This window comes from Orcinus orca, chromosome 19, assembly GCF_937001465.1.
Source record: "Orcinus orca chromosome 19, mOrcOrc1.1, whole genome shotgun sequence".
Classification (NCBI taxonomy): Eukaryota; Metazoa; Chordata; class Mammalia; order Artiodactyla; family Delphinidae; genus Orcinus; species Orcinus orca.
In genome coordinates this window covers 54,197,266-54,341,444 of record NC_064577.1, presented here as the reverse complement: position 1 = coordinate 54,341,444, position 144,179 = coordinate 54,197,266, and the positions used below count along the sequence as shown (strand labels likewise).

The window sequence follows — 144,179 nt, the reverse complement described above, 5'->3', positions numbered from 1 at the left end:
TATGATCCTGCAATCCCACTCCTGGGCATATATCTGAAGAAAAACATGGTCCGAAAGGATACATGCACCCCAATGTTCATAGCAGCACTATTTACAATAGCCAAGACATGGAAGCAACCTAAATGTCTATCAAGAGAGGAATGGATAAAGAAGATGTGGTACAGATATACGATGGAATATTACTCAGCCATTAAAAAGAATTAAATAAGTGCCATCTGCAGCAACATGGATGGACCTGGAGATTGTCATAGTGAGCGAGGTAAGTCAGACAGAGAGAAATATTGTATGGTATCGCTTACATGCAGAATCTTAAAAATGTGATACAAATGAACTTATTTACAAAAAAGAAACAACTTACAGAACGAACTTACTGTTACTGGGGGGAAGGGTGGGAGGGAGGGATAGTTAGGGAATTTGGGATTGACATATACACAGTGCTATATTTAAAATGGATAACCAACAAGGACCTACTGTACTCAGTATTATGTAACAACCTAAATGGGAAAAGAATTTGAAAAAGAATAGATAGCATGTATATTTATAACTCAATCACTTTGCTGTATACCTGAAACTAGCACTACATTGTTAAGCAACTATACTCCAATATAAAATAAAAAGTTAAAAAATGATCTGTTTGTATAAATTGCATGAGTGTGTGCGTGTGTGTGTGTGTGAGTGTTCGTGTGTGTGTGTATGTGTATGTACAGATGCGTAAAGACAGAGAGGTTGCAGTTCCCCCAAATGGTAACATTGGTCATTTTTGTGTTATGGTATTTATAGTTTGGTGATATTTATATTCCTTTCTGGTTTATACTGCTTTCATTTTTTATGATAACATGCTTTCCTTTTACAATACAAAGCAATGAAATTACTCTTTAAATTTGGAAAAGGAAACAGTTTTCCTCTCTCTTTCTATTTAAATATATATGCTAGGTATATATTATCTATCTATTGAAATCAATATCTACTTAGGTATAACAAACAGTAAACAACTTTGTAAAGAAAAGAAAGTACTCAAAAAGTCATATTTTTCTGTTGCCAAGGAAGATAAAGTTTACAGTAGTCCTGTGTAATATTCAATATTTTTAAATATAAAACACTGAATATTATATTCAGTATTTGAAATATAAGGCAAAATATGAAGCATGTTAGGAGAAGAAGGCAAACAAAGAGCCCAAGGATTTGAGAGGAATGACATATCCATTCCAGGGGCAACACCTAGAGCGGCTCTCTCCAGAAGCCTTGCAGCTGCATCTCACCCCCCCTCAGGAATTCTACAAAGGGACACCAAGCCTTTTTCCAAAACCCCCAATGTGAAGGAGATTAGTGTATATTCAGAAACGATGATCCCAGGAACCATAAGATGCTATGCGTACACTATTCATTTAATATTTACAAGAAATCAATGAGATTTTCGTCTTCACTTTACAAATGAAAAAAACTGAAGCTTAAATGTTACTTAACTTGGCCAGATTCACGCCCCAGTAGGTAGCAAAGCCAGAGGTGGAACTCAGGACCTCCTGACTTCATTGCTCTGGCTCTCTCACACATATCTCAAAAGGCTCATCCTTAAGGGGCCTCAGCATATAATAAAAAGGAACTTGGTTTATAACAAACATAAATGATGTATGTGCAGATCAATCACGTCTCCATGGGAAGCAGAGGGCACATTCAGTTAGGTACTTGAAAGTTGAACAGAAGGAACCATTTACAAAGTCATAAGCAGCAGTAGCAAGCCAGTCATAGGAATGAATGGCAGAGTACTCAGGGCTAGTAGCAGAGGGGTGCCGCTTACCCCTGGATCCAAAGGGGCAGAGTAATGGAAGGATCACCAAGACCTAAGGCAGAGAGCTGTGTGGAGGGGGTCACCTGACAGCTGAAGGATGCTGTCAACCAACAGTGACCCCGCAAGTGGGGAGCCATGGGAATGAATATACTGACCCCACATTCCACCCAACCTCTGATCTCCTTGCTGTGCTCTTGACTGGCCAGACTCAATTGGAAGTCTGGAGGCAAGGTAGATCTTGGGGGAGGCTGGCAAGTAAAATAATGAGGAACATAGGAAATCATTAAATGTGTCATCATGGTACCCTGGCTCAGACTATTAGGCATGACATTGCTGCTGTTCCTACACACAACAACGAGCCTTCAAACTAGCCTAATAGTTGAGTCTTTTGAATTCCGGGACTGCGTCTCATACAACTTTCTATTCCCAGTGTCCAGCATGAGGCCTGGCATGTTAGTAGGCTCTCAATGCATGCTTATTGAATTGACTTGAATTAATAAAGGACTCATGCTGCCTGATATCTACGAACCTAAAATGTTTTAGAAGTATAATTGTCATGGGGGGGGAAGTGCTCCCAAATTTCTCATATTTTCAGGCTGACAGTAGGACTAGAAATTGGATAAGAGCTTGAAAAAATGTAACTGGATAACTAAGAGAACTTGTGAGTAGCTCTCAAGAATGATCTGTTATTTGGAGACATGGAGTTTTGATTGATTCCTCATGAGGTTCCCTGGGAAGGGGCAAAGGAGGCTGACTCAGCATTATTGCATCTTTAGTCACAATCACAGAAAACATGCAGAACAGCAAAGATGATGCTGTCAACACTTCCTCATGGAGCAATGTGGAAGATTCTAACACAGTGCGTGTTGCTGTAAACAGACCCTCCAAGTGACATGTAATGGACAACATGTGATGGAGACCTCAGATCCCTCTCTCCGCTGCTCACGCATTTGTCTTCATGGCAGACACTCCTGACGTTTCTCACTCTTAATCACAAGAAGCTATTCAACAAAGTTAAGAATCAGAGCAATCTAGAGCCAAAGGACCCCTAAGTATGTTTTGTTGTATTCTTTCATTCTGCAGGAGAGGAAACTGAGGCCCAAGCTAAAACATTAGTGGAATGCCTTACTTGCATTAAACTTGACAAAGCCAACTTGTTCAAACCCATACCAAGCAAATAGGTGTTGTGGAAACCTGGGCTTTGCCCTCAAAATTTCTTTGGCTGATGGAGAGTGTTGTTCTCAACCAGGGCCTTATCTGTCTGAGCATAAGTTTCTTCATTTAATGAAAACGAGTATCACAATAACTTCCTCCCAAGTTATAATGATAAAAGCGAGTGCATGCAAGCAAGTTTTATAAACCACAAAATGTAATAAAATTATTGTTATTCACTAATAAATGAACACTATTGACCAACAGCCAACTCTACCATCCTCTGCTTAAGCTTTGGAGATCAGCCCCTCTTTGAAGATTTTGCTCTTGAGAGTTCTCTTTCTTCTGCTTCATTATCTTTTCCCTAAATAAATCTTTTATTTTAGAGTGGTTTTAGATTTACAGAAAAATTGGGAAGATAGTACAGAATTCTCATGTACCCAGCTCCCTGCCTTATTGATGTTTCTCTCTTACAGACTCTTCCATCAGTGTACATTTTGTAGTGTCTCCCAGCCTCCCAACTTAAAACAGGAGGACAACACCTTCTCCCCTCACACCCCCTTCAATTATTGTTCCATTTCACTCTTCCACTTCACAGAAAAACCATTCAAGTATTTATCTTTACTTATGGTCTCTACTTCACCCCTATTATCTCCATAACCCACTTTTGTCCCTATGACTCCATTGACTTGAGTTTGTTAAAGTCACAAAATCATCTGTTGCCTATTCCAGTGGTCACTTCTGTCTTTATTTTAATCTACCTCTCATCAGTATTCAATTCAGCTGATTTCTCCCTCCTTCTTGGAAACCTCTTTCCTTGGCGCTTGTTATACCAACCCTCTTATTTCACTGGTTAACCCTCTTCAATCTCGTTTTCCAGCTACTCCTTCTTTGCTTACTTTCTGAATGTTGGCAAGACATTGGACATAATCAAAAGCCTTTTGTTTTCCTCTAATCTATATATTTGATGCCTAGGAAATCTCATTCACGCTCATGGCTTATTCACCTTATATCCAAGGATTTGCATCTCTATTTTGAGGATTGAAATTGCATCTTCACTTGCTGAGTATGCATCTCCTCTTAGGTGTCTAATAGTGATCTCAAATTTCATACAGTCAAAACAGAACTACTGGTCACTCTCCACCTCAATCTGTATGTTTCCTAGTCTCTCGTCTCAGTAAATGGCAAGATCCAGTTGTCTAAGCTAAAAGTGAGGCATTGTCCTTGATTTTTTGTTTCTCTCAACCCTTCACATCCAAACTACTGGCACGTCCCTTCAACTCTACTTAAACATATATACTCAACCCAACCACATTTTTCCATCTCCATATCTATCACTCCAGTTTAAGTCCCCATCTCGAGCCCCACCTATTGCAATGGCTTCCAGAGTGGTTCCCTTGTATCCACTTTTGCCCCTTCCTCTCCCAATTACTATTTCATATCTTGGTTTTAATTTCTCCATTGCACATATAACTGTTTTCAGTTTCCTTATTCATTTATTTGTCTGCTTTTCTCCCTCTAATGCCAGCCTCTTGAGAGCAGGCACCCTGTCTATCTTGTTCACCAATTCCAGGGCCTTGACACACTGTTGTCACATAGTAAGGTACTCAGTAGTACACGTTCCTTGAATAAAGGAATGAGTGTACTCAGCAATAAGGCTGTGGTGGTGAACAAATATAAAGGCCTGTGATTACTTTTATTATCTTCACAACAGCCTACTTTTGACATGGACCGTAAGTATCCAAAACCACCCATTTAGAGTCATGCAGGTATTCCCATCCTGCCTGGCCACACAACCTGAGAAGAAGAATGAGGGGATTGTTGAGAGTTTTGTGGTGGATTAGTGGAGGATGGGTGACTTCTAGACACTTGCAGAAGCCCTGGATAATACTAACAGTTGTGAGATGTTAGGACTATTCATCTCCTGGGCAGTGTAGAGACATAACACTGCTAATTGGACATCTGCTCTGTGCTGGAAACCCCGCTCAGGGCTTCACTCATATTAACTCATTGAATCATCCCAATCACTTCACAAGGAATTTATTTATCAACTCCACTTTTCAGATGAAATAACTGAGGCACAGAGGGATCAAGTAAGTTGAAAAAAGTCACTAAAATAATAAATGACAAATCAGAGAGTCCAAAGCCTGGTTTCTCCCCATTGCCTACCACAATTTTGAGAACTAAGATGTATTCCCAGGTTATAATAGCAGGAAGCTGAACTAATAATTGGATCCCAGTTAAGCCTAGAATTTCCCAAGTAACTCCTCTCTGGGGTTGAATTCAAAGTATCCCAGGTATTGGCAAGAGGAAGAATCTTTTGTGAGAAAATGGAATGATCATTAAAATTGTTTAAATATTAAGAATTGAAATGAGCACTCTTCCCCCTCTTTTTCATTCCCCAACTCCCAGTAAATATTTACTTAGTGCCTATTATGTTCCAGGCACCTGCCAGATGCTAGGGATATAGTAGTGACAAGACTGATATAATGTCCTCTGGAGGTTTCCTTTGGAAGAAATGAGACTACATTTAATTCTTCATCACTTATACCATCCACTTCCAGGTCCTTAATAGAAGTAGGGTTCTTCCATGGTCTGGAATCAGCCAGACATTGGTGGACAAAAGGGTCCTCAGAGGGTCTCCAGGGAGATGGAGCATCAGTGATGGAACTAGATGGCACCATTCCTAGCAGGTCATCTTTGGTTCAGCTTGGGAGTGTGGCTTCCTTTAGTTAGTTAAGCTTTATAAATTTTTGCTTACTGTGGAGAAAACCTTCCTGGCACATTGTAAACTTATTGCCTGAATCTGGGACATGTTTAGGAAGTGCTATTGACAGGCTTTGGGGGATTTATTGGAGATGAAAGGGATGAAGAAATGGGAAGAGTCAAGGTTGACTTCCTGGTTTGGGATCTGAGCAACTGGGTGATTGGTATTGTCATTTACTAAGAGGAAATGAACTAGAAGAGGAGCAGGGTGTTTTGTTTTGGAGAAATATCATGAAGTCAGTCTGGGATATGTTGACAGAGAGGTGCTCTATGAGACTTTCAAGAGGGATGTCCAATAGGCAGCTGAATACACAAGGTGGGACCTCAAAAAAGAGCTGGAGAAAAAACTGGAGAATTATCAACAAATAATAATAAAACCCTGAGAGTGAAAAATATGTGTTATGGGTGGTGAACCATGGAATTCAATAATCCAGATAGAGGGAGTAGTTTTATATTACTTAGACAAGGTATTTTTAATTCTGTAGATTTGTTTCAGCAACCAAATTTCTTCCTTTGGAGAAAAAAACAATAAAAAAGTAAAACAAACAAAGCAAAACAAAAAAATCTGACACTACCTTTTCTTCTAGTATTGTCTTTAAGCTTATCTTGCCTAGTCCTTTCAGCTTCAAGTCAGATAATCATTCCCCTCAAGGGAAGGAAGCAGGCATGGAAATATTGAATTAAATTCTAACAAAAAGAGCCAATATAGTTTCCCTCCACTTATGTACAATTCTGTTTCATCTCAGTTGTGACTGATACTTCTGATAAAAGAACATGCACCTCTGGCTGATTTAAGTAGTGTTGTACAACACTTAACTCTGCCATGATCAAAGCTTTTGTATTCTTTTAACTTTATGTTGTTTATAAAAAGGCTTCTTCATTTTTGCTTTTCTTCTGTGAGAAAGTGGTGGGGTACACATGTATTTTGAGGCAAAAGGTCGAGCATTCCATCCCAGCTCTATGTCTTTCAGCTGGTCACATTTTAGTCCCTTCCCTCCGATGCGATGCAATCACTGCCATCAGGGGCTGCAAAGCACAAAGGTGCCTGGTATGAGGTGGAGACTAGTTGCAGACACTGTTAGTTACCTGCTCAATGTCTCTGCTCTCCCTCTTTCTTTACAACAGAACCCCAATTTTCAGGGGTCAGTGTGCCCAACTCTTAGATTCAACCATGTGAAATTGACTCTTTGTCAGTTAAAAATGCAGAAATATTGGTAACTTCATGTGGTTTATTCTAAAGCAAACTTACTTCTAAGGGTGGCACAGAGTCCTTCTGGTCAAAGATGATGGAGGAGGTACGTTGGAAGAGGTTTACACCCTTTCTTAAATAAAAAGGTGAAGTCCATTTGATCCTTCCAGGAATATAGACACGCTGCCTGAAGGAGCAACTGACATGTTGCAATTGTGGGGATGACAGCCATGCACTAGGGATGGTGGAGCAGGAATTCAGAGGAGCCTTGGGCAGCGTAATTTCCTCGACAAATAAACCTCTTACTGGCTCACTGGTTTAAGTCACAGGTTAGTTGGGTTTCTGTTGCCTGATGCTGATTGAAATCCTTTTTGATACTGTGCTCACCAGCTGTTGTTTCCTCTTCACCTACCTCCTGATAATTTTTTTAAATTCCAAGATTCCTTGGGCCCTGAGAGAGGGCTTATTCTGCACTCAGAAGTACTTCCAAGCTACTAGATGGAAAGACTTCAGTGTGCAGTGGTTGTTTGATGAAATGACCTCACCCTCAGCCCAGCACTATCATTTCTTGAGCACACACAACATACCAGGCATCATGCTAAGCCCTTGCATACGTGGTCTCATGGAATTCTCAAAACAAGCCTATAGGAAAGTAGAATCAATCAGTATCCACCTTTTATAGAGAAGAAAAGCAAGGAAGAGATGTTAATCAGTTTGTTCAAACCATACAGCTTCTAATAGGCTGAAACTAGACTCGAATTCACGTCTCTTCCTATCCGCTGTGCCATGCTGCCCTTGTTCACTCCTTGTGCTGTGGCCAAGCCTGCTGAAGGCTTCCCTTCATACAGAGTCATTCATTTCATTTCTCTCTCCTGCATTTCTCTAACAACACTGTTCAATAGAACTTTCTATAATGATGGGAATGCTCTATATCTTCCCCTTCAGTACTGCAGCTGTTGGCCATATGTGGTCATTGAAGACTTGAAATGTTGCTGATGCAACTAAGAAATGGAATTTTTTTGACAAAACTTATGAGATTATTTAGGAATAAATTTTATTTTATTTTTCCAGTTTTATTGAGATATAGATAGACATATTAATTACATTAAGGTGTACAACATAATGTTTTGATATATGTATATCTTGCAAAATTATCACCACAGTAAGTCTAAGTGTCATTCATCACCTCACATAGTTAAAATTTATTTCCTTGTGATGAAAAATTTTAAGATCTATCAACTTTCAAAGATGCAATACAGTATTGTTAACTGCAGTCACCATGCTATATATTATATCCCCAGAACTTATTTATCTTACAGTTGGAAGCTTTTACCTCTTGACCACCTTTACCCATTTGCCTCCCACACCCAGCCTCTATAACCACAAATCTGTCCTGTTTCTATGGGTTTGATTTTTTAGGTTCCACATATAAGTGAGATCACATAGTATTTGTCTTTCTCTGTCTGGCTTATTTTACTTAGCACAATGACCTCAGGGTCCATCCATGTTGTCCCAAATGGCTGGATTTCCTCTTTTTTATGGTTGAATCATATTCCATTGTGTGTGTGTGTATATATATATATATATATTTCATTCTGTGTGTGTATATATATACATATTATATATATATATATATATATATATATATAAACATTTTCTTTATCCATTCAGCTGTCAATGGACACAGGTTGTTTCCATATCTTGGCTATTGTAAATTATGCTACAATGAACATGAAGGTACAGATATCTCTTTGTGATAGTAATTTTATTTCCTTCACCCAAAAGTAGAATTGCTGGATCATATGGTAGTTCTATTTTTAATTTTTTGAGGAACATCCATACTGTTTTCCATAGTGGTTACACCAATTTGCAATTCCACCAGTACTACACAAAAGGATTCCCTTTCTCTGCATCTTTGCCAACACCTATTATCTCTTGTCTTTTTGAATTTTTAATTTTAAGTAATTTTTTTTTTTAAGTAGAGGGAAGGATTTTTTATTTATTTTTGGCTGTGTTGGGTCTTCGTTTCGTGTGAGGGCTTTCTCTAGTTGAGGCGAGTGGGGGCCACTCTTCATCGCGGTGTGCAGGCCTTTCACTGTCACGGCCTCACTTGTTGTGGGGCACAGGCTCCAGAGGCACAGGCTAAGTAGTTGTGGCGCATGGGCCTAGCTGCACCGCGGCATGTGGGATCTTCCCAGACCAGGGCTCGAACCCGTGTCCCCTGCATTGGCAGGCAGATTCTCAACCACTGCGCCACCAGGGAAGCCCTCATTTTAAGTAATTTTAATTGAATAGCTACATGTGGCAAGTGGCTGCTATGTTGGACAGTGCCACTTTCGAAGACCACAACCAGATTGAGTCCCTTAGGTGCCTGCTCCTGGTGAATATGCCCTTGACATTCATGATATTTTCTGGGGTTCATAGTTGTCCTCCACAGACCTTACTTGTGGAACTGACTAGAAGGAATCAAGCCTTTCAATAACACACACCTTTCTTCAAACTTAATGCTATGAAAATGACAGCATCTGGTTTCAGTGTGTCACGGGTGACTTTTTCACAGCAGAGCTAAAATATCAAAGTTGCGGAGAAATGATGGTAAAAATTGTGACATTTCTGTGAGTGACAGAGGGTTATGAGACCATCATTTTTTAAGGTGAGTGATTTATCTGGGGAGCTTGAATATTTAAAAGGTACAACAATATGAAATGAAAACCAAAAGAATGTTATAAAACCCCATAACACTTTTATATTTCAAAGTTAAAATATCACCTATAATTTGCACCTGGGTAGTAGCTTCACCTTTATTTCATAATTGGGTTCTGGGTTGCATCATGAAGCAATTGAATCTAGTCAGTGGAATTTCTTAAGAAAATTATCTACTTATAGTCAAGTAGTGGGACAGCTACAGCTATTTACAAACTTCCTTTGAGTGATCAACTTGGAAGGAGTCACAGAACAGAAATGGTGATTGCTATTTTATCTCCCTAATTTGGGACAGGAACTTACAACTGCTACGTGCGGGGAATTAGAAAGAGTGCAATGTAAGAAAGGAAAACCTGGTTTTCTACTAATTTGCTGTGACTTTGGACAAGTAATTTAACCTGCTCAACTTCAGTATCACCATACTTAAAAATTGGGAGAATGAAGACAGTCTTTTCAACTTCAAACTATGAATTTTATGGTGAATGGTGCATGCCGGGACAGCAGCAACATGGTGTATTGGGTGAGCAGTGAAATACTGAGAGAATCCAGAAATTGTTGCAGTGGCCCAAGTAGAGAAACTAAGGTGAAAAGAAAGAGGAAGGTCATGAGGGCTCATATGTCCTAAGTCAGTGGTTAAGATTTGGGAAGAGATAAGCCTCTAGAGCAACAGCACAACTACAGAAGTTCAGACACACAGAGCTCTGGTTTCTGCTTGCCTGACCTTGACAAGGGGTATAGTGTCAAATGTGAATAGGATGTTAAAAAAGGGGAAAGAATGATCACACTGGAAAAAAATGTGGAGGAAGAGAGGGAAAGGTACAGGAAAGGAAGAACAAAGAAGAGGAGAGGTCACAGAAGGAAAATCTAAGAAAAGAGAATGCTACTTACTATGATCTTCCGTAAGTATCTTCTATCACAGTTCTGCGCATACACTAGTTCAGGCCACAGTCTTCACCTGTCTGGATTATTGCAATACATTTCTAACTGGTACCCCTCCTATAAATCTCGCACCCTCCAATCCATTCTGCATATGCAGCCAAAGTGATTTTCCTAAATCACAAATCTGATGAGCATGTCATCCCCTTGCTTAAAATCCTTCATCAGCCTTTCTGTCGCTCCTCTGAATGAAGTCTAGATTCTTTAGTATGGTTTTCCAAGATCATCATGTTCTGTTTCATATCCCTATAGCAGTGGTTGGCAAACTTTTTCTGTAAAGGGCCTGATAGTAAATATTTTTGCCCTTCAGACCAAATCGTCTCTGTGGCAGCTACTCAACTTTGCCACCGTAGTTAGAAAACAGCCACAGACAATTTGTAAATCAACTCAGCATGGCTGTGTTCCAATACAACTTTACTTATAAAAATGGTTGGCCCTTCTGCAGGCCTTAGTTTACTGACCCTTGCCCTACGATCTCAAGATCACCTCCCTCACCCAACCCTTAACCCTCTGCACTCAGGACCCACTGAATTACTTGCAATTCCCTAGTGGTACCCTGCTCTCTCTCAATATTGTAGTTTTGTACACATTCTTCCCTAGTCTAGATCACCTTCCCCCTTCTCATTGCCCAGTTAACTTTCGCTCATCCTTGTGATTCACTTTAAACTTCCTTGACCAGCCTTATGCCAACACTGTGTTCCCACTTATAACACTGAAGTATACTGACCTGTTGGCATTTGTCTCTCATACCTCACTAGCCTGTAGGCTATTGGAGGGCAGCAGCTATGTGTTACTCATTTCTCTCCTGGAAATTAATTGACACTAAAATCTATTTATTACTATGAGGATTTGATACCTGAAGTATTCCTCGCTCTATTGCTTAGCTACAAAATGAGTGCATGGTACTAACTCTGATGATTGAGTTTGGAAGAATATAGGCCATATTTTCAATAATTCCAGTTCCTAGAATTAATAGGCTTGATATAAAGCCCTAGAAAGGAGAAACTGACCTTAAGTCTTTTCAATTTATTTTCCTGAATCCTAGTTTATAACATTAGAAAGACACAGAGAGAGAAAAAACAAAAATAAAAACAAACAACAAAAAATCAATTATACTTGTCAAATAGGGTTATTTGTAAGAATTACATGAAAAAAATGTGTAACACACTAGCATAGTCTTGAGCACATGTGTAAGAACTTAATAAATGGTAGCTGGTATGTAATAACCTTCAATGATAATAATGTTTGTAATGAACAAATTCAGATGGTACAGGACCAACTTGACTTCTGAGTACAAAGAAGTTGTGCTCACTGCACCCCGGCTTTCTTCTTCACTGTAGTTTTTCATCAAAATATCCAGTGGAGTAATGAAAAGATGGAAAAAGCTTCAAGAGTGTTTGAAACTAGGAAAGAGTGCCATCAACAGGACAGAAACTTTGAGGAACCCCCAAGAGATATGCTTCAGATGGGACCAAATGTTACTCACCCTAAAGTTAATATGTAACACAACTTCATGAAAAAAATACAGTCACAGGAAAGTAGGTTGAGGAACCCCTGAACAAGGATAATTAGGAGAGGCCAGAGAAGGTCAAGGAACAGTAGGACAACACACCACTTGATTTGCCTACTCTTTATAAATTAGTAGTATCCAAAGAAGTCTCCAGAGAGACTCTGAGACTAAGGTCTCAGTTACCTTAAGAAGAAAACTAACAAGTAGACACTGAAAGGAGACTATATACCTCTATGTCTTATTCCTCAGTTAAGACCAGATGAAACACAACACTGGATATGGAATTTTTTTTTAAGATTTTTTTTGATATGGACCATTTTTAAAGTCCTTATTGAATTTATTACAATATTGCTTCTGTTTTTATGTTTTGTTTTTTCGACGATGAGGCACGTAGTATCTTAGTTCCCTGACCAGGGATCAAACTCGTACCCCCTGCATTGGAAGGTGAAGTCTTAACCACTGGAACATCAGGGAAGTCCCAGGAAAATTCCATTTTTTAAAAAAAATTATTTTATATTGGAGTATAGTTGATTTACAATGTTGTGTTAGTTTCAGGTGTACAGCAAAGTGATTCAGTTATATACATACATATATCTATTCTTTTTCGGATTCTTTTCCCATGTAGGTTATTACAGAATATTGAGTAGAGTTCCCTGTGCTATACAGTAGATCTTGGCTGATTATCTGTTTCATATATAGTAGTGTGTGTATGTTAGTCCCAAACTCCTAATTTATCCCCCAACCCCCACACTTCCCCTTTGGTAACCATAAGCTTCCTTTCTGTGTATGTGGGTCTCTTTCTGTTTTGGAAATAAGTTCATTTGTATTATTATTATTTTTAGAGTCCACATATAACTGATATCATATGATATTTATCTTTCTCTGCCTGACTTACTTCACTTAATATGATAATATCTAAGTCCAACCATGATGCTGCAAATGGCATTATTTCATTATTTTTTACGACTGATTAATATTCCATTGTACATATGTACCATATCTTCTTACTCATTCCTCTGTCGATGAACATTTAGGTTGCTTCCATGTCCTGGCTATTGTAAATAGTGCTGTAATGAACATTGGGGTGCATGTATGGTTTTCTCTGAATATATGCCCAGGAGTGGGATTGCTGGATCATATGGCGGCTCTAGTTTTAGCTTTTTTATGGAACTTCCATACTGTTCTCCATAGTGGCTGTACAAATTTACATTCCCACCAACAGTGTAAGAGGTTTCCCTTTTCTCCACATCCTCTCCAGCATTTATTGTTTGTAGACTTTTTGGTGATGGCCATTCTGACTGATGTGAGGTGATACCTCATCGTAGTTTTGATTTGCATTTCTCTGATAATTAGCTATGCTGAGCATCTTTTCATGTGCTTTTTGGCCATCTGCATGTCTTCTTTGGAGAAATGTCTATTAACGCTTTCTGCTCTTTTTTTTTTTTTTAATCTTTATTGGAGTATAATTACTTTACAACGTTGTGTTAGTTTCTGCTGTACAACAAAGTGAATCAGCTATATATGTACATATATCCCAATATCCCCTCCCTCTTGAGCCTCCCTCCCACCCTCCCTATCCCACTCTTCTAGGCCGTCACAAAGCTCTGAGCTGATCTCCCTGTGCTAAGCACAGCTAGCTTCCCATTAGCTAGCTATTTTACATTAGGTAGTGTATATATATCAATACTAACTTCTACCTTCGTCCCAGCTTCCCCTTACCCCCCCCCACCCCATGTCCTCAAGTCCATTCTCTACGTCTGCGTCTTTATTCCTGCCTTGCCACTAGGTTCATCAGTACCAATTTTTAAGATTCTATATATATGCATTAGCATACGGTATTTGTTTTTCTCTTTCTGACTTACCTCACTCTGTATGACAGACTCTAGGACCATCCACTTCACTACAAATAACTCATTCATTCCTTTTTATAGCTGAGTAATATTCCATTGTATATATGTGCCACATGTCCTTTATCCATTCATCTGTCAATGGACTTTTAGGTTGCTTCCATGTCCTGGCTATTGTAAACAGTGCTGCAGTGAACATTGTGGTACATGTATCTTTTTGAATTTTGGTTTTCTCAAGGTATATGCCCAGTGGATTGCTGGGTCATATGGTAGTTCTATTTTTAGTTTTTTAAGGAACCTCCATACTGTTCTCCATAGTGGCTGTTTCAATTTACATTCCCACCAACAGTGCAGGAGGGTTCCCTTTTCTCCATGCCCTCTCCAGCATTTATTGTTTCTAGATTTTTTGATGATGGCCATTCTGACTGATGTGAGGTGATACCTCGTTGTGGTTTTGATTTGCATTTCTCTAATGATTAATGATGTTGATGTCATGTGTTTGTTGGCCATCTGTATGTCTTGTTTGGAGAAATGTCTATTTAGGCCTTCTGCCCATTTTTTTATTGGGTTGCTTGTTTGTTTTTGATATTGAGCTGCATGAGCTGTTTGTATATTTTGGAGATTAATTCCTTGTCAGTTGCATTGTTTGCAGATATTTTCTCCCATTCTGTGGGTTGCCTTTTCATTTTGTTTATGGTTTCCTTTGCTGTGCAAAAGCTTTTAAGTTTCATTAGATCCCATTTGTTTCTTTTTGTTTTTATTTCCATTACTCTAGGAGGTGGATCCAAAAAAATATTGCTTTAATTTATTTCAAAGAGTGTTCTGCCTATGTTTTCCTCTAAGAGTTTTATAGTATCTGGCCTTACATTTAGGTCTTTAATCAACTTTGAGTTTATTTTTGTGTATTGTGTTAGAGAATATTCTAGGAAAATTCTTGATAGTCTGAAATAACTCTCTGGGAACCATCAGCAAATAGCACCAGGTAGCACAGACATAACTTGAAGATGAATGAAAAACAAAAAGACAAAGTACTCACACAAATACTACCAAAAATATGTGGGGGAGAAACAGATTTTTTTCAGTGAATGAAGAGGGAACACTTCCCAACTCATTTAATGAGGACAGTGTAATCTTTTTTTTTTTTTAACATCTTTATTGGAGTATAATTGCTTTACAATGGTGTGTTAGTTTCTGCTGTATAACAAAGTGAATCAGCTATACATATACATATATCCCCATATCTCCTCCCTCTTGCATCTCCCTCCCACCCTCCTTATCCCACCCCTCTAGGTGGACACAAAGCACCAAGCTGATCTCCCTGTGCTCTGAAGCTCCTTCCCACTATCTATTTTACATTTGGTAGTGTATTTATATACATGCCACTCTCTTATTTCATCCCAACTTACCCTTCCCTCTCCCCATGTCCTCAAGTCCATTCTCTACCTCTCCATCTTTATTCCTGTCCTGCCCCTAGGTTCTTCAGAACAATTTTCCTTTTTTTTTTTTAGATTCCATATATATATGTTAGCATATGGTATTTGTTTTACTCTTTCTGACTTACTTCACTCTGTATGACGGACTCAAGGTCCATCCACCTCACTACATAAAACTCAATTTTGTTTCTTTTTATGGCTGAGTAATATTCCATTGTATATATGTGCCACATCTTTTTTATCCATTCATCTATCGATGGACACTTAGGTTGATTCCATGTCCTGGCTATTGTAAATAGACCTGCAATGAACATCGTGGTACATGACTCTTTTTGAATTATCGTTTTCTCAGGGTATATGCCCAGTAGTGGGATTGCTGGGTCATATGGTAGTTCTATTTTTAGTTTTTTAAGGAACCACCATACTGTTCTCCATAGTGGCTATATCAATTTATATTCCCACCAACAGTGCAAGAGGTTTCCCTTTTCTCCACACCCTCTCCAGCATTAATTGTTTCTAGACTTTTTGATGATGGCCATTCTGACCTGTGTGAGGTGATACCTCATTGCAGTTTTGCTTTGCCTTTCTCTAATGATTAGTGATGTTGAGCATCCTTTCATGTGTTTGTTGGCAGTCTGTATATCTTCTTTGGAGAAATGTCTATTTAGGTCTTCTGCCCATTTTTGGATTGGGTTTTTGTTTTTTGATATTAAGCTGTCTGAGCTGCTTGTATATTTTGGAGATTAATCCTTTGTCAGTTGCTTCGTTTGCAAATATTTTTTTCCCATTCTGAGGGTTGTCTTTTCATCTTGTTTATGGTTTCCTTTGCTGTGCAAAAGCTTTTAAGTTTCATTAGATCCCATTTGTTTCTTTTTTTTTTAATTTCCATTTCTCTAGGAGGTGGGTCAAAAAGGATCTTGCAGTGATTTATGTTATAGAGTGTTCTGCCTATGTTTTCCTCTAAGAGTTTTATAGTGGAGGACAGTGTAATCTTGATACCAAAACACATGTAAAGGACTTCACAGAAAAGACTTAAAGACTTAAATAAATATAAGCATATATGATAATCATGAGTCAAATGTCACAGTAATGTGACAATTTCTCTCCAGAGTAATCTATAGACTTTATACAGTTCTAATCTGACTTCCAGCTTACATTTTTGTGGAACTGAAAAGCTCATTGAAAAATATAGTTGAAAATGCAGAGGGCCAAGAACTAAGACAATCTTTAAGAGGAACAAATTGGAGGATATATATGGAGACTTATTATAAAACTACAGGAATTAGAAGAGCTTGATATGGGAACAAGGATAGAAAATAATGAACAGAATGGAAAATCCAGTGGTTGACCCATATCTTACATGCAGTCATCTAGTTCATGACAAAGGTGTGAACGCACTACTGTGGGAGGAAGAATTGCTAATTGGGTGAGTAGAGAAGGATCAACTGAATATCCATATTTTTTTAAAAAAAGAACTGTTATCTTACACAATATATAACAGAAATGCTAGATGCATCGTGGACTTCAGTGTGAAGGGTAAACTGGTAGAGTCTGCAGAAAATAGAAAAATATTTCCATGATTTTTAATGATGAAGAGTTCTTAAATTGGTCACAAAAGAGTTTTTATAATAGTGACAAATGGGCTTTATTAAAATTAAGAAGTTGTTTTCATCAAAAGACACAAGCGAGTTAAAAGGAAGGCAGTGGCAAAAGATATTTGGAGTCCAAATATCTGACAAAGAACTTATATCTAGAGTATAAGTATGCCTAAGTAGTCCATAAGTTTACCTAAGACAGCAGAAATACTAAAACCTATTAACATGAAAAAAGAAAAGAACAACAAATTAGAAAAGTAAAATCATAAGGAAAGAGAAAACACTATGTAGGGAGAGAAACAAGAGAAACCAAAAAAAGGCAAATTTCAAATGATGAGCTTATATGACATTGATAAGAAATGTTTGAGTAAATTTTGTTAGCTTATCAATGAGAAGATAACATAAACTAAGAAGAAGATATGTCTAGTGTGTAAATATCATTTATTAAAACAATGACAAGGATAAATAATAGAATAGATGGGAAAATTGTTGGAATACTATTAAGTATTATCTTTTTGGATTTCAACAACCAAACTTTTTTTAGAATTCCTCAAAATCAATTTGGAACGGATACAGAGTTGGACAATATTTCTGGCCTTGGTAGCTCAACTTAATGGCAAAATTGAGCTGAAATAAACAGAATATCTTGTACTATCAATCATTTGTGCACAAGGAACTTTATGAGTGTGTCCAACACCTTCCAGTTGCTCCTTGAGACCCACTCTCCGACCCTACCTCCCTACTCGCTCTTTTCTCTGTCCCAGGGATTGACTTCAGGAACCCCTCTGGCTTCCATGGGTGTGGTCACTGGGATGTGCTTTCAGGAGATTAGAGGGAAGGAAGAGAGTGAGGTCCCGGTATTATTTCCCACCTCCATTCCTGCAAGTTGCTTCCAGCCAGCCACAGCTCCACTCAAGTTGGCCATCTTTACAAATGTTTCTCCTTCTAGGATTTCATGACTGCCTCTTCTTCCATACCTTTGAGCCTTGGATGGCTACCATCCCTGAGGAAGCCCACCCATACCTTTGAAAATAGTCCCTTTATGTATCTTCCTCGAATCATCTTGATTTGAGTGTGCCTCCTGTCTCCTGCTAGGTCTCTAACTGAGAAACACAAAGCAGGTGCCACTCAGAACATTCACAATCACACAATCACTTCTCTTGCTTTTCGGCAGAAACATCCTTTCAACAGCCTAGCTTGGGATACTTTCCTAATGATTTTTAGGTAAAGAGAGTCAATGTTTTCCCTCAATAATGTATCCAGCATTAAACCTTCCCAATAACTTATCAAGGATTAAACTAACCTTTGCAGATAGAAATTTATACTTCATACACAATGAAAATCCATCCCTCTTTCCCTTTTATGCTTGTTACTGGGATCATAGGATGTCAGTGTTAAGAAGGGAGATTGGACACCATCAAATCCAGAGGTTGCCAAACAGGTGTTTCTGTTTATGCCCTGGTGCATTTTCTAAACTTTCAAAAGGATAAATGGAAATCATCCGTTCGTCTATGATAGGACCACATGGGTTATTCTGTTGTTTGCGAGAGCTTTCCAAACACATGTCCCATATGAAAAGTCTGGGAACTCGCCAACCTAGTTTAACCACTTCCTTGGAGCTCAGAGAGGTTATAGCTTATTCAAATGAACCCAGTTAGCTTGTTGCATAACTTGGAACATGGCGCTGGTTTCTTTGCTCCCAATTAGTCCTCTTTCCATCACACAATCTTACTTCCTGCCCCAATACAGCTTTATTATCCATGTTCCTTTGGGATAAATCTCCAAAAAGCAAATTGCTAGGTAAGCAAAATGCCACACTTTGAGTAGCAAGGTAAATGTAGCCCAGCTACTCAAATTGTGGCCTGAGAACCAGCTGCATCTATATAGACTGAGAGCCAATTAGAAATGCAGAGTCTCAGCCCCCACCCCAACCTGCAACATCTTAACAAGATCCCCTGGTGATTCACAGACACATTAGAATTTGAGACACTCTAGCCTGTGATCTTGCTAATTTCAAATCTATGAACAGCACCTGTAGGTGGTTCATCCCCAGAATCCAGAAGCACAGGTAAATGCCCATTTTCCCCACCTTCATCACCCACAGTGGAATTGGCTGTAAGAAGGCTTACGAGGAGGACGAACCATCTGAAACCTCTTTCTTCCCAGAACAACAGGCTTGACACTGAGTTAATACTACCCCACCAGACACCTAAGAGTTCTTTGCTTCTAGAGTAAAATATTTCAATTTTCCCAGTGTCGGTTGTCTTCAGGAGTTAGAGCTCCTTGAGAACCCATGTTTCTTCCACCTCGTTGCCTGAAACCTGCTAATGGAAAATAGGAAATTTAAATTGACGGAGATAGGGGTGGGGAGGGGGGAAACCCAGCTGGACAAAGGGAAATCATTTGGAAATTAAAAACAAAACAAAATATGAATCCAGGAGTCTGGGAGTTGAGAAGGGAAGTTTTATGTAATTCTAGCCAGTTGATGTCATTGTAGACCATTCTCTGACCAACTAGAGAGGCCAAGGTGGGGGGGGTGATGTGGAGATGGGAAGGACCCAGACATTCTCCTTTGGGCCTGATGCATGCAGGATGAGGTCAATGAGAACAAAGGGATGTGTCTGAGCAAGAGCCAGAGCCATTTCCCTGCAGAGATGATTCCGCAATCCTGAAGAGGGGCTCACTGTGAGTCAAAAGCTCCGTCATGCCTTCTGGGCCTCCCCTGCCCTCTGCCAGTCTTTCTGTGGCCTCCTGAGCTCACCCTCAGCACGGTGACACCTCCCAGGCTTCTGGCTCATCTGTGTTCAGGAATGGGAGGGTCGGGGCCACTGACACACACCGGTATCCTGCAGCCTATTATTTCCTGCCTGCCCTGGCTCCTCTCCAAGGCCCAGCATGACAGGTGGATGAAGTTCACGAGAAAGCTCAGCAGCGGGCCAGTTTTCCAGGAATGCTGCTGCTAACTGGATTCACAAACCAAGCCACCCTGCACCACCCCAGGCTGAATGGAGAGCCCACTGAATGGAGGCAGAGGGTTTTTTTCTTTTTTTTTTTTTCCTCTGTCTCCAGTCTGGATCCTGTGATTGTTTCAGCTGGTATAAGCAACTCCCCTCTCAGGCTCCAGGGTTCGAAGTGTTTCCAAGGCCCTGTGAAGAACAAAGGTGCTTAAACACAAGCCTCCACTCCCAGCCGAGGGTCTGAGGTTGAGGAATGGAAGGAAGAGCAGTGCCCCTGGGAGCGTGGGGTCAGGGAGCATGAGGGCCTCAGAACGTTCTAGCAAGAAAGGTGTCAGGGAGATTAGCAACCTGACTGTGGAAGATGATGTGAAAAGCAAAAACAGAGCACAGTTTTTAATAGGCCATTCAGAGGGATGTAGAGAGCCAGATTAAAATTAGAGAGATAAATTATTCCTTTTAACAACAGAGATTGTAAAAGTGTCTGATCTTTCAATGTGCTTATGACTTTTTTCCCAAGTAAAACTGAGCTAATAGGGAAAATAACAATGTAAATGCTTCTTGCCTGTTGCCTCAGGCTGAGCAGTTTAAAGCAAACCCTGAGGCTGCTATATAAGGTCCATTCAACTGAGAATTCATTGAGTACCTAATCTCTGCCTACCACTATACTGAGAGGGAAAAGAGAAGAGAGGGAATGTACATATAAGTAAGTTCCTGCCTTCCTGGAGCTCATAGGCAAGCAAGAAAGACAGACACATAGGTGCGTAAATTGTAATATGGTGTAGCTAGCATTGAGGTGGAGGTGTGTGCAAATACATGACAATACACAGGAAGGAGACACAGGAAAATGCACCAATGTTGGTGGAAGGAGAGTTGTACTGTTTCTGATTCTGGGTAAGCTGAGCCAGAATGGCATGGGCCTGGCCCACCAGATTTTAAGGCAGAAAATCTGCTAATTAAGTTGGTAGTCAGGAAAGGTGACTTTGGGTAAAAGAGAAATCTGTGGGCATCTCCTTGGACGCTAAATAATCACCATCTGTTCCTGATATGAGCCTAGGCACCTCATTTGCAGAAGTCCTTAGAAGGTTCCCCCCAAATCAGCATGGCTGCTGGGGGAGCTAGCTTCAGACTTCACAAGATGTCCTAGAGATCTCAAGGGAATCATTTTGGGAAAGATGTATGTATTCCATGGTACTAACCAGTATCTAAATGACTGACTTCACTGTTGCTTCCATGGTTAAATACTAAGTATATCTTCCCAGTGCTATAGAATCAGAGCAAAGGAATGAACCAGAAGGGCCAACCGTCCCACACCCCAAACCACTTCTTGAGATGTGAACTTGCTTTTCCAGTTTCCTGCAGATATTTCTACATCAAGCCTTTCTAGTACCCAAAACTCTATGTACCTAGACTAATGGAAGTTACCATTTTCCATCAGACCTGTCCTTCACATTTCCCACCACATTTTTGTTAGTAATACCATCAGTCTATCATTCGTCACATTTTCCTACCCAGCCCTTATCCCAATCTCCACTAATACCTGGTGGAGGCCATGAGATGCCTTCAAGGTATCCCCAGATAGGAGTAGAAGCACTTGTGTCTAAATAAGAAACAACAGGTGCAGAGAGCAGCAGTCCACTTAGCAAAATTCCTTGGAGACTTTCTAAGTCTGGTCTCCTGTCTCCCCTTTACTTTTTTTTTCTGGTCTGTAATGCTTGGCTCTTGATCCAGGCTTAGTATCTGCTTTTATCTTTGATATTTGAGGCTCCAACTCAACTTTTCTAGACTTTGGATTAATGACTAATCTCTGGAGCCTCAACTATTGCAAATACTCATTAACTGATCTCCCTTCCTTCAGTGTCTTCCTGTCTAATCCAGCATTCCAAAAGGGATCACCTTAATCATCCAAATAATTCCTTTAATAATATTACTCCTCTAGGGATAAACCTCAGGAGCTCTTCCATTGTCTACAGCATAAATACTAAGTTATTTTGCCTGGATATTTAGTGAGGAACTATACTCCTTGTTTCCTACCTATCTTTCTAGACATCTCTCACCATTCCCCTAGATGAATTCTTTGCCTTAATGTCAATATAATTTACTTATTTTTAAAGTAAAATGTACTTTTATTTTTGGCTATCCCACAGTTCAACCACCTTACCTTCTTATCTGGGGGAGAATCCTCCCATTATGTTATTCTTGGTGGGAGACAGGGTCAAATGCACCATCTCTGCCCTCCTTGCTCCCATTGTATGAGAACGGACTTAGCCTTAGCCAATCATATGCTCCCATCCAAGAGAATGACTACTAAGTGAGTGGTGCAAAGATAGATAAGCAGTTGGAATTCACTTACAGTGGGGGTGGGGGTGGCATTGGCTGAGTCCTATGGCCGTTGTAGCAGCATCCTGGCTAGATTCTTCTGGCTGAAAGACTATTGTGCTGCTTGCTTCTAGGCTTTGGGGAAGTATGTTTGCTTCCTACCTTTTTCTAAGCCTGGTCCTCCCGCTTTCTGATGATTCTGTAAGCCACTGATGTTATTCCAATACATTTCCATTGTCCTTCTTACAGACAGAGCTAGTTTCTGTTGCTTTAAACCTTAAGGATCCTAACTTATCTATCCCCCAAAGTACCTTGTTGTTTTCACAATTATCTCTTTGCTGTGCCTTACTTCTCTCTGCTTGTCCATATCAAGCTCAAATCTTACCTTTCTTCATCATCCTTAACATGTTCTAAGTGTATACCCTATGTGCCCCATCCTGGGCTAGGAATACAGAGAAGAATACTCAGAGACAAAATATACAGAGACAAAAGACACAGCCCCTCTGCTCATATTGATGTCATTCTTAGTGAAAGACAAACATGTAAAGAACGATCACATTGCCAAAAGATAAAAGCCAGAATGAAGATATGCATCATGTTCATTAGGGCTTGAAGGGAAAAGTTCCTCCTTGTGCTAAGCTTCAATAGAGAGGGACTTGTCAGGTGTTGAACTGGAAGAAGGGCAATACAGGCACAGAGCAAGCACATGCATTGACGATGAGGTGTGAAAGAACACGAAATACTGAGCAGTGGCTGAAGTCCGCTGTCTCTACGAAATAGGATGTGAGGGGATGGACAGCGGTGGGAAATAAAGCTGGGGGAATGGTACCTATCTGACAAGCTCAATGATGTGGGCTCCATTCTTTAGGCTACAGTGTCCCAACCTTCTTGATCATGCATGCCATCAAATATTTTTGAGTTACTCCCCAAATATATGTCCACCTAATTACAAATCTTATTCAGTATTTTGATGGATTCATATATGAAGTATTGATCATATTAACTTCATATTTAAGTTTAAAAAGTAATGATAAATACAACACTGTGGTCTTCCCACATGCCAAAGGGTTGTCTTGCTGGTCTCAATCTGTTATTAGAAGAGTTTATTAGAGGGCAAATAAGGTAAGGTAAGGTAAGGTAATTGTGTAAGCAGAACGGAAAAAGGACTAAAGTAAAACCCTTGAGTTTTAAGGTGTGTAAAATTTACTTGCATTGCTTTAAAAATAAAGAACTGGAGTTCCCAATGAGTTAATGGAACTGAGCAATGTTCATCAATAGCTACTAATATTATAAAAACACAACCAGACATGCAGTGCCCCCAGATGGAGGTATTCGATACTTCACACCACCTAGGAAGTATTCTCGACAAAAACATCACATCTGAATCTGATCAAGGTTTTACATTTCAATGGTAATAAGGAAATTATTGTATAATTATAAGTAAATACATAATAAATTGTAAATTTAATTATTATATAACATTATTATATCAATTAAAGACAATACAGGGGTCAAAGAACAAATTAAATGATAGCACAAAGATGTAACTAACAAAATACAGACTCTGGGAAACTCTACAGGACAAACAACCCAATTTCTTCAACAAATAAGAAATAAAGGGGGAAAAGAGTGAGAAAGAAAAAAAGAGCTAAGTGATATATTAGCCAGTTGAAATGCAGGAAAGTTACTCAGATTTTGATTCAGAAAATTGTGAGGCAACATGGGAAATTTGAATACTGACTAGTTTGGTATAAAAATATTCTTAATTTTTTAAGAAATAATAATTGTATTTAGAGTTTTTAAAAGTCTTTATTATTTAGAGATGGAAATATTTTCAGATGAAATGATATATCTGAGACTTGCTTCAGAATAATTTGGGGAGAGGATATTAATCAAATAATATTGGCCAGGAGTTGATAATAATTAAAGCTGGTGACAAGTCCATGGCAGGTGGTTCATTATATTTTTCTCTTTACTTTTTAAATATGCTTGAAATTTTCTTAATAAAAATATTTTGAATTCAGATCCCTTGGTTTCACTCCCTGTAGATTCTGATGCCATAGATCTAAGGTGATGCTCAGAAATCTCAACTTTTAACAAGCACCACAGGGAATTTGGAATCAAATGGTCCCTAGACCATAACCAAGAAATTAGTACAGTGACTGGAAGGGAAGAAATCAAGTAGGAGAAATTGGCACCTTAAAGTGGAGTAGGTGCTCAAGATAAATATCTGCCAATTAGATTGGATGATTGTTTACAAATAATTGCCCCAAATCTTAATATGTTTGTGTGTAATAGTCAGGGTATGACTACTGGTGCTATTTCCTGATATGGACCTTTTTTTCTGTTAGACTTTTTAAGAGTCTCCTCATTCTCACCGCATGAATCAAGGCTAATTCCCTGATTAGATAATCATCCTTGTGAATGCTTTCTTGCTAATCACAATGGTAGGAGAGATGTCACCAGGCCTTCCAGGAAGGGAGAGACATCCAGTTGTGACCACTAAATTGGCATCAGCTGTCACTCCACCCCTTCCAGGAGGAAAGGATCTTATAACCCTGGAAAGGGGACAGAGCAGAGAGGTGACCCATCCATCCCAGTGCTGTCAGCTCCCATTACCTCTCACACACCCTCCACCCCCCAAGCCCCCTTTTTCTTTCCACATTTGAGACTTTTTCAACTGGAAAGCGCTCTAGGTCCTGGGGCTGGGAGTGTGCTGAAGACAGAGCTGGTTGTGTCATAAGGCAAACTAACTGAAAAGGGGACGATCCCGACATTGATCTCAGAACATGGGTCCCTCTCCAGCCAGTAACCTGCAGGTGGCCCGCCCAGCAAAGTCAACACAAGCACTGCTGCTGGCTGGGCCTCCCTGGGATTGTGAACATGCTTTCCATCCAGGCAAAGCTCTGATGTCCTGCCAGCAACCAAAAAGCCATCTTCCAGAAGAATCTCCTACTTCTCTAGAGCGGTTCCAGGCTTCAAACCTATCTGGATCAGCTCATGTCTGGGGTGGTAGGTGGAAGGATCCCCAACACAACTGTGAACTGAAGTGGCCTTGCCTCTCCTGCACCATCCAGGAAACCTCATCATGCTGCACAGATAAGGTAATGAAACAACAGTAGCCAGAGATGGGCACTGTTCATATCCTGATTTTATAGACAAAGACCTTGAAGGTTAAGGTCTCAGTGATTTATCCAAGATCACTCAGCTCAGGGCTGGAGCTAGGTTCAAGTAATCTTGCTTCAGGCTTTGTGTATTTAACTCTCTCTGAAGTTCTCTGCTACCTGCCTTGATACAATCAGCTTGCCTTTTATATCCTGTTCTACTCCTGCCAATGTGGCTTGTGTGCATTTCCCTGAATACGTTCCACTTGTACTATATTTCCCTTTTTTTTCACATTTCTTTCTTCCTGAAATGCTTTCTTCCCCTCAACTTCAATTTCACTAACTGAACTCCTGCCCCAGCTTCAAGGCCCATGTCAATGGCACTTCTTCCAAGACACCTTTTAGGATTCATTTCTCCATTTCCATCAATTAGTGACAGTTCCCTTCTTTGCATCTTCATCACCTGCTGATAACATTTTTTGTCACTCACATTTGTTTCCTTTTCTTGTATTTTTCTTATTGTAGCATTATGGCCACGTAGATACTTGCCTTAAGAATCCTGTTACATTGCAACCTCCTTGAGCCCAATGATCATTTATTATTCAACTTTTTATTGCCCCCAGCATTTACAACAGTGCTTTTTATATAGCAGGAGCTTAAAAATCCATTGAGTTGAATGTATGCAACTGTGAAAATATATATAACTTAGTTATATATAACTTAGAAATATGTATACATATAAATTAGTTTTCATTTATCCAGATGTAATTAAATGTATGGGGGAGGTGAGATGTTGCAAAGGATTAACCCTGGGATTGATTAATCTATACACAATAACAACAAAAACTTCTTAAGCAACATTGGAATTTTATCTTTGCTAAATCTGTGCTTGCATATACTACACACACTGCAAATGGACTTCCATTGTGTTTTGAGCGCCTTACTTGCACTTCTCTGCTTTACACAGATGAGGAAGTAGAGGCTAGAAGGTAGAGCTACGGAGCAGCCCAGGGAAGTTAATATGTTCAGATGCTCACCCCCAACCTTCCTTGCCCTTTTGTGATTCCGGACTGGATTGGGTGTGTGAGGAGGGAAAGGGCTGCCCTCTGGGGAGATTAATAATAAGGTCTGAAGGATGAAGATCAAAGAACAGCTTTGGCTACAGACCACGTAGTTACCCGCAAAGACTCTCTGATCTCCGTGCCCCTCCATGCCCCCTGTAATCTCAAACTGCATTTTGCACCCTTTCCTGGGTCAGCACCCTTCTCAATTACACTCCACCCTTATTTCTCCTAAGCTACAACTCCTGCAAGACCATATAGGTCGGCTGTTTATCTGCATATAGGTCTGCTGTTCACCTGCCATCAGACAGCACCCGTAAGAAAAGTTTTACGTAACTAATGTGAAGCCAATTTTTAGTTAGTATGAAAGTTCAGGGAAAGTTTGTCTAAACTTTTCTTAGAGTATCTATTCAAAATGAATTATCCTAATTGGTCTTCTACAGCATTTAACTTCACTAACCAAGTCATAAACCTTATAAAAGTTTGCCTTTTAAATCATCTATTGCACGTTGTCTGGGATTTACTCCGAAATAATCTGGTGGTAAATGGGAGTTGGGGGAGAGTACAAATGAACCAAAACAGACTGTGAGTTGATGATTGTTGAAGCTGGTTGATGGGTACCTGGGGTTTCATTATGCCATTTTCTCTTGTTTTAGTATATGTTTGAAATTTCCCTCGTAAATTTTTTTATTAAAAAAAATCTATTTTTCTTCACATTCTGCCTCTGCACAATTCTAGCGTGGTTAACTTTTCTGTTGTAGAAGATGGGGAATCTGCTACGTCTGCCTTTCTTTTTGTCCCAACTTGTCTTCTTTACCTGACCTAGCTGGTGAAACAGGGGTCTGTCTGCTTGGTGAATCTCAAATACTATCCACCGTGTGGCCCAGGAACTTTGCGGGTTGCCAGTCTGAGTGCTCAGACTCCTTTCGTTACCATTTAAAAATATTCTGTGGTATCGGCAGTTCCAAGTTCAAGGGTTGTATTTTTACTGAGAACTGCAAATACTGCCACTGGGCTGCAAATAGAAACTAGGATGATGGCTTGTTTGTAAAAGTCACCGTGTTCTTTATCTCTTTCCTCATTCCTTCTCTCTCTCTCTTCTTTTTCCTCTATTGGAAAAACATCTATTGATAGGCAGTTACCAAGTCAAGGATTCAGGAATTTTCTGGTGTTAAATATTTCCAGGACATCAATAAGCAAACCTGTTTGGACTGCTGTGAAAGGCATGGTAAATCAGCACCCTGTGTCCCCTTTTGGGAGGATTAAACTGTTATTGGTCTGGGGTGAAAGGAAGCTAAAAACTCAAATGTGAGACCCTGTATGAAAGGTGACGTTCAGGTTGTACCTCACAGGTGTTTTGACACTAGCGAGTCAAACAGGGCATTTCTTAAATCCACTTGATCCACAGCAGACTTCGTCCTGCACAAACCACATCCAAATATTATTCCACCCAGTGGGCAAGTCCCTGCAACCTGTCACTAGCAGGAGACCCTTGAAAGCTGCTCTCGGGAACTTCTCCTGAGGTGCTGCCTTTCTTTACAGCTTGTCTGATTCCATGAGGCCAGAGACTCCTTGAACCACCAAAAAAGGCAAACTGAAAAAAATAGAGCAGTCTGACTGGTTAGAACTCCGGGTTGTGGAGGAATGTGGCCAAAGAGGCTGGATTTATGACTGGCAATCACCCATCTCATTTTGCACAGGAAAGACATTTCTCTAATCCACCTGTTCAATTATTTATCATGCTATGTGTTACCCCTTAATTGTCACTTGGGCAAAGCCTTTATGTTGTAAGGTGACACCCTAGTATTTTTTAATGACCTTAGGCAAAGTGATTGACACTGGATCCTGGAGTCAGATGTTCCTAGTGACGCAACTTGTTCTCCCAGTAGCAGGAAACCTTCCTGCCATGATTAAGTTAGAACTGTGAAAGCGCTAAAATGTGTCGTCAGCCTTCCTCTGATGCAAACACTTTATTATAGAGTCTAGTTGCAGAGGAGTGAAGCAACACATATCTTGCCTCCAAATGTCCCTTTTCTCTCTGGACTAGCCACTCTCTGTAGAAAAGCAATGTGTTCCGGACCTTGAAATACCAGTGATCACAGTCACGCCTTTCCCAAATGTACAGTTTTTCTGGCTCTACCCCTTCCCTCTCTTCTATTTCTTTTTCTGGGTTCATACGACAATGTGATCACAACTGATTTATGTCTGGCAAGCTGCCAGTCTCTGAACTCTCATTAACTACCCCAGTCAAGCAAAACAAAAAGCCATCCATTCTGTATTTGAACTTGAAATGGAAAATCATCTGTGTTTGCTTTTCTCGATAGGAGGCTGAGATGGAGCAAAAGTGTAAGTCTATTTTTTTTGGACGTGGCCTACACTTCCTGATGAAAATGCTTGAGAACCCGAGAGCTCTGAGTGTCAGATCCACTGTGACTCAATGCTGGATGGTCCCCATTAAAACAGCACAAAGGGCTTTCTCAGCAGCCCTGCCTGGGTTATCTCTACTACTATTCAAGTTTCCTAGGTAAAGAGTATTTTTTTAGGATATTGTTGCCTCCTGAGTGAATATTCTGAATTGTTACTGATTCATTAATTTACCAACGTTGTACCACAAGTAATGCAATGAGACCAAACACACATAAGGCTGTGTCCTATAAACATCTGTGATTAACTTAGAAAGGAAGGGGAAACCAATAGTCTATGTTGTACTCCGGTTACTTTTACACTCAAGATTCTTATATGTATTCATTCCAGATTACCACAGACATTGTGTTCCCATTCTATCGTGATACCAGAGGTACTGGAATCCAAATACATGAGGTTAACACATAGAATGGGAAGTTGACCCTATAGGCTTTTACTCCTTTTGTAAGATTATACCTGAATACCTGAGCCAGACTTAATTCAATCACAATACATTTCTTTTCACTTAATTTCTTCTTAAATTTCCAATACCTCGATGTGAGTGCTCAGTAAATACTGAGCAAATGAGTGAACGAGTGAATGAGTAATCAGAGAGGAACCTCATCTTGGAAGGGAGCTGGTGTGAGTCAGCAATTCCCTAACATTGCTGCAAACCAGACTCAATAAGTGCTTTATTTGTATTTGTGGTATTTCTCCAAGTACCACTTTATTTTCCCCCTCGTTCTATAACCTTTTAATTATTGCTCATTATAATAATTCAAACAGTATAGAGGAGTCTAAAGAAAAAATTCTTCTTTTTCCCTGAAGTAACACCCCAGTGGTGTACCCACACTTAATGACACACCATGTGTTCTTCTATAATTTTTCTTTGTTTAAATGTGCTCAAATACGCTTCCAGTTTATTTTATAAGAATGGTATTGGATGATAAATATTAGCTGAAAACTTGCTTTTTCACATAGTATATTATAGACATTCTTCCAAATTAACATTTGTACATACCAGTCTGCCTTATTCATTTTATTAGCTACATGGTATACATAATATAGAGGCACCATAATTCATTCAAAGGTTGTTTTGGTGCATGTGTGTGCACAAGCTAGCAATGCAGAAATAAATACTCACGTAGTTCTATTACATCTATAGCTATCATACATTTCCAAAAGTGGGATAAAGAGCATACACATTTAAGTTTTAATAAAATATGGCCATATTACCTGATTCTTCATCCTTACCAGTTCTTGTATTTATTAATCCTCTACTTTATTATAAATCTATTGAGAAATAAAATGGTATCATATTGTGCTTATTAATTTACATTTCCTGGGACAGTTTGTTTTAAAATACAGATTCTGGGTCTCACTTTGAATCTACTGAACCAGAATCTCTGGGGTCAGCACCTGTGCATCCTGGTCTTTGTAGAGCTGCTAGGTGGATCTGATGTAGTTAGTGCATGGACAGGCATTTAGGAACCACTGATCAAAATGATCTCTTGGTTGAGACGTAAGCTTCTATTATTTAAAAACAAAACAAAACAAAATAAAATCCTCAAAAGCAATAAGATCTCAGTAAAATTTGTGTGTTGCATAATCATGTTATATTTTCTATATGACTTAAAACTATACACTTTTTTTTTACACCTTTATTGGAGTATAATAGCTTTACAATGGTGTGTATATGCTTATTTTAGATGTTGATACAAATCTCAGCTTACCACCTTAACTTTTTAAAAATGTCTGTGTCCAGTCAGAAAGAACGGTAAAGCATAGCTGTAGGCATAACCCATTTTAAGACTTTTGAAACATCCTTAGCTGCATGGCCAAGGGGCATAGACCCCTAAGGGTGGGCATCCTATAGGAACCTCAGGGTCCAGGGACAAGATGGAATTGAACGACAAAGACCTGGATCTGTTTGTGAGTTTTATTTCTGTCAGGTATGACCTGTTGGATCACAAGTAAACCATTTCACCTCTCCAAGCCCCCATTTCCTCATCTATAAATGAGAATAATGTTTCATACAGCTTCTGGAAGGAGTTAACGAGGTGATGCAAGTGAAAATGCTATGTCTACATCTAAGCACCAATGTAAATGCTAACCGGCCCTCTATCAGATTGCATGATAGCTTTAAGGTTTTTCTGAGATATATAAATTTGGATAAGGATATGCTGAACATAAGGAACTTCTGATTAAGAAAACAAAACATTGCTATGTACATGGATTTGGAGGGGGTGAGTTCCTGACAGATATGGCCTAATACAAATTCCTGTGTCAACTTGTTTTCTCTCAGTGTTTGCAGTTTCACTCCTGAGGTAAACTGCTATTTTTCTACAAATGTCCCATTTAAACTGACTTTCTTGCAGCTTCTGTAGTTTTAAATGTCATAAAAACTCACTGAAATCACGCATCAGCTAAGCTTTAAAATTAATTTTAAGATAGATAAAAGTACTACCTAATATGTTGAGTACCAGTCTTTGACATAAAGTTCTTTATATCAATTAACTCAATTAATACTACAACCCTATGAGGTATACCATTATTATTCCCATTTTGTTGATGAGGAAACTGAGGCATGGAGAAGTTGATTTGTGCAGAGATACACAGTGAGAAAGCCGAATTTCAAGACCAGGTGCTTCATCTCTAGAGTTCATGGCTTTAACCACAGTGTTACACTATCTTCAGGGAAGATAGGTATTGATATCATAAGGAGGAAGAAGATTTTAGTTATGATAATATTTTTTATTCATGATCCCTGTAGAACTCATAGATTGAAGTAAAGTGTTTCTGCTCCTTTAGAACCTGAATGTTTGATTCTCTGGTGATAAGTTTGAGCCCTGTGGATATTGGAGTTATTGAGCCTCTTTGCTTGGACAGAATTTTGCAATTGATAAATCCCCGTAACAAGTTCTTTCATTTTTGCCTTTCAATGATCCAGTGAGGCAGAGAGGCTGAAGGCTGGCTCTATCCATGACTGTTCAGCATTCACTCATGGTGTTCCCTCTGAGAGTATCCCTTATTGCTCCTTCTTACTCCCTGCACCTGGCTAACTCTTCTAATAGTCTTACTCTCGTCAAGTCACTGCCTTAAGGAAGCCTTCTTTGGTTCCCCCTAAAGTGTAAGTTTTTCTGCTATGCACTATTGTACCCTGCCTCCAGTTTCAGGCTGAGGCTGGCTGTTATTCTGAGTCTTGAGTTTTCCACACAGGAAACTCAAAGAGGCTGGGAATGAAAGCACCAGCTTTGGTGGCAGATGAAGCTGGGCTCCTGAGACGGTCCCAGGTTCGCTAATAAGAGTCTGTAGATATTTGGAAAATGCTGCATATTAGAAGAAGACCAGGCTTCTGGTGGCAGATGGTTCAGAGGTCATCTGCATTTTCAGTTCTAGCTTCTCAAAACTGTTGACTTGGTCTTTAGCGTTAGCTTAGACTCTTGACCCTGTGTTGCTCAGCTTCTGCTGGGATGTTTGTTCAAGTATCAGGTATTGAAAGGTTACCATGTACCTGGGAGTACAGGCATTCCAATTAAGTAGTAGACCCTACTCTACTAGCCGTGGGATCTCAATTACTTGGCTTAATCTGCCTCTCAGTTTCCTCATCTGTAAAATACAGATAATATTAGGATCTACTTCATCAAGTGAGAGCATCCATTCAAACAAATCTCAGACAGTAATGTTTAGAGTATAGTAAGTGCTTGGTAAATGCTGTTGTTCACATTATGAGTTAAACTCCCAGTGTCTAGCCTGGGAGCTCCTGGTCTCAGAGCACTTCCCTAAGAATTTATTTCTTGCTGCTTTGCTTTTTCAAAGCCCAAATCTAAATCTTATGTTTCCACTCTAATCTCCCATTTTCTAGCCTGCTCTGCCCTATCATGTCCCAGTTTCTGGTGGGGCATCGCCTTTCTGAAATATATACTTAAAAGTGAATGTTATAACCACTGGAATGACTAAAATGGAAAAGATGGAAAATGAGAAAAATTGATCGAGACGTTATGCATCCAGAACTCTCTTATGGTGCTGGTAGGAGAATAAATTGATTCAAACATTTTTGAAAACTGGCAGTAAAGCTGAACACATTACCCATCCTTTATTTAATTCAGGGATTCCACTCCTAGGTCTTTCTCAACCTAGGAGATGTGTAAGTATGTAAACTAAAAATCATGTAGAAGAAATTTCATAATAGCACAATATTAGTTATCCCTTGCTGAATAACAAATTATTCCAAAACTTAGCAATTTATAACAACAAACATTTATTATCTCAGTTTCTGTGGGTCAGGAATTTTCGGCTTAGCTGGATGAAGGGCCAATTCACCCATTAGGCACAGTTTGTGCAGTGCCTGTAGCTCACAGTGCTTGTCAGTACAAATTCCTTCTTGCAATAAATGAAAATCATCTTTTTTTTTTTTTTTTTTTCTTAGTGGAGGAAAGGGCCCATGAGACACGAGTGCTAAGATACCGCTAAAGTCATATAATCACGTAATGCAGCCCTGGTTGAGGGTCTCTCATGAGGTTTTGGTCAAGCTGTCTTCTGGGGACACAGATCCACCTTCAAGTTCATTCAGGTAGTTGCTGGCAGGTCTCAGCTCTTCTCTAGCCATTAGCTGGAGGTCTCTGTGCCTCCCCACATGGGCCGCTCCATGGTGGCCTGAGTGTCCCCACAACATGGCAGACGGCTTCCCCCAAAGAAAGGAGAGTGAGGCACCGAGGTGAAAGTCTCAGTGTCTTTATAGCCCAGTCTTAGAAGTGACATACCAGGGCTTCCCTGGTGCTGCAGTGGTTGAGAGTCCGCCTGCCGATGCAGGGGACACGGGTTCGTGCCCCGGTCTGCAAAAATCCCACATGCCACGGAGCGGCTGGGCCCGTGAGCCATGGCCGCTGAGCCTGCGCATCCGGAGCCTGTGCTCCGCAACGGGAGGGGCCACAACAGTGAGAGGCCTGCGTACCGCAAAAAAAGTGACATATCATCACTTCTGCCATCGGCCACACAAAGCAACCTGAGACAATGTAGGAGGTACGTGAATATCAGGAGGCAGTTATTTTGGGGGGCCTCTGGGAGCCTGGCTACCACAAGTACTATTTTTAATAGTTAGAAACTATCCAAATGCCTATCAAAAGCAGAAAGGATAAAAAAATGATGGTGTATTCATACAGTGGAATTCTACACAGAGATGAGAATAAACGCTTTATAATGACATGTAACAATATGGACGTACCTCATAAACATAATATTGCACAGAAGCCAGGCACAAAGAGTACACACTCCACAATTCCATTTATATAAGGTTAAAAATCAGGCAAGACTACTCATGTGTTAGAGTGAAGATATCCTCCTGGAGAAATAATGACTGGAAACGGATTCAAGGGGGGCTTTTGAGGGACCAGCAATATTTGTTTTTTTCATCTGTTTCCACAGGTTTGTGTGTATGTGTGTGTGTGTGAGAAATTCATTCAGCTATACGTTTTTCTCTATGTATATTATACTTTAAAAAGAGTTTTCTGAAAATAGGTATTAGAACACCTTTTTGGTCTCCTTTTCCTATCATTCTGGAAATGATATCTGTCACAGCTAAGCATAAACCTGCAATAAATATAATCTCTGGTCAGCAAATTGGTCTGACTCAAGGCCTCACCAGCTGTGAAACCTTGACTGGATAAACCACTTACCCTCTCGGAACTATAGTTTGCTTACCTGAGAGTAGGGTGGACATGCACTTATAGCCTCAAAGTGTGGTGGAGAATATTGAGTAATATCAGATATATTTGAGCCCCATCATATACAGGGTCAAAGAGTAATGTAAAAACTCGAGTGTAAACAAATTACATTTGAAAATTACTTAGATAAGCCTTAAATCAGTAAGATGCCCTTGAGGCTCAAAAACCAGGAACAAGGAATTTACTTTTTTTGCTTCTCTTTAGATTCCTGCTCTGGTCTTCCTTTCTGTGGGGAAGACTCGGATGAGATTGGCTGGAATGGGGATGGGAGGAGGGGAGGTGTGTGTGGGGGTTTCTCACTCTCCTGATCTCCTTTTTATTAAAGACACATAATTGAATTTCTGTATTAAATATACCTTTACAATGACTCCAATGTATGTGAAAGCACCAAAAATTATAACAATATTAAGAAAATGTAAGTTAATATTCATATTTGGAACAGGTGTTTTCCCCAGATTATGTTGGTCTAGAGAGCCTTCATGGATAATGTCAAGGTTAAACAAGTGACTAATTAAAGCCATTTAACCAAAAGAGGGGGCTGCTCGATGCTTGATGGCGTGTTGGGACAATAAGTACAGAAAGAAGCTGAGGTCAACATTAGATAGAAAAATAACAATTTTGCAAGAGTGTAGTGCTTTATAGATGACACAATTTAAATCATTTCTTTAAAGCTAAGCTTATTTTAAAGGTGAGGCTTAACTTCTCAAGATCACCTGACTAGTTTAACAGGAGAGCTGGGATTCATAACCAGATCTTCCAAGTTCAAAACCATAACACGGTACAAACCAGGATCTCTGTCTCAGTCTCTGTCTGTCTGTCTGTCTAGTGGTGGTCGTGGAACAGAGAGGTAGGTCTGAGGATTTGTGATCTGGCTCTCCTGAGCTTATCTGGCCTCAGCCACCTGTGTGATTCATCTGACCTTGCCATCTTCTCTAGGCAAGGTTTCCTAGATCAACCGTGATAGTGAGGTGGGGAGAGCAGAGTTCCCTAGATGGCTGTGTTTCTCACCTGGGCAGAGACTTGCTGCCCAGGATGGGGTTAAAAGTTATTCCTGTGCATTCTAGGATGTATGAGGTTTAGGGAAAATCTTTCCAGGTGATAACTGGTTTCTGATCCTCCAGGGTAGGGCCAGGTTATCTTTTCAATACATATATGCCTGCATCATGCTTATGCATGCATTTAACACCTGCTATCACTAGATCATCAAACCATTTGTAAAGACAAACCTTGACCATTAGAGACATATGTTATGAGATAATTGTGATATCATGATTCAAGTCTGGGTTTATTCTCCTTGTGGGAGTTGGGAGCCACAGTACATAGGACTATCTCTGTGCCTTACAGCTCTGCAGGTGTGTACACCTTTTTAATGTGACTGGAGGCTCCCTCAGCAGGGCAAGACCTTCCTGTATTTACTAGAAGAACCCAGAATTAGCCATTGCAAAGTGGCTTAGGGAAGAGGGTAGGGGTGGCCTCAGTGGAGGATCTTCTCCAACTCCTCACATATAGGAGAGATATCTCTATTTCCGGTATGATCCTATTTCTTTACAATTTAAGTCATTCCATGGGGTTTGTTTTGGAACTCTCAGGTAGCAGCATGAGGCCCCCTGGTGGCCTGAAATAATTCACAAGTTTACTTTTCAAGCAGTTGGAAGGGCAGGCGTGGCTAGAGAAATATTATACAAAGGTAGTAAATACTCACCTGGACCTGGTGCTTCCAGTAGAGGCAGGGTGGGGTAGGATGACCTATTTTGGGAGAGGTGAGAACTAAAGAACTTTGTTTTACGAGATTAAAACAAACTGTAATTCTGGATCAAACACTCAACACTTTCTGATTTTTATTCTTTCGTTCATTTAGCAAACACTTATTGAGTACCTAATCTGTGCAGGACATTTTATCAGGGGTTTAAAAATATATGACACGTTATACACTTCTAAGGAGTTTTGGAAGAAGATAAAACATTTATGGTACTCACGTGGTAGAAAATGAAAGTTGCCATCAGAGAATAAATAGGTAGAGACTCTTGAAGGAGCAATTCCTTTCAGGTAAATGGGAACCTCTGGGAAGAGGTTGCACTTAAGCTGGGGCTCTAATGAGAAGCAGGATCTGGATATGTCTGAGTTGGAGGGGGAAAGGATGGCATAAGTATGGAGGGAGAACAGAAGTTTGAACGTCCATGGAGGCAGGAAAATTGAAGCCTAATCCGGGAATGGGGAATCATCTGGTCTGGCTACCTCATGAGTTTTGGGGTTGGAATAAGAATGAAAGCTGGATACATTTGTTTGGAGCATACAGAGCAGGACCTTGAATACTCACTTGAGAAATTTCTTCATCAACAGTGGGGAGCTTTTGGATATCTTTGAGCAAAAAAAAAAAAAAAAAAAAAGCATGTCAAAACACAGTATCCCTCCCACTGTCATAAACACAATGCCATGCACTTGCATTTGGTCCAGAGGAGTGTTCACCTGCATGTGTTCAAGATAATTGTATTCAACAACTCCAGACTTTCACCATCTGACCTTCAAAGCCAGGAGAAACTAGGTCATCAAGGTGTCTCCCCTTGACAAAACCACCTGAGCACCAGGGAGCAGTCAGTGCCAGAGGGCTCCTGCCACATTTAATTAAAGTCCTTGATAGAATGCCTTTCATCGAAAGTGCTATGCTAGGCTTGTTTTGTTTTGCTTTGTTTTTCCAAGGTTTAGGAAAGGCTTTGTGCCTATCTTTCCTCTCTAGTTTAATATGGTTTAAACGACATGAACTGGGGATATTTCTGGCTAGAGTTATGGCGTAGAGTCCTAGCTGCTCAATATTCACAGAATTCAAGCAGTAACGTTATTTGCATTGTATTATTGCTAAGTCAGTTAAGCAGCCTGAGAATCTACACAATGCCTGGTATATAGCTGCTGCTCAAAAATATGTTAAGCAAATATTTAACAACTGATCTGATAAATATGTAACACACATTTAACAACACATTATAAAATTCCTGACCCAAGACATTGATTTCCTAATTATAATGGCATATAAATCTTTTAGAATAAACATAATTCATATTATTCTTCAGAAGTCATGAAAAAAAATGATGTGATAAAAAATAAAAATATTTTAGTTAAGTTAGGAAGAAGCAGCATGCCCATTTGAGAGAAATACAATTGAGATGTTGTTGCTAATAAGGCAAGGAAAGATGGGCAATCTGGAACTGCAGTAACAGTAACTACAATGGAAATAACCATTTAAGAAGTTTCAGCAGCAATGAGTATTTATTATTTTGAATAAAATGTACATTAAACTTTAATATAAAAATCATCAAAAGTGCTATATTGGATTATTTTAATATTAATTTATCCCCACATGTCATCGAGTAGCTACACATTTTACCTTTTCTTTTTTAAACTTCTGACACAGCATTACGATCATCTAAAAACTGTCCAATGTTAAAACATAAAAAAAAATATTAGTTTATTCTTCAAGAAAAGTACCACCAGTGATGAGTTACTGAAAGTGAAAAATAAAACAGATGCTAGAGAATCAACTTTTTGGAAAAAAATGATCACAGAATTTCACAGGAGTATGCAAAGTTCAAGGCAGTTTAGACTCTCAGCAGAACATTTTTATGATATAACATCCTAATAGCGTGGGTTATCTCTTTTGGAGGCAGGTTGCTGGTGTGCCAGAACTCATCTTCTCTTGCCTACTTTCCAAGGTGAACCAAATGTTGTCTAATGCTGCACACCTCCCATGACCCCTAAAATGTTTAATGTAGAGGAAACACTGATTTTTCAGTCTTAGAAACAGCCCTTAGAATTAAGTTTGTCATCGAAGACACAAGTCATTGCTCACAGAGGAGAACCCCATCCATCCTCCACCCTCAGGCCACCCCCATGCCTCTGGTCTGCGGCAATGCCAAGTCCATCCTCTCCCACACCAGTCCTGGGTGCATTGGCGGATGAAGTGAGAGCAGGTCCTTCAGACCACACATCCCGTTTGGTCTCATTCAGTCCTAAGCAAACAAGCTTCTCTGATTTGCCACGAGAGTCGTCTGACTCTCCCGCCTCTTGGCTTTCTTGCTTCTCTGTCTCACCTTCCAGCACAGGGCGCTGGAGGCTAACAAAAAAAGTCCCAATGATAGAAGGACTAGACCTAAGATGGAGATGATGGAGCCATGGGAATTGAAGCTGTAAGCCACGGCAGTGACCGCTATCCCAGCGATGAGGACCACCACGGCGAAGGGGATGATGCAGCGGTAACAGGAGAGCTCAGCGCCCCCCGTGGCGGCTGTCAGCTGAATCTCATTGACCAGGGGGACCATGGTGACCATGACTTCACCATTGGAGCTCTTCTCCATTGCCACTGGCTTGGGAGACTTCGGGGTTCCCAGGATCTCCTTTATGGGCTCTTCGGTCATTTTTTACAGTATGTCTCCTAGCTGAGTTCACAGACTAGACCTGGGCGGTCTCACCAGGGTGGAAGCTGTGGAGGAGAAGACAGGAGATTCCAGTTAAATGCATCAGAGTAAGCCTCACAAGTAGGAGTAAAGAGCTGGGGGAAAGACCACTGTGTTCTTTTCTAGGAGGCATGGATGCATGTGAAAATCAACTTTAATATATTTTTTTCCTAATTGTTTGCATTCTCTTTGCATTGAGAAGAAAACAAGATAAAGCAGAGAACCATAAAGAAAGGGAAGATATAAAAAGCAGGAAGCACTTTACAGTGCTTAATACACTCCGGCGGTCTGCAAATGTTTTACAAGCTTTTCTGCTTTGTCTATTGCTTTTCTTTCCTCTAAACACACAGAGAAGCCTCAATCTTAATCCCAAAACAGCCTCATTCAAGAGGAGAACACGTTATAAACAACACTTCGCACAGTCCCTTCCACACTCACAGCAACCTAGACTCTGCCGGCGTTTCCGGGCATAACATGCACTCCTTCCAAACTATTGCTCATTAGCTGTGCACCAAAGCAACGTCAAGACCAGCAATTAGCGTACAAATGATGTTCTTCTACATCAACTGACAGTTAACAAGTCTTTATTGTTGTAACTATTAAATACAGCGAAACATGCATCCTGGGTCCATGATGAGGGTGCAGTTGGGCAAAAATTCAGGGACAATAAGGCTAGGATTTGTGAGCTAAAATGCGGCAATATCCTCTGATCCATTTGAAAAGGAAAAAATAAGAAAAATAATTCAACAGTTTTTTGGACAAAATTTTGTGCTTTTTTATGTTAAAGAGAAGATCAATTATTATGATAATTAGCTGTCAATTCACAAATTTTCCATTAAACTCAACAAGGAATTTTGATATTATATGTACCACATGTTTTAAAAAAAAAGCATACTAGATAAGCATAAAGATTTACAAGTTCATTTTTACCCCACGCTGCTGTGTACAAAAACTTGCTGCGCTGTATCTTTCTAAATATTTTGAATCTGAACATTTCAGGGTGAAATCTGAGACTCTCGATCAAAAGCCTCTGGTTGAAACGCCATCTATGAGAAATCAGTGAACACCCTTCTCTTGCTCAGACATGGTAAGTCATTCTCCTTTACCATCGAGAAGTGATCCAGCAGCTAAAGGGTTGAGCACTTATAGTTACTGAAAGCATTTAAAGGAAGATACTGGAGATGATTTCAGTGAGATGAATACTTTGATCATATTAAGCACCCACTGAAAACTAATTCAACACCAAATCAAACCTCACAGTTTCTTCCTTGCTCTGGGAGGTCAAAAATATCACTCCTTGTGCAATGAACTAAACGTTAGAGCTGCCTATTTGCATGGGATTTTTAATCACCAAATTAATCACTGCTGTTCAATGATACCTTAAATACTGGCTAGGCCAGTAAAAGGATATTTGAGATTCTGTCTGAAAGAAAAAAAATCTTCACCCCAAAGCTGAGACTTCAGCTAACCTGAAAATGAAGCTCCATCCCCCAAAGACTTACACTGACCCATACCTCAGAGAGAAGCAATCCATTACCAGGGAGACCACTGGACTTGGGAGGGAAGGAACAGCAGCGTCTGAGCTTCTTCTGCGACCTCTGGGAAGACAGCCTGTAACAGCACGTCTGTCAATAAAGTGACAGGACAGGGATCTCCTCTGGGGAAAAGAAAAGATACAAAATACTATATGGTAGGTTTTAGATCCTGGAGCTCTTTCTTTTACTCTACCTCTTCCTAAATGACGCTTGTCTTTCCCTCTCTCTCTTTTTATTTCCTCCCCCGCCGGATTGCCCCTCCCTACCATTTTTTTTTTCTTCGTTCTTTTCCTTGCCAGCAGATTCCGAGTTTTGGTTTCCCCCAGCTCTGCTCAGTGACATGATAAGTCAGAATCATTCTAGAGTCCCTAGAGACAGGAGGCAGCTTTTACTTTTATTTCTCTTGCAGCATTTACTGAGCGCACTGCTTTGCATTACTCATTTTTTCCCCAGCCAACCTCCAGATCTTCCTCCCGCCCAGCAGGCATTTTCACAAGAAAATCCCAGAGTCAGCGTTGCAGACCCAGCTGAGGGGACAGAGCCGAAGGGATAGACACTTTTAGGGCGGGAGGAACAGCTGTGAAGTCATCGAGCAGCTGAATCCAGCCTCTAAGCCAGCAAAAATCTATGTTCCCAGGTTTCCCGAGTATTCTTTCTTCATATATGTGTGCTGTTCATCTGAAGCTTAACCCCCTCCCCTTATTTGATATTAATTCATTTAGGAACAAGGGTGGGAGATACAAATGTTTGTGACTAAGGGGGGAAAACAGTCATTTTGATTTGAACATGATTACTACTTGTGCTAGGAAGTGAGTAACTTCAGCAATGCTGAAATCATCATTACCATCACTGTCATTATAGAGCACCTGCAAGGCGCATGCATTAACATGACTTCTCACTAGTTTACAAATGAGCTTATAGATAGTTTATAAATGAAGCTCAGAGAGGTTAAGTAATCTGACAAAGTTCACACAGAGAGAAACCCTTGGTTTGAACTCTAGGCTTTAAGGAGCACACAAATTACGTAAGGAGCTTGCTAAATGTAGATTGATTTAATAGGGCTGTAGCAAGCTCCTGGCTGGTGTCAATCTGCAGATCCTTGACCCACTTAAAGGAGCAAGGTATTTTAAATATTCAAACATATATGGCTTGACATGTCACGCTGTCAAACAATAAATGCCTATTTCCCACCCCCTGTCTGCAAATGGACTTAGAGCTCTAGACTTTCTTGCAGATAAGTTATTTAAAATTGTAAAGCCCCAGATTGTCTTCTGGAGGGAAAAATGAGATAATACTGGGTGACTATTATAAGTTCATCCCAATACTTCTGTAGCTAAAAGTTATCCGTCATCTATTTTTAATCCATACAAGTTTGAATATCTTTTTAATTGATACAACTAATACTACAAATATAAATTAAATCTTGAAAGAGATTTGTTTTCCTTCTTTCTCTCAAGTTGTTAGATTTCTCTAACTTCCGGTGGAGGGCATGGATGTTCTCAGGCATCTCGTCTCTGTTCTACGATAGCCCACTCTTTCCATCCTTGTCTAGAAATCATACCTTGGTGATTTTCTCATAAAGGGAGAGGGACCAGAATGGAAATCAGAGGAAGGGCTTCTTCATTAAAAAGAAATAAAGTTGAAAAGTTCCAGAGGCCTGGCTGAGTCTGGGGAGCCCAGCCTGCTGAGGCTGCTGAGTACCTGGAGGGCCTCGGCCACGACTATCTTCAGACTTTAAAAATGTGGGATGTAAAGGGACACATTCATCCTCCAGGAGGAGTGCTGTCACTTGGTGTTGGAGAAGGGGTACTTAGAACTACGGCATTTCAGCACTTGCCAGCAATGCCCTGGGAGGACAGGGATATTGGGGGCCACGGGCCACATAATTGGAGGTTCTTGAGAAACTCCTTATGAGAGCAGCAGTCTTCCCACTGTGAACTGTGGCCTTCGGGGACAATTCCTCTTTACTTTCTAGCAGGGCTGTTTTCTCCCCAACATAATCCAATAACCTCACTGAAGCTTTGAATATCATCACCCTTTCCTGTTGACCATGTTCCCCCATTGTCAAAGTCAAAGGTTCATCATTTGAACTCCTTCCAGAGAGAGGCCAGAGGCACCTTTTTTTGATGGTGACTTCTTGGCTGAACTTATACTGAGGGACAGTGAATGCATCTGTGCGCTGGGAACAGAGTTGGTCTGTCGTTATTGCTCCTAATACCCAAGCTTTCCTCAGCCTTTTCAGGCTTCAGATGTTACATTCACCCTAATTCTTCTTCAGAGTATGTACATCTGCTCAGATACACAGATGCACATCTTCAGATTGCTAGTAGACAACTTATGGTTTGTACTGATAAATACAGAGAAGTAGAAAGCTTTGGGATAAAGCAGAAATATCTAAAGAATAGATACCCAAGAACACCTGCAGTTTTAAATGATTCTTACCTCTTCAAATTAAAATTCAAAGAATTCCTAGTGATCAATGCCTGATGCCTTTGAATGATTTTTCCTCCCTCCTCTCTGTGCCTGTAAGATATTAAACATTCCTGAGAGTGCCTTAAGAGACACCTGCCCGCAAATGCAAAATCTCATTCACAAAGCAACCAGCCTTCTTTCTGCAAGACTTCTTTCAGAAGGGAGAGGAAATCTTTCTGGTTCTTTTTAAACAGAAGGCTCCAGGAGATTCCTTTAAGCTTGGAGAACTTTTCAGAAAGCTTCTAATTCATGAATTAAATCTACATCCTCCTGGCCCACCCCACCCCTCCAAAGACGTTCCACGTTTCTTTCCCAGTTTCAAAAATCAAGGCAAAGATCCTTACCTTTCCCAGCCAGAATTGGACTGACACAGCTGCCAGCTCCCGGCCAGGCCAACAGCTAGCCAGAGACGGTGATGCAAATCACTACGCTAGGGACTGTAAACAAAGTACTCACCAAGGCTTAAACACAATTAAGGGATCAGAGAAAAATTGATGAGAGGAAATTCCTTAAGTGCTGTTGTATTTTCTTCCATATTTCCCTCTATGAAAATGGAATCCATGTATTTTTTTTTAAAGGGACCCAAATTTGGAAAGAGTGTCTTCCTTTGTTTTTCTTTCTTTGTATCCTCATTCGGGCTTCCATTTTCAAGGTTTTCCCTATCCAAACCCCCATTCTGATACTATCTCTCTGTAATACTGTGAACCTGCAGAAAAGAAGTTGCAATCCTTGTTCTATACTTCTAGGAGGGTGTGGGGTTGGGAGAGTATGTGCAGTGGGGAGTGAAAAGGCAAATTAATTTTTTCACCATAACAAGCAAGAAATAGAGGAGTAAAGGAAGAAGAGATCCATTGATGGCGAAATGGCATTTGGTTCCTTGTGTGGACCCTCTCCCTAAAGCCAGAGGAGAGGTGTTATCAGGGCTGTTCATCAGAGGGGTGCAAGGCACCATGGAAATGGTGGTACACAGGAAAATCACAGCTCTGAGCAACTGAGGTAAACTTCCACCAAAGGCATCATAAAAAGCAGAATTAGGAACACTTGCTGTTCTGGAGAAAATTCCCCCAAATTAAAAAAAAATCTCGTTTTACTTAGAAACAAGCCAGAAACAAAGTTATTTAGGGAAGGGAGATATAGAAGTGGAGGAGGACAAGGAAAATCGTGAGTACCATGACCAAGAGGAGATTTTGCCTGTGTCCCTTCAGTAGAAGCCAAAAGGGTTCAGTTTCTCAATTAGAAAGGGTACTATTTTGTTTTTGCCATGGGTCGATGATGTTGAAGACCTGGAAATCTCTCCTTTGGGAACATACAAACTTTTCATTTGGTGAAGAGCACCCCCATGTGCATTCAATTACTCTCCCATATTTACTTTCAGTTTGCTTTTGCTTGGTGTGGTTCATTTGGCTAATTTTCAGCAGGCCTGAAGATGCCAGTTCCTCCCAGTTCTCTGTCCAGTCGCCACATGCCTTTGATCTCCGTCATCACCCAGTCCAGTTGGATTCAGTGAGATTTGGGAAGCTGGCCAATTTTTCTTCTTTCCAATGCTTCTTTTCAGGGTGTGTCTGCATTTAAGCTCTGAAATCATGGACATTTTGGAAAGTGATCTGTGCTTGTGTTTTCATTTTGGATAACAGGTCATATTATTTCTACTCCTACCCCTGCCCCAAAGCACTTCTCTTTGAGGTCTAGGACATCAAATAGGGAGATCTGATAGTAACAAGTGGAATAATGGGTATGCCTCAGATATAAGTATATATTTTACTATTTGCTGGTCAATTTTAAGGTACCCCAAACTCATAAAATCCACACAGATATAGGAAGAAAAACACATCTTTTAGATGTACACTCTGGTCACCGTTCTCTTACCCATTTTGTTCTGAGTCACTATGAAAGATTGCATAAACATAAAAAAACAGAATTGCTGCAATCAAATAACATGGTGGGACCTTAGGGAAGGATGAATAAACTATCTTTCACTTCATCAAGAACTAATTGTCATTCTGGCCTCGGATGAGAAGAGCTGATTTCTTTGTTTCAGAATCTGAGTATATACTAAAACAGCTATGATAACATCCCCATGTGTCTGGCACAATCCTTTATATTTGTGTACATTATATTTTTGGAGGACTAAGATGAGGAAGCTCAGGGGTAAAGAGTTATAGCAAATTGGACTGACACTTTCCCAAGACAAGTGCACAGCACTTGGGTCAGCTTCCCCTACTGCGCTCTGGATCATGTATTCAGGGGCTTGTAAGGCCCACCATTTTTGCCTTTTCCAGAGAAGGAAAGGGAGGGACAACAGTACCCTCCCCGCTTTGCCCCTCCTCTAGATCCCTGATAATATGGGGCCCTTCTATGCCTTTTTACAGAAGCAATCTCCCCCTAGCCTCTGGTGACAAATGTCACTCGTCCATAAAATGATGTACACAAATATCGTGTGACCCCAATCCACACCAAATCAGCACAACATTTCTAGGTTTCAACATCAGTCTGGTCCTGGGGATTTGAAACCACCCTGTAACAAGTAAAATTTTCTGAAAGTCAATAATCTACAATGTTCTGTAAGGGTCAGTTAGCTTCTCTTGTTCCATATTCATAGAGCAGAACATACCTTCTGACCTGATTCACCATATCCCAGTTGTGTAGCTCTGGTCTTGAAATGACTGGCATGGGATGGGCTCACCAGTCTGGCCCTCCTCCACATAATGAAATATTCAGTTGAAACCATAGATTTTAAGCTCTGTGCTTAAGTAAGAGGAATGTTGAGTTTATTTTCACAAGTAGATTCTGTTATCTCCATGTTTTAGAGAAAAAAATGGGGGTGTAGAGGGTGCCACTATCCCCAGGTCTAACTCCAGGTTGCTTCATTCTGAGTCGACCTACATGATACATCCAGTTTGAAGAGGAGAGAGCACAATAAGGCTTATCAATCATCTAATATGCACCACTGATATACAGCCCCTGTCTCAGGTCTTTGTATTTTTATGTTACTAGTGAGGAAACTAAAACTCAGCAGCGTTAAGTCCTTAACTTGCCTGGGATGCACTGATACTTACTACACACCTTTTGGGTGCCAAGAACTTGTTGAATGTTCTAGTTGAGCATATAGACACCAGTAAGTAAAGCATGATTTCTGCTCTCAGGGAGCTTACAGTCTAGGACAGGAAAGCCGCAGGTAATCTTTCTGCTAGAGGGAATACCAAACTGCTATGGGAGGCCCCTGGAAGATGAAACCAGTCTGATCCAGGTGGGAGGGAAAGCTTCATGGTAGATCGGTACTTGACAGTGTAGGTAGGGAAGGAGAGAAGGTGATTCTAGTTGGAAGGAAGAGCCTATATATAAATGTAGCTCAGAAAAGTGCAAATCTGCAGAGAGCTTTGAGTAGCCTGTGTGGCTGAATTTCAGAGAGCATGGGGCAGACAGGGAGCAGTCCAAATAGGACTGGAAATGGTTGCTGGTGAGATCATTGCCTCAGGGTTGAGTTTGGACTTTATTTTGAGAACAATGTGGGTTTTGAATAGGATGGCATGGTCGGCTCTGTGCTTTGTCAGTAGTAGCCTGGAATTAAAGTGTTGGGATGCACAGGGCCGGGGGTGGAGGGCTGGGGGTGGGGAGTCAAAATGGAGAAGCCAGAAAGTGTGCAAATTAGAGAACCTTTGTGACTGTCCACATGAGAGTGCTGGGGGCCTGATAATGGAAAATGCATACAGGTGGGGAGTCACTACAATGGGTAGAATTGGTAAAAGTTGGCAATGGATTTCACAGGGTAAAATTACCAAGGGAGAGGGGTTTGTAAGGTTTTTAAGCCTAAGTAATTAATAGCTTGGTGATACTGTCAGAAGAAATAGAGGGCAGGGTGCGGAGGGTATACACTTAGTTTGGTTAGCATAGCTATCCATTTCTCCAACAGAGAGGCAAATGCTAGAGAAAGTGGCATTACTGCCTGACTACTAATTTGTGAAGCATTGTCTTAGTTGCCAAATAATGCTGTCATAGTCTCACAGATGAATTTTCCACTAAAATTATGATTGAATTTATAATTCACTTCATTTCATGCAAACACACAAAATTGCAGATACATATGCAATATACATACATGATTTGAGATTGCTAACTTTCTGCCTGGAACAAGAAATAAATATTTTAAGAATTCAGATTTGAGACTTTAAATGTACTGACTATATGCAAATAATATATTGATTCAATTTTAAAGTTTAACTTTAAACTCCTCAAAAACAAGAACATAAGTATGCAGTTCTTTTTGTACAGTGTCTAGCATGAAAAAAGCACCTCAAAGATATTTTCTGGGAATGAAAATGTTTTCTTCTCCCATTGATCACTACTCCAAGTGTTCATATAGAGAGTTCCAATCACTTCACATTTGGAGAAACAGCCTTTGTCTGTTATTAAAATTAAGAGCTAATTTTAAGTTGCCCTGTGAGTTAAAGCTTTAAAAAAAATGGCAGTCCCAGTCCACTATGGATTTCTTTAGAAATGTCCTGTTTTGGGCCTCATGCATTGTAAGCAAGCCTTCACATTAGGGTTTACCAAGATCATGTTGACTGGAAAATCTCCCATAAGTTCCTGAAGGATAGTATTAGTAATTATATACATAAGGAAAGTTTTTGCCAAATAAATGAACAAGTAAAAGGATGACTCTACATTGAAGTCAGATGTAAACTTGAAAGCTCAGATCATTTTTCAAATGGATTATTTCAAAGTGTCCAGCTAGTTAGTGCTAATTACATTAGTTATTCAGTTATAATTGAATTACTCAATTATTATTTGCATTTTCCAGTATTCTTTGGATGGTGGGTACCCTGTAGACCCAACAAGAGGCTGTACCTAATAATAAACAAATATTTATTGAACATTTAGTTTGTGTTGTATACTTTTTATAGATTTATTATTTCATTTATTACTCATAAGTAATCCAAGAGGTAGCTGCCAGACAGTCCCATTATATAAATGAAGAGATTAGGGACTTGTTTGGGGAAGTCACCATTTAGAAGATGGTGAAGCCCACAACTAGAACCAAAGCCTGTTTGACTCCAAAGTTTATCCCTATGCATTATTGTTTCTGTGTTCAGATGATATGCATGTTTTCTGTTGCTCATAGGAGTTTACACTCACCCCAGAATAAACTTGGGTTTAGAAAAAGTTATTTTGCCAGAAAAAACATGCAATCACCTTCCCACAGGACCCCTGTAGTGACCCATTGATGAGAACAGGATCAGCTCAAGAAACTGTTTGTAAATATTTTTATCCACTTAAAAAGTCTTTGGTGTTCACAACGTGGGTGGGTAGTGGGAAAGGGAACCATTTGCCCAGCTGAACTGAGGTCAAACTAGAACAATTTATCTTACGAACTTATCTTATGGAACAATGCAGCACAGATCCCTTGCTTTCTTTCTTTAGATAAAAATTTTAAAGTCTTGCTTCACAAAGGAGATGGTACCTTGCTGTCTCCTTGTTTACTTAAGTAAACTATACAGGAAATGGGCATTATTGTCTTTGTAAAAGCAGTTGTAAAACTTGATAAAACTAATGATCCCAAGGCAGTGCATGGCCACAGAATGAGAACACGATGTTTCTTCCATCGTGCACACAGAGGGCATCAAGTCCACTTTGAACCCCAACTGGCCACTGAGCCTGGTCAGTAAATCTGCCATCGATATCTTTGGATGACTTCCAATTTGAGGGGCTCGATGGTCTCAGGGGAACCTCTCTCCCCTGACTATTTCTATTTATCTTCTAAGTTAAACTTAGTTTGGAAAGGCTCTTTACAGCTCTGATATGACTTGTTCTTTCTTTCTAGGGTTACAGGGTAAGGTTTTGGCTCACTTTCACAACAAAATTAACATTTCTGACTCTATACTCTTGTTGTGCAATGAAAACAGCCATAAATTGAAAGTGAGGAAACTTGGGTTTGAATCATTCTTTTCCCTTTTTGTTGACCTTAGGCAAGACACCCAACCTCTCAGGGTCCCATTTGTCAGATCTCAGGGTCCCCTCTGTAGGTTCTTTACTATTCTTTCCTTTTATTCTATTTAAAAAATCCTATTTGGGGTCCTATAATTTCCCATGTCATTATTAGAGAACGTAGATGAGACAACTTGGGAAAATAGCTAACACAACTACCCTAGCTACCAGGAAATCTCTTTAAAAAAATATTCCCTGGTGCAGCATCTGTCAGCAAAGCCATTGACCTCTTACTGTGGATATTCATCTATTTCCCTGAGAGGAGAGTTGCAGACATCTGGCTCAGAGACAGACTGCAGTGCAAAGGTTTCCTCCAGTTCAAATCAGAAATTCTAGGATTGCAGTGTTTACACGCTAATTTCCACTCTTGCTGATCCAAAGCCAATGTCATAAGAAGTGTGAGGTGTCCAAGGAAATCAGTTAAGCCATAGATGGCAAGTTGAATTCGGAAGGCAAGCATCAGGGGCAGAATTCCCACTGGTGGAGCCTTACTCTGCAGTGACTGACATGATGAGATATAAGTCTGAGATCTCAGCTCACATCTTAACGTGACAGGACACAGGAGCAGCCAGGTTTAGGGAAGACTGGTGGGAAAGCCCAAGGGTGGGTCTCTCTGGGAACAGGAAGCACGTATTGCTGTACCAAGAAGGCTCTGGGACACAGAATTTTTCAAGTTGGAGAAGCAATTGAGCTTCCCAGGGGCTGCCAAGAGTGTGTCACAAGGAGTGTGCACTTCCTTAGTGCTTCTTCTGTCTCAGGTCACAGAATCCAGAAGGGAGCAGCTGTGCTGCTTTATGACTTGCATTAACACAGATTCCTAGATAAGCACCCAGTTCAGATCCTCACATTATGGATTAGAGCAGAGACAAGGATGAATCTATATATTCCTCTCTTTCTGAAATTCCTTTTTGTTTTCTTTGTGGTAGGAGTATAAGTTTACCACCATCAAATATATTCTGTACACCAGTGAGGAGTTGGACTACCTGCATGAGAATTGCACAGAGTACTTACAAAAAAAAAAATATATGTGTTTCAGGGTTCTACCTAGACCTACTGTATTATTGCACCAGGATGTTTGGTGTGTGTGTGTGTTGGTAGGTCAGGAACCTGCATTTTTTATTCATATCCCAAATGAAGTTTGAGATCCTCTGCTTGACACTAATCTAGCAAACTATTGAGTATGTGCACTTAACCACATGGTTCTCTGGTTAAAACCATCAATGGTCCCTTTTCATTGAAGGGTCAGCTTCAGCTTAGATCAAATTGCAAATACAACACACTATTTCATGTTCCTCTTGCCTGTTGGTTCTTACCTATACTCAGGATGATGTCTACTCATTTTTCCTGATACCTCAAGCAACACCTACTTCCCTGATAAGTCCTCCTCTGTCATTGGACCAGGCAGACCTGATTTTACTTCCACTGTGTCCCTATATTGCTCTATGCTAGGGTATCTCGACCTAGGCACTTTTGACATTTGGGGCTGGATAATTCTTTGTTGTGGGTGGCTGTCCTCTTCATTGATGGATGTTAACATCATTCTTGGCTCTACCCACTAGATGCCAGTAACAACTCCCGAGCTGTGAGAACCAAAAATGTCTTCACGCACTGCCAAATGTCTCTTGGGGGGCAAAATTGTACCTGGTTGTGGACACTGCTCTACACTTACAAATATCATAGCCCTAGCCAAATAATGTGGAAAGTTTCTGCTTGCTAGTTTATCTCCTCTGAGATTCTGAGAATTCAAGAGTAGGGGGTTTGCAAAATGTATCCTTGTGTCCCCTGTGCCAAGGCATAGCACCTGATGCACAGTAGGCATGTAATACACACTTCCTTAGCAAAACTTTATTGAGGTACTAGATGTCAGAAGACCTGGATTTTAGCTTATCTTGGTTGGCTCTACGGTTTAAAATGTGGTGACTCTGGACACATTAATTAGCATCTCTGTGCCTCAGTTTCCCTCATTGGAAACATCAGCATTAGGCCTTTGGGTTGTATGTGGATGGAATGTGAGTGGGTCTAAGAAAGTGTAAAGTGCAGAAAGAAGCCTAGTCAAGGCAATGTGTTCTGAGGAAGACATGCTGCTGTCATGTTTTTATCCTCCGGGCACAAAGTCTGGGTAGCACTGAAAATTCAGGTCTGTGCAAACAATACAATGTTTTATAACAATATCTAGAGGATTTCATTAATGTGGAACACTATAAATACTAGAAACTTTGTTGAACTGATTGAACCTGGATATGGAATGAGACTACCACAAAGACTAAGCATAATGCTGTACAACACACTATAGAAACCCTAAAGTTTCAACTCCCTGCCCCCAGATACACTTGTGTGGGTCTGATAAAGACCCAGCCAGGCCTAAGGGAGCCTTCTCTGCTCTAGGTCTGTCTGATGTTCTGTGGCCTCCAGGAGCTGCCAAACCCATTCTTTGAGCCCTATTCTGTTCTGTGTTGGGACTGTGGCTTCCTTGTTTCCTGACCTTTAACATCAGTGGCAGGAAATTAGCAGGTTTTGCACCTGCAACTGCACAGAACATGTGGCATTAATAAGGAGACTCATCCACTCTTTGTAAAGATTTTTTTCCTCTAATACACCCTATGGAATGCCTCTCCAGTTATTTATTACCTTCAAAAACCTCTCTCTCTCATTCTGCTTACCTACTTTTATGACTTCCTTTTACACCCTGGGCATGGCATCACTCTTGCCTCCATGCTCTCCCAGCGCTGTGGTGGGCTGGTTTATAGATCTCCCTCCCTTCTTTTAGCAGAATGAATTAGTTTCCAGGTTGAGCTCAGCTGTGAAAAACCTCTGTCGCGTGGAAATGTGGACTCTGATATGCATGCACGAGCGTGTGTGTGTGTGTGTGTGTGTGTGTGTGTGTGTGTGTGTGTGTGTACCACCATCAACTCTCTTCCAGCTGCAACCGGCCAGGACTTTCCCACTAACCATTTCATGCCCCAAACATGTAGGCTGCAAAATCACTCACAAATTGTAAAACTATACAAACAAGTCAAAAAGTCCTGAACACATATACTGCTAGTGCTGCAAGAGGGCTTGCTAACCATTTAGTCTAGCTCTTCCATTTTAAATTTGAGAACATTGAAGCCTGCACAGGTGAACTGACTCCCTCTTAGTATTTTCTTTGCAGTTTCTGACCGTGTCAGAAAGCTACCATGAATCATTCCATTACTTTTAAATGCATCACAGCTAATCTTTATTTTCCAATTTTTTCTATACTTCATGATCATCTCTTTAAGCTTAGAATAATAATTTCCTTTCAATATAGGGCTTGGGGATATCTCATCTGAAAGAGGTGGTAGGTGTTTTTAAAATAGTGAGTTCTGTGTATTTTTACAATAACACATGGTTTAGAGCAATGAATAGGAACTTTTTTTCCTTACAAATGGACAATTATTCTGCTCCACAATTTTTCTTACAATTTCTTTTTAAAACAGCTTAGGCAGATTTCTGAGATTTGTTTGTAAGAAGATGGCTCTGGAGGATATTTGTCTGCTCATTAGCCACTAAAATTTTTCAACTTTGAGAATTTTTAGAGAACTTATTGAATGGATGTACCTGTCTACTAGTTTATATGAAGAACTCATGGACAGGTTTTTTTTTTTTTTTTTTTTTTTTTTTTTTTTTTTTTTTAAGAATAAACAGTCAATTTTATTGGGCTCAGACTAGGAATCCATGGATCTTGAGGACCTCTGTGAATTTGTCAATTTTCTTCTCTCTGTTCTTTTTGCCCTGCTTCCAGAGCCTCATAAGCTGCTTCTTCTTCCAGTAATGGATCTTGGCCTTCTCCTTCCTCTTCTTCTCCAGGGTGGCTGTTACTGCCTGGGACTTCCAGCCAACCTCATGAGCCAGGCATCCTATGTTAGCAAACTTTTTCATAGGCTTCAGATGCACAACCTTGAGGGCAGCAGGAACCACCATCTGCTATTTTTGTCATAGGGTGGTGTGATCCCATCAAACATCTTGAGGTGGTCCAGAGCAGCCTGGCCTCTCTTGGTCTTATGGGGCAGCATGCTTGTGGGCAGAGGACAGCAGCCCTGCTCAGTGGGGCACGTGAGGACCCTGCTGCCTGACCCAGGCAGGCAGACAGGTGGCCTCAGATGGTAATGCGTGTGGAATCATCTCATGGTTGGGAAACTCGAACATGAGTGAGAAAAGTCCTCATCACCAACCTCATGGACAGCTTTATTGAAAAGCTTGGCAGCCTGAGAATCTAGGATTGTTCATTGCTGATCAAAAACTGTGTTTCCTTGGGGACTCAGATCAGTAAAAATGTAAAATGAGGAGGGAGAGACTGATATAGGATTTCAAACTATTTTTGACCACCTGACTTGAAGAAAAAACTAAGAAGTAATAGTCCCTCCTTCCCTGCACACCATTCCCAACCCATTCTCCTAAAAATCCTTCGTATTGTGGTTTTCATTTTTCATTTTAATATTAATTGTATTTTAAATTAGGTCTCTAAGAAAGAAGTTGGCCTTTCTCATTCTTTTCAGAGTGGTTTGCGAAATACTACATCAATGCATCTGAGAAAAACATAGGAAAACAGGATCTCTTGTAGTTTTGTTTTTGAATCAATACCCAAAATAATGACCAGAAGCAAAAATCCACTGGTGTGTCCACAAGCAGGTTGCTGGGCCAGTCAGCTTCATCCTTCCCGCCCTGAGCTGTTCTCCTGCAGGCTCCATCCCACTGCTGCAAGCCCCTAGAGCAGATAGAAAATGTAGGACAGAATGAGCAGACCTATGATGGCAAAGAACATCAGGATGAAAATATCCAGCATTGTGGACTCCTTGGCCAAAGAGGCCTCTGGATTCCAGAGAGATGTGAGCTGTAAGCACGGAGTTTGCAGTCGGTGGAGAGAAATGACTCTTTCTTCCCCATGCTGCTCAGCCCTCCTTTCCCCTCTCCCTCCCAGGGCCTGCAACTACCGGTTGCTGTAGCTCCATCAGCAGCTTACTTCCCTCCTCCCTCACTTCCACAGCCAACCAATCACAAAGCCTGGAGGAGGTAACCAGGGAACTGCTTCATATAGACCAGGCAGAAGTGAAGAGGTTTAATTTCTCCCTAGGAACCGAGTCCCACCCCTTTGTATCTAAATGGAGTCTGTATGACATGCACATAGGAGGAGATCTGATCTGTATCCAGATGCCCTAGGAATGAATCCTCCTGACTGCCTTTCTTCTCCATTTTCCCACTCACACACGCTGGGCAAATTATCTCAGAAAAATGACAGTTGGGAGTTGGATGGGCCGACCACTGGCAAGTAGTAAAAGTCATGTCATGGAAGACATGGACAAAGGTCCCATGTGAGTCTCAGCTGGCATCTCTGTGGATGGAGCTAACACTGATGGGAATTCCTAAGCTGTGCCAGATTCTGCACACATGGTGTAAATTTTTTTAAAGAACAATTCAATTTATGTAAATTAAGCAAAAGAAACATCGAAAGAGTTCACCTATTGCCCCCACCCCAACCATTAATCTGTTCTCTGTATCTATAAGCTTGCTTTCTTTTGCGAAACAAATACTTTAAAGAAAAAAAAAGCAGTGTACCACCATCCACAATCATGATTATTTCTTAAAAGAGAGAATACTTCAGAGCAAAACAAAAAACAGGATATAACCTCATGAAATTGCTTTTATTTTTCACATTTTTCAGTACACGTCTCCAAATTAGCATTTGGAAACCACCAAAGCTAGATTAATTAATCCAGGAGCCAGAGATGTGAGTTATAATGTCAAATCCTGTAAAAAATAATGGAGGACAAAAATTCTTTGATTTGCATTGGTATTAACTATTGCTCATATCGTGTGGCTCTTTCATGGGGCCAAGGTGTTATGTCTGAAGATTTCTAGATTATTTGAGAGACAGCATATGGAAATCAGCATGCCCAGACACACAAGCCTTGCTGAGAGAATCTTTAACTTTGCCACACTCCATAAACCACTCAGCCTTCATCTTTAAAAGAAGGATCTGTTTTAAAGGATGTTATATGAAATGAAATAGTAAATCTGAAAGCATTTAATAAACTATAAAGTGATCTGTAGCCATCAGATTTTGTCAGTATCTCTAAGCTTTATAGACGTTTTCTTTAATCAAAACCTCATCAAGGCTGTGTTAATGTGACTGCAATGTCTGATGAAACATCAAAATATGTTCTACATAGGAGACCACGGTATATAATGTATATGTCAGTGCCTGACACAAAATAGGCACTCAATTATTTTCTGTTCCCCTTACCCCTTGAAAGTATGTGCTTTGACTCTCTAGATAATGCCAAATATTTTGTTGTAAAAGCAATAGTCAAACTTCAGTTATGCTTCTATGATCTTTTTGAAATTTTCTTGGATAAATGAATGGAAAGGAAATCAGAATAATCTTTATGTTATGAAAACCTTCATCCTGCTCATACATCAGCTTTTTCACTTCACTTCCTTCTCTCTCTCCTTGCGCCCTCTACTGACTACAAGTTTGTATTGATTTAGCAAACTTAACTGTTCTGAACAAAAAGATCACAATTTTCTCCAGCCTGTGACAGTGATTAATATGTATGCTACTTTTCCCACAAATATAGGATCAAGCTGTATATCAGTTTTTGAAAATTCGCTTTTAGCCCTAATTATGTATGGCAAACATCTCTCCATGTCAATAAGAGGACCATCAAAATGGCTACATAGTGTGCCATTGCAAGGATGTCCCATCTTTATGGGAGCAAATTTAGTCTGCCTCAGCTTTCCTCACTGCTGTATTTTTAAAAGTTTCCTTTTATGTCTCATATTCTCCATGAAGATATGTTAGAAACTAGAGCCAAAATTGATAACACTCCATAATTAACATTGGAATCTAAAAAAGATACACCAGTACTCAAATTTGCAATATACAGTACTGCCAAATATTTATCCTGCCACTTTCTTTTCCCTGCACTGCTTATCCTTTTCTATGAAATTGCACCGAAATATATTTATCATAATCAAAGAGCAAATATTTAAAAAGACTTAAAAGATACGTCATCTCCAAAATGAATGAGGGTTGATTGTCATGAATAAGGAAAAATCTGAGGTCTGGAAAAGCTAGGTGAAAATTAGAAATATATTTGCTATGTTCACCCGCCACCAATGAAGGAGTGAATGTCCTATATTACACTGAAAAAATCCAATTAATGAAGCTGAAGAAAAACTTGAGCATTCTCTCAAAATTCACAGGAAAATAATAAATAATTGAAAATAATGAAAGAAAAGATAAGAAATAAGGAGTCCAAAACATGTAGTTACACAAAGTAGGAATTCCAAAGCAGGAAATGAAACCAGGAGAACACAAATTAAATGACAGAAGAAGAAATTTTTAAGCTAAAGAAATATTTAAGTTTGAAGCTTTAAAAACTTCACTAAAAATAAATGAAACACATGCCTAGGTATAACCAGGCAAAATTCTTGAATATAAAAGATAAATCAAGCTTTCTACATGAATTGAGCCTTTTAAAACAGAAAAAAATCATGTATTCTAGAGAAGAACACAAATCAAGCGATTCTCCCTAAAGCTAAATTTCAATCCTCAATGTTTACAGAACTTTAAGGATGGGTCAAAATTAAGAATTCAAGAACAGTAGAGACTTAGCTTAAAAGAACTAACAGTGAACAATAAAAGCATGGTTTTGAAGCAATTTGCAAATATAAAAATATAATTCTTTAAAAACAGGATGGATGTTGTAAACCATAACAGTAATAATCTAGGTTTTCATTCCAAAATAATATAAGCAAACCCAAGAAATAGCAAAGGTTAGTGAAAGGTAGTATAAAATCACTATATTTTTTTCTTTTTTTGGATGAGCTTAATATTTTTTATTGAGGTATAGTTGATGTACAATATTATATAAGTTACAGGTATACACCACAGTGATTCACAATTTTTAAAGGTTATACTCCATTTATAGTTATTATAAAATATTGGCTATATTCCCCTGTGGTACAATATATCCTTGTAGCTTATTTTATATTTAATAGCTTGTAAATTTTTTTCCCGACATCTTTATTGGAGTATAATTGCTCTACAATGGTGTGCTGGCTTCTGCTGTAAAACAAAGTGGATCAGCCATATGTATACACATATCCATATTTCCTCCCTCTTGCATCTCCCTCCCACCCTCCTTATCACACCCCTCTAGGTGGTCACAAAGCACAGAGCTGATCTCCCTGTGCTATGGTGCTGCTTCCCACCAGACATACATTCTACATTTGGTAGTATATATATATGTCCATGCCACTCTCTCACCTTGTCCCAGCCCACCCCTCCCCCTCAACGTGTCCTCAAATCCACTCTCCAAGTCTGCGTCTTAATTCCTTTCGTGCCCCTAGGTTCTTCAGAACATTTTTTTTTTTAGATTCCATATATATGTGTTAGCATACAGTATTTGTTTTTCTCTTTCTGACTTGCTTCACTCTGTATGACAGACTCTATGTCCATTCACCTCACTACAAGTAACTCAATTTCATTTCTTTTTATGGCTGAGTAATATTCCATTGTATATATGTGCCACATCTTCTTTATCCATTCATCTGTTGATGGACACTTAGGTTGCTTCCATGTCCTGGCTATTGTAAATAGAGCTGCAATGAACATTGTGGTACATGACTCTTTTTGAATTATGGTTTTCTCAGGGTATATGCCCAGTAGTTAGATTGCTGGGTCATATAGTAGTTCTATTTGTAGTCTTGTAAGGAACTTCCATACTGCTCCCCATAGTGGCTGTATCAATTTACATTTCCACCAACAGTGCAAGAGGGTTCCCTTTTCTCAACATCCTCTCCAGCATTTATTGTTTGTAGATTTTTCTTATGAAGGCCATTCTGACTGCTGTGAGGTGGTACCTCAGTGTAGTTTGGATTTGCATTTCTCTAATGATTAGTGCTGCTTGCATCCTTCCATATGTTTGTTGGCAATATGTATATCTTCTTTCCAGAAATGTCTACTTAGGTCTTCTGGCCATTTTTGATTGGGTTGTTTGTTTTTTTTGATATTGAGCTGCATGAGCTACTTGTATATTTTGGAGATTAATCCTTTGTCAGTTACTTCATTTGCAAATATTTTCTCCATTTCTGAGGGTGGCCTTTTGGTCTTGTTTATGGTTTCCTTTGTCATGTGAAAGCTTTTAAGTTTCATTAGGTCCAATTTGTTTATTTTTGTTTTTATTTCCATTTCTCTAGGAGGTGGGTCAAAAAGGATGTTGCTGTGATTTATGTCATAGAGTGTTCTGCCTATGTTTTCCTCTAAGAGTTTAATAGTGTCTAGCCTTACATTTAGGTCTTTAATCCATTTTGAGTTTATTTTTGTGTATGGTGTTAGGGAGTGTTCTAATTTCATTCTTTTACATGTAGCTGTCCAGTTTTCCCAGCACCACTTATGGAAGAGTCTGCCTTTTCTCCATTGTATATTCTTGCCTTCTTTATCAAAGATAAGGTGACCATATGTGCTTGGGTTTATCTCTGGGCTTTCTATCCTGTTCCATTGATCTATATTTCTGTTTTTGTGCCAGTACCATACTGTCTTGATTACTGTAGCTTTGTAGTACAGTCTGAAGTCAGGGAGCCTGATTCCTCCAGCTCCATTTTTCTTTCTCAAGATTGTTTTGGCTATTCGGGGTCTATTGTGTTGCCATACAAATCATGAAATTTTTCGATCTAGTTCTGTGAAAAATGTCAGTGGTAGCTTGATAGGGATTGCATTGAATCTGTAGATTGCGTTGGGTAGTATAGTCGTTTCCACAATGTTGATTATTCTAATCCAAGAACATGCTATGTCTCTCCATCTATTTGTATCATCTTTAATTTTTTTCATCAGTGTCTTATAATTTTCTGCATACAGGTCTTTTGTCTCCTTAGGTAGGTTTATTCCTAGGCATTTTATTCTTTTTGTTGCAATGATAAATGGGAGTGCTTCATTAATTCTGCATTTAGAATTTTTGTCATTAGTGTATAGGACTGCAAGAGATTTCTGTGCACTAATTTTGTTTCCTGCTACTTTATGAAATTCATTGATTAGCTCTAGTAGTTTTCTGGTAGCATATTTAGGATTCTCTACATTTAGTATCACGCCATCTGCAAACAGTGACAGCTTTACTCCTTCTTTTCCAATTTGGATTCCTTTTATTTCTTTTTCTTCTGTGATTGATGTGGCTAAAAGTTCCAAAACTATGTTGAATAAGAGTGGTGAGAGTGGACAACCTTTTCTTGTTCTTGAACTTAGAGGAAATGGTTTCAATGTTTCACCATTGAGAACCATGTTAGCTGTGGGTTTGTCATATATGACCTTAATTATATTGAGGTAAGTTCCCTCTATGCCTTCTTTTTGGAGGGTTTTTATCATAAATGGGTGTTGAATTTTGTGGAAAGCTTTCTCTGCATCTATTGAGATGATCAAATGGTTTTTCTCCTTTGATTTGTTAATATGGTGTATCACATTGACTGATTTGCGTATATTGAAGAATCCTTGCATTCCCGGGATAAACCCCACTTGATCATGGTGTATGATCCTTTTAATGTGCTGTTGGATCCTGTTTGCTAGTATTTTGTAGAGGATTTTTGCGTCTATGTTCATCAGTGTTATTGGCCTGTAGTTCTCTTCTTTTGTGTCATCTTAGTCTGGTTTGGTTAACAGGGTGATGGTGGCATTGTAGAATGAGTTTGGGAGTGTTCCTCCCTCTGCTATATTTTGGAAGCGTTTGAGAAGGATAGGTGTTAGCTCTTCTCTAAATGTTTGATAGACTTCTCCTGTGAAGCCGTCTGGTCCTGGGCTTTTGTTTGTTGGAAGATTTTTAATCACAGTTTCAATTTCAGTGCTTGTGATTGGTCTGTGTATATTTTCTATTTCTTCCTGGTTCAGACTTGGAAGGTTGTGTATTTCTCAGAATTTGTCCATTTCTTCCAGGTTGTCCATTTTATTGGCATAGAGTTGCTTGTAGTAATCTCTCATGATCCTTTGTATTTCTGTAGTGTCAGTTGTTACTTCTCCTTTTTCATTTCTAATTCCATTGATTTGAGTCTTCTCCCTTTTCTTCTTGATGAGTCTGGCTAATGGTTTATCAATTTTTGTTATCTTCTCAAGAAACCAGCTTTTACGTTTATTGATCTTTGCTAGAGTTTCCTTCATTTCTTTTTCATTTATTTCTCTTCTGATCTTTATGATTTCTTTCCTTCTGCTAACTCTGGGGGTTTTTTGTTCTTCTTTCTCTAATTGCTTTAGGTGTAAGGTTAGGTTGTTTATTTGAGATGTTTCTTGTTTCTTAAGGTAGGATTGTATTGCTCTAAACTTCCCTCTTAAAACCGCTTTTGCTGCAGCCCATAGGTTTTGCATCGTCGAGTTTTCATTGTCATTTGTTTCTAGGTATTTTTTGATTTCCTCTTTGATTTCTTCAGTGATCTCTCGGTTATTTAGTAGTGTATTGTTTAGCCTCCATATGTTTGTATTTTTTACAGCTCTTTTCCTGTAATTGATATCTAGTCTCATAGAACTGTGGTCGGAAAAGATACTTGATACGGTTTCAATTTTCTTAAATTTACCAAGGTGTGATTTGTGACCCAAGATATGATCTATCCTGGAGAATGCTCCATGAGCACTTGAGAAGAAAGTGTATTCTCTTGTTTTTGGATGGAATGTCCTGTAAATATTAATTAAGTCCATCTTGTTTAATATGTCATTTAAAGCTTGTGTTTCCTTATTTATTTTCATTTTGGATGATCTGTCCATTGATGAAAGTGGGGTATTAAAATCCCCACTATGATTATGTTACTGTTGATTTCCCCTTTTATGGCTGTTAGTATTTGCCTTATGTATTGAGGTGCTCCTACGTTGGGTGCATAAATATTTACAATTTTTTATATTTTCTTCTTGGATTGATCCCTTGATTGTTATGTAGTGTCCTTCTTTGTCTCTTGTAATTGTGTTTGTTTTAAAGTCTATTTTGTCTGATATGAGAATTGCTACTCCAGCTTTCTTTTGATCTCCATTTGCATGGAATATCTTTTTCCATCCCCTTACTTTCAGTCCGTATGTGTCCCTAGGTCTGAAGTGGGTCTCTTGTAGACAGCATATATACAGGTCTTGTTTTTGTACCCATTCAGGCAGTCTATGTCTTTTGGTTGGAGCATTTAATCCATTTACATTTAAGGTAATTATCAACATGTATGTTCTTATTACCATTTTCTTAACTTTTTGGGGTCTGTTATTGTAGGCCTGTTCCTTCTCTTGTGCTTCCTGCCTAGAGAAGTTCCTTTAGCATTTGTTGTAAAGCTGATTTGGTGGTGATGAATTCTCTTAGCTTTTTCTTGTCTGTAAAAGTTTTAATTTCTCCATTAACTCTGAATGAAATCCTTGCTGTGTAAAGTAATATTGGTTGTACACATTCCTTTTCATCACTTTAAATATGTCCTGCCACTCCCTTCTGGCTTGCAGAGTTTCTGCTAAAAGATCAGCTGTTAACCTTATGGGGATTCCCTTGTATGTTATTTGTTGGTTTTCCCTTGCTGCTTTTAATATTTTTTTCTACGTATTTAATTTTTGTTAATTTTATTAATATGTGTCTTGGCGTCTTTCTCCTTGAATTTATCTTATATGGGACTCTCTGTGCTTCCTGGACTTAACTATTTTCTTTCTCATTTTAGGGAAGTTTTCAACTATAATCTCTTCAAGTATTTTCTTAGTCCCTTTTTCTCTTCTTCTTCTGGGACCCCTATAGTTTGAATGTTGGTGCATTTATTGTTGTCCCAGAGGTCTCTAAGGCTGTCCTCAATTCTTTTCATTCTTTTTACTTTATTCTGCTCTGTAGTAGTTATTTCCACTGTTTTATCTTCCAGGTCACTTATCCGCTCTTCTGCCTCAGTTATTCTGCTACTGATCCCTTCTAGAGAATTCTTAATTTCATTTACTGTGTTGTTCATCACTGTTTGTTTGGTCTTTAGTTAAACGTTTCTTGTATTTTCTCCATTCTATTTCCAGGATTTTGGATCATTATTACTATCATTATGCTGAATTCTTTTTCAGGTAGACTGCCTATTTCCTCTTCATTTGTTAGGTGTGGGTAGTGTTTACCTTGCTCCTTTATCTGCTGTGTGTTTCTGTGTCTTCTCATTTTGCTTAACTTACTGTGTTTGGGGTCTCCTTTCACAGGCTACAGGTTCGTAGTTCCCATTGTTTTTGGTGTCGGCCCCCAATGGCTAAGGTTGGTTCAGTGGGTTGTGTAGGCTTCCTGGTGGAGGGGACTAGTGCCTGTGTTCTTGTGGATGAGGCTGGATCTTGTCTTTCTGGTGTGTAGGTCCATGTCTGGTGGTGTGTTTCGGGATGTGTGTGGCCTTATTATGATTTTAGTCAACCTCTCTGTTAATGGGTGGGGTTGTGTTCCTCCTTGCTAGTTGTTTGGCATAGGGTGTCCAGCACTGTAGCTTGATGGTCGTTGAGTGGATCTGGTCTTGGCGTTGAGATGGAGATCTATGTGAGATATTCGCCGTTTGATATTATGTGGAGCTGGGAGGTCTCTTGTGGACCAATGTCCTGAACTTGGCTCTCCCACCTCATAAGCACAGCTCTGACAACTGGCTGGAGTACCAAGAGCCTGTCATCCACATGGCTCAGAATAAAAGGGAGAAAAAAAAGAAAGAAATAAGAGGGTAAAATAAAATAATGTTATTAAAATAAAAAATAATTATTAAAAAAAAATTTTAAAAGTGATAGATAAAAAAGAAAGAAGAGAGCAACCAAACCAAAAAACAAACCCACCAATTATAACATGTCCTAAAAACTATACTAAAAAACAAACAAAAAATGGACAGAACCCTAGGACAAATGGTAAAAGCAAAGCTATACAGACAAAATCACACACAGAAGCATACACATACACACTCACAAAAAGAGAAAAGTGGGGAGAAATATATATCGTTGCTCCCAAAGTCCACCTTCTCAATTTGGGATGATTCGTTGTCTATTCATGTATTCCACAGATGCAGAGTACATCAAGTTGTTTGTGGAGCTTTAATCTGCTGCTCCTGAGGCTGCTGAGTGAGATTTCCCTTCTCTTCTTTGTTCGCACAGCTCCCGGGGTTTAGCTTTGGATTTGGCCCCACCTCTGCGTGTAGGTCGCCTGAGGGCGTCTGTTCTTCACTTAGACAGGACAGGGTTAAATGAGCAGCAGACTCGGGGCTCTGGCTTACTCAGGCCGGGGGAAGGGAGGGGTACAGATGCAGGGCAAGCCCGCGGCGGCAGAGGCAAACGTAATGTTGTAGCAGCCTGAGGCGCGCCTTGCGTTCTCCCAGGGAAGTTGTCCCTGGATCACGGGACCCTGGCAGTGGCGGGCTGCACAGGCTCCCGGGAGGGGAGGTGGGGATAGTGACCTGTTCTCCCACACAGGCTTCTTGGTGGCGGCAGCAGCGGCCTTAGCGTCTCATGCCCGTCTCTGGGGTCTGCGCTGTTAGCTGCGTGCGGCTCGCGCCCGTCTCTGGAGCTCCTGTAAGCAGCGTTCTTAATCCCCTCTCCTCGCGCACCAGGAAACAAAGAGGCAAGAAAAAGTCTCTTGCTTCTTGGCAGCTGCAGACTTTTTCCCGGACTCCCTCCGGGCTAGCCGTGGTGCACTAGCCTCCTTCAGGCTGTGTTCACACAGCTAACCCCAGTCCTCTCCCTGGGATCTGACCTCCGAAGCCCGAGCCTCAGCTCCCAGCCCCCGCCCGTCCCGGCGGGTGAGCAGACAAGTCTCTAGGGCTGGTGAGTGCCAGTCGGCACCGATCCTCTGTGTGGGAACCTCTCCGCTTTGCCCTCCGCACCCCTGTTGCTGCACTCTCCTCTGTGGCTCCGAAGCTTCCCTCCTCCGCCTCCCACAGTCTCCGCCCATGAAGGGGCTTCCTAGTGTGTGGAAACCTTTCCTCCTTCACAGCTCCCTCCCACTGGTGCAGGTCCCCTCCCTATTCTTTTGTCTCTGTTTTTTTCTTTTTTCTTTTGCCCTACACAGGTACATGGCGAGTTTCTTGCCTTTTGGGAGGTCTGAGGTCTTCTGCCAGCTTTCAGTAGGTGTTCTGTAGGAGCTGTTCCACATGTAGATGTATTTCTGATGTATTTTGGGGGAGGAAGGTGATCTCCACGTCTTACTCTTCCACCATCTTGAAGCTCCTCTCCCAGTATCTACTTTCAAGATGACTTGCTTACATGGCTGGCAAGCTAGTGCTAACTGCCAGCTATAAACTCATCCAGGGCTGTGAGCCAGTGGCCTTGGATCCCCTCCAAGGCTGCTTGGTCTTCCTCATTTCATGGCATCTAGGAATTGAGATGGACTTCCTAGAGAAACAGGAAGCAGTATTATCGTCTAGAGAAACAGGAAGCAGTATTATCGTCTATGACTTGGTCTTGGAAGTCACAGAATATCACTTCTGAGTGTAGGCAGAAGCTCACCCTTATTCAAAATGAGGGGACACAGACACTACCTTTTGGTGGTATGAGTGTCACAGTCACATCATACGAGGTTATGTGGGATAAGAGATATTGTTGTGGCTATTTTTTAGAAAGTACAATGTGTCTACCTTCAAATTACTAAAGGGGAGAATGTATTTTAAAATCTCCACATATATGGCCTTATTTACCTCAGTAGTTGTGAGAAGTGGCTAGAATTAGAAAGATTTGGATCCTTTGCATGTATGGACATTTCACTTAGTCTTTTTTTTTTTTTTTTTTTTCCAGTACACGGGCCTCCTCACTGTTGTGGCCTCTCCCGTTGTGGAGCACAGGCTCCGGACGCGCAGGCTCAGCGACCATGGCTCACGGGCCCAGCCGCTTCCGCGGCACGTGGGATCTTCCCGGACCGGGGCACGATGGCAGGCGTGTCCCTCGGCAGGCGGACTCTCAACCACTGCACCACCAGGGAAGTCCTCACTTAGTCTTTTTAAAGCTATTTCTTAAATGGAAATATTGATATACAATTCATGGGGTCTGTAGTGAGAAAACGTATTTTAACTAGTTAGCATATTACCTGGCTTATATTAAATAGTCAATCAGTGATCATTTTTCAAAAGACAAGGATGACTGGGATACCACTGTTTACATTGTTTCAGAAGTTTTAGCCCAGTGATTCTCAAGTTTCTTTTGGGGAGTTGAACCATTTTCCCCTCATAAACTCTTCTGTAGAGCAATTAGAAAACCAACTAAAGCTTAGCTTTTATTTTTGAGGCAAGACTGGGGGCCTGGAGCTCTACCTGCTAGTTTACCCTATTTCCCATGATGGAGCCAGAGATATCTCCTCGGAAGTTTCAGCCCATATAATAACATGGGAAAGGGAAATAATTGATATAGCTATTGGATAAGCTATGATTCAATTATCTTCCCCACTCCTGACAATATGATTGTCTATGTAGAAAACTGAGAGCAACTTAAAATCTAATGGAACTGACAAAAGAACTTAGTATACAATTCATATATAATTCATATATATATGAATATATATAAGGATCAACTGAATTCTTATATTAATTCACTCAACAGATATTTACATGTTATGACATGTTCATAACTGGGGATAACAGTGGTGAGAGGGATGGACAGGTCTCTGCTCTTGGGCTTATGCTCTAATGGAGAAGACAGATGCTCAGCTAATTACAGATCAAGATCATTGTTGGAAAGCAAAGAGCACTTACTTGTTTACTTTTTAGTTTTCCTACTGCACCCACTGGGGTGCAGGTTCAATCACAAGTAGCAGTAAATTTTATACAGGAAAAAAGCAAATGGCTGAGATAGCAAATAAAAGAGGCTGAGGAGGAGAGTCTATGGAAGGAAGATTCAGGCTGATACCCAAAGGATGAGAATGAGTGAAGGGTGTGGGGAAAGCTGCTGAGGCAGAGAAAAGAGTGAGGACCATGTTTCTGAGGTAAGGACATTCTTGGCACAACCCAGAAACTAAGGAACAGCAGGCTGGAGCCTAGTGAGTGAGGGGAGGGTGGAGAAAATGGGGATGAAGATGCAGGAAGGGCCAATCAGATGGCGGAGGACTCTGTAGGCTAGGGGAAGAAGTTTGAATGTTATTTAACGCACCCCTAAGCCAATGAATGGTTGTAAGGAGTGGGGTGACAGGATAACTCAGCATTTTAATATAGCACTCTGTGTGTCTCTGTGTTGGGCGTGGACTCCATCAGGGAGACCATCAGAAGGTCACTGAGCAATCAGGGGAACCGTCATGTGGCTTTGGCTAGGTGGGTAGTACAGATGGAAAGCAGTGGAAAAATCCAAGCTATGTGGGAAGTAGAAATAGCAAAAACTGTTGACAAATCATATGTGGGGTTTGAAGGAAAGAGAGGAGTATCATTGTAAGGTTTTTAAACTTCCAAACAAAATCTGATCTACCCTCATGGACACAAAACCCTAGTGAGACAGTGTGTAGAGAGGACCTGAATGAGACCTTTTCTAGGTGGAAATGGCCTAAATTAGGTTGCCTGAAGTTACGAAAAGCATAGTCTACAATCTCAGTCAGGCTTTGGATCCAAACTTGAGTGCTCCACTTTAAGAGAGGAACCCATATTTATGCTGATTCATATGGAGGTGCAGCCCTGCAGTCTGGAGATCACAACCCAGCTGAAACCCTAGACATGGTCTGAAACATCCTAGTGCTGAACTTGGATCCCCTGTGGTGATTTGTCAGGGCAACGGAAGGGACTTCGTAATACAATACTTTCAGCTAGTCTCTGGAATCCCCTTACTGGAAGGAAGGTGGTTGGTGATTTTATTCTCTGATCCCTTCCAGTAGTCAAACAAACCTAGTTTTGTGAATTATCATTTTCATTTAATAAAGTTCACACAAAGCATGTTTTAACAGGAAACACTATAAACTCATCTTTCATAACACCTAATTTGTATGTCATTATATTTATATTAACAGGCAAAATACACTAGGGACACTTGGTCTTCATGGGTCTGTGACAACAGGCTTTGACTAACTGGATAACCAAGTTATTATTCAAGGTATTACCTCTTTGTACCTCAATTCTATCAGCTGTAAAAGTGGTGGACTAGATAATCCATGACATACATAAAATACTTTCTCTAATTAATTGTGTTCATGTGGACTGCAAGCTAAAGATAAGAATTTGCATCTCGTGTATCTTTTCTACAATAGCTGTTATAGCCATGGAAGCATAAACTTTCATACTTAAGGAGAATTCAGGTATTGTCTTTAATTTATTCTTTTACCTATTTATATAGTCACTTGTTTGATAAATATTGATCAATATTCAATAAATACCTATCAAACAAATGAGTACATAAATAAATTAACAAAATAATAAACTACGGGTGATATCTAAATCCTTTTTCAGTATTAAATTTTATAGTTTTATGGCTATAATGTTTCATTAAAGTCTTTTAGGAATGAAAACCTTGTTTACAGATTTAATTGGGTTAGAAGTTATGTTCACTGCTTCATGTCTATAGATCCTGTATTAGTAATGGGTGATCCAGACATGAGAGATAGGTTCTAGAATCCAACAAAACTAAATCCAAACCTCAGCTTTACCTTTGACCTACCCATGTGACTGTGGACAAGTTACTTCACTTCTCTAAACTTCAGTTTCTTCATGTAAAATCTGGAGAGTATAATAGAACTGATTTCAAAACTGGTATTGTAAAGATTAAATGAAAACCCTTAGCATAGTTTCTGTTATAAAGAGTACTCAGGAGACTTAATCTATTATGAACCAACTTACAAGTGAATATTTTATGAGTTTTGGAGCTTGGTAACAGCTTCATCACCCTCTTTTGCTTCTCCATTGCCCTAGCAAGATAAAGCTCTTGAGCATTTTAATAGAGGCAGACATTCAACAGTACAAGTTGAGTAGAATAGAACTAAATTGATTTGGATGGCCCTTGAAACAGATTAACATCAGCTCAGCTATAGAATTTAGAGTTAACTACTGAGATAATACATTTCATAAGGGTTTTACTTTCACTTTACAGAGAGTTTTCATTTGTATTATTATATTTATATCACTGTTAAGTAAACAGGTTTAAAAAATTGAAGTGATTTGCCAGGTTCTTAAAGACCAGAACCAAGATTTTTAATTGCAAAGCTAGTTTTTGTGACCAGGATTCTATCTTGGGAATCCACAAATCAAATTAGTTCTGTACTGTGAAACACATCTCTAGGGAAAGTGAGAAGTTCTGATCTTTACACAGATGTTTTATCCATGATACCATATATTTCATTCACTTTTCAGTTACTTGGGGCCTAGTAGCTTTTACAAGTGAATAAGAACAGATATTCTTTTAATCCCCTAACTAAAAACAAAACCAAAAACACTGATCAATCACAATAGGTAATGCCTAACTTTGTTCCCTGTGCAAAGTTAGGCATTTGTGAACATTCATTATTCATTCATTTTTCATAGTATCTCAGAATGGTGTTTTTCTTCTGCTATTGTTAATGGCAATTATAGTATTACACCTTTATTAGAATTATTTCCTTTATTTGCTTAAATTACACAAACTTCAAATATACAGAAAAGTGTAGAGAATAACATTCATGAATCCACCACCCGGTGTATACATTACTATTGTGCCTTATTTGCCTCACACATTTTTAAAGAAATAAAATGTTACAGTTACTGTTGAAGTTAATGGGAATTCTTCCCATTCACATTCACAGTTTTTAGGGCATATGTATTGTCCGTAAACACTATAAAGTATCTTACTCTGTATGTCCTTCTACAACTTGCTGTCTTCATTCATCAGTGTTTTCAAGATTTATCCATAATTTACAAGTAGACTATTTTTTAATTTCAAAAGCTATACAATGAATAAACCACAATTTATTGATATTTATTTTCTGCTTGGTAGATCATTATGTTTTATCAAAAAATTGTTTTGCCACTAAAGCAATGTACATTGTTATGCAATATTAGCAGTTGTCTCAGGTGTACTAATAGATGTGGAACTGCTGGGCCAGACAGTATGTGTATCCTCAAATTTAATAGGTCTTTTCAAGTTGTTTTTCAAACTATCATTTAAATTTTAACCAGAATACTTTGTCAGAGCTATCATTTCCCTCTATATTCACCAACACCTAATTTTTAAGTTTTTGCCAATTTAACGTAAATGAAATGATGTAATTTATTTTGCACTTCTCCAGTTACTCTGGAAGTTACGCAACTTTTCATGTGTTCTTATGCTATTTGGGTTTTCTCACTGTTCATATTTTCAATTTCGTTATCTGGGTTTTTCTCACTGATTCCTAGTTCTGTGTATATCATCAATATTGATCCTTGGTTGGCTTTGTGAGTAACAAGTGTCTTCTACAAATCTATGTGTTGGATTTTAATTTATTTATAGTATGTAGCTGAACAGGAGTTCTTGCTTTTTAATGTAGACAAAAATCAGTCGAGAGTAAGTGCAGAAAAGAACACTCTAGGTACTTCAAGCAGAAAGGAATTTGATGCGGGGAATTAATTGCTGGCTAAGTTCCTAGAATAAGTGTGTATTTGTTTTGTTTTGTTTTCAAATATATGGGGGGGCAGGGATTGGCTATTTTTGTTTCCTTTTTATTCCTTTCTTTTATCTTTTACATTGTCATCAGAGAATGATATAGATTCTTTCCTGTTGGTTGAAAACATTCTTTGTGGCTTATGGAAACATCAGTTTTAATAAATGTTTTATGAGAGTTTGTAATTGGGTTATATAAATGCCCTTTATATCAGACATATGAATTATATGCTCAAATCTTTCATATCTTTACCAATTTTTTTGTCTACTTGATCAATCCATTTCCTAGAAAAGAGCCTTAAAATCGTCCACTGATTGTAAATTTGATGATTTTCTCTTGTACAGTGAGCCCTTCACATCCATGGGTTTCCTCGATTTAACCAACCACAAATTGAAAACATAAAAAAATTCCAGAAAGTTCCAAAAAGCAAAGCTTGAAAATGCTACACACAGGCAACTCTTTATGTAGCATTTACATTATATTAGGTATTATAAGTAATCTAGAGATGACTTAAAGTACATGTGAGGATGTGCATAGGTTATATACAAATATTTTACCAATTCATATAAGGGATGTGAGTATCTGCAGATTTTGGTATCCTCAGGGGTCTTGGAATCAACCCCCCCAAATGCTGAGGGAAGACTGCACAGGTAATATCTTTTGCCTTATGTATTTGAAACCATGTTGTGAAATGAATATAAATTTAGGCATTCAGAACTCCTGAAGAATTGTGTCCTTTGTCCTTTAATTCATGAACTTCTTTCTACTAATTCTTTTCTTGCCTTAAAGTCTGTTTTGTCTGATATTTTTACAGCCACATCAGCTTTCTTTTGTTTAAGGCTTACTTGTGTATATTTTGCATACATTTACCTCTACATTTTCTGTGTAATTGTATTTTAGTTATGTCTCATATAAACACATATAGCTGGGTTTTCTCAAAATTTCTATTTTGAATAATTTCAAATATGAAGAAAATTTGAAGGAATAGAATAGAAAATATTGCTACCCTTACCTAAATTTATCAGTTGTTCATATTTTGTCACTTTTGCATTTCTATATAGATTACACAATTTTTAACTGACCAATTTGAATGTAAATTGCAGGTATCATGCTACTTCACTCCTGAATTGAATGATTTATACAAAATTGCATAAATTACATTGTATATCTATATATATATCTATATATATCACATACATATGCACACAAGTTCATATACACATGTTAATCATTTAAAAGTGTATTGCTGAGTAGTACTTGGTTGGTGGATATATCACAATTTGTTTTATCAATTCACCCACTAAAGGACATTTGAGTTGTTTCCAGTTTTTGGCTATTACAAATTAAGATGCTATGAACAGTTGTGTCTACATGAACAATGCTATTTTTTTTTCTCTTGGATAAATACCTAGGAATGGAATGGCTAGATTGTACGGTAGGTGTATTTTTTTTTTTAACATCTTTATTGGAGTATAATTGCTTTACAATGTTGTGTTAGTTTCTGCTGTACAACAAGGTGAATCAGCTATATGTATATATATATCCCAATAGCCCCTCCCTCTTGCGTCTCCCTCCCACCCTCCCTATCCCACCCCTCTAGGTGGTCACAAAGCACCAAGCTGATCTCCCTGTGCTATGTGGCTGCTTCCCACTAGCTATCTATTTTACATTTGGTAGTGTATATATGTCAGTGCTACTCTCTCACTTCGTCCCAGCTTACCCTTCCCCCTCCTGTGTATGTTTAACTTTTAAAGAAATTGTCAGTTTTCCACAGTGTTTGTCCCATTTCCATTCCCATCAGCAATGCAGGAGAGTTCTATTTCTTCCACATCCTTGCCAACACTTACTTTGGTCAATCTTTTTAATTTCAGCTCTCTAAAAGGTGCGTATTTATATCTCGTATGTGATTTTAATTTATATTACCCTGATGATGAATGATGTTGAGTATCTTTTCATGTTCTTATTGCCATCAGTATATATTCTTGGTGAAATGTCTGTTTAAATCTTTTGCCCATTTTTATTTGTTTGCTTGCTTTCTTATTGTTGCCTTTTGAGAATTTATTCCATTAAATTTTAGCATGCACAGAAGACAATTAATCAATATCTCTTACCCACTTTCTAAAGAAAACTCTGACCTTGTCCTCCCCTGTTTATGTTTTTTGCTGTTTAGAATTTTAGTTTCTCTTTGTTTCCATATGTCCATTTATCTATCTATCTCCCCACCCATACACCTCACCTCTTAACCTCTCTGTTCTCTTCTTGTGGAACTCCAGTCATAAATGTTTTACCTTTTCAATGTGTCCTTCATGTCTCTTAGTTAATCTTTCATGTTTTCCATTTCTTTATATCTCTGTGTTGCTTTCTGGAGAATTTCCTCATAGCCACCTTATTTCCCTCTTGAACTGTGGTAGGACAACTACTTTACCTCCTCTTTTACATTTCTAATTGTAGTGACTGTTAATAGTTTTTATTTGTAAAAGGTGGTTTGCTTCTTTTGTTTCTTTTTCACATTCATTTATCTTTTTCTTAGTGTTCTATTTTCTAGACCTTCTTTTACCTCTTATATTATCACAAATACATGTTGAATAATTACTCTCATATTGATCTGTTATCTGTGGTTCTTTGGTTCTGATAATCTTGTTTGCATATCTGCTAACTCTCTGACATGGAGAGCTGTTCCCTCAGGTCTTTGTAACTCACTTTTTGTACATGCATCTTCTTGTGGGTGTTGTTTTCTCTTGGATAATTGCACATGTCCTAGCTGTGAAAGTGTCACCGGTTTTGATTCTCGCAGGGTCCCAGGCGTTTCAATGTTCCTTTGTGTTAATCTCCTTGTGGCTCCCGTTCAGTTGCACGTAATGTAAATTTAAATTCCATCTCTGGCTTAGGCTTGGGGTGTGGTTTCTTCCAGTTGCCTTTTTGTTTCTTTCTACCTAAGGCTTCTGGGAAAAGCATGAGTTTCCTTGAGGGCTCCATGGTCTACAGGTTGGGGATTTTCTGGTTTCATTGGAATGGAAGGGGCAGCTCTTAGGGGATCCAGGCTCCTTGAAGAAGTCCCTGGTCCAGCTTCCCACCAGCTATGGCCCAGCACATCTTTAGTCCACGTGTGAGTACTAGAACCACAACCCCAGCCCTTAGAACGTTTGTTTGTTGGGATTTTAGGAAGCCCCAAATATATTATTCCTCACCTGCCATGTTGCTGGAAGTTCCTCTAAAGAGTGTTTTTCACAAAGGAAAGAGGCTGGCCTATTATAATAGACAAGTCCTAAAGGAGAACAGGTCTTTCTGGACACCCTTCCAACCCTTTTCCAGATTTTTGCCACAAAATAAAAATTATTTCCTAATATGATTCCTTCCTTCATTAGCTCTAATAAAATAAGCATGGTTGTAAATATCAACATACCCAAATGTATATACATTTTACCTTCTGAGTTTAGTAGGTAAGCACACGTTTAAACACATGTAATAAACACAATTTAAACTTCCTGCTTTATATCTTTCATAATGCCATTTATACTCTCATGCTTGTCTTCATTAATCAATTGCTATAAAGTGATAAAGCTGCAGCCTCATCAAAGTCCACCTTTAAAATGGAATTCCTTGATGATATATGAAAATACTTCATAGTCAATGGTTTTTGAAGAAATTCCTTTTTTTAAGCAATTAAACTTTAGTTTAAATATTTTTTTATAAAGAGGACCAAACTTAAGAGTCTTAAGAGTCTCTAACCTCTTGTGCATTTAGTGTAGGGAACTACCCCATCCCTCCTCCCATCCTCATAAAACAGAACAGAACCAGCCTTGAACTGAATACAGCAGTAATTTACCTATGCTGCCAAGTCTAATCATTTTCTCTTCTTGCAAACTGGCATAAATGCAGAGTTTTCCATCAACTTCAAGGCTTTCTTTCAAGTACAGAAGGAGAAACATTTCAATATATAAATGTAAAACAAGTGGACATTTTAATGAACATTTACTTTGATAGGCACTGCGCAAACATGTTCTATGTTTATTTTATGTAGTTACCTCTTCAATTCTAACTGGTTGTACAATTTTACCCCATTTCAAAGATTAGGAAACATGGGTTACCAGAGTTTACTGGCACCCATGTACTGTTACACTGATTAATGTTTAAGCTGTCTACTTTATCCAAACCAAAATGCAGCCTGGTGGTAAGAAATATAGCAACATCAAAGGAACTTGAGGGAAGAAAAAGGTCTTTGAGTTGCAAAAGATCAAAATTATGCAACCAGCAGAAATCTTGGGTGGACACCATGATAACTTTTTAGATCATCTTCCACCATCCAGGGGGCAAAATACCATTATGGATTAGGTTTCTTAATCCTTTTTGTGAGATGGACCCTTTGGCCTTCTGGGGAATCCCATGGACCTCGTCTCAGAAAAATGTTTTAAAGTGCATAACAGAACGAATGTAATATTGTTCTAGCATTTGACCCCTGAGATTTTCAAGCATTTCTGCTCTGTCCATCTTACCTCCATATCTACCGCACCACTCAGAGACCTTCCCTAGCCTTCTTCAGAGAAGGTAAAGGAGAGACAGCCAAGCCGGTTTGGTGGGTATGGTGTTGGGGAAGAGATGCTTCTGAGATGACATTAGTGTCTTCCTTTTCTCTTCTGTCTAGAAGCCTCCCCATTTCCTAGCCTCTCCAGCTTTCCCCAGAGCAAGTCCAAAGTTTCTCCACTCTCCCTTCTTTCCCGTCCTTCCGCAGCTCTCGCACTGCGGAAACCTTCTCTAGGCCTGCCCCTCACTGGCCCCGCCTCCTCTTCGCCTCTTCCTCCCAAGTCCCGCCTTCTCCCAATCACTTTTCGGTTCCCTGCCAATTACGCTGGGCCACCCTCTCGCCCCGCCCCCGAACACGAACCTAGCCTGTCCTTGGCCTTCCCTGCAGGTTGAGAAGCAGCTACTGCGGAAGGATGGACCTTGGGGCCGGCGGCTTCTCTGAGGAGCAGTTCCGGGAAGCCTTCGCTGAGCTTCAGCAGCCCGCACTTTCCGGTGCCGACTGGGAGCTGCTGGTGGAGACCTTCGGTATCAGCATCTACCGGCTGCTGGACCAGGTAGCTGTAGACCCGCTGGAGGAGCACGGGGCGACAGCTTACGGGGTTCCCCTGCCCGCGGAGAGTGCGGGGCTGTAGCCGGAAGTGCGGACCTCGCGGGTCTTCTGGAACCTAGAGGAGCTAGCTCTGGGGGTGCCTCCCGCCGACTTTGCCCCCTGCTGGTCGCGGGGAGTGGGGAGGTCATCAGAATTTAGGCTCAGGTCTGAGGCCCGACAGGGCAAGTCGTTTGTTACAACCTACTGATAGAGTTAAAAGGTGGGTCTGCTGATTCTTAGCTCCATGCACTTGCCTGCAAGGGACGTGGAGCCCCGCTCCCGGGTGGATGCCAGTGGTGTCTGTGTGGTGGGAAGTATTTTAGAATTGAATACAGGTAGAAAAAAGACTGGACTTTTCAGAGAGTGGATGTGCAGGGTGATACGTGTGGGGACGGGAGTGTTGCTGAGAAGGGACCTACTGTTATCTCTAGTCATTTTACTGACTTGCTCCATTTGGATGCTCCCCGCTTCCTTGTAAATTGGACTTAATAACTTGTCTGAAGCTTCCTGGGAGAAAGATTAAAAGGGTAGGAGGAATGGAGTTGGGGGCCTGCCTGGAGGCTTTTGGAACCAGGTGGAATGATGGGCAGTCATCAGTTGCTCTGTGTGCGGGTAGCTGCATGGCAAGTAGCTTAAAAGTCACCTTTAGACAAGGTAAGTGAAGTTGAGGTTTCCTGGCAGAGGATCAGAAGATTAGAGTGTTAGAGAAGAGAGAAGCTCTGAATGTCTGAGTACCAGGGTCACTGGGTACAACAGGATGAACAGGAAGCTTAGTAAAGAGCAGGCAGAATTAATTTCTTAGTGTCATTTCAGCAGTTACCTTGGTGCAAAAATGGACATGTTTTCAGACAACGTCCTTTTATCTTCTGACCATTTCATTTTCTACACCAGCCATGCCCAGTCATTTGCCAAGTGTTGTCAGTTCACTGCTCAGATGTATCTGATGTCTGGTCCATTTCCCTTCCCTTTCTTTCCTTTACCTTTGCTACTCTGAGTGACACCTCTTACCTAGAATTGCAGTGACCTCCAAACTAGCTTCTTGGCCTTCCACCTTTCTGATCCCTTCCATCCTACACACTACAGTCCAATCAAGCACCTGAAGGAGAGGTTGTGATCGTATCAGTCTCCTCTCAGTGGCCCTGTTGATTGCAGAATTAACAATAATAATACCTACGGTAATAGCTAACACATTGCATGCTTTCTTAGGCTCCAGGCACTGTTTAAGTGCTTTGCAGGCATTGACTTAATCCTCACATCAACCCCATGTTGTAAGTTCCTATGTATGTATACGTAAGGTACTTTGACTATCACCTTTTTACCAATTTGGTAATGGATATGTGGAAAGGTTAAGTTGATTGCTCAGGACTCAGACTGGGATTGGAACTCAGCTATCTAGCTCCAGACCTGTGCTGTAAATATGCTCCTACACTGACTCTGAAAGAGGGCAAGTGCTGCCAGGTGGGCTGTGCACGTGGTACTAGGCTGGTCCCAACTCACATTTCCAGCTTTACCTCCCATGACTTGTCCATACCCCTCCTGTCCTCCAGTCAACCCTGACTGCTCCCCTCACCTCTCCCCAAGGGCTTGTGCTCTTTTGATTTTGTGCCTTTTATCGCACAACATCCACTGCCTGAGCTGAGACAGAGTGACTGGCATTGTATTATGTATTGTTTCCATTGTGTATTGTTATGTAGCGGGTCCCATCTCCCTCCTGTGGGGAGGATGTGAGTGGTATTCAGAATAGTTCCTATCCCTACCAACTGTAAGTCTTATTTCCACCTGTTCTGGGTGTGAGGGCAGTCATGGTACATTGACAAGTCTTTCCAGAGAAGTTTCGTAAGTTGGAGGCTGTACGATTCCCAGAGCTGTGCCCTTGAGCCTCGATAGCTAGGATGGAGGGCCACCTTGATCTCCATCTGTATTAAATGTCAAGAGGCCCTGTTGTGTTGGGTACAAGCCCTTCCTCTTTCTTTTTTCCTTTCCTTTCTTTCTTTCTTTTCTTTTCTCTTTCTTTCTTCCTTTCCTTTCTTTCTTTCCTTTCTTTCTTTCTTTTCTCTTTCTTTCTTTCTTTTTAACCAGTTGCCAAGTGATGCTGAAGCTCCTGGTCCACAGACCATACTTTGAGAACCACTGATATATGGGGAGCATCTTGCATGGTGCTCAAGGGGGTTCTGACATTGAGAGGCAGGAGAGGGCCCTAGAGATGAGAAGCAGTGGGAACTAAAAGGTAAGGGTGAGAAAAAGGAGTATCTTAAGACAAAAGCAATGCCCACTTTAAGACTCACTCTCCCTGATTTTTAAATTAGTGGTCACTTGGGAGTGAATGTGGTCCCCTGAACAGTGTTGAGAAGCTCCCCTGGAGAGAAAGGCCGTGGGTTACTTACAAATGCTTGCCCAGGGATCTGCAGTCAGATCTCGCTGGAGCTTTAGGCTGGTTACCATGCCAGTAGACATTGTGAACTGCCAATAGATGGTGTGAAACTGGTGTGCAGAGGCTCACATCATTGATTTAGACCAAGAAAGCGTTGGACTGAAAAGATCTGGCTGAGCGCTTGACTTCTTAATGTTTTTAAACCAAGTGTCTGGCACTGTGAGAAGGGACTGCCTTTGTCCTCTCATAGGTCTTCTAATCAATGAGTTTGGTAAGGAGCAGACAGTACTTTCCTAGGGACTGTTCTTTCCTATATTGTTGACCTTCTAAAATACTGAGAGCCTGGATTTACTGGGAAAACTCTGTGGTTAGCCAGGCTGGACTGAGAGAAAGTTTGGCCTTTTGGAGGGAAGCAGAGATTTAACTGCCATGAGAACAGATTTACCTCGATGGATGAGAAGCTTCCACTCCCATTCCCCAGGTGGGATTATAATCCAATTTGCATCATGGGCTTCTTTACTTCCGGATGATAGGACTCTTCTGCTCCCTTCTCCTACCCTTCTGCCTCTCTCTTAATGGAGGAGTAGGTACCAGTGTGATTGATGGAACAATTGTTGCACCCAGGACACTTACAGAGCCATATTTACTCCTGGGTAGGGCCACCATGTCTTAAAGCTGAACACCATGTGTTGCCTCCTTCTACTTCCTGCCGCTGATCGAGGCTAACTCTCTATCTGTCTCTGTCTCTCTCTGTCTGTCTCTCTCTCTGTCTCTGTCTCTCTCCTATTTCATCTTTCCTGAGCATACAACTGGATGGACATGTCAGAGCCTCAGTTCTCCTTCTCCTCACTTGTCTCTCAGGATGAGGGTGTGGTATGAGGCAGTATGAAGATGCTGGTCCCAAGATTTAGATTTGGGGGAATGAGGGGGGAGAGATGCGTAGGATCCCCCTCTTCCGTCTCCAGGTATAAGTCGAACTTTGTGCTCCACAGCTGCCTTTGGGCTGTTTGAATGTGTCCTAGTGAGAAGAAACGTCTAAAATATTGGTTCATGACCCATTCAAGCAGTTTTCAGGACCTATTGTGTGCCTGCATTTGCTAAGCCCTGGTGATGCTTGATGAGTAAGACAAAGTTCATGCCTTCCAGAAGCTTTAAGACAATAAAACAGACACTTTTTTTGCTATGTAGATCTGAGCGCCTGACCTATACCATTTTTCTTCTGCCTGAAAAGCTTCTTTTAACATTCCTTCCAGAGGAGGTCTGCTACTGATGAACTCCCTCAGTTTTTTTTTTTTTTTTTTGCGGGACGCAGGCCTCTCACTGCTGTGGCCTCTCCCATTGCGGAGCACAGCCTCCGGACGCGCAGGCTCTGCGGCCATGGCTCACGGGCCCAGCCGCTCCGCGGCACGTGCGATCTTCCCGGACCGGGGCACGAACCCGTGTCCCCTGCATTGGCAGGCGGACTCTCAACCACTGTGCCACCAGGGAAGCCCCCTCAGTTTTTATTTGTCTGAAAAAGTTTTTATTTCTTCTTCACTCTTGAAGGACAGTTTCATTGGATATAGAATTCTAGTCAGTAACTTATTTCTTTCAAAATATTATATATTTCACTCCACCCTCTTTTTGCAGGGTGGATTCTCAGGAGATGTCTGTTGTAATTCTCATCTGCATTCCTCTGTAGGTAAAGTGCTCCCCCATCCCTCCTGCTACAGCATCTTTCAAGATTTTCTTTTTCTCTTTGGTTTTCTGAGTTTGAATATGATTTATTTAAGACTTTTTGGTGTTTCTTTTGTATGGTGTGCTCAAGATTGGCAGATTTACTTTGAAGGGTGGTCTGAGTTTAGATGGTAAACCGCCACGTGATTCAAAATAAAATATAGTATATTTGGGGCTTATGACACAAGGATTTCTCTCTTGCATGTGGAATTGCAGTACAACTCTAGTAATTCAGAGTTTTCCTGGGGTGTATGTTTTAGAAGTGGTGGTGGCAATGGTCTCAAGCAGGGACTGTGAATTTTTTTATGTAAAGAGCCAAATAGAAAATATTTTAGGCTTTACAGGCTAAGAGACAAAATGGAGGTAATTATGTATTGACTTATGTAACCACTTAAAAATGTAAAAACCATTTTTAGCTTGTGGACTGTGAAAAATAGCCAGCATGATAGATTTAGCAACCCTGGTCTAATGTACAGTTTTGATGCCTAATTGCTCTGTCACTTTAGGATTTACGAACCTAAGACCCTAGCTGGGTCTCTGCTTCCCAATCTACAAGCTGGAGATAATTCCTGTCCTGCCAAATTTGTACAGGGATCCAATGAGAGGATACATTTTGAAGTACCTTGTAAATTGAATGGTGTTTGGTTGTGAGATATACCAAGGGTGATCTATGCCCTGATATACCCACCACAGACCTGGTTTGCACTTGTCCTGGTGAAAAATTTTATAACACCTCTCTCACTCAAAAGTGTTCTGGTTGGAATGATAAATTGTATGGTCACCCTAATGCTATATGCACCCTGAGGGCTTATTAATTTATCTAATTACATGTTGGGAGAGGTCAGTGACTATTGAGGCAGGATCATAGACTTTGAACTCTGCGGTCACATCGCTGGCTTCAAGTCCAGGTTCTGTTGCAACTAATGTTGTAGTTTCTTAGGACAGGGCCGAAAGTAAGCTCATCACACGAGATGAATTGTGCCAAAGCACAGCAGTAGAGGGCTGCCGCTCGCTCAGGCAAAACAGCGCCGTCTGTCTTGCTGTGGTAACTTTTATTAAAGCATTATCTAGATTTACACTTTAAGACTTGTTTTCTTAAAATTTCAGAAGTGCCAAAGCAGCAACCTATGTTTTTATTAACTATACAAGCAATAATTGGCTTTCGTGAGCACCTGCCGGGCTTCGTCCTTGAGCGCAAAAGCAGCACAAGGTTCCCACCATTATTTTGATTATACTGAAGTAGCACAAGGACATTTTCTTGCGTTCCCACCACTCTGATTATACTGAGGACATCTCATGGATCAGTGCCCAAAGCACTCAATGCTTCTTTTGCAGGCCCCCGGTTTGCCGGGACGGGGCGGGGGGGGGCGCTCGAAGCATTCAGAACTGTTCACAACTCTGGCTTATTCGCAGGGCAGGGAGGGGCTCAAAGCAATCAGGACTGTTTGCAGTTCTGGCTTATTTGCCAGCCCCCAGTTTGCTGGGGGGGGTTCATGGGTCACGTCTCCTTTCCATGTCCTCAGTTATCCCACTACAGCTAATGAACTTCAAGTTCATTAGTTGTGTGACCTTGGGTGGGTTTCATAACCTTTTGTTTTTATTTTAATAGCTTTTTTGAGGTATCATTTAAGTACCACAAAATTTACTCATTTTAAGTGTACAGTTCACTGATTTTTAGTAAATTTATGAAGTCATGCAGCCTTCCCCAAGCCTAATTTTAGAACATGTGTGTTACCCCCAAAGAAACCTCCTGCCCATTTGCAGTCATCCCCTGTTCCCATTCCCAATCTCAGACAATCACCAAGCTACTTCCTGTCTCTACAGACTTAACTTTTCCAGGAATTTCTCAGAACTTCTTTAAACCTCAGTTTTGTTGTCTGTAAAATGAGTTTACCAATGGTCCACACCTCATATTTTCATTGCGTAGCTTAAATGGGATGACCCCTGTAACGCACTCAGCCCAGGGCCTGGTATTCAGTAAGTACTCAACAAGCAATAGCTATCAGTGTTATCTTACCTAGCTATCTGCAGTCCTTCAGGATTAAACATGCCATATGTTCTTGGAGAGACCTCAAATATTGAATCTGATTTAGTCAGCTGTCTTTCTTCATACAGTCTTCTTCATACACACTGCCCAGTGGCAGCTACAGCTTTGACATCTGCCATTAGCTGGTGAAAAATGCTTACTTTTCATACCTTGTGAGCCTGTTACTTGCCACAGAGGGCTGGAGTTGGACAGTTTCCACAGTGGTAGATTGGAGAGGTGTCCTAGGGCCTGAGGAATGGAAATGAGCTCTTCTATGAGAGGCAAAGAAAATTCAGTGCACACTTGAGGGTGCATTTATAGGATTAGAGAGATGTGATTCACCAAGGCTGTCTTGTAGTTTAGTGATGTAAATGTGGAAAAACACCATAATTGAAGAGAATGAGTGATGCCTTTCTGCAGGTGAAGTGTCAGGGTTTAGGGACAGTGGGGATTACTCCTCTGTGGGATTACTCCTGTGTGGGAATTGCAAATGTCAAACACAAACATTATGACCTTTTGACATTTCTCAGATGTAAACACATTAGCGCTACAGAATTTATTCTGCTTAGGACAAATAAGTGAACTATTGGCAGCAATGTTTCTCAAAATATTTTAACTCTATGAATGCAATTTAAAAATTGAAATTTTTAAAAAATGCATTTGAATTACAATTGGTAAGAAGTGTAACAGCTTGATTTTTAGACTAGTGAGCCAGAATAACAGAACATCTCAAAAATTAGTTATGACAGTAGCAAATTGCTAAAGCGTGCCTCCACGCCCCTTCCGCTTCTTCACTGATAGAGATAATGAGATGCTTATTTCATAGGGTTATTATGAGTATTAATCTCCAAGTACAGTGCCCAGCTCACAGCAGGTGCTGCATAGATGTTAGTTCCTGTAAAATGTGCATTACATTACAGTTCTAAATTATCAGTTCTTTAATCTGGAAAAAGGAGATCATTATTACACCTACCTTATTAGTACTTACTAAGTACTTATTACATACTGGGCACCACAGTAAGAGCTTTAGATGGATTATCTAATTTAATCCTCATAATCATTCCCCTAGGTAGAAACTCTTATTAGACCCACTTTGCAGCTGAGGAAAGCAAGGCTAGTAGGTGGAAGAGCTTAGACCATACCTGGGTTGTGACTCCAAGCCCATTCTATAAATACCATGCTGTATTTCCTGGCACGGGAGTTTTGAGATGACTCTGAAATACTATATGGAAAAACACCACAGCCCTAGCTCATTGAAAGTGATATTTATCCTTTCTCCATTCCTGCCTTTTTCTTTTTCCTTGTCTCAATCCCCCAGAAGCAGCATCTAAAAAATACCTCTTCTGGCTGTTGAAGGCCTATTGGACAAACACACCAGGCTGAAGGACTCATGGGAACATCTCAGTGGAAGGTCCAGCCTGGGTGGTCTGGTGCAGGAACACTGGCTTGGGGACTGGAAGGGACAGTTTCCCACCCACGCTTTGCCACCAAGAGTCATCAGTTGACTCTTGGCGAGTCACTGTCACCTTTTCCATAAGGGTGTAAGGCCCCTTCCAGCTCTAAGAGCTTGTGTTGTCTTTACTGAAATTATTAGCTTGTCATTTGGAACAGTGGCTTGGAGCAAATGTGCAGAGAGAATAGAGCTAAATTAGAAGACTGTGGGAAGAAGAAGGGGCTGGTGTCACCCTCCTTCTGGCTGTCCCAAGTGTTAACTGTAGGACTCAGGCAACTAATGTAGCGTTTTTGAGCTTCATTTCCTCATGTAAAGGTGGAGATGACACCAATGCCCCTATTGATACCACAGGGCTATGTTGAGATTATATGACATAATGAATATAAAACTGAAAACTGCACTGTGTTTAGAGAAACAAATGCTAGTGTTATTGAAAGAACTTACAGCAGGTCCGAGTGATTGGAAGACTTCAAACGCATAATACATGATTGTTGCAGTGACTGCTGACAGATCACCAAAGGAAATACATTCCAAGCTGAAAAACCAAGTATAAGACTATGCCTGATTGTTTTCTCAGGGCCAAGAACATAGTGGGTCCATAAATTTTTTCTGAGTTACATAGTGGAAGGAGGTGGAACTTTCTATGATAGTGTGTGTGAAGTTTCAGATATCTGTGCAAAATTAAATATGCTTCAAGTTAATGTCCATTAATAGTGTCCATTATCTCTTCTCTTCCTTGACAATTCATTTTAGTAATGCTTATGTATTTCTGTACTATTTTAATGTTTTACACATAGTCATATTTGCTTGTAATGTTTTGTCAGTCTACTTTTCTACTTAAAATAATGTTAAAGAAAAAACAAACCTGGACTTAGGGTTGGGGGTTATTGCAGTAGGGAGAATACTTTGACCATAAGATCCACGAGTATCTCAGAAGTGAGGCAGAAAGGTCTTTCTTTTATAGAGAGAAGTCAGCAAGGCTAGAAGCCATGTATGGGCAAGTGAGATGAAGGTGGCCTGACTGGAGAAGAGAACAGAGAATATCTTACCCTGAGGCCAGTCTGTTCTCAGGAGGTGCTGGATGCTGACTCAGGCTGAGGCTGGGCCAAAGTTTAGGGTCTGGAGGAAGGAGAGGTACTTAACTAGCTTGGTTAGCAAGTATTTTGTTCCAATTGATCAGTGGAATAAGCAGTTTAGCTAATCATTTACAGGGCAATGAAAGGGAATTTAGAGGCTCTATGTCTGGCCTTGTGACAGGTAAACAAGGGGCATGTATGTGAGTCTCATCTAAGTCATGAGGGGAAAGGTGGTTCTTTTGTGATAAGCTGTTTTCTGGAACCCAAAGAGTGGGAGATTTTCTTAACCTCTACTGTTTGCTGGGATGACAGAACTCAAGTACAATTCTCAGTAAGAACTACTTGTAATAATTAGGATTGCTTTTAGCTGCAAGTAACAGAAAACTGGATTAACAAAGACTTAAGCAAAGAGGGGTTTTTCTCACCTAACAAGTAGTTCAGAGGTCAGCAGTTGCTGGCATTGGTTTAGCTAATCAACGACGTTAATAAAACTCTGAATATTTTCACTCTGCTTTCTCATGTTTGTTGTCTTTTGGTCACAAAATAGCTGCTGCAGCTCCAGAATCATATACATATTCAAAACAAGAGGGAGGTGTCTTATGGCTATTAACCTCTACGTGTATAGGAGACCAGGAAAGTTTTTAGCTGTGCACATGGCCATAGGGGTTCTCTTAGTAAGAAAGAGAGTATATGCTATAATGAATCTTCTGTTTCTTCTGGGAATTATATTCTACACATGATATTGTCTGATTCTCTACCATTGAATAATTCCTTTACCATGTCAAGTATAGGAAATTAAATATCCTATAAAGGGAGCATTAGAAAATCATGCAGTGTGTTTTACTTTAGATAAAAAAAAATGAGCCTTTCTTAGAAGTGATTTTCTGGAGGACCTTCAGGAAAAGCCAAGAACCTCTTCAGTAAACTTGTTTGGAGTCATTTATTGAAATGTTAGTATGTTTGGAAACATATCTGCAACAAATATTGTACAAGAATTATATCTCTAATTGGAAAGAGACTAAATACTGAAGTTTTATGTGGGCAATACTAGAAACATTGCCCAAATAAAACTAAGGTTTATGTCCTTTTTCTATTAAATTGTTTGTACAAACAATGGTACCTAATCCTGAGAAGATGCTTCTTTGCTACTGGTGAGAGTATAAATAGGTAAAAATTTTTCTTAAAGTTTAGAAAAAGTAAAAAGAGCATTAAAATGTTAATGTTCTTTACCCTAAAATTTATCTCTAAGGAAGAATTTGCTTTCCTTGTGAAAATGTTAGAATTATGAACCAAGTTTGTCCATACAGAATCATTTTTCCAGCAATGCTCATAATTGTGAAAATATATGGAAACAGAAATAACTTACAAGAATAATTAAATTAGTTGTTATTGCTCCATAGTTTCAAATTAATATAGTTAAAAATAGGAATACAAGTTGTTTATCCATCTTACTCCCATTTTATAACACGTAGAAGTATTTATTTACTCAAAAAACATGTCAAATATTACCAATAGGTACTTGCGGATTATGGAATTTCACGTCATTTTAATTTTCTTTATTATTTTTGGCATTTTCTCATTTTCCTTAATGAATATGAATTATTTCTATAATTATAAAAAATTCACTTTATTTTGTAAAAGATATAATGAAAGTGTGAGTATCTTTGCTGAGACCCTCTTTTGAAAGAAATAAGGGGTGAAAAAGTGCTTTGATCCAAGAATTTGGGTGGGGTTGCTCAGAGCCTGAAAAGAACCTTTTATTGATAGACTAGAAAAGGTGTCACAAAGCACTTTGTCCTCTGGAGTTCTGGCATTTCTCAGTTCTGCCACGAAGGAAGTGTTTAAAGGAAGTTGTCCCAATAGTTCATTCTTTTGTATTCAGGTTAATCCCATCTTTCTATTTTTCTCTTCCTAGAGAGCTTTCTGTTTTTCTTTTCTGTGATATGTACAAGACTGAGGTTACTAGGGCTGAAACTATATTCAGAGGGATGGGAACCAGTTCTAGAAAACTGTCTTAATTCATCCAGATAACCAAAGGTAACTCATGTGGAGTTGGAGAGATCATTATCTCTATACATAATTATCCCTTTTGCTTAGTATGTGTAGAAAATGGGGACCCAGTACTCCTGAACAGAAGCAAATTGTCCCTCTCCTAAGACATTAAAATGTGTGTGGGTGTAGATGTGTGGTGTGTACAATACCTCACTATCTTTCCATCTGTGAACTTGAGGGGAGGGGACAGGAAGGGAAGGAGATGTTTCTCTTGAGTCCTGCCTTTCCTATGGGGCATCCATGGTACAGCATATAAGGAGGTCAGACCTACCAGTTTGTCATTTGCTGGTTGGAAACCCTTGGTATGAAGCCACATACTTTTGGAACTGAAACATCCTTATGAATTCAGTTTCAATTTTACCTTCCATATCCTGCCAGGTACTTTCATATACATCTGAGATTCCTAAACTGGGTTATGCTTATCCCTGGGTTATGCCACCCGAGTCAGGAGACAATTGAAGCCTCAGGATCTCTAGAAAGATTTCCCATGTTTACCCCTTGACCTCAGGTAAGTCCCTGGAACGGTGTTTAAGAAGATGGGTTCATTCGTGTTTGATTAGCCAATCAGATTGCGTTAGCACGTGGAAATATGAATACATATAAAAGCTTCATTTTTGTTTGTTTGTTTGCTTTTGCACTGAAATTAAGAGGCATTGATTTAATTTTAACAATAGAGCCTTTAGACAAGGTGAGGTTCAGGAATTGTTAGCTGCCATTGTACGGAGAGTGAAGCGTGTAGTGTCACCAACTCCAGCCCAGAACCCTCACAGAATATGGCTTAACATGAAAACAAGGAAAGTCTCTTGTACTTAGGAATCTAGATATGGTCTTTTACTGAATAAAAGGGACTAGTATGATTTGAGGCTGGTGTGTTGCCCCCTTTTCATTCTTTTATACACAAGTCTTTTACAGGGACTTCCCTGTCAGTCCAGTGGTTAAGACTTCGCCTTCCAATGCAGTGGGTGAGGGTTCAGTCCCTGGTTGGGGAGCTAAGATTCCACATACCTTGTGGCGAAAACCCCAAAACATAAAACAGAAGCAGCATTGTTAACAAATTCAATAAAGACTTAAAAAAAAGTCACTTATAGAAAAATTCTGTCTTGGAATTGGTAAAACAATGTGTTGGGTTTCATTACGCCCCATGGATATCTAAAACAGTAGTCTGAACCCTGAATGCTAGCTACCTATATGATACCCCTACATGGATGTTTAATAAGCCTCTCAAACTCAACGTGCTCAAGGTAGAACTCTTGGTTACCCTGCAGCCCACAGATCACCTCCTCTGCAAGTTTTCTCTGTCTTAGAAAATGGATCTTCCATCTACCTGGTTGTTTAAGCAAGTGTTATAAGAATTATCCTCAACTCTTTGTTTTCTCTGTCCCCACAGCCAGTCTGTCAGCAATTCCTGTTGACATCACTTCCAAAATGTGTCCCTAAATCACTGACTTCTCCCCATCACTGTTGTTACCTTCCTGTCTAATCACCATCATCTCTTTTCTGGACCATTGCACTGGTCTTCTAACTCAGGGGTCCCCAATCCCCGGGCCACGGACTGGTGCTGGTCTGTGGCCTGTTAGGAACCGCACTGCACAGCAGGAGGTGAGTGGCATGTGAGCGAGCGAAGCTTCATCTGTATTTACAGCCACTCCCCATCGCTTGCATTACCGCCTGAGCTCCACCTTCTGTCAGATCAGCAGTGGCGTTAGAATCCCATAGGAGCGCAAACCCTACTGTGCATTGCTCACATAAGGGATCTAGGTTGCGTGCTTCTCATGAGAATCTAATGCCTGATGATCTGAGGTGGAGCTGAGGCCGTGATGCTAGCGCTGGGGAGTGGCTGCAAATACAGATTATCATTAGCAGAGAGGTTTGACTACACAGAGACCAAAGTAAATCAATTGCTTGCAGACTCATTTCAAAACCCTATCAGTGAATGGCAAGTGAAAACAAGCTCGTGGCTCTCACTGATTCTGCATTAGGGTGAATTATATAATTATTTCATTAAATATTGCAATGTAATAATAATAGAAATAAAGTACACAATAAATGTAATGCACTTGAATCATCCCGAAACCATCCTCCACCCTGGTCCGTGGAAAAATTGTCTTCCACGAAACCGGTCCCTAGTGCCAAAAAAGTTGGGGACCTCTGTTCTAACCCATCTCCTTGCTCCCTTATGATCTGTTTTCTACCAAGAAGCAAGAATCATCTTTTAAAAGTCATCCCCTATTTAAAGTCATTCCCATATTTAAAATTATTTGTTGGTTTTCCGGAGCAGTTATAAAAATATTTTCACCCCTTTACCCTGGTTTACAAAGCCCTTTGGGCATGGCCTCTACTACCTCTCTGACCTCAGCCCTTACCACTCTCCCCCATCACAGTTCTCTGGACCCCCTGACTTTCTGTTCTGTGAGTAAGGCAAACCATCGGGCCCCCTCCCAACCAGAAGTGGGCTTTCCTCATCTTCCCATGGCTGGATCCTTCTAATATTTAGAAGAAACCGTTCTGATAAATCCCTCATAGAGACATTTCCTGAACACCCAATGATATAGGATGCACCACCAGCCCACCAAAACTAGACACCATTTATCACATAACCCTCTTTTATCCTACTTAAATTACCTGGATAGCATATAGCTGTCACCACCTCCAATGCCTAAGGCCAAATATAAGACCCATGAGAGCAGGTTCCTCATCTGCTTTTTCACTGTTGTTTCACTAAGACCAAGAGGAGGTGCTCAATAATGGTGCTGCATGAACAACTGTTTTTCATATGCTGTGTAATCTCAACCTGAGAATCAATAGGTTGTTTCTATCTGTTCTGTTGTTTCTATAGCAGACTGGAGTGTATGAGTATAAGGTCTTTGGCTTTCTGGAGGATTGCTCACCGGATCTACTTGCAGATGTCTATATGGACTTAGACTATAGAAAACAGTGGGACCAATATGTTAAAGGTGAGTGACACTTACAATTTAACAAAACCAGTTAGAAAGTAGAATCTAATGTTATTTATTCTAGCCAGCAGTAAGCAAAAGGTTTAATTTTTACTATATTATGTTTCATTTTTAATTTTGGCATATATGTCTTAAAGTTCTAGGTTAAAATGTGACTTTGCTAATCTTAGGATTTGCTCCTTGCATACTATTAGAGTCACTCTCCAATTTGCTCTGAGGGCTGCTTTGTTTTTATTATAAGTTCGTTGTCATCTCATAAACCTAGGTGGTCATGGAAAGCTTCTTGGAGGAGGTGGTACCCAAGCTTTGTTTTAGAGGTTGAATCAGAGTTTTATAAATGGCAAGAATACCTATATGTGAAGAGATGAGAGGGTGAGGGGGTGAGTGGTTAAAGGGCATTTGAGGTCTAGGAATAGCATGAGTAAAGTGAGGAAGGCATGAAACAACATGAAATATTAAAAAATTGTGAGCAGTTGGGTGCTATTGAGTTGCTGGGGTAGCAGAATCTGGAACTAGGGTGGGAGGAGGGTCCAGAGCCCCAAGGGCCTAGGCTGGCCACCTCGCTACACTTCTTAGATTTTCACTAGAAGTGAGGGAGAGTTATGAGAAGCATTAGATAGGGGCTCTTCCTGCCACTTAGAATGGGGAGTGGCCTCTGCCATCCAAGTCACAGCGGGGTAGATACGCAGCAGCTAGCCCAGGGACACAGAAACCCTGACATACCCTTGCTGTGGTCAGGAATCTTAGTTGCAAGTAACCAAGCACTAACAAATGCCAGTGTAAGAAAAGGAGAAAGCGTTTTTTTTGTTGTTGTTGTTGTTCATGGAATTGAAAAGTGCATAGGTGTCTGGCTTCCAGGTCAGCTACATCCAATACTTTATATCTCCAGCTTGACTGTGTTTTCTTCTGTGTTGATCTCATTCTCAGGCAGATTCTTATGTCATGGCAAAGTTGCCACCAGGGGTTGCAGGCTTACATTCTAACCATGTACATAACTCCAGAGGAATAGGAACGTTCCTACTGATGCAGCCAGAGTCCCAGGGTTGGCTCTCATAGCCTCAATATGGATCATATACTTACTTCCTGGGGACATTTATCATGGTTTTGGGTCACTTAGTGCTATCAAATAGCCTTCCTATCTAGGGGAAATTGTGATGCCACTTATTCAAGGGAGAAGCCACAAGTTCTCTGTCCATCTCTCTAGCAGACATTGTTCAGTCGTGTGCTGTAGACATTGGAAGAGCGTCTGATGTGCGGTACTTGGCATCAGCAGTCCACACTATGGAGTACAGTCCAGAGACAGCAGTAGTTTGGCTTCTCTGGAGCCATCCTGAGGTTCTAACCTAACTGTGGTCCTCCTAGATCTTCTGTAAACTGCATGAGAGCCTTTAAAAAAACACTTTTTGGCCTAAAGTTGCTAGAGTGGCAAGCCAAGACTCTGTCCACACATGCCTTCCCTAAACTAATCACCTTGGCCATGTCTGGCTCAATATCACACCCCTATAATTAACGCCGAGTCAGTTCTGCTTAAACCGCATAGTGAAGGAGAAAAAGGAGAATGAGATGCTGGTCCAAGAAGAGGAGAGCCAAAGCTGAGCAGGCAAAGCAACAGATGTCTGCTCCTTCCCTTCCTTTCAAGGGCATCTTCAGCCTCCTGTACCAGTGGGCTGGCAAGCTCTTTACCCCATGGTCTGCTTCTAATAGATTTCATTTTTTCAAAAGCTAAATTAATTAACACATTGCCACAGTTAGTATCTCCTCAAGGGACTCTCTTGGTTCCTTCAGCAGCCTTGGTGTAGCGCCTTCTCTAAACGGTTAGTTAGAAGCTTCCTGCACAGCTTGCGGACAGAGGCTGTGCACTTCATAGTGTTCCTTTGCTATCTCCATGCAAGAGCTGATGCTATATGCACTATATGCATGGTGGATATTAAGGAGATTTGGTCCCTGTAGCTGTGGTATAAAGCAACATAGGAGAGAGGAAAGAAAGTTAGGATTAGCACAGTTAAGCAACTTTCTAGCTGTTTAGAAAGGACACTGCCCTCTCTGGAAACTTTGTTTCCCAATTGAACACACAAGACTAGGTCGCTCAGTCCCAGGACACCTGTAATATGTCAAGAAATCTAAAGGGTGGTGTGCGTAAGGACACAACAGTAAAACATTTGCTACTCTAGTGACATCTGGTGGTTTCCCTGATTTTGTTTTTTGTTTTTTTTTGCAGTACGCGGGCCTCTCACTGTTGCAGCCTCTCCCGTTGCGGAGCACAGGCTCCGGACGCGCAGGCTCAGCGGCCATGGCTCACGGGCCTAGCCACTCCGCAGCATGTGGGATCTTCCCGGACCGGGGCACGAACCCGTGTCCCCTGCATCGGCAGGCGGACTCTCAACCACTGCACCACCAGGGAAGCCCGGTTTCCCTGATTTTTAAACCTGAAAATTTATTTTTTAATGCCGAATTTTATTTCACTGCATTTTTTTGAGAGTGTTGTTTGTGCTATATGATGAACAATTTTTGCTGGGTTCTTTTATTTTTACTCTGTTTTTATATCTACTAGACTCTGCCCCTGGGCAGCAGACTTTCAGTGGCAGTAAACCTGACTTTTTCTAGAATTCTGTGCCTTATGAGTGAGTGGTTTAGCATCCCTACAGGATCATCATATCAAAGCTTCTTGTTTTTTTTAATTTCTTCTGAATTTTTGAATTTTATTTTATTTATTTTTTTATACAGCAGGTCCTTACTACTTATCCATTTTATACATATTAGTGTATACATGTCAATCCCAATCTCCCAATTCATCACACCACCCCCCCACCCGATCGGTTTCCCCCCTTGGTGCCCACACATTTGTTCTCTCCATCTGTGTCTCTATTTCTGCCCTGCAAACCAGTTCATCTGTACTATTTTTCTAGGTTCCACATATATGCATTAACATACGATATTTGTTTTTCTCTTTCTGACTTACTTCACTCTGTATGACAGTCTCTAGATCCATCCACGTCTCTACAAATGACCCAATTTTGCTCCTTTTTATGGCTGAGTAATATTCCATTGTATATATGTACCACATCTTCTGTATCCATTCGCCTGTCAATGGGCATTTAGGTTGCTTCCATGACCTGGCTATTGTAAATAGTGCTGCAGTGAACATTGAGGTGCTTGTGTCTTTTTGAATTATGGTTTTCTGTGGGTATATGCCCAGTAGTGGGATTGTTGGGTCATATGGTAATTCTATTTTTAGTTTTTTAAGGAACCTCCATGCTGTTCTCCATAGTGGCTGTATCAATTTACAATCCCACCAATAGTGCAAGAGGATTCCCTTTTCTCCACACCCTCTCCAGCATTTGTTGTTTGTAGATTTTCTGATGATGCCCATTCTAACTGGTGTGAGGTGATACCTGATTGTAGTTTTGATTTGCATTTCTCTAATAATTAGTGATGTTGAGCAGCTTTTCATGTGCTTCTTGGCCATCTGTATGTCTTCTTTGGAGAAATGTCTATTTAGGTCTTCTTCCCATTTTTTTGATTGGGTTGTTTGTTTTTCTAATATTTAGCTGCATGAGCTGTTTATATATATATATGTCCATTAATTCATTTGCAAATATTTTCTCCCATTCTGAGGGTTGTCTTTTCGTCTTGTTTGTAGTTTCCTTTGCTGTGCAAAAGCTTTTAAGTTTCATTAGGACCCATTTGTTTATTTTTGTTTTTATTCCCATTACTCTAGAAGGTGGATCAAAAAAGATCTTGCTGTGATTTATGTCAAAGAGTGTTCTTCCTATGTTTTCCTCTAAGAGTTTTATAGCGTCCGGTCTTACATTTATGTCTCTAATCCATTTTGAGTTTATTTTTGTGTATGGTGTTAAAGAATGTTCTAATTTCATTCTTTTACATGTAGCTGTCCAGTTTTCCCAGCACCACTTATTGAAGAGACTGTCTTTTCTCCATTTTATATCCTTGCCTCCTTTGTCATAGATTAGGTAACTATAGGTGCGTGGGTTTATTTCTGGGCTCTCTATCTTGTTCCATTGATCTGTATTTGTGTTTTTGTGCCAGTACCATATTATCTTGATGACTGTAGCTTTGTAATGTAGTCTGAAGTCAGGGAGTCTGATTCCTCCACCTCCGTTTTTTTCCCTCAAGACTGCTTTGGCTATTCATGGTCTTTTGTCTCTCCATACAAATTTTAAGACTTTTTGTTCTAGTTTTGTAAAAAATGCCATTGGTAATTTGATAGGGATTGCACTGAATCTGTAGATTGCTTTGAGTAGTATAGTCATTTTCACAATATTGATTCTTCCAATCCAAGAACATGGTATATCTCTCCATCTGTTTGTATCATCTTTAACTTCTTTCATCAGTGTCTTGTAGTTTTCTGCATATAGGTCTTTTGTCTCCCTAGGTAAGTTATTCCTAGGTATTTTATTCTTTTTGTTGCAAAGATAAATGGGAGTGTTTCCTTAATTTCTCTTTCACATTTTTCATCATTAGTGTATAGGAATGCAAGAGACTTCTGTGCATTAATTTTGTATCCTGCAACTTTACGAAATTCATTGATTAGCTCTTGTAGTTTTCTGGTGGCATCTTTAGGATTCTCTACATATCGTATCATGTCATCTGCAGACAGTGACAGTTTTACTTCTTTTCCGATTTGGATTCGTTTTATTTCTTTTTCTTCTCTGATTGCTGTGGCTAGGACTTCCAAAACTATCTTGAATCATAGTGGTGAGAGTGGACATCCTTGTCTTGTTCCTGATCTCAGAGGAAATGCTTTCAGTTTTTCACCATTGAAAATGATGTTTGCTGTGGGTTTTGTCGTATATGGCGTTTATTATGTTGAGCTAAGTTTGCTCTTTGCCCACTTTCTGGAGAGTTTTGATCATAAATGGGCATTGAAGTTTGTCAAAAACTTTTTCTGCATCTATTGAGATGATCATATGGTTTTTATTCTTCAGTTTGTTAATATGGTGTATCACGTTGATTGATTTGCATATATTGAAGAATCCTTGCATCCCTGGGATAAATCCCACTTGACCATGGTGTGTGATCCTTTGAATGTGTTGTTGGATTCTGTTTGCTAGAATTTTGTTGAGGATTTTTGCATCTATGTTCATCAGTGATATTGGTGTGTAATTTTCTCTTTTTGCATATATTTGTCTGGTTTTGGTATCAGGGTGATGGTGGCCTCCTAGAATGAGTGTGGGAGTGTTCCTCCCTCTGTTATATTTTGTAAGAGTTTGAGAAGGATAGGTGTTATCTCTTTTCTAAATATTTGATAGAATTTGCCTGTGAAGCCATCTGGTCCTGGACTTTTGTTTGTTGCAAGATTTTTAATCACAGTTTCAATATCATTACTTGTGTTTGGTCTGTTCATATTTTCTATTTCTTCCTGGTTCAGTCTTGTAAGGTTATAACTTTCTAAGAATTTGTCCATTTCTTCCAGGTTGTCCATTTTATTGGCATAGAGTTGCTTGTAGTAGTCTCTTAGGATGCTTTGTATTTCTGCGGTGTCTGTTGTAACTGCTCCTTTTTCATTTCTAATTTTATTGGTTTGAGTCCTCTCCCTCTTTTTCCTGATGAGTCTGGTTAATGGTTTATCAATTTCGTGTATCTTCTCAAAGAACCAGCTTTCAGTTTTATTGATCTTTACTATTGTTTTCTTTGTTTCTATTTCATTTATTTCTGCTTTGATCTTTATGATTTCTTTCCTTCTGCTAACTTTGGGTTTTGTTTGTTCTTCTTTCTCAAGTTCCTTTAGATGTAAGGTTAGATTGTTCATTTGAGATTTTTCTTGTTTTCTGTGGTAGGCTTGTATTGCTAGAAACTTCCCTCTTAGAACCGCTTTTGCTGCATCCATAGGTTTTGGATCATCGTTTTTTTGTTGTAATTTGTTTCCAGATATTTTTTGATTTCCTCAGTGATCTCTTGGTTATTTAGTAGCGTATTGTTTAACCTCCATGTGTTTGTGTTTTTTTATGTTTTTTTCCCTGTAATTGATTTCTAATCTCACAGTGTTGTGGTCCGAAAAGATGCTTGATATGATTTCAATTTCTAAATTTACTGAGGCTTGATTTGTGACCCAAGATGTGATCTATCCTGGAAAATGTTCCGTGTGCACTTGAGAAGAAAGTGTAATCTTCTGTTTTTGTATGGAATATCCTATAAATACCAGTTAAATCTATCTGGTCTATTGTGTCATTTAAAGCTTGTGTTTTTTTCCTTATTAATTTTCTGTTTGGATGATCTGTCCATTGGTTTAAGTGAGGTGTTAAAGTCCCCCACTATTATTGTGTTACTGTCGATATCCTCTTTTATAGCTGTTAGCAGTTGCCTTATGTATTGAGGTGCTCCTATGTTGGGTGCATATATATTTATAATTGTTATATCTTCTTTTAGATTGATCCGTTGATCATTATGTAATGTCCTTCCTTGTCTCTTGTAACATTCTTTATTTTAAAGTCTATTTTATCTGATATGAGTATTGCTATTCCAGCTTTCTTTTGATTTCCATTTGCATGGAATATCTTTTTCCATCCCCTCACTTTCTGTCTGTATGTGTCCCAAGGTCTGAAGTGGGTCTCTTATAGACAGCATATATATAGGTCTTGTTTTTGTATCCATTCAGCAAGCCTGTGTCTTCTGATTGGAGCATTTAATCCATTCACGTTTAAGGTAATTATCGATATGTATGTTCCTATTACCATTTTCTTAATTGTTTTTGGTTTGTTTTTGTAGGTCCTTTTCTTCTCTTGTGTTTCCCTCTTAGAGAAGTTCCTTTAGCGTTTGTGGTAGAGCTTGTTTGGTGGTGCTGAATTCTCTTAGCTTTCACGTGTTTGTAAAGCTTTTGATTTCTCCATCAAATGTGAATGTGATCCTTGCTGGGTAGAGTAATCTTGGTTGTAGGTTCCTCCTTTTCATCACTTTAAATATATCATGCCACTCCCTCTGGCTTGTAGAGTTTCTGCTGAGAAATCAGCTGTTAACCTTATGGGTGTTCCCTTGTATGTTATTTGTCATTTTTCCCTTGGTGCTTTCAACAATTTTTCTTTGTCTTTAATTTTTGTCAATTTGATTACTATGTGTCTCGACGTGTTTTCCCTTGGGCTTATCCTGCCTGGGACTCTGTGCTTCCTGGACTTTGGTGGCTATTTCCTTTCCCATGTTAAGGAAGTTTTTGACTGTAATCTTTTCATACATTTTCTTGGGTCCTTTCTCTGTCTCTTCTCCTTCTGGGACCGCTATAATGTAATGTTGTTGCATTTAATGTTGTCCCAGAGGTTATTAGGCTGTCTTCATTTCTTTTGATTCTTTTTTCTTTATTCTGTTCTGTGGCAGTGAATTCCACCATTCTGTCTTCCTGGTCACTTATCTGTTATTCTGCCTCAGTTATTCTGCTATTGACTCCTTCTAGAGTATTTTTCATTTCAGTTATTGTATTGTTCATCTCTGTTTGTTTGTTCTTTAAATCTTCTAGGTGTTTGTTCTTTAATTCTTCTAGGTCTTTGTTAAACATTTCTTGCATCTTCTCGATCTTTGCCTCCATTCTTTTTCCGAGGTCCTGGATCATCTTCACTATCATTATTCTGAATTCTTTTTCTGGAAGATTTCCTATCTCCACTTCATTTAGTTGTTTTTCTGGGGTTTTATCTTGTTCCTTCATCTGGTACATAGTCCTCTGCCTTTTCACCTTGTCTATCTTTCTGTGAATGTGGTTTTTTTTTGGTTTGTTTTTTTTTCTGCTTCCTTGTCTGTTTCTTTTCTTTTTTTTTTTTTAACATCTTTATTGGGGTATAATTGCTTTACATTGGTGTGTTAGTTTCTGCTTTATAACAAAGTGAATCAGTTATACATATACATATGTTCCCATATCTCTTCCCTCTTGCGTCTCCCGCCCTCCCACCCTCCCTATCCCACCCCTCTAGGCGGTTACAAAGCACCGAGCCAATATCCCTGTGCCATGCGGCTACTTCCCACTAGCTATCTACCTTATGTTTGTTAGTGTGTATATGTCCATGACTCTCTCTCGCCCTGTCACAGCTCACCCTTCCCTCTCCCCATATCCTCAAGTCCCTTCTCCAGTAGGTCTGTGTCTTTATTCCTGTCTTACCCCTAGGTTCTTCATGACATTTTTTTTTCTTCTTAAATTCCATATATATGTGTATCATACGGTATTTGTCTTTTTCTTTCTGACTTACTTCACTCTGTGTGACAGACTCTAGGTCTATCCACCTCATTACAAATAGCTCAATTTCATTTCTTTTTATGGCTGAGTAATATTCCATTGTATATATGTGCCAAATCTTCTTTATCCATTCATCCGATGATGGGCACTTAGGTTGTTTCCATGTCCTGGCTATTGTAAATAGAGCTGCAGTGAACATTTTGGTACATGACTCTTTTTGAATTATGGTTTTCTCAGGGTATATGCCCAGTAGTGGGATTGCTGGGTCATATGGTAGTTCTATTTGTAGTTTTTTAAGGAACCTCCATACTGTTCTCCATAGTGGCTGAACCAATTCACATTCCTGCCAGCAGTGCAAGAGGATTCCCTTTTCTCCACACCCTCTCCAGCATTTATTGTTTCTAGATTTTTTGATGATGGGTATTCTGACCTGTGTGAGGTGATATCTCATTGTAGTTTTGATTTGCATTTCTCTAATGATTAATGATGTTGAGCATTCTTTCATGTGTTTGTTGGAAGTCTCTATGTCTTCTTTGGAGAAATGTCTATTTAGGTCTTCTGCCCATTTTTGGATTGGGTTGTTTGTTTTTCTGTTATTGAGCTGCATGAGCTGCTTATAAATTCTGGAGATTAATCCTTTGTCAGTTGCTTCATTTGCAAATATTTTCTCCCATTCTGAGGGTTGTCTTTTGGTCTTGTTTATAGTTTCCTTTGCTGTGCAAAAGCTTTGAAGTTTCATTAGGTCCCATTTGTTTATTTTTGTTTTTATTTCCATTACTCTAGGAGGTGGGTCAGAAAGGATCTTGCTGTGATTTATGTCATAGAGTGTTCTGCCTATGTTTTCCTCTAAGAGTTTGATAGTTTACATTTAGGTCTTTAATCCATTTTGAGCTTATTTTTGTGTATGGTGTTAGGGAGTGATCTAATCTCATACTTTTACATGTATCTGTCCAGTTTTCCCAGCACCACTTATTGAAGAGGCTGTCCTTTCTCCACTGTACATTCCTGCCTCCTTTATCAAAGATAAGGTGACCATATGTGCGTGGGTTTATCTCTGGGCTTTCTATCCTGTTCCATTGATCTATATTTCTGTTTTTGTGCCAGTACCATACTGTCTTGATTACTGTAGCTTTGTAGTATAGTCTGAAGTCAGGGAGCCTGATTCCTCCAGCTCCTTGTTCGTTCTCAAGATTGCTTTGGCTATTCGGGGTCTTTTGTGTTTCCATACAAATTGTGAAATTTTTTGTTCTAGTTCTGTGAAAAATGCCAGTGGTAGTTTGATAGGGATTGCATTGAATCTATAGATTGCTTTGGGTAGTAGAGTCATTTTCACAATGTTGATTCTTCCAATCCAAGAACATGGTATATCTCTCCATCTTATTTGTATCATCTTTAATTTCTTTCATCAGTGTCTTATAATTTTCTGCATACAGGTCTTTTGTCTCCTTAGGTAGGTTTATTCCTAGATATTTTATTCTTTTTGTTGCAATGGTAAATGGGAGTGTTTTCTTGATTTCCATTTCAGATTTTTCATCATTAGTATATAGGAATGCCAGATATTTCTGTGCATTAATTTTGTATCCTGCTACTTTACCAAATTCATTGATTAGCTCTAGTAGTTTTCTGGTAGCATCTTTAGGATTCTCTATGTATAGTATCATGTCATCTGCAAACAGTGACAGCTTTACTTCTTCTTTTCCGATTTGGATACCTTTTATTTCCTTTTCTTCTCTGATTGCTGTGGCTAAAACTTCCAAAACTATGTTGAATAAGAGTGGTGAGAGTGGGCAACCTTGTCTTGTTCCTGATCTTAGTGGAAATGCTTTCAGTTTTTCACCATTGAGGATGATGTTTGCTGTGGGCTTGTCATATATGGCCTTTATTATGTTGAGGAAAGTTCCCTCTATGCCTACTTTCTGCAGGGTTTTTATCATAAATGGGTGTTGCATTTTGTCAAAAGGTTTCTCTGCATCTATTGAGATGATCATATGGTGTTTCTCCTTCAATTTGTTAATATGATTTATCACATTGATAGATTTGTGTATATTGAAGAATCCTTGCATTCCTGGAATAAACCCCACTTGATCATGGTGTATGATCCTTTTAATGTGCTGTTGGATTCTGTATGCTAGTATTTTGTTGAGGATTTTTGCATCTATGTTCATCAGTGATATTGGCCTGTAGTTTTCTTTCTTTGTGACATCCTTGTCTGGTTTTGGTATCAAGGTGATGGTGGCCTCGTAGAAGGAATTTGGGAGTGTTCCTCCCTCTGCTATATTTTGGAAGAGTTTGAGAAGGATAGGTGTTAGCTCTTCTCTAAATGTTTGATAGAATTCGCCTGTGAAGCCATCTGGTCCTGGGCTTTTGTTTGTTGGAAGATTTTTAATCACAGTTTCAATTTCAGTGCTTGTGATTGGGCTGTTCATATTTTCTATTTCTTCCTGATTCGGTCTTGGCAGGTTGTGCATTTCTAAGAATTTGTCCATTTCTTCCAGATTGTCCATTTTATTGGCATAGAGTTGCTTGTAGTAATCTCTCATGATCTTTTTTATTTCTGCAGTGTCAGTTGTTACTTATCCTTTTTCATTTCTAATTCTATTGATTTGAGTCTTCTCCCTTTTTTCTTGATGGGTCTGGCTAGTGGTTTATCTATTTTGTTTATCTTCTCAAAGATCCAGCTTTTAGTTTTATTGATCTTTGCTATTGTTTCCTTCATTTCTTTTTCATTTATTTCTGATCTGATTTTTATGATTTCTTTCCTTCTGCTAGCTTTAGGGTTTTTTTGTTCTTCTTTCTCTAATTGCTTGAGGTGCAAGGTTAGGTTGTTTATTCGAGATGTTTCCTGCTTCTTACGGTGGGCTTGTATTGTTATAAACTTCCCCCTTAGAACTGCTTTTGCTGCATCCCATAGGTTTTGAGTCGTTGTTTCTCCATTGTTATTTGTTTCTAGGTATTTTTTTATTTCCTCTTTGATTTTTTTAGTGATCACTTCATTATTAAGTAGTGTATTGTTTAGCCTCCATATGTTTGTATTTTTTACAGATCTTTCCTGTAATTGATATCTAGTCTCATGGCATTGTGGTCAGAAAAGATACTTGATACAATTTCAATTTTCTTAAATTTTCTTAAAATTTCTTAAATTTACCAAGGCTTGATTTGTGACCCAAGATATGATCTATCCTGGAGAATGTTCCATGAGCACTTGAGAAAAATGTGTATTCTGTTGTTTTTGGATGGAGTGTCCTATAAATATCAATTAAGTCCATCTTGTTTAATGTATCATTTAAAGCTTGTGTTTCCTTATTGATTTTCATTTTGGATGATCTGTCCATTGGTGAAAGTGGGGTGTTAAAATCCCCTACTATGAATGTGTTACTGTCGATTTCCCCTTTTATGGTTGTTAGTATTTGCTTTATATATTGAGGTGCTCCTATGTTGGGTGCATAAATATTTACAATTGTTATATCTTCTTCTTGGATTGATCCCTTGATCATTATGTAGTGTCTTTCTTTGTCTCTTCTAATAGTCCTTATTTTAAAGTCTATTTTGTCTGATATGAGAATTGCTACTCCAGCTTTCTTTTGGTTTCCATTTACATGGAATATATTTTTCCATCCCCTTACTTTCAGTCTGTATGTGTCTCTAGGTCTGAAGTGGGTCTCTTGTAGACAGCATATGTAAGGGTCTTGTTTTTGTATCCATTCAGCCAATCTGTGTCTTTTGGTGGGAGTATTTAGTCCATTTACATTTAAGGTAGTTATCGATATGTATGTTCCTATTCCCATTTTCTAAATTGTTTTGGGTTCATTATTATAGGTCTGTTCCTTCTCTTGTGTTTCTTGTCTAAAGAAGTTCCTTTAGCATTTGTTGTAAAGCTGGTTTGGTGGTGCTGAACTCTCTCAGCTTTTGCTTGTCTGTAAAGGTTTTAATTTCTCTATCAAATCTGAATGAGATCCTTGCTGGGTAGAGGAATCTTGGTTGCAGGTTTTTCTCCTTCATCACTTTCAGTATGTCCTGCCACTCCCTTCTGGCTTGTAGGGTTTCTTCTGAGACATCAGTTGTTAACCTTATGGGGATTCCCTTGTGTGTTATTTGTTGTTTTTCCCTTGCTGATTTTAATATGCTTTCTTTGTATTTAATTTCTGACAGTTTGATTAATATGTGTCTTGGCGTATTTCTCCTTGGATTTATCCTGTATGGGACTCTCTGTGCTTCCTGGACTTGATTAACTATTTCCTTTCCCATATTAGGAAAGTTTTCACCTATAATCTCTTCAAATATTTTCTCAGTCCCTTTCTTTTTCTCTTATTCTTCTGGAACCCCTATAATTCGAATGTTGGTGCGTTTAATGTTGTCCCAGAGGTCTCTGAGACTGTCCTCAGTTCTTTTCATTCTTTTTTCTTTATTCTGCTCTGCAGTGGTTATTTCCACTATTTTATCTTACAGGTCACTTATCCGTTCTTCTGCCTCAGTTATTCTGCTATTGATCCCATCTAGAGTACTTTTAATTTCACTTATTGTGTTGTTCAACGTTGCTTGTTTCATCTTTATTTCTTCTAGGCCCTTATTAACTGTTTCTTGCATTTTGTCCATTCTACTTCCAAGATTCGCATCATCCTTACTATCATTATTCTGAATTCTTTTTCAGGTAGACTGCCTATTTCCTCTTCATTTGTTAGGTCTCGTGCATTTTTATCTTGCTCCTTTATCTGCTGTGTGTTTTTCTGTCTTCTCATTTTGCTTATCTTACTGTGTTTGGGGTCTCCTTTTTGCAGGCTGCAGGTTCGTAGTTCCCGCTGTTTTTGATGTCTGTCTCCAGTGGCTAAGGTTGGTTCAGTGGGTTGTGTAGGCTTCCTGGTGGCGGGGACTAGTGCCTGTGTTGTGGTGGATGAGGCTGGATCTTGTCTCTCTAGTGGGCAGGTTCACATCTGGTGGTGAGTTTTGGGGTGTCTGTGGCCTTATTATGATTTTAGGCAGCCTCTCTGCTAATGGGTGGGGTTGTGTTCCTGTTTTGCTAGTTGTTTGGCATAGGTTGTCCAGCACTGTAGCTTGCTGGTCGTTGAGTGAAGCTGGGTGCTGGTGTTAAAATGGAGGTCTCTGGGAGATTTTTGGCATTTGATATTATGTGGAGCTGGGAGGTCTCTTGTTGACCAGTGTCCTGAAGTTGGCTCTCCTACCTCAGAGGCAGAGCCCTGACTCTTGGCTGGAGCACCAAGAGCCTTTCATCCACCCGGCTCAGAATAAAAGGGAGAAAAAGTAGAGAGAATTAGTAGAAGTATGAAGAAAGAAAGAAAGAAAGAAAGGAGGGAAGGAAGGAAGGAAGAAAGAAAAAGAAAGAAGCAAAGAAGGAAGGAAGGCAAGAAGGAAAGAAAGATGGGAGGGAGGGAGGAAGGAAGGAAGGAGGGAAAGAAGGAAAAAAACAGAAAGAAAGAAGATACAGTAAAATAAAATAAAGTATAATAAAGTTATTGAATTAAAAAATACTTAGGAAAAAAAAAAAGGAACGGATAGAACCTTAGGACAAATGTTGGAAGCAAAGCTATACAGACAAAATCTTACATAGAAGCATATACATACACCCTCACAGAAAGAGGTAAAGGGAAAAAAATCATAAATCTTGCTCTCAGAGACCACCTCCTGAATTTGGGTTGATTTGTTGTCTAAAGGAGGGAAGGAAGGAAGGAAGGGAGGGAGGGAGGGAGGGAGGTAAAGTATAATAAAGTTATTAAAATTAATTATTAAGAAAAAAAATTTTTAAAAAAACCATCGACGGATAGAACCCTAGGACAAATGGTGGAAGCAAAACTATACAGACAAGATCTCACACAGAAGCATACACATTCACAAAAAGAGGAAAAGGGGAAAAAATCATAGATCTTGCTCTCGAAGCCCACCTCCTCAATTTGGGATGACTCCTTGTCTATTCAGGTATTCCACAGATGCAGGGTACATCAAGTTGATTGTGGAGCTTTAATCCGCTGCTTCTGAGGCTGCTGGGAGGTCTGAGGTCTTCCGCCAGCCTTCAGTAGGTGTTCTGTAGGAGTTGTTCCACGTGTAGATGTATTTCTGGTGTATCTGTGGGGAGGAAGGTGATCTCTGCGTCTTACTCTTCCGCCATCTTCAAGGTCCCCCCGTGAATGTGTTTTTTGTTCCACAGGCTGCAGGATTGTAGTTCATCTGGTTTCTTCTGTCTGACTTCTGGTGGATGAGGCTATCTAAGAGGCTTGTGCAAGTTTCCTGATGGGAGGCAAAGCTTCTTGTTAATAGACACCAAAGAGGCTTCTAGATGCAATAACTTCTTTTTTTTTTTTTTTTTTAGAACTTTATGAAAAAGAATGCAATGGAGAAGCAGTGGTGTACTGGCAAGTCAAGTACCCTTTTCCCATGTCTAACAGAGATGTATCCTTTCCAAAAGCACACCAATACTCAGCTTTTGAAGTGTTTCTGTGCCCCATGGTCATCACCCAATGGTGGTATGTCCAACAGGTAGAAAATATTGTCTTTGACTCTTGCAGAGAGTGCATCTGTAATTGTGGTTATGGGAGGGCAGCTCATACTTTCCTGAAAAGTTTTCTAGGAAATCCTTGTGCCAGAGAATTGGGGACCTGAAAACAACTTTTCATAGAGAGTATTCAATACACTCTCTCAATCTATAGGAGAGGAAGTAGGGACCCAGAGAGGCAATGTGAGAGGCCCACTCTCAGGTGGCTAGCAGCAGACTGGGGGCTGGGACTCAGGCTCCACGTTTCCAGCTCCCTCCACCTTCCCTCCTCCTCGAATATTGGATCTGGACACTGTGTGTATGTTTCTTCCCCTCAGTTTCCTTGATTACGATATGAAGCAGTTGAATGGATGTGAGGAGTCTTAGCTGACACTCCAAGGCTCTATGAGGCCCCCTTAGGGCCAGCATGGGGGTTTTGATGGACATTTGCTGGGTGGGCAGATGGGGTAGAATATAGGCGGGGACAGGTGAGATTTCCACTCCACTGTTCTCTTCAATCATAGCAGCTGAGTGTTTTACACACTGAATTTTCATAAATAATCCTTTTAACAAAGGGTCTGTGGAATTAAAAGAAAAAAAAACTTGGAAACCACTGAACTGGATGATCACCGGAATCTTTTCTAGGTCTAACATTCTGTAAGTCTGTATGTTCCTAAGTAATTGTTCTTTAGAAAGAGAGGGGGCATGGGGGTGGTTTGTGGGTATTGTTTCTGTGTGTTTTGTGTGTATGTGTCCACCCTGGCCCAGCTAGATTACAGACTCCATAAGGGATTATTTCTGGCACAGTTCCCACAGACTGCTAAATACAGGTGGTAGGTATTTCAAGAAATTGTGGTTACTTAATCCCTTAGATTTTATGTGGTTTTCTCTCCTCCTTCCAGCAACTGTGCAGGGTAGGAGCCATCATCCCCATCAGTCAGGGAAGGAGACTGAGGCAAAGGCAAGTTCAGAGCCCTGCTCAGGTTCTCATCAGTTTCTCACCACTAGTGGGCGGCAGAGGCAGGCCTGGGCCCAGGTCCAGCTGTGACCAGAGAAGGTGATCTGGACCAGGGCAACACCACTTTCTGACCTCATGTGGATACTGCTGGGGGCTGTTCTCAGGAGTGGACACTTGGTGCTCCTTGAAGTTTGGTTTCATTGGCTTTCTAGTGCCACACAGTCCTGTAATGAGTTTCTTAGTCCTTGTATATATGCATATGTCTCTCCAACAAGGGCTATTCAATTTTTAGATTAGAAAACAGTGTAATGGAAAAGAACATTAGTTTTGGAGGGAAAGATCCCAGGTTAAGTGTGCGCTCATTTCCTGGTTTGCTCTGTGACCTTGGAAAATGCCCTTCACTTCTCTGGGCCTCAGTAAACTAGTGGTTCTCCACTCATAGACTGTGTGCCATGCTGGAACTTCCAACCCTTCAAAGAACTCTGTGAAATGGCAGTCAATATATCAAGTTAATTTTTCCTCAGTGGAGTGTCAGGTGATGTCCATCACATGAGCTAAGCAAGGTGTGGGACCATATTTGCTGTGAGGAAAAAATAAAAGACTTCGGAGAGAGGAACTCCAGAGCTAAAGCAACTTCATTCCTTCCCTAAAACATTCAAGAGCTTTACTCATCAGTGTGTAGAGAGTGGGGGCAATAGACCATCCTGCAGGGTGCCTGGGGGAGGGGCAGCCCACCGTGGGTGCTGTAGAGCCTCCGAGCTGGCCTGGGGCTGTGGTCGCGGCTGTTGCAGTAAGTGTAACTGTGTTGTACTTACAGTGATTGTTTGGATTATTTTAGGCTTTAATTCCTTCTCCTGTGAAACCTAAAATTCTCCTATTGGAAAGTCTAATGAACACATTAAAGAGCTGAGCCCTCTGTAGCTATGAAAATCTCACCAGGTTTTGGAGCCTAATCGTGGTTCAAGTTCAGGTTCCATCACTTCAGCTGGGCTGTGGGATCTTCAGCAAGTTTCTTTACTTCTCTGAGCCTCAATTTGGTCATTTGTAAGATGGGGATACTTATGCTGAACTCACAGGGACTTTCTCAGGATCAAAACTGATGCTAACTGTAAAGCACAGGATGCAGGTACGTGGTAAGGGCTCAATAAGTGGTGACTCTTGTTGTTTCTTAAAATCAAATCATCTTCCCTATAGTAGTGCCACAGACATAGTGGTTATTCTATAAGTGTTTATTGAGTTGAAATGGCTTCGTGATTCTTGGTGAACCAGAATCAGCAAGGGCATCTGCCTACTAAATATTCAGGTATTCATGTGTCTTCCTATTATCTCCAGGTGTAAGTAACCCTTCCTGACCATCCTCTGTGCATAGAGGTCAGTGATTAGGGCTTAGGGAGAGGACAAAGAGCAATGGCCCCATTGTTTACTGAGGGCTGCTTCTGCTCTAGTCTCTCTCTATAGCCCCCACCAAGTCTGCTTGCAGGGCAGTGGTACCCTCTTTTCTTTCAGAGGGAAACCAATCTCAGAAAAGTTGAGTAACCAAACCAGGATCACACAGCTGATAAATGACCAATCCTCTGAAATCTCATTGCCTTCTTGGAGAAACGAGGAGTGGGTTCCCCACATAACTAAAAGCAGCAGGGAACCATTCACAGGTGGGTAATACACGCTCTCAAATAAGAACACCAGTTGGGAGGAGCTATGGTTTTGCAGGGCAGGTAGGCAGATAGGGCAGGAAGTGAAGTAACAGTGCAAGGGAGCAAATACCAAGTGGAGGAACAATTATCTCCCTCTGCTTCTGGCTTGTGGGCTTTCCTTCTGCCCATCTGAGGTGCTGGCCTCGATGTTGTGCCTTGACTGGTGGTGTGGTACGTCTATGTGCGGCATCAGCGAGAGCTGGACCATGAAGGACAGAAGATCCACGTGATCCTGGCCCAGAGCACCTCCGTGCCACAGTTTCCAGAGAAGTCGGGCGTGATTCGGGTGAAGCAGTACAAGCAGAGCCTGGCGATCCAGAGCGATGGCAAGAGGGGGAGCAAAGGTAAAAAGAGGGCACGTGTTGGCGCACCAGCCAGGGCCACCGATGTAAGGCCACACTGGCTGCAAGGCACATAAAATGCAGGATGCTTATTCCCTGAGGTCAGAGACTTAGGCATGGGTGCAAAAGAACCAAGGGAGACTCAGTTCACCCCAGAAGCTTGGCTGCAATGCAGCGTGGATGTTTAAATCTGATCAATTCATTCTTTATTGACTCTTGCATCGTCCAGATGAAATCAGAACATCCAAGGGAATCAAAATGTTTAGAAACTCAGTTCAGGCTGGTCCTGTCCATGCACATGCTGGCCAAGGCGGGGCAGGAGGGCTGGTGGGACCATCTCTGAGGAGGCAGCTCCTGCTCAGCAAAAACCCAGGGACTCAGAACCTGCCTGCCTTGAATTCCAGCCTCTGGAGAGAGGCTGGGGGGGTCCATGCGGCCACCTGCTGGACTGGAATCAGTGTGGCCTTGAGGCTGTGGCAAAATCTGAACTTAGTGGTGACGTGTGTTAGATCTGCCACCTTGGGCATGTCACCCCACTCTTCTGAGTCTCCATTTTATCATTTATAAACTGGGGTTCAATTTTATCAGCTCCTTAGGACTGAGATGACTAGTGAGAGAAATAATAAAATGAGAGACTATATCCAAGTCTAGCACTTGCCAGGAGTTTAATAAATATCAGCAGAATGTGCCTTGGCTGTTTTCCAAAATGTTTATATGTAAGTCTCCCGTAAGGCAAGGCAGAGGGGCGAGTCCACTTGAGTTCCGTGTTACCTCCCTCTTTACTTTCTGGACCTGGATATGAAGGTGGAATGTTTGCAAGGTTTGTTATTGTATCTTTCTAACGTGTTTCTTCCTTTTGAATTGTCCTTTCTTTCCCTCCCTAGTTTTCATGTATTACTTCGATAACCCAGGTGGCCAAATTCCGTCCTGGCTCATTAACTGGGCTGCCAAGGTGAGATCCCAGGAGGTAGGAGGGGAAGTGTGTGTGACAAATGTTGGGGCTGTCAGGCTGAAGAGATGTGCTGTCTCAGGCCTCATGATGCTCTTTTATGAGACAGCTCTGTTGAGTGTCTATGGTTAGGACTGGGGTTACCAATACCCAGCACAGAGGCTGGGACAAAAGTCAAATAATCTTTACCTGGAATGTCAGCCCTCCCTGCTTTGCTCTGAGACCCCGCACCAGGATCACAATAGATCACAGTAGGGACAGTGGTGCCTGTGGATCCTCTGTCTGCTTATGGAGGAGTTAGACAGGCCAACCTGGCCCAGGAGACACCAGCCATGTCCAAGCCTGGGGAAGCCTTCAGTTTTTTTTATGGTTATTTTGTTTTTCTGTAAGGAGAGGGAACCACAGTGGTACCCAGATCACTAGAAACTGCCTAGGACCTGGAATCATGCCGACCATTCAGTCTGCTTTATAAGGCCCTACTTACCGGCTGGAAGGCTCACCAGTTCCCTGGGAGAGTGAAAAAGCACATAGGTTTTGAGTCAAACACATGATATTTTGAATCCTGGCCTTGTTTCTGACTGTGTAATCTAGGGAAGCCATCAATTTCTTCCCTCTTAAAAATAGAGATGGATAGTCCCACCCTGTGGAGAAGCAGTATATAGAACAATGTTTGGAGAAAGTCTTGAACAATGTTCAACACTAACTAAAGAATGGCATATCCTGTCTCTTGCCCCCAATCCTTACCATTTTCTAATTCTGTAAAGCAAGTCCTTTCTCTCACTTCTTTGGAAGAATCCCACAGCCTAACCCAATCTCATTTTTGGGTTTTCTTTTTCTTTTGAAAAAATGGTGTCTTAGAAATATCTTAGCTTTTTATTAGCAAAAGTTAAAATATACAACAAGGTCTTATAACAGTGGCCCCTGCGGTTCAGCCTTACCTGTGCCCTGCATCTTACCTTTTGTCATCAGCGGTTGGAACGCTCTGTGGAAATCTGCTCGTGGGCCCTATTGTCATATTTATTACTCCCAAAGCCATCTTCCTTTACCTTTGCCACATCCCAAAGAATTAGGACTAATCCCTGTGAGGACATAGAAGTGACAGTCTCCTTTCCTTTGCAGAAAGGAGTTCCTAACTTCTTGAAAGACATGACGAAAGCCTGTCAGAACTATCACAAGAAAACCTAAGGGAGGGAATTGGGAGCCTTGTGTCCATGGAATGATGTCTCCGGAAGTGCCACAGCCGCCAGCGCTCAGCCTGCCTGTCACGTTTTTGTCCTCAGAGGCCTGCACGCTCTCCAGCAGGTTGTCCCCAAGTGTGTTTGCCTGACGCCCGGCTTCCTTTCCCACTCTTCCTTTCCCAGGAGCTGCTGCCTTCTTCCACTGTGGAATGTGGGTCAGATTAGGGAAACTTTTGCTTGTTTATTTTTAAAAAGGGGAGTCCTCAGTAAGGAACACAGTCAATCCATTGTGCCACTCTAGGGAGATCTTGGGTGGAGGACTGACAACACCATCTAAGAGTGACTGATCCTGGCAAGCTGGCTCCTTCCCACATGTGATTTCTTGCAACCCAGTGGGGTGATTTCCTGCTGAAGTTGCATTTTCTTCAGAACTGACGCTCAGTGCACCAAGACTGGAAGATTCATGTCCATTTGCCTTATGCTTTGCTGCCTTGATTTGAGATGATAATCCACTAAGCCTCTCCCCGTTCCTGCTTGTGGAGGATCATGAGCTGTTTTGATTTTAAACCATTTTGAAAAACGTTACAGGCCTGACTAAGTGTATAGTGTGATAACAGTTTTTTCTCATCACCCATATCTGGGTTTCTCTCTTTCCCATATGCCCCTGGGGAAGGCTGTCCGTACCTCACTAGCTCTGCACTTTACTGGACACTGAGGCATCAAGACTGCTCTGGCAGTTACCAGAAGCCAACCTACTTTGCACACAGCATTGAGATAAAGTGTCTTTTTATGCAATTTCCCTTCTAGAATGTTCGGAGATGTTGAAAGGATAAGAGTTCACAGCCAGGGAAATATTAATTAGTGGTGTGGTTGACTCTACACCTTTTTCTCAGGAATTCTACCTAAGTTATCCACCTCTCCCACCACCAGAAGACTTTCCGTTTCCTACTTTTCTCTTGAATTTTGGAGGGAAAGATACTCTGTGGACAAAGGCACAGCCTTATAATCTCAGGGAAAAATTTTAACCACTGTACGTGACGGTACCAAACATTGATTAAGGGGCATAAAAATTCGGGATGCAAGGCCAGAAGCAGGGTATTTATTAAAATGGAATACTCCAGACTCTGTAATTTCTCTCTGGAAAGGGAAGTGCACTGAATACCAAATAAATATAGAGTGACTTATACTTGTCCTGTCTGCAATCTCCTTCCTGCCTTGTTCCTTCTGTGAGAATAAGTCTGTTAGGTCTCTTTGGTTTGCAAGTCACATCCAACCTAACTCATGGACTTGAAGGAATTTTAGGCTCACTTACATGCAAGGCCAGGTGTAGAGTGGTCTCAAGTAGGGGTTGATACGGGTGCTCAAACTGGCATTAGGAATCAGCTCTGTTCTTCTTTAAGGTTTCTTTGATTTGGGGCCATGTTTGGTGGCAGGATTGCTGCTAATAGCAAATAGTAGGCCTGCATCTTCTCAGGTTCCTGCTGAGTCAAAAAAAGACAGCATTTCTTTCCAGTAGATCCTGAACCATCCCATGATTTCCTCTAAACCATGTGTCAATCCCTGCCCCAGTCACCGTGGTCATATGGATAGAATTATGCAAATTAGCAATTCATAACTGTGTCATTAAAATATCACTATTAGTAATGTAGCTGGAATTTAATTTTTGGTAAGGTAAATCTAAATGTCTCATGTAATAGAGGTCAAGTTGACATTTAATGTATAAAGTATTGAAAGACAAACACTAGGATTATAGTCTTTGAGCAGAGAACCTGCATGAAATGGTGTCAGGCAAACTATCTTTTACAGTGTTTGATAATCTGGTAAGAACACTGAGTATACTAAGAATACTGAGTTTCTAGGTAAGGCAGTTTAAGAAAAGTCACTAAGCTTGCTATAATTAGTAGGGTTAAGACCCTTTGGCATTCATGCTTGCTTATTCAGAGAAGACAGTCCTATACAGCATTGATATAGGTTACATGGGAAACTGAGAACCCCTGAGCCAATATTAAATGCAAGGGGCCCAAAATATGTAGAACTGGTGCTCTGGAAGCTGCACTGGATTCTTCAAGGTCTGTCTCTGTGCAGGGGCTGAAAGTATCATTTGGAATTTGAAAGTTATAAGTGTATTGTCATTCCTCTAGCTCTTTGTTTCACTTATTTTCTCATGTCTGTCTCTCTGAATAGACAATAAGATCTTTTTGGATAGAAACCCTTCTTTCACTTTGATTTCTGGCCCTCAAATGATAACTAAATGAGTGAATTTAATGATTTGGGGAAGACTGACCAAGTGACACACACCCAGAAGGCAAAACTTATCCAGATATAGAAGTTTAATTTGATTACATTAAATACGACTTTAACATTTAATAATTTAGTTCTAGCCAAATTGTTTCCCCAAGTCATCATTTGAGGGGTTCCTGATTCCTGAGGATCTCATTGTTTTTTCCTTGAAAGCACTCAGGTCCTTTGTTTGTTAAGGGGTGGCTTTGCTGGTGTGGCTATGGGTTATACCTTAATGTTATGAAAATGGCACAGTCTGGACTGAGTCCAGCTGAGATTAGTCAGGATTTCAGGATTCTCATGACGAAAGTAACACTACTGTTAGTGCTAAATTTTTTTCCACAGGCAAATTATTCACGCTGCATAACAGTTCAGAGTTAATGACCACCTTGGAACTGAGGGATTCCAGCAGAGGGTCACATCCTTGAAAATGTTCCTATTTCACAGGGAGGGTCCTGGCCTGGCTCCCTGGCTGAGATTCCTCACCCAGAATCCCCACCTCTACTGCCTGCCCTTCAATTGTCCTGCTTCCCAGCTGGGTTTGAAAGAGAGAGAAAGCAGGCAGAACCCATTTGGTTCTCATGTTTCTGGTAGCACCACCCAGTCGGCTCAGAGAATTATCTTTAAAAGTTTTAAGATGTGTGTTCACTTCACAGATATTTCTTAATGGTCTGGTGTCCATCTGGCAAGGGGACAGGCATGGCAGTTCCTGGGATGAGTGAGACAGACTTGGTGTTTGCTCTCATGGAGCTTATCCAGTGAAGAAGACACAATGGACAAGCTGTTGAAAAGGTGATGAGTTGTGAGAAAGGGCAAGTAGAGGGGGCTAGAATCTAAACCTGGGGGCACTAACCAACTTTGAGGGGTCAGGGGAGAACATGTTGGAGTTGACTGGATGAAGGTTGGAGAAGAAAACTATTCCACATGGAAGGAACCATTTCTATAAAGTCCCTCAAGCAGAAAAGCCAGTCATGTTGGAGGAACTACCAGAGGCCAGTAGGTCTGAGCAATGAAAGTGGAAGAAGGCCTCTTACATGTGGCTGAAGAAGGAGGCCATCAGGTCATGGGAGATCCTGAGAGGTATGGCAAGGATTTTGGACTTTATACCCAGAGCAGCAGTAAGCTATGAAGGATTTTAGGCTGAGCAGTGACCAGATAAGACATACTCATTCCTAACAACTGCTTATTCTCCCATGGTTCTTCACCATCTCCAGTATCCCTCCAGCACCATCATGGGGGTGCTCTCCAAGGTGCTGTATGCCTCGTGGCTCTGAATCATCCCCACTGTCAGGCTGCACACTGAGTAGCCCACACCCAAACCTAGTTTCTAAGGTTGAGCATCAGCCTCTGAAGTTTAAGGGGAATAAAAGAGGTGCAGGGAACACCCATGGACACAGCCCCCTTCTTTCCTTGCCCACACTGTTGTCAACATGCCCTCCTGTGTGACTGCACCATGCAGCCCATCAGAACAGAGCCACTACAGGAGCCAGAAATGTCAGAGAAAAAGAAAAGGCATACAAAATGTAAGCAGGTCTGCCTTCCCCAAAGTTTATTTTACTATACTGCTTCCCAACTAAAAGGAAGAATATATTTTTTTTTCTTGAGAATATAGAAACACTTTATTTGTTCAGGTTCTCAGAGTTTAGAACCAGCATAATGAAAGGACTTCAGAAAAATTATATTGCTAATCTATTTATATGTATTTTTGTGTGTGTCTGCTTGGACACATATAATATGTGCTCCATTTCATACGGTATGATAATGGAACAACAACTAGGCAGCATGTTATGTGAGTGGCTTTGCAGGTTCTCTACATGATGTGCCAGGCTCACTGCTAGGCAGTGGAGTTCATAAAGGTGAACAAATTCTTCTCTTAGGTACTTAGCAGACTACAGAGGACATGGAATATGTGCACAGTTTATGAAAATGAGATCTCCACCTTATGTAAGGAAAATATGTAATATTTTCAGAGTCTATGGCTAACTGCTCTTAAAAACAGGACAACAGGCCCCAAATGGAGTCACTAATGCTAAGCCCCACGTCCCAAACCAAGACTTAATTACAGTTTTGGCTCTCCCGGAAATGGAATCTCAAACCAGGCTATCAGGAATTGCCTGATCAGCACTAGTTAATCTGCCTGATAGACCCCTGTCCTCCCCTAAACGAAAGTAATGTTGCAATAACCAACCTTCTTTTTACCTAATATAACTTCCTTGTTTCTGCTTCCTTCTGCCTACAAAATTCTCTCATTTTGTACATTCCCTTCGAGCTCCTTTCTGTCTCCTAGGAGGGATGCTGTCCAATCGAATTGATTTTTGCTTAAACAAGCTCTTAAAAATTTCAATATGCCTCAGTTTATCTTTTAACAGCTCTGGTGTGAGAAGAGGGAACTTAAGGAGACCCCCCAAAAGCCCCAAGAAGCAAAAGCAACCAGACTTGGTTACCTGCTGAGCCCTTGAACTCTGCTTTCCTGGTGCCTCTGGAGGTGGTGAGTAAGTCTCTCTCAGATGGTAGCTCTGCAGCTTTTCCTTGAGTTTCCAGATTTTATTAGAGCATTTTTTTTCTTGACTGAGTCCAGAAACTCACCAAAATCAGATTGGGTCTGACTTAGAAACCAGACTTGGTCTGCAATTTGACTGGGTCCAGCTTAGAAACCGGACTGAGTCTAGAGTCGGACTGGGTCTGATGTAAGTTGTTCTGAGTCCGCTTGAGACCACAGGTGAATAAAATATTGTTTTAGGGCTGGACAAATAGGCTCACCTTACCAAAGATAATCTTGAATCACAGTGGCCACAGTGGAGAACTTTTAACCTAGATAATCTTATCATCTTTATCATAGAAAAAAAGGGGTCTCAGCCAGATATTCATCATAAAGCATAGAGGGAAAATGATTTTTCCTCCTCTAAAATTTTTGGTGACCAGGATGGGACCAGCTGGGACACCCTACTCACTGCAAACAGGATCCTAGGAGAACTGGCAGAAGCCATCAAAGGTAAGACTTCTTACCAAAGTCAGCTCTGTCATCTCTGTCTCCATCTGTGGTGCCTGATTAACAGAGGAAGGTAAAATTCCACTTTCTCCCTTCCTTCCCAAATTCAGATTGGAAGGCAGAAAACATTTATAAGAATTAGATCTTTAAATTGCGAATTTGCTTTTGAGTACACATTGGTTGTAGATCCGTTCTTTCCCAAGGACAGCCATTGCCTTCTTGTTTGTCTACCTTTTGTCCTGAGAACTTGGCAACAGCCAAGTTGGGGTCTCCAAAAATTTTGGCTGGGAAGAAATGTGGGTTGCACTGCATGTGCGGCCAGGGTCCTACCCCTGTTGTCTGCTTTCATGGGAATTGTCTGAGGCTTTCTTTCTTTTGGTTATCTTTGGGAGTGTCTCTGGATCTTGAGAGGATAATATTTTTTGCACTCTTTGGGAATGCCTCTTGTCCTCATGGGGTTGTTCAGTACTGCTAGGAATATGTACTGTTTGTCCAGCTGAAACCTGATAAGATATTCAAAAGGAATTTTTTTTTTTTTTAGTAGCTCTATGATAGTAAATTGGCCAAATTGGAAGTTGAGATTCAGAGCCTGATGGGACCTTTTTTTTTTTTTGCGGTACGCGGGCCTCTCACTGCTGTGGCCTCTGCTGCCGCAGAGCACAGGCTCCGGACGCGCAGGCCCAGCGGCCACGGCCCACGGGCCCAGCCGCTCCGCGGCATGTGGGATCCTCCCGGACCGGGGCACGAACCCGCGTCTCCGGCATCAGCAGGCGGACTCTCAACCACTGCGCCACCAGGGAAGCCCGATGGGACCTTTTTTTAGGCTTTCTCCTCTAAGCTAAAATGAAACTGTGTAGCCAGAGGGAAAGAAATATTCTGAAGGCTTTGTGGAAGGATTTACTAAAACACTCCACAGACACACAGCTCTAAATCTAGAACATAGGATCTTTTGATTTCCATCTTAGTTGAAGATCTTCTCCCTGATGTAAAGAAGGAAATTGAGGATAGTATAGTTGGATGGGTGGGACGGCCTCTGTATCATTCAGGTTGCTACCCAATTCTTTGAGGAATTAAAGACAACTGTACTTGTCTTACAAATCAAGCCTTTGTAAGAACAAAAGTGAAGATATAGAACTAATTCAAAGCCCTCTTTTCCTTTCTACCAATGCCCAAATGTACCCTTTTGATCTCAGACGGTTTGCAGATGCTGTAAACCTTCTGGACTTAAGGAACAAAAGTCTTTGGTGCAGCTTCCATTCTTTCTTTGTGCCTTTGAGATATAAATATTCTACATAGTCTTCTCTAGGAAGCAAGGGAATTCTTATCAGAAGGAGAAAAAAAAAAGAGAAAAGACTATTTTTAAAATTAGAACTATGAAAAATCTTAAAAGTCTCTTTTACAAATATTAGTAAAAAGCTATCTGAGCAGGTAGACTTAATTTATTCCATCTGCCAGAAACACAATGGACCCAACTGTTCTTTTATAAACTAGTGAGTTTCATATTATCATATCTGTTTCATGGCTAAAATTTTTAAATGAAAGCTAGAAGATCTCTGTTTGCCTCTTTATGTTTTTGTGTATCTGTATATGTTTGCTATAGATAGTAATTTTTTTTGTACCTCTGAATGGTATTTCCAAAATTATTTTAAAGGCTCTAGTTAATTGGCTTAAAGATGAACAAGCATTATATAAATCAAGTATACTGTCAGAAATATAGACTAATCCATAAGTTTTTCCACATTCAAGAGATCTAGGATAATATTTGGTATACTAATACTTCTGGTATAAACAGGTTTAATAGAAGTCAAATAAGATCTTATTATATCTGTTGCAAATATTTCAGCAAGAAAAATAACTCAGTATGATGACATTTTTATGTTTCTATAAATAAGTTAAGTGTGAATGAGATAAGAGCTTTTGGGTGAACTCCTTAGGAATAATTATATTTTAGGAATATCTACTTAAAAATAATCTCTCCGACCACAAGGACCTACTATATAGCACAGGGAACTATACTGAATACCTTGTAATAACCTATAATGGAAGAGAAGGTAAAAAAAGAACATATATATATATATATATATATATATATATATATATAATATGTATATATATATATGTGTGTGTATATTTTATATATATACATATACATATCTGTACATATTATATATAGACATATATAACTGAATCACTTTGCTGTACACCTGAAACTAGCACATTATAAATCAGCTACATTTCAATAAAAAATTTAAAAAATCTCTCCAGATTCTGGTAACTTGAAGTTTAGATTTGTGCTAAATTAAGTTAAAAGATGAAAGTTTATTGAATAGTTAGGTCATTCGCAAATAAAACAAGATACTGAAACATTAATTACTGAATATTGGCTTCCTTTTACAAAGAAACTAAAGGGATTTAGGACTATCAATAAATATGTTTGGTTCCACACTGAGATATTTTCTATAAGAAAGCACGTTTTTAGAAATTATTACTGTTATTTATGTTTGCCAATCTACAGAATGCTAATGTAAAAGTTCATAATTGCTTACTTCTTAGTTTTCACTAGAAATTAAGGTTTTTAAGAGTTGAGTATTTGAATTTAAACATGTAATTAAAGCTACTCGAAATAATACGGGAAAAATTTCAGTATACAGTAGCAAAGTAGGATGTGTGTTTTCAGTAAAAGAAGGTATGAGGAATGGAATTGCATTTTGTTAAGGAAAAGAAAGTAATTTTGTCTTAGAGATAGTTGTTTCTGGATGGAAAAAAAGAACAAACTAATATGAATACTAATATGGATACAGAAAGTTATGGAAAGTTTATGGAAAAGGAACCCTGAGAAAAGAGTTTTGTGCCTGGTCAGGGTTGGCTAAGTTTAGAATAAATTTAACTGAGTAAATTTTAAAAAGTAAGCTGGTGCAAAACCAGAATTTGTTTTTTTTTCTCTTTTAAGAGGTCAGTTTTCGTAACATATTGATCTGCTTTTGATAACAGATTGTAAAGTTTATTTTACCTTTAATGAGTAATCTGTTATAACTTTCTGTTTTTGCCTTTGAAATCTTTTGTTATCACTTTGGTTAAGTGAATAACTATTGATTCACAGTGCCCTATGATCCTATTTGACCACGTGTTTTGAAACTTTTTGATATTTTTGATAACAAATTTCCCAAATCAAATTTTAATGTAGTTCCTTTGACCTCTAGCCAACTTTGGGATGCTTCAAAGGACCCTTGAAACATCCCAAAGAGAGCTATAAACTAATTAGGTTTATTTGGTATGTTAAATTACATGGGAAGCATTGTCAAATGAGTAATAAATCTTCTTAGGTTATACTGTATGAGTCAATGTTATTAATTTATTAATAATTAATATTCTAGAAATTATATGGAATTCCTAAAAATCGGGTATGTCCTGGTAAAATGTTATCAGTCATAATTTTAGTCATTATTTTAAAATATTGTATGTCGCAGCAGTAATCAAGTTTCTTTGTCAATTGCATTGTAAGCAGGTCTTTTTTTTTTCTTTTTGGTTGCACCAGGTCTTAGTTGCAGCAGGCAGGCTCCTTTAGTTGCAGCTCAAGGGCTCCTTTAGTTGCGGCTTGCTGGCTCCTTAGTTGTGGCACATGGGCTCCTTATACGTGGCATGTGAAGTCTTAGGTGCGGCATGCATGTGGGATCTAGTTCCCTGGCCAGGGATTGAACCCAGGCCCCCTGCATTGGGAGCACAGAGTCTTAACCACTGCGCCAACAGGGAAGTCTCTGTAAGCAGGTCTGTAACCATGCCTTCTGTGGTCTTTCATCATTCATAGACAGTTATTGTTTTACTCTGATGTTTTGCAAAAATGCTTCCTCTTCGAGAAGCTCCTTAGCAAGGACATTTTGACAAGCACAGGTTTCTGAAAACTTCTAGATCATACTGCTGAACTGGGTAAGAAATTAAGAATTCTAATGGTAAACCTGATGGTGTCATAAAACTGTTAATGAAAAGGATTAGTTATATAGGACTGTGTGAACTGGTGAATATGTTTATAATTTTTATGGTTTCTGTCTAAAATATTACTAGCTTTTAATCTGTGTTTTCCAGATATAAGGAAACCCTTCCCTTCAAGCTAATTATGAGTTACAGCAACTTGGTAAATTATGTTTGTAAGCAGAATTGAAACATTTATCTTTTCTCTTTACTTGATTCCTCCAGAGACTGGAAACTCTTCGGTTGCCAGCAACTTAAAAAATCAGGTAAATTAGGAAAGCCATCTCCTAGCAGGTGCAGAAATCTCAAAGTATTTTGGGGACCTTGAAAAGGGAGGAATTCACCCAGATATGTAGATAACTCAGGTGAAATCATTGACAAGCCTTTGCCATGGCTTTCCTGGCCTTGAGAGGCCTTTTAAAAATTCAATCCGAGGTGCCAAATAATAGGTTCCAGCAAAGCCAATTTCAAATGAGCCTGTATGAGTAACTACACTTCTGTAAATCATCAGGCCAAGATTTTTGAAGCCAGAATTATTTAGCAAACAAATTAGTCTTAATTTGGCTATATTTGGTAGAAATGAGGGTAATTTTAGAGAGAAAAAGATCATGTTTCTATGGAGAGTAAATTCAAGTTTTGTTAATTGAGGTCTATACTTACTAAGAGCCACTTCCCAAATATCTCTGTATTATTATATTCTTGTAAATTTTAGCTGAATCATTAAAAGGACACTCTAGTTTGTTACTGAAGTTTTTCTCATTAATCCATCTTTGGATGAAGATCATATGCCCCATGACCTGCAACCAGGGGATTATGCATACTGGAGAAGACATCATTTAAAGACTGTCTCCAACCTAGATGGTAGGACCCTTATCAGGTCCTCTTCACTAGCTCATGCACAGTGAACATGAAGGGAATTGACTCTTGGATTAATATTTCCACTTAAAAAGGGCACCTGAAATGGACTGGCCTATACAGAGCACTGCCGACCTCAAAATCACCTTAAAACAATGCTCAAACAGAGGAGAAACTACCAGACCACGATGGTAAGAAGAAGACATCTAAAGTAGACAGCTGATCCAAGATGCCAAACCCGGCCTGTATACCAGTTACTTTGATAATTGCTTACACTTGCTTATGAACTAAACGTATTTCACAATCTTAAGCAGAGTTAAAATTAATTGAATTGTTGAGTTTATGGTCAATTACCTATATCCAGTACTTCTGGTTACCTTGGTGGATTTCTCCACTCCAAGGCTCTAATTGGATGGCCCTTAGGAAATTATTCTAGAAGAAAGAAGTTATAGTTCTGTTTGGGCCACTATTGATATTACTGGATGGGACTCCCTCACTTGGCCAATCAATCATAGCTGCTCTGACCATTGCCATAAATATAAAAGACCCCCCTTATGTTGGGAATAATTCAACCATACTAAGGATAGCCAGGCTAAATAATACAAGGAAATGTGTCTGGGTGCCTTATGAACAATGCCAGTATATCATTTCCTTTAAAGGTAAGGATTGGTACAGAACAGATTAAGTCAGATGACCTAGGGGTATACTGTGTGGAACCTAATGGAAGTTCTTGGCTTAAATTCTTACTTATAACCTTACAAATACTACTAGCCATATTACTTGTATTCTACCTATTTTATAAGATTGTTGTTTCTTTCCTTACCAAATATGTGACTGAGCCTCTGATAAAATAATAAGAAGGTGACTTAAGGCTGTTGACCAGATATATAGTTCTATACAAGATCAATGATGGTAATAGTGTAACTTTAGATATGGAAAGAAGCATCAAGAGGGAATAATTTCCTGGACCATAACAGACTAGTAAATCAGTGGTCCAGAGACTTTTGGCTATAGTTAATAGGGCCTAGTCCAGTAATAGCACACTGAGTGGCCTATCAGTGAGATCTTTGCCTGGGACAAAATGATGATGAAATGCCTCCCAAACCATGGTCGAATTTATGACCATGAGAGGGCACTGCCAACTAAAAATGGTCACTTGCCATCTGTCACTACAAGTATGATATCACTAGCCAATGCAGTCACTGACTTTTGACACACCCTGAAAAGAGTTCATGGTGGAGATCAGGAATGAGGTACTCCGTGCTCTGGAAGGATCTGGCAGAACAGGTCTTCAGATAGTTAGATATTTTCAGGAGAAGATTTCATGAACCTGATTTCTTGCTTCTTCCTATATCTAGAAAGTATCTAGAAAATCACTAAAATCATTAACGGAGACATCTGCTCCTCATGACTAGCAGCAACCTTCTTGTGACCGGCAGCAACCCTCTGCCAGAAATGTGTACTTGATTGCATGTATCCCTCTTCACTAAAATCACGTATATACTGACCTCCCTCCACCTCTTTAGAGCAGTTCCTCAGAGATATCTGAGAGGCTTCTCCTGGGCTATAGTCCTCATTTTGCCCCAAAGAAAACTTAACTCACAACTCTCACATTGTGCATTGTTTTTCAGTCGACACCTTCAAACTAAAAATTTAAAATAAAATGTCTTCATTTTTGACAAGCAGCTCTACCACCAGTCTCTGATATCCTATGTCATTCAATGCAGCCATTGCATCTAAGGTCTCATGAGGGTTGGGTCAAAGACAACTCCAAGGTTTTCTGCATTCCTACGATTCTCCTTTCAATGGAGGATCATTTTGGAAAACACATGTAAAGGAGTGTGACTTTGTGTAAGCCATGGTGTGCTGCATTGTGCTCTAGCACTTAAAGAAAAACAAGATTCACAGTAAAGGTTTGTGCCCGCTTATCAAAAAAAGAAAAGCTAGTTTTAGTTTAGTCAGTTTAATTAAAACAGGCATATCTTTAGAGTTTTCAACATTAAATACTTTTATCCTGTGTTTGCTAAAAGTCAAATAAGTTCATGTTACTCCTATTACAGAATTTTTTTTATTACAGTCAGCAAGAAAGATAACAAGCTGATGGTTAGCTGTTTAATAGCTCTTGAAATTTTCATGAGTGATCTAAACATAATTGTTATGAAGAAGGAAATTACATAGATGTAAATAAGATAAAAGTATATAAATAAAGTTTTCAACAACAGTTATGTTCAGTGCTATGTCTACTTAAAAATAGTTTCCAGGGCTTCCCTGGTGGCGCAGTGGTTGAGAGTCCACCTGCCGATGCAGGGGACACGGGTTCGTGCCCCGGTCCGGGAAGATCCCACATGCCGCAGAGTGGCTGGGCCCGTGAGCCATGGCCACTGAGCCTGCATGTCCAGAGCCTGTGCTTCGCAACGGGGGAGGCCACAACAGTGAGAGGCAAGCGTACCGCAAAAAAAAAAAAAAAAAAAAAAAAAAATAGTTTCCAAAATCTTTTTGGGACTTCTCAGGCTACATAATCGTGTGAGCCAATTCCTTGTGCTAAATGTTGAATTTGGACAGAATTTTGACAAAACGGGTGGAGGATTTCCTTTGAAACTTGGGGAGGTAAACGGAATAGCTTGAGTCAAAGCACAAGGGAGGTAATAGCTAATAATAGCAAAGATTTATTGACCACTTTCTAAATGCCAGGCACAGTCTGAGCACTTCACACACATTAGATTGATTCATCCTCACACTTCTATACGTACAAAGACTCCCAGAGGACATGGAACTTTGTCTTTTCCCAGCTATACCCTCAACATAGTGAACACAATATAGTGAACTCAATATAGTGAACTCAATATAGTGAACTCAATATAGTGAACACTCAATATTGTGAACACACAATATTCAAACTCTCTGCTAAAGGAATGAATGAATCAGTGGTGGAGCAGCAATCCTAAAGCTCCAGGATCTCAATTTGAACCGATGCCAAAAAGATGGATATAAAAATGTATGCTTTATCTTGTGTTCCACCTATTTCTTAACAAAAGAGTGAGCTTTTGGACAAATGAATTTTTAGAATTTTTAACAGCTAGAATTGTTTTGTCTTTCAGTTATATTTTTGCTTAATCTTACTGATTAAAAATTTAAAAAAATGTTTTTTGCTTCTCCATTCTGTTTGAACACCTTTGGAGGACTTATACAGACTGTCTAGAAGTCCACACAGTAGGAAGGTATTATTGATGTAGCTGCTGGAGGGGAGAGAGGCAGGGGGCAAACAGGATAAGAAGAGAAGTGCTTTTCATTTGCAGGCCAAGAACCTGGAAGTTAAGAAAACCTGATTCCCCCAGGGACAGATATGGAGGTTGGTGGGGGTGAGGGTAGCACCCCAAACCCATCTTCTCTTACCTATTTCACCTGATTCCTCTCTAGTGGTTCATAAACTGAGAAAAAAGTCAATGGAAACCAAGCAGGACGAAAAGGGTACTTAGAGCTCAGTGAAAGGCACACAGAAACTTTTGTTCTATGTCAAACAGCTTAGGAAGGGCTGGGTCTGTTTCTAAGTGGTCGTGGATTCTGTTTACCAATGAATGTGGAGTTTCATTTTCCCAGGGACAGTCAATAATACTCTTCATTAGGAGCCTTATTTCAGGATGGTGTTGAATAATTGCTGGATTGCTGAAAGTGTCCAACTAGGAGCTCTCCTTCCACTACACTGCTTGGCTCCTGTCCCCTTCCAGCCACTTCAAGCTCTTGTAAACAGCGTTCATTTTCTATCACAAGTGAGGAAATGTGACTGTGAAGCCAAGGTGCCAGGTCCCTGGAGAGGGCCTGCCAGGGAGTCCGTTTCCTCACATCTCATTTTAGTTTGTAACTTGCTGGCGGGGTTGAATAATCGCTGAAGCTCCATGTCTTCCCATCCTATTCTGCTCCACTAACTTATGAAACACCCAGCAACCCACTGCAGGACTAGCAGATCAACCAGATGTTTCCTGAGCAAAGACAGCACACACAGCATCTCATGAGAGGGGAGTGCTGGCGGGCACTCACCCCCTCTGACATCACTGGGTGAGGTAGCCTGCGGGAGAATTTCAAAGCAGAGCAGTTTGGCCAGGGAAGAGCTCAGCTGGCAGCTCTGTGCTGGGATTAACTGACCCGGATAACTAGGGAGAGGGAATTAACAATTAAGTGTGTTTATTATCTGGGAGGAATTAGACCCTGCACTCCCTGATGATCCATGGGCACTAGGAGACCCTCCCCCATGGCTCCCCATGCACAGTCAGGATCACACGTTCACCATGTTGCTTCTCATCCCAGCCTCTTGTTTTCCTGACTGCCTGAGGTTGATGTGGGACAAGCTCAACTGATTGCAAAGAACAGCAATGAAATACTAATAATTATTAATAATAAGTCAACTAATTCTTCTTCCCCAAAAACATAGGGGAGATCAAATCCTAAAAAATCTGATTTCAAATCATCTCCCTATAGATCACTGGCTTGTCAGATTCAGGGTGTTAAGAACCAATAAAATAACTTTTTTTTTTTTTGCGGTATGTGGGCCTCTCACTGTTGTGGCCTCTCCCATTATGGAGCACAGGCTCCGGACGCGCAGGCTCAGCGGCCATGGCTCACGGTCCCAGCCGCTCCGCGGCATGTGGGATCTTCCTGGACTGGGGCACGAACCCGTGTCCCCTGCATTGGCAGGCGGACTCTCAACCACTGCGCCACCAGGGAAGCTCAATAACATAATTTTTTAATATAGGGAATATAGGTATGGAATTGGCAGCTTCCCTTTAGAAAGGTCATTAAGAGTAAATCATAACAAACAAATAAACAAGTAGAATGCATGTACCATTTGCTGTCACTGTGATCTCATAAGTGAAAGGTTAATTCAACCTCCTTGACTCAAATCTCTCCAAGAAATTTTCTTCACACTCATCAAATCCAAACTTCTGAGACCTGAAAAGTGCCATATGATCTAGGATCTGACCCCTCCCTACTTTATAAGCTCCACCTCCTCCTCTTCTTATTCCTCTCCAGCCTTTTCTCTGTCCCTCAAACAAGCCCTGGTCTTTGCATTTGCTGTTCCCAACATCTGCAGTGCTCTTCCCCCAGATCTGTGGACAGTGGCCTCCTGTGGTGGGCAGCTTTCTGACTGGACTCCCAGGGACCTACCTCTTGGGATTCATGTCTGTGTGATCCCCTCCCTTGTGTGTGAGCTGGACCTAGTGACTTGCTTCTAAAGAACAGACAAGAATAGACCTGCTGTAAAGAAGAGCAAAAGCAATGGGATGTCATCCAGAGATTAGGTTATGAAGGACTCTGATGTCCTTCTTACTCTCTCTCTCTGTGGCTCTTCTCACTTGCTCTGATGAAGCGAGTTGCCATTTGTGAGCTGCTCTCTGCAGAGACTGATGTGACAAAGAACAGAGGGTGGTCACTTGACCAGTAGCCAGTTATGAGCTGAGACCCTCCATCCAACAGGTTGGGAGGAACTGAGTCCTGCCAACAACCTCTTCAGTAAGACTGCAGAGGATCCTTCCCTGTCCTTTCTGGCTTTGCGAGGACTGCAGTCCCAGAGGTCACCTTGACTGCAGCCTCATGAGAGACGCTGAGCCAGACACTGGGACCAACTCAGCCACACCTAGGGCCCAGACACACTGAAACCCAGAGATAATAAGTGTTGGTACATTTGGTATAGGAGTGATAGTTGACTAATCCTCTACCTCACTTCACTCAGGTCTCTGCTCAGATGTCTCCTAACTCACCTTCAAAACCAACCAATCCCACAAAACTGATCACACATTATCCTCTCTCCCCTTACCCATCTGAATTTTTCATTCTGGAAATTTTCACCACTTACATTTATATTATATATATATTTATTAGCTGGCTTCCCTACTAGAGTGAATATTCACGGAACACCGTGTATGTCATTTTGCTGCTGGAAAAAATGATTGTATATTTGCACTGGTAGTGCTCAGGTTTATTTGAAAAATACTTATTGTAGGGCTACTTTATACCAGGTCCAGTGACATAGGTTATTTATCCCTGTTTCCTGGTATCTGGGTCAATTAATTTAGTCTTGGCTAATTATTTTTTTTCTTGTTATTGTTATTAAATTACTCTGTTTTGATAATGCACCTTTCTATACCTTTAACTGAGTATTTAATTAAAATGTCAATATTTTTTCAAGGCCAGAGCTTGTACATGCTTGACTGAAGTCCAGCGTAGGGTGATCATAATTATTTGAAAAGTTCTTATTTCACACTCTGCCGAAGTCTAACTTCCTGGTACTTTCCTCTATTGACCTTAGCTTTGCTTTCAGAATTAATAAATAACATAACTATTCTGTTTCCACCAGCCCAGTTCTAATCATTCCATTAACTCTATTTCTTTGGGTGTAAGTTCTGCTTGTTGAATTTATTGTCTTTTTTACACTGTAGACTTTTCTTGCATGTTTGATGTTTCCTCATTTGGTGTTCACCTTTGCCGTTGAGATTCCAATTCAGCTTTATGCTTCCTTAGAGGAGGTGTGAGAGCTACTGCTGAGGTTCACTGTCCCCCGGTTTCCAGTGGGAGCAGGCGGGCCCATGGTGCCATTAGCCAGGCCTCCAGGGACCGTCTCCTGCATCACCTGACCTAGGAACTGCCTTGTGTATCTGCCTGAAGCTCCCACAGTCACTCTTCTGATCTCAAGGCAGATTCCTCTACCCCTGGTGTATGTGTGTGTGTGGTCTACGGTGGTTAATTGGCCCGACTACTTTCCTACTCTCATGAGAGATGCCAGAGATAGACAGCCTCTGAGCGTGGATCATCTGTACTGTTTCCCGTCTTTACAACTGAGTTCTTCCACAGGAGTCCTGACCTCTAGCTTTCTCTCAAGTTTATCTCATCTGTTTGCTGTCTGTTTCTGGGCCACAAAGTATAACAATTCTTATGTGGAAATCCTTATGCTTTAATTCTTATGTATGTGTTTAGGTTCATATATTTTACATATTTAAAATATGAAATATGACTTATTTATATTAGTATGTATACATATGTATATGTATATGTAGTCAGCTTAGCTGTCATTTTGAAACCAGTATCTCTACTTCCTTTCTTTCAGCCCTTCAAATATTTGGAGATCATTATCACATTCTCCCTTATTCTCTCCTCCTTAGTCTAAAAATATCATGTTTCTCTAACAATTCAAATCTCCAATAATTTTCTGACTTTTTAATCACCATAAACTCCTTTCTCTATTCCAGTAGACACGTAAGATTCATTCAATAGCACTAGGTGTATCCCAGTGTGAGAGGAATACTCAGAGTACAATGGGACTATTACTTCTTGTAATGTATATATTTTTTCTGTACTGGTAAGTCTGGTTTATCTTTTTAACCACATATTTATACTACTGGCTCCTCATGATCCATTTCCTTTCCATTCCTCTTCCACAGTTTAAATACATTAACTCTGCCAAGCAACAGCTGCCCCTCCTCTACTTGTGTAATTGATCACTAACTAATATGAAAGACTTCACATTAGTCTCTACTGAGTTTTACCATGTTCATTTTAAGTTCTCCACACCCTCTTGAAGTGTGTCAGGCTATTCAGAAAGAGTAGCTTCAGTTTATTCTTATCTTTACTAGATTGACTATCCGCTGATATATTGATCCCAGGAGAATTGTTTCCTTCCATCTATGGAACATGTTTTCCTCTCTTATTAACTTTTCAGAGAGCATACTATATTATCTTCTTTAGCTGAATCCCATTTTTACTCACTGGGATTGTGTCATCCGTTCATTCAGTAAAGATTTATCAAGGGCCAACTCTGTGCCAAGAGTCACACTGGGCATTGGCTACACAGAGAGAAACAAACGTGGTTCTTGACTTCATGGAACTTATGGTATAATACTCACAGTTGTATAATTGTTTTTAGACTTAATATTATTGCTAGTTTTTATATACTCAGAAGTTTATTTCTTTTTAAAGTACCAATCTTGACAAAGGAAAAACAGTGCAATATTAACTATAGAATCTAGGTGGTGGATAGATGGATGTTCACTGTACATTTCTTTCTACTTTTCTGTATATTTGATAATAAAGTTTTGGGATAAATTTTGCCTATCCTTCACAATCTGTATTTCTTTTATAGGAATATAGCTATAGATAGCTTTACTTGCTTTTATGAACTTCCAGATATCACAGCCTTGATTGCACAGGGTTCCTGGGAGAAACAGTAACGTAATAGAAAGAACACGCACAGTGAAGATGGACTAGGACTCAAATTCGGAGCCCAGCACCTGCTGGCTCTGTGCCTCCTGACAAGTCACTTAATGTCTCTGAGCCTCGATTTTCCTCATCCCTTAAATGGGATAATAATATTCACACCCTAAGTTGTTGTGAAAAGTAAATAAAATTAGGTACATAATCAGTTAGTATATTTAAAATGCATCTGCCCCTCTTCCACTACTTTTTCACTTAGCCACCTTGCACATAACCATTATTTCCTTCCTTAAAAATCTGAATTAAGTGATTAATACCCGTTCATCTTTTTTTCTTTCTTTAACTTTTGAAGAATAAAATTCTTAGAAACTCACATCCATAACATATTATTAGATGTTTTTGTCTAGCAAATAATGGTGTCAGAAGAAGTGAATTCATCCATCACCCTCAAATTTCTTTTTGTTCAGGTATGGGATTGATGTTAAGGAAATGCCATTCATATCCAGACCAAGGGGTCTGAAATTGCTTTATTGCCAATGGTTGTCTTGATTTAGCACGTTTATGCTATTGTCTCTATGTCCTAATTCCTCTGTCTACAGTGTTATCTTTTCTTTACGAAACTGCAGAAGCCTTGCACTTCTTCAGAGCAAGTTCAATGCTCCAGTAACATCTTCCTGAATCCCTTCCTCCAGGTTTTACTCATGATATTTCCTCTGTATCATGTCATATCTCAAAATATCTTACATCATTTACTACTAGATGGTAAGCACGATGCAGCCAGAGGAAAGCACTCTTCTATCTTTCTATTCCCAGTGTACAGGACTGGGAACAGCCAGTAGGCACTTGTTAGAGATAATTCATGGAAGCCTGTGTGGATAAATGACTAGAGTTCATTGTCCTTGGGCATCAGGGTTCATCCTCTAAGAAATGAGAGAGATAGCCAGGTGCCTTAAAAAGTGTATTTGAGCACTAAAATGCTATGATTCTTAGATGTTGTATTATGCTACTCAAATGCAGTAGACTTTAAAAAAAATTATTCCAAGTATTAATCTTAATGCCAGAGCTTTCTGTATGGTCAGAAGCTTCTTGATTTTTTAAGCAACTGGGATTTGGATGCTTATGCCCCTTTCTCTGACTCTTTGCCTGTAATTGCACCAAGGATATGGCTGAGTTGATATATCTGTCATTCCTGACGTGTCCCCCACTCCAAACAAACAAAAATTCTTCTCTTCATCTCTTTCACTTCCATATCCCAGATTACCTGGCTTAGAACACCCCTTCTGTCCTGACTGAAGAAGTTTGAGTGGATTCATGTATCCTGGACGCTGCTGGGTCTCTACATAAGTGTTAAGATGATGCTGGCTTTCAGACTTTCAGACGCTTTAATCCCCCCAGTGGCTGCTGCGTCCAGTTGCTTGGAAGACATTGAAATTCTACCCTATAATATTGTGATCTTCCACTAATTATTGGGGAGAATCAGCAACACTCAGGGAGGATGAGGAAGCATGTCAGGGAAGTGCAAAACCTCATATTTCACCTGTCATTCCTCACCCTTTAAGTTCCAGCCATGCTGAACGTTATTTAATATGCTCAATGCTCTACACTGTCATTCAATAATTTCCCTGTACTTCACATACTCTTCAAATCCTCTCTACCTTTTTTGTCTGCTAAAGCTTATTCGTCCTCTGAGTCTCAGCTGAAAATATCACCTCTACAGGAGTCTCCTGATTCTCCTATTATAACGCTTACTACACTGTTTGGCAATTGTCTGATTATTGTGTGTTCTCTTCACTTACCTGTAAGATTCATATGGAAGAATATGCCATCTTTCTTGTTCATTGTTGTAGCCCTAAAACTTAGTACAGTGTCTGACATATAGTAGTTGCTCCTGTATCTACTGAATGAATTAATGAATGTAGGAGTCCCTGCTCTCATGGGGATTGAAAATATGTTATAGGATACACAAGATAAGCACACAAATAACCAGTATATTTGTGCCTCTTCTTTACAATTGCCAAGGAATCTGTGGAGTTAGTGTTTTTCTCTTTTTACAGAAAGGAAAATTTAGGCTTAGAAGTTATATAACTTCCCAAGATGACTCTACAGGTAGAAAGTGGCAGAAATGGATTTAAATTCTAGTCTTCTGATAGCCAATTAAGTGCTCCCTACATAATGTTGCAACAATATGAAGCAAGTGTTACAAAATTTTACTTCATTTCATAAATGGGAGAATTCACTCCTAGATAAGGTGACATTTGAGCTTGAATCTGAAAGATGAATCAGCTTTTTTTAAAAGAATTATTTTCAATTATGAAAACATAACCCTTATGTGTTATAATAAATTCAACTAATACAGACATATTTAATGCAAAAGTCAAAGTTCACCTTACTGTTGCTTTAATTACATTCCTAAAATATAGCCATCATAAACCATACCTGTGTAAATAGACATGATATGGTGGTTTTGTTTTATTTGTTTTAAAAGGAATCACACTATAAGTACTGTTCTGCAGCCTCTTTCTTTTTAACTTCAATACCACTTGGACAAACTTCCATCTGGTATATTTATACTTACCTGCTGTACTTTTAACTGCTGCATTTCATTTCTTTGTAGGAATGATCTATAATTTGTTTAACCAATCTCCTGTTGTAGGCATTTAAGTGGCTTCTTGTTTTCTCTTCTACAAATATTTCTGCAACAATTCTCTAGTATATATATATATCCCCTAGCTTTCATTAAAGATTTTCTGTCCATCAATTCCTAAAACTAGGATTTCTTGTGTCATGGGTTATAAGCCTTTTAAATTGTGAACAAAACTGACAAAAATACACAGAATGCAAAAAGTTGGAAGTGGGAAGACAAAAAACATTCAAGGTGGGGAATGTCACATAAACAAATGTACCGAGAAGCCTAAATCACAATCCTTTATTTCTCCCAAGAAGTTTCAGCATTTTGACCCTTTGTGTGAGCTGGAATGACAAATTCCAGCTCCTTCCAAGTGACCACAAGCTATTTGTCAGTCTCTTTTTATCCTCCCCCTGTCCTTTCAGTGATGAACTCCCTAGAGATTAAACATTCTCATTAGTAATCTTACCACTAGACTCCCTGAGAACCAAAGTTTGCTGCCTTTTGGTTTTTTTTTTTTTTTTTAATCTTTATTGGAGTATAATTGCTTCACAATACCGTGTTAGTTTCTGTTGCACAACAAAGCGAATCAGCCATATGCATACACGTGTCCCCATATCCCCTCCCTCTTGAGCCTCCCTTCCGTCCTCCCTATCCCATCCCTCTAGGTCATTGCAAAGCACTGAGCTGATCTCCCTGTGCTATGCTGCTGCTTCCCACCAGCCAACTATTTTCTTAATGACTCCTCACCACACACAGACCCCTCATTGTGCTATTCACAATTTCCAGATGAAACCAAAAGCTTGATTCAACTGTAGTCAAAGAAAAAGAATTCTGCACAATTCCACAAACATACACACATTAACACTCCACTTTCCACCAGCAACTGAAACTTAAAATTGAATGATCATGGCATGTGATGTTTCCAAAGAGCTACTCCCTTGCCTTCAGTTTTATTAAAGGCACAAACGTGCAGTTGCATTTAATGGTGTTTACTTGGAAGGATGCGATGTTTACCCTTGGAAACGTATTATGCATCTCTCACCTTACAGTGAACAAATGGGCGTTGTAATTTCATGTAGTCTAACTGCTTGCTTAAATTTATGTCTGCACTCAAATGAGAAAAATCCTTGAGTATCAGTCATCTTTGAATCCAAGGAACTTATTCATAGAACATGTGGGGCTCTATTCATAAATGATTTATGTCTTTGCATAAAAGGGAGTGGAGGTTGTGTGTGTGTGTGTGCTGCTCAGAACCATCAACTGCCTCTCCTGAGTAATTTACACAAGATCAATATTTATCAAAGTGAGCCAAGAATTGTGCCATACTCTCTTGAGTTCTAAATACTACCTTTATAGTTCCTTTATCCATAGAAGGGAGCACGACAAATTGAAATGTTTGCACAAAACCTACTTAAAGTTTTTCTCACTTGGTTTCTGTTGCTTTAGATGCAATGTGATGCTTTGGCTGAAACTGCAGATTTCTGTCATGGATGTTGCTTATGACTAACACATAGTAGATATTCAAAAACGTATTTGTTGAGTAAATGAGTAAAGAGAAATAAGCAAACATTGTTGTCACTGTTCACAAAGGGGAAAGAGGGTTGCCCGCTGAATGTATTATTTTAATATATCTTAACTAAGAACGTGCTAGGCATTTTGCATTGAATAGGACACAGTTGTTACTTGGAATAATATTATAGTCATATGTGTCAATAATTAAAAACATAATCATGAAAAATGCTATATTCTCTACTAAAGGTTAAAAATGTGTTCTGGAGATCCAGAGGAAGGATCAACTAATTCTGCTCAGAGAAGTTTAGGAAAGATTAAGAGTCTGTAGGAGTTAAACAGGCTTGTGGTGAATGGGGAAGGGAATTTTAGGAGGAAGTAATGGCATGAACAAAAGAAACATAAAAGACCTTCAGATTGCATAAATGGGATGTGTTGCCATGAGCGATTAGAGGACTTGTGTCAGTAATGACAAGTCTGAACTTTTCTATTAGAATTGGATTATAAAAGGCCTTACACACTCAACCAGTGAGCTGTTACTTGTTCTGTAAGCAAGATAAGACTCATAGATTTTTAAACATGGAAGTGACATAATCAGATTTCCTGCAGTGATATATCTCTGGTGGCACAATCTATACTATCTACATACCATCTGGTGGAGAAGGATAGAGAGGAGAGGACAAATGGGATTCCACTTGCTTCTCAAGTCTACTAGTGTCTCTATGGAATGCTGCTTTGAGAAGGACTTCAGAACTGCATCTGAACTCAGCAGGAAAGTCTCCAGTAATAAAGAAGTAATGTTTGTCATTAGTGTAAGAAGGAAAAGAAGAGAAAGTGGCAGCAGGCATAACCTAACCATTTGCCATTCCTGAATTAGCAGGATGTTGGGAAAGTCTAGGTGAGAAATCCTAAATCCTAATTTATGGCAATCTCAGTGTGTAAGTGGGAGATGACAGGAGCATATTTAAATATTTTATACTATATATATACTAAATACATTAAACATGCTAATAAACATATATATATATATATATATATATATATACACACACTCCTGCATATAGAGGACTTCATGAATCATGTGAGTTTTAAGATAATAGAGGATAACTTTATAAAGTTTGTAGTTTAAGACAAGATCCTGGGAAAAGCAGCCATCATTAATTAGAAAGGAAATACAAGCAGGAAAGTAAGTTGAGAGTGGTAAGGAGGTGAAAAGGAAGGTGATGACTTCATTATTGGGCATAATAATTTCTAGGTGCACAGAGGATATCCAGAGAGAGGTGCTCAGTAAAGTGTTTGAAGTCTGGGGTTGAAGCCCAGATGAATGTTCTGGAATAGATATATAATTCTATTTCTAGAATCTTGGGATTCTTCAGAATATGAGCAGCATTGCATGCACTACATGGATATTATCTCTCAATAAGAAATCCTGATGAACACCAACATTTAGATAATGGACAGAAGACAAGGAAGATCCATGTGGATTATTTAAAACATCCACAAATAGTATTTATAACTTGAGAAAAATATGTAATTGTCTCTCAACCTTTCATTATTACCCACATGGAGAAACAAAAGGGATTTTTATTTTTGACCCTGAAGGACTAGCTTGTTTCAGACCAACTGTCCTGCAGAGAATAATGGGAAAAGGTAGATTAAATTTTTTACAATCTTGTTGAAAACATGGGAAACCTACAGAGAAAGTGGTGATTTAGGGGCTAAAAAAATCCAGGAATAAGTGCAAATAGATGAGCTTGATATTAAGGCTTTACATTTTCTCTTGAGGTTTTTGCTAGCTTATAAGTCAAAGCAAAGAAGCTGAGGAGCTAAGCAGAGTTCAGGCAGTCTTATGGAGGCTGTGAAGCAAAATATAGAATTCAGAACCTCCCAAGGAACAGATGCTTCGTAAATACCACAGATTTTCAGATGGTACCAGGACCAGGACTAGAGTGAAGAAAATTAGGTGTGTATGGTACAAAGTTTTAGGATGAACTCACTTGTTAAATCCTGTACCCTGCATGCCTCACCCCATCCTGACTCTTTGAGGACACTTGAAGTGCTATCTACAAGTAGTAAACAAAATCTGGAGTTAGTTCATCCTTCACAAAGGCCAGTTCTAAAAGAGATCAATCCATAATTGTACCATGACCTGCCTCTACTATAGTTGCCTGATAGAGGTAAAATTTTATCCTCTCTGTAGGAAAAGAATATCATCTAGAAACTCATATTAAACTATATTTTTTTCTGACAAGATGCCTTTCAAGAAATTTACTAGGTATGTAAGGATATAAAATGCAATGCTTAAAAAACAATAATAAAAACAGGCAAAAGTGGCAGACACATAGGAAATTCAGACCTTGATTTATAAGATGTAAACTTGGGACAGACGTTCAAGATGGTGCAGGAGTAAGATGTGGAGATCACCTTCCTCCCCACAAATACATCAGAAATACATCTACATGTGGAACAACTCCTACAGAACACCTACTGAATGCTGGCAGAAGACCTCAGACTTCCCAAAAGGCAAGAAACTCCCCACATACCCAGGTAGGGCAAAAGAAAAAAGAAAAACAGAGACAAAAGAATAGGGACAGGACCTGCACCTCTGGGAGGGAGCTGTGGAGGAGGAAAGATTTCCACACACTAGGAAACCCCTTCACTGGTGGAGATTGGGTGTTGGGGGAGAAGTTTTGGAGCCACAGAGGAGAGAGCAGCAACAAGGGTGTAGAGGGCAAAGTGGAGAGATTCCCGCACAGAAGATTGGTGCCGACCAGGACTCATGAGCCTGAGAGGCTTGTCTGCTCACCTGGTGGGGTGGGCAGGGGCTGGGAGCTGAGGCTCTGGCTTCGGAGGTCAGATCCCAGGAAGACTACTGGGGATGGCTGCGTGAACACAGCCTGAAGGGGGCTAGTGCACCACAGCTACCTGGGAGGGAGTCCAAGAAAAAGTCTGGAACTGCCTAAGAGGCAAGAGACCATAGTTTTGGGGTGTATGAAGAGAAGGGATTCAGAGTACCACCTAAACGAGCTCCAGAGATGGGTGTGAGCTGCGGCTATCAGCGCGGACACCAGGGACAGACATGAAACGCTAAGGCTGCGGTGGCAGCCACCAAGAAGTCTGTGTGCAAGCACAGGTCACTATCCACACCTCCCCTCACGGGAGCCAGGGTCCTGTGATCCAGGGACAACTTCCCTGGGAGAACACATGGCACGCCTCATGCTGTTGCAATGTCACTCCGGCCTCACCTGCCACAGGCTCACCCACATTCGGCACCCCTCCCTCGCCCTGGCCTGAGTGAACCAGAGCCCCCTAATCAGCTGCTCATTTAACCCCATCCTGTCTGGGCAGGAAGAGATGCCCTCAGGTGACCTACATGCAGAGGTGGGGTCAATCCAAACCTGAACCCCAGGAGCTGTGTGAACAAAGAAGAGAAAGGGAAATTTCTCCCAGCAGCCTCAGCAGCAGAGGATTAACTCTCCACAATCAACTTGATGTACCCTGCATCTGTGGAATAACTGAATAGAAAATGAATCATCCCAAAATTGAGGCAGTGGACTTTGGGAGCAACTGTAGACTTGGAGTTTGCTCCATATGGCTGAAAGGGTCTTGGTGCTCTGGCTGGGTGTCACGCCTGTGCCTCTGAGGTGGGAGAGCTGACTTCAGGACATTGGTCCACCAGAGACCTCCCAGCTCCATGTAATATCAAATGGCAAAAGCTCTCACAGAGATCTCCATCTCAATGCTAAGACCCAGCTCCACTCAACAAACAGCAAGCTAGAGTGCTGGATACCCTATGCCAAACAACTAGCAAGAAAGGAACACAACCATTCCATTAGCACAGAGTCTGCCTAAAATCATAATAAGGTCACAGAAACCCCCAAACAGAGCAGCAGATGTGGCCCTGCCCACCAGAAAGACAAGATCCAGCCTCATCCTCCACAATACAGGCACTAGTCCCCTCCACCAGGAAGCCTACACAACCCACTGAACCAACCAGAGCCACTGGGGGCAGACACCAAAAACAATGCGAACTATGAACCTGAAGCCTGCGAAAAGGAGACCCAAAACACAGTAAGTTAAGCAAAATGAGAAGATAGAGAAACACACAGCAGTTGAAGGAGCAAGGTAAAAACCCACCAGACCAAACAAATGAAGAGGAAATAGGCAGTCTACCTGAAAAAGAATTCAGAGTAATGATAGTAAAAGTGATCCAAAATCTTAGAAAGAGAATGGAGAAAATATAAGAAACATTTAACAAGGACCTAGAAGAACTAAAGGGAAACAAACGATGAACAACACAATAAATGAAATTAAAAATTTTCTAGAAGGAATCAATAGCAGAATAACTGAGGCAGAAGAACGGATAAGCGACCTAGAAGATAAAACAGTGGAAATAACTACCACAGAGCAGAATAAAGAAAAAAGAATGAAAAGATGTGAGGACAGTCTCAGAGACCTCTGGGACAACATTAAACATACCAACATTCGAATTATAGGGGTCCCAGAAGAGGAAGAGAAAAAGAAAGGGACTGAGAAAATATTTGAGGACATTATAGTTGAAAACTTCCCTAATATGAGAAAGAAAATACCAAGTCCAGGAAGCACAGAGATTCCTGTACAGGATAAATCCAAAGAGATACATGCCAGGACTCTTTTTTTTTTTTTTTTAGGTATGCGGGCCTCTCACTGTTGTGGTCTCTCCTGTTGCATAGCACAGGCTCCGGATGTGCAGGCTCAGTGGCCATGGCTCATGGGCCCAGCTGCTCCACAGCATGTGGGATCTTCCCGGACCGGGGCACGAACCCATGTCCCCTGCATTGGCAGGCGGACTCTCAACCACTGTGCCACCAGGGAAGCCCCGCCAGGACATATATTAATCAAACTATCAAAAATTAAATACAAAGAAAAAATATTAAAAGCAGCAAGGGAAAAACAACAAATAACATACAAGAGAAACCCCATTAGGTTAAAGGCTGATCTTTCAGCAGAAACTCTGCAAGCCAGAAGGGAGTGGCAGGACATATTTACAGTGATGAAAGGGAAAAACCTACAACCAAGATTACTCTACCCAGCAAGGATCTCATTCAGATTTGACAGAGAAATTCAAGCCTTTACAGTCAAGCCAAAGCTAAGAGAATTAAGCACCACCAAACCAGCTTTACAACAAATGCTAAAGGAAATTCTCTATGCAGGAAACATAAGAGAAGGAAAAGACCTACAATAACGAACACAAACAATTAAGAAAATAGCAATATGAACATACATATTGACAACTACCTTAATTGTAAATGGATTAAATGCTCCAACCAAAAGACATAGACTGGCTGAAGGGATACAAAAACAAGAACCGTATATATGCTGTCTAAAAGAGACCCACTTCAGACCTAGGGACACAAACAGACTGAAAGTGAGGGGATGGAAAAAGATATTCCATGAAAATGGAAATCAGAAGAAAGCTGGAGTAGCAATTCTCATATCAGACAAAATAGACTTTAAAATAAAGACTATTACCAGAGACAAAGAAAGACCCTAGATAATGATGAAGGGATCAATCCAAGAAGAAGATATAACAATTGTAAATATTTATGCACCCAATATAGGAGCACCTCAATACATAAGGCAAATGCTAACAGCCTTAAAAGGGGAAATCAACAGCAACTCAATAATAGGGGACATTAACACCCCACTTTCACCAATGGACGGATCATCCAAAATGAAAATTAATAAGGAAACACAAGCTTTAAATGACACAATAAACAAGATGGACTTTATTGATCTTTATAGGACATTCCATCCAAAAGCAACAGAATACACTTTCTTCTCAAGTGCTCATGGGACATTCTCGAGGATAGATCATATCTTAGGTCACAAATCAAGCCTTGATAAATTTAAGAAAATTGAAATCATATCAAGTATCTATTTCAAAGCACAACACTATGAGACTAGATGTCAATTAGAGGAAAAAATCTGTAAAAAATACAAACACATGGAGGCGAAACAATACACTACTTAATAACCAAGAGATCACTGCAGAAATCAAAGAGGAAATCAAAAATTACCTAGAAACAAATGACAATGAAAATATGACAACCCAAAACCGATGGGATGCAGCAAAAGCAGTTCTAAGATGGAAGTTTATAGCAATACAATCCTACATTAAGAAACAAGAACCATCTCAAATAAACAACCTAACCTTACTCCTAAAGCAATTAGAAGAAGAACAACAAAAGATCCCCAAAGTTAGCAGAAGGAAAGAAAACATAAAGATCAGATCAGAAATAAATGAAAAAGAAATGAAGGAAACAATAGCAAAGATCAATAAAACTAAAAGCTACTTCCGTGAGAAGATAAACAAAATTGAAAAACCACTAGCCAGACTAATCAAGCAAAAAAGGGAGAAGACTCAAATCAATAGAATTAGAATTGGAAAGGGATAAGTAACAACTGACACTGCAGAAATACAAAGGATCATGAGGGATCACTGCAAGCAGCTATATGTCAATAAAATGGACAACCTGGAAGAAATGGGACAAATTCTTAGAAAAGCACAACCTACCAAGCCTGAGCGAGGAAGAAATAGAAAATATAAACAGACCAATCACAATAACTGAAATTGAGACTGTGATTAATAATATTCCAACAAACAAAAGCCCAGTACCAGAAGGCTTCACATGCGAATTCTATCAAACATTTAGAGAAGAGCTAACACCTATTCTTCTCAAACTTTCCAAAATATATCGGGGGGAGGAACACTCCCAAACTCACTCTACGAGGCAACCATCATCCTGATACCAAAACCAGGCAAAGTTGTCACAAAAAAACAAAACTACAGATCAATATCACTGATGAACATAGATGCAAAAATCCTCAACAAAATACTAGCAAACAGAATCCAACAGCACATTAAAAGAATCATACACCATGATCAAGTGGAGTTTATCCCAGGAATGCAAGGATTCTTCAACATATGCAAATCAATCAATGTGATATGCCATATTAACAAATTGAAGGAGAAAAAACATATGATCATCTCAATAGGTGCAGAAAAATTCAACACACATTTATAGTAAAAGCCCTCCAGAAAGTAGGCATAGAGGGAACTTACCTCAACATAATAAAGACCATATATGACAAACCCAGAGCCAACATCCTCCTCAATGGTGAAAAACTGAAACCATTTCCACTAAGATGAGGAGCAAGACAAGGTTGCCCACTCTCACCACTGTTATTCAACATAGTTTTGGAAGTTTTAGCCACAGCAGAGAAGAAAAGGAAAGAAAAGGAATCCAACTTGGAAAAGAAGAAGTAACGCTTTCACTGTTTTCAGATGACATGATACTATACGTAGGGAATCCTAAAGAAGCTACCAGAAAACTATTAGAGGTAATCAATGAATTTGATAAAGTAGCAGGATATAAAATTAATGCACAGAAATCTCTTTCATTTGTATTCACTAATAATGAATATCTGAAAGAGAAATTAAGGTAACACTCCCATTTACCATTGCAACAAAAAGAATAAAATACCTAGGAATAAACCTACCTAAGGAGACAAAAAACCTGTATGCATTAAACTATAAGACACTGATGAAAGAAATTAACAGATGTAGATATATACCATGTTCTTGGATTGGAAGAATCAACATTGTTCAAATGACTATACTACCCAAAGCTATCTAAAGATTCAATGCCATCCCTATCAAACTACCAATGGCATTTTTCACAGAACTAGAACAAAAAATTTCACAATTTGTATGGAAACACAGAAGACCCCGAATAGCCAAAGCAATCTTGAGAAAGAAAAATGGAGCTGGAGGAATCAGGCTCCTGGACTTCAGACTATATTATAAAACTACAGTAATCAAGACAGTATGGTACTGGCACAAAAACAGAAATATAGATCAATAGAACAGGATAGAAAGCCCAGAGATAAACCCACACACCTATGGTCACCTTATTTTTGATAAAGGAGGCAAGAATATACAATGGAGAAAAGACAGCCTCTTCAATAAGTGGTTCTGGGAAAACTGGACAGCTACATGTAAAAAAAATGAAATTAGAACACTCCCTAACACCATACAAAAAAAAAACTCAAAATGGATTAAAGACCTAAATGTAAGGCCAGACACTATTAAACTCTTAGAGGAAAACATAGGCAGAACACTGTATGACATAAATCATGGCAAGATCCTCTTTGACCCACCTCCTAGAGAAAGGGAAATAAAAACAAAAATAAACAAATGGGACCTAATGAAACTTCAAAGCTTTTACATGGCAAAGGAAACCATAAACACGGCCAAAAGACCATCCTCAGAATTGGAGAAAATATTTGCAAATGAAGTAACTGACAAAGGATTAATCTCCAAAATTTACAAGCAGCTCATGAAGCTCAATATCAAAAAAACAAACAACCCCATCCAAAAATGGGCAGAAGACCTAAAAAGACATTTCTCCAAAGAAGATATACAGATTGCCAACAAACACATGAAAGGATGCTCAACATCACTAATCATTAGAGAAATGCAAGTCAAAACTTCAATGAGGTATCACATCACACTAATCAGAATGGCCATCATCAAAAAATCTACAAACAGTAAATGCTGGAGAGGGTGTGGGGAAAAAGGAACCCTCTTGCACTCTTGGTGGGAATGTAAATTGATACAGCTATGGAGAACAGTATGGAGTTTCCTTAAAAAACTAAAAATAGAACTACCATACGACCCAACAATCTCACTACTGGACATATACCCTGAGAAAACCATAATTCAAATATAGTCAGGTACCACAATGTTCATTGCAGCTGTATTTACAATAGCCAGGATATGGAAGCAGCCTAAGTTTCCATCGACAGGTGAATGTATAAAGGAGATATGGCACATATATAAAATGGAATATTAGCCATAAAAAAAATGAAATTGAGTTATTTGTAGTGAGGTGGATGGACCTAGAGTATGTCATACAGAGTGAAGTAAGTCAGAAAGAGAAACACAAATACCATATGCTAACACACACACACACATATATATATATATATATATATGGAATCTAAAAAAAATAAAATAATAACTTTCTGAAGAACCTGGGGCAGTGCAGGAATAAAGATGCAGACGTAGATAATGGACTTGAGGACATGGGGAGGGGGAAGGGTAAGTTGGCACAAAGTGAGAGAGTGGCATGGACATATATACACGAACAGATATAAAATAGCTAGTTTGGAAGCAGCCACATAACACAAGGAGGTCAGCTCAGTGCTTTGTGACCACTTAGAGTGGTGGGATAGGGCTGGTGGGAGGGAGATGTAAGAGGGAAGAGATATGGGGATATATGTATATTATAGCTGATTCACTTTGTTATAAAGCAGAGACTAACACACCATTGTAAAGCAATTATACTCCAAAAAAGGTGTAAAAAAAAAACCTTTAAAAACATCTAAAAAAAATATAGATGTAGATTTTACAAAAGCTATTGAAATGTAGATAATTTACAACATCGTTTAAGTTTCAGGTGCACAGCACAGAGATTCAGTCATATATATATAACGTTTAAGGGAGAAGAACCTGAAAAAGAACATATATTGATATGATTTGCATTTCTCTAATAATTAGCAATATTTAGCATCTTTTCATGTGCCTTTTGGACATTTGTATATCTTCTTTGGAGAAATGTCTCTTTAGGTCTTCTGCTCATTTTTTGATTCAGTTGTTTGTTTGTTTGTTTTTGCTATTTAGCTGCATGAGCTGAGTGTATATTTTGGAAATTAATGCCTTGTCATTCCCATCGTTTGCAAATATTTTCTCCCATTCTGTAGGCTGTCTGTTTATTTTGTCTATGTTTTCCTTTGCTGTGCAAAAGGTTTTAAGTTTAATTAAGTCCCATTTGTTTATTTTTGTTTTTATTTCCATTGCTCTAGGAAATGGATGCAAAATGGTATTTTTGTGATTTATTTCAAAGGGTGTCTTGCCTGTGTTTTCCTCTAGTAGTTTTATAGTATCTAGTCTTAATTGTAGGGCTTTAATCCATTTTGAATTTATTTTTATGTATGGTGTCAGAAAATGTTTTAATTTTATTCTTTTTCATGTAGCTGTCCAGTTTTCCGAGCACCACCTATTGAAAAGACTGTCTTTTCTTCATTGTATATTCTTGCTTCTCTTGTCATAGTTTAATTGACCAGTGGTCAGTGGGTTTATTTCTGGGCTTTCTATCCTCTTTCATTGATCTATATTTCTGTTTTTCCTCCAGTACCACACTATTTGGATGACTGTAGCTTTGTAGTATAGTCTGAAATCAGGTAGCCTGATTCCTCCAGCTTCATTTTCCTTTCTCAAGATTGCTTTGGATATTCAGGGTCTTTTGTGTTTCCATGCAGGCTCAGCAGCCTTGGCTCATGGGCCCAGCCGCTCCACGGCATGTGGGATCCCCCTGGACCGGGGCACGAACTCATGTCCCCTGCATCAGCAGGTGGACTCTCAACCACTGTGCCGCCAGGGAAGCCCAGATTTGGACTCTTAAAAAAACTAGAATTTACCTGTCAAAATATTAGACAAGAAGATGAATATTAGATTAAAAAAATTTAACTGAGACTTAGAAGGTGTTTAAAAAATCAAATAAAATCATGGAACCGAGAAAATAAAACTGAAATTAACAACTCAAGATGAGATCCTAACTACAGAGTAAACACAAGTGAGGGTAGAATTAATGCATGTGAAAATAAGTCTACTGGAAATATACAGATAGAAACATGAAGATAACAGAAGAATGGAAAGTACAGAAGCGTCTAGAAAGATATGAATGAAGATGAAACATCAAGATAAAAAAAATCTAAAATATGTGTAATTATGATACCATAAGAGTGAGAAAAGATAGTTAGGCAGAAGCAATATGTGAAGATATACTGGTGGAAAAACTTCTAAAATTGCTGAAGGACATCAAAATTTAAGAAATGTTACAAACACTAAGGAGGAAAAAATATAAAAATAACATATTTTAATTCATCACAGTATTAAATGATGAAACAAAATAAAATATTAAAAGCAGTCAAAGGGAATAAAATGATACTCTAGCTTAAAAAAAAAATCCTAAGGCCTATGGCTGACTTTTCATCTGAAATGATGGAAGCCAGAGATAATTGAATGGCATTTTCAAAATATTGTAAGAATAAAACCCTGCCAATCTAGAATTCTACACACCGAAAAATATTCTGCAGAAATGTTGACATAATAAAAACATTTTCTAAAAGCACAATCCAAGGGAATTCATCAGACACATAGTAGATATAATATTAAAAGTATATCTTTGCATAGAGGAAAATTGACTGCAGAATAAAAAATGAAAATGCAGAAAAGAACAAGTAGCAAACAGAAAGATTATATTTGTGTTTCAATCTAGAGGAATGTTGACTGTATAAATAATGTCATATGGAGTTTAAACTATCATTAATTAAAATAAATTACAACATAGCACAAAAGAGAGTGAGGGTAAATAGTTTTAATTTTTTGCATTATTTTAACGTGATAAAAATTTATATTTACATTAGACTTTAGTAAATCATGTATTCCTGTTTTATTATCAAGTATTTACATTAAAGAATTTGTTAAATAATGTATAATTAACAATCTAATAGAGGGAGGAAATGGAACAGTAATGAATGAATGGAATGAATGAAATGAAAAGATACATAGGCATTTATTTAGTCCCAGATATGTCTGTAATTACTTGAAATGTAAATGGATTAAATATTCAAACAAGTGGACAAAGATTTTCAGACTAAGAAAAAACCCCAACTATATGCTGCTTATAAAAGACACAGTTTAAATATAGAAAGGTTGAAAGTAAAAGTCTAAATAAAGAATGATGGCATATGTATAGGAATATCATACAAACTAGACCTTAAGGCAAAATCATTGATAGAGATTTTTTCAAGGCATTTCATGGTGATAAAGGGTCAATTCACCAGAAAGAGAGCACAATCATAAATTTTCATGCACTCAATAATATCACTTCAAAATTTATAAGGATAAAATGAGAGAAGTAGAAGGAGAAATAGACAAACCCAGCATCATATCGGGAGGCTTTAATATATCTCTTTCAGGAGGTGAAAAACAAGCAGACACCTTTAGTAATAATATAGATCTGCACTATGCAATTAGGAAATTTAGTGCCAGATTTGATTGCGTTTGGTTGTGCTTTAGAGACAGCATAAGAAGTCCAGCTCTGCTTGCGCACTCTCTCTCTCTCCCCACCCTCTCTGTCGCTCCATGATTTTACTGAAATCTCTTTGGTCCCATTGGAGAGAGTAATACATCCGGAAGCATAAAAACATTTTTATTCTCCTCCAAATGAAGGCAAGCAGGCCACTGTGTTTCTAGGGAAGGGCTCTCCTTAACATTCTAGAAGGGTAAATAGAAACCAAGTGCTTGGATTCTTTTTCAAAAGGCCATTAACTTCTTTATAATAGACCACTGAGTTCTATTATTAGAAAACAGAAGAACAGTGAGAGCTTTTGCATTCAGAAAGGCAAGTGAGAAAGAAGAAAGAAGGGACTGGAACTCAAACATCTGGATACCTGGATGCCATACCTGAGAGGGGACCCCCTAAGGAGAGTGCAGAGGTAGTACACCAGGAGAAGGATCTTATCACAGGATTATCCTGGAACTACTGGTTCATCCTGGCTCCCAAGGGCCTTTTGTGTGCATCTTTTCCCAACTCTAAGTTAAGTAACATCACATTAGTAGCTTAAAATCACCTGTGGTAGGAACACTCGCACCACAGAAATGGCAAATGTTACAAATAAGAACTTCTTTTGAGGGAAGCTATTTTATAGACACTTACCACTATACCACTACCTGGGGACTACTGTCTGATACCCAGGGACTACAGAGGACCAGGAAAAGAACTCCATCCTCTCGGTCACATGACTATTTGCCAGGGTAAGTCGCCTATTGGAAACACAACCCACTGGGGAATCTGACTCCACTACTGGAATTCAGCCACTATTTTATTCAGTCATTGTGTAATTGGAAACATCATTCTATCTGTGCCCACAGTGGACCCCGATCTATTATTCTGTCTGCAGAAGGGTAGGAAACAACACCCAACCCTATGGAGATAAATCCCTTCAGTACTTGAAAGTTCTTTCATGTCTCAAGTGGATCTCTGTACACCTACTGAGGGCAGTGGGGATTAAGAAATCAAGGCTCCTACCTCAACCTGAGGACTGTGAAGATACTCTGACTTTTGGATGGGAGTGTGGATATCCCTACTACAGTCTTTGTGTTTGTGGGAGTAATATCAAAGAGTCTATTCCCTTTCATATATTTAAAGGCACAAGAAAATGTTGTCAGGTTCATCATAAAAAATAGGCTTGTGAAAGAGACAGGGATTCCCCAACTGAGTCCTGGGAAGTAGTGACCTTCTATATTCCTAAGTTCCACACAGGTCATGGATGAATGTTAATCTGTTAATGACTCAGGAGGTAGTTGGTGCACTTTCCCCTGTATTCAAAATGAAATTTACATACATGTACAGGAAAACAAGGCATAGCAGAACATGTGAAGAATAGCCATGAGAGGAACAGTGACTTTGATGGCAGAAGTCCCTTCTTTATTTCCAGGACTTTTCTTTGATGAAGGAGTTAGGTTATAATGGAGTCTACAAAAGTGATCCAGGAAAAATAGTCTAATTCTTAGGGCAATAAAATCATGCTGAGGGGTTATGGTGTTTTTTTTTTATCATCAGCATCATCACCATGACTGCTATTTGGAAACCATTGGGTTTATAACAGCTGTGTTCATGAAGGG

At 39.9% G+C, this 144,179-nt stretch overlaps 2 protein-coding genes, 1 long non-coding RNA gene, 1 other non-coding gene and 1 pseudogene across 6 annotated transcripts; 2 read left to right on the top strand and 3 right to left on the bottom strand.

Annotated features, from left to right (window-relative positions):
* Positions 1-37,723: 37,723 nt before the first annotated feature.
* On the bottom strand, positions 37,724-43,354 carry TMEM100 (transmembrane protein 100). 3 transcript variants are annotated; one of them, XM_033431771.2, is made up of 3 exons: positions 43,278-43,354; positions 40,441-40,583; positions 37,724-38,952 (listed from the first exon to the last, which is right to left on the bottom strand). In XM_033431771.2, exon 3 carries the CDS (start codon positions 38,885-38,887, stop codon positions 38,483-38,485), a length of 405 nt encoding a protein of 134 aa, XP_033287662.1. In that variant the 5' UTR covers positions 38,888-38,952; positions 40,441-40,583; positions 43,278-43,354; the 3' UTR covers positions 37,724-38,482. The 3 variants fall into 3 exon arrangements, with proteins under 3 accessions (XP_033287662.1, XP_033287660.1, XP_049557589.1); XM_033431769.2 differs by lacking the exon at positions 43,278-43,354 and adding an exon at positions 42,904-43,002; XM_049701632.1 differs by lacking the exon at positions 43,278-43,354 and adding an exon at positions 40,728-41,009.
* A 9,176-nt stretch (positions 43,355-52,530) lies between these two features.
* LOC117202107 (60S ribosomal protein L13a-like) lies at positions 52,531-53,129 on the bottom strand (annotated as a pseudogene).
* LOC117202130 (small nucleolar RNA Z195/SNORD33/SNORD32 family) lies at positions 53,027-53,111 on the bottom strand. Its single transcript, XR_004484315.1, has one exon. It is a non-coding gene; the product is annotated as a small nucleolar RNA Z195/SNORD33/SNORD32 family (small nucleolar RNA).
* A 21,179-nt stretch (positions 53,130-74,308) lies between the features above and the next one.
* On the top strand, positions 74,309-109,154 carry LOC101274757 (phosphatidylcholine transfer protein). The gene is made up of 6 exons (XM_004271795.4): positions 74,309-74,500; positions 88,066-88,183; positions 102,676-102,755; positions 105,662-105,833; positions 106,715-106,782; positions 107,899-109,154. Exons 1-6 carry the CDS (start codon positions 74,360-74,362, stop codon positions 107,962-107,964), a joined length of 645 nt encoding a protein of 214 aa, XP_004271843.1. The 5' UTR covers positions 74,309-74,359; the 3' UTR covers positions 107,965-109,154.
* A 3,577-nt stretch (positions 109,155-112,731) lies between these two features.
* On the top strand, positions 112,732-119,732 carry LOC125962030 (uncharacterized). Its single transcript, XR_007473321.1, has 2 exons — positions 112,732-113,229; positions 117,418-119,732. It is a non-coding gene; the product is annotated as an uncharacterized LOC125962030 (long non-coding RNA).
* The last annotated feature ends 24,447 nt before the right edge of the window (positions 119,733-144,179 follow it).

Coding starts and splice junctions, on each gene's coding strand:
- LOC101274757 (XM_004271795.4), top strand. CDS start 74,360: ATGGACCTTGGGGCCGGCGGCTTCTCTGAGGAGCAGTTCCGGGAAGCC. Junction 74,501..88,065: donor TCTACCGGCTGCTGGACCAG/GTAGCTGTAGAC, acceptor TTGTTTCTATAG/CAGACTGGAGTGTATGAGTA. Junction 102,756..105,661: donor TTCCCATGTCTAACAGAGAT/GTATCCTTTCCA, acceptor CTGGTGGTGTGG/TACGTCTATGTGCGGCATCA.
- TMEM100 (XM_033431771.2), bottom strand. CDS start 38,887: ATGACCGAAGAGCCCATAAAGGAGATCCTGGGAACCCCGAAGTCTCCC.